General features: G+C 43.1%; 3 protein-coding genes and 1 long non-coding RNA gene across 16 annotated transcripts in view; 3 read left to right on the top strand and 1 right to left on the bottom strand.

Annotated features, from left to right (window-relative positions):
- LOC141941404 (uncharacterized) overlaps window positions 1–852 on the top strand; it is a 5530-nt gene extending 4678 nt beyond the window's left edge. For both annotated transcript variants that reach the window (XR_012628306.1, XR_012628305.1), the window contains exon 4: window positions 1–852. This exon is cut by the window's left edge. This is a non-coding gene — a long non-coding RNA (uncharacterized LOC141941404).
- A 4248-nt stretch (window positions 853–5100) lies between these two features.
- KIZ (kizuna centrosomal protein) lies at window positions 5101–56313 on the top strand. Of its 11 annotated transcripts, XR_012628300.1 has the most exons (16): window positions 5101–5233; window positions 10765–10827; window positions 12273–12429; window positions 17757–17849; window positions 22269–22647; window positions 25065–25326; window positions 29633–29764; window positions 30901–31065; window positions 32375–32525; window positions 36016–36175; window positions 37189–37254; window positions 40493–40762; window positions 41060–41193; window positions 46468–46567; window positions 54180–54223; window positions 56071–56313. XR_012628300.1 is itself a non-coding variant. In XM_074864074.1 (14 exons), exons 1-14 carry the CDS (start codon window positions 5148–5150, stop codon window positions 56172–56174), a joined length of 1962 nt encoding a protein of 653 aa, XP_074720175.1. In that variant the 5' UTR covers window positions 5101–5147; the 3' UTR covers window positions 56175–56313. The 11 variants fall into 11 exon arrangements, 6 of the variants coding, with proteins under 6 accessions (XP_074720175.1, XP_074720177.1, XP_074720179.1 ...); XR_012628296.1 differs by lacking the exon at window positions 40493–40762; XR_012628297.1 differs by lacking the exons at window positions 40493–40762; window positions 56071–56313 and adding an exon at window positions 42058–42208 and having other exon boundaries at window positions 54180–54212.
- Window positions 56314–61155: 4842 nt separating this feature from the next.
- XRN2 (5'-3' exoribonuclease 2) lies at window positions 61156–112037 on the top strand. 2 transcript variants are annotated; one of them, XM_074864070.1, is made up of 30 exons: window positions 61156–61317; window positions 67674–67801; window positions 67885–67996; window positions 69089–69200; window positions 70312–70370; window positions 70447–70536; window positions 71639–71711; window positions 71818–71868; window positions 72222–72379; window positions 72813–72887; window positions 72994–73127; window positions 73220–73277; window positions 73366–73473; window positions 74487–74531; window positions 75731–75862; window positions 77144–77259; window positions 80566–80701; window positions 84298–84405; window positions 84485–84574; window positions 85085–85157; window positions 87745–87828; window positions 88638–88735; window positions 88888–88967; window positions 90784–90840; window positions 92984–93052; window positions 93151–93285; window positions 94672–94799; window positions 100829–100889; window positions 106413–106554; window positions 111220–112037. In XM_074864070.1, exons 1-30 carry the CDS (start codon window positions 61243–61245, stop codon window positions 111280–111282), a joined length of 2850 nt encoding a protein of 949 aa, XP_074720171.1. In that variant the 5' UTR covers window positions 61156–61242; the 3' UTR covers window positions 111283–112037. The 2 variants fall into 2 exon arrangements, with proteins under 2 accessions (XP_074720171.1, XP_074720174.1); XM_074864073.1 differs by lacking the exon at window positions 61156–61317 and adding an exon at window positions 67172–67190.
- A 3047-nt stretch (window positions 112038–115084) lies between these two features.
- NKX2-4 (NK2 homeobox 4) lies at window positions 115085–116230 on the bottom strand. The gene is made up of 2 exons (XM_074864899.1): window positions 115858–116230; window positions 115085–115752 (listed from the first exon to the last, which is right to left on the bottom strand). The coding sequence occupies exons 1-2, from the start codon at window positions 116228–116230 to the stop codon at window positions 115085–115087; spliced, it is 1041 nt and encodes a 346-aa protein (XP_074721000.1).
- Between the last annotated feature and the right edge of the window lie 26172 nt (window positions 116231–142402).

The raw sequence follows: 142402 nt of genomic DNA, 5'->3' as shown, positions 1-142402 counted from the left end.
CCAGATCCTTGGCCTTGGAAAAGCCTGAGTCAGGTCATACCTGATCCCTTCCGGTCTTGGAGCCTCATATGCCACATAGGAGACTCAGAAAACACTTTGAGATGGCAGGAGAGGAGGGATACTTCCCGGCAAACGGTCTCTAAACTGGTCCCCTCCCCGTGCTGCAGCATTTCTGTGGCTCATTAACAACATGAAGCCGTAAACAATGGCATGTGCTTGTATCTAAATTCTCCAGGATTAATTCAAAATTCATTGACAATGACATTACTAGAGACTTTTCAATTATGTCAATAAGCTTTGGATAAGGCCCTTACATTCTTAATAAACATTATATAGTTTTAAATGCTGTAGTCTTGTTCTTAAGTTTTTTATTTAATCAGCCATTATCTTTGGCTTCTGTGTTAACAAGTTCTTGCTGGAGGAACTCATTTCACCTGTCCTGTCTACAGCAAAAAATGCCTTCTTCAGTAAGACAATGTATATTCTACTTATGCATCAGAAACGAGTAATAATAGGTTTCAAGGAACTGTAACATTTAATAAAAGCATTTTATTACATTTAAATTTATTAAAATTTAAACATTAAATTCAACATGTTAATTACTGTTTCCATGCATTGACACTGGCAGTCAGAAATGGATCCACACAACTGCTCTGCTGAGATATGCTCACTGGTGTTATTTGCTCTTTGATAACTAATGTATTATTAGTGCTCTTCATTTGGGACTTGATTCATTAACAAAAAGACTTATATGGGCATTATGTAAATTTTTGGTATGTCTTTTGCATAGCTACCAGGGCATGTATTATGAATCTAATTGAAAAGAAAAAAAAAAAAAGAAAAGAAAATGTATTCCGTTCTGTCGTGACTCGTGGGCAAGCTAAGTGTACAGTCACTCTCAGAAGTCAAATAAGCACAGAGAGGAAAAACCTTTTCAGTACATCACAGCCTGTGCTTCTGCAAATCCCTTTCCAGAGAAACCACACACAAACCCTAGCCTGCTGTGTTTTGGCAGAAACAGCAAAATGGTGGCAGTGAAATGTTCAGACTCTCTCATAGATCTCATCCATGTGCCTGCTGTATACATCAGAGCTTGCAGCTAGTCACCCCTTTTGGTTTTAATCAATGATTTCTCTTTAATGCTTTTGAAGTCGTGATTTGGTTTATTCTAATCCAGATGTTGTCAAGCAATATTTGTATTTCTCACATTGTGAAACTCAGCTAAAATCAGAGAGGGCCCTTAATCTGTGAAAGCTCATCGTTACTGTTATGGCAGCAGTGTGTGGGGGGTGTCTTTGTCCCAGGACACCCTACACAAGGACACTAACAATTTCTGCTTTATATAAAGATTTTCCCATCTTTCTGGGACCAAGTGGACATAGCCTCAGGCTGGAGCAGCCCCTTGTGCAGCGTCGCAGAATCCCCCAGGCTCTGGCAGCAGGGAAGCGGCCCTGTGAACCATCACCGATGTGCTGCTGGGCCCAGCCCCATGGTGCCCTTAAGCGTGGGGACATGGAGTGACACCTGGGCCCCCAGCCTTTCGCTGGGAGAGAGCAACACAGGCTGTCTCTGGAGGCATGTGTTGTCAGTCCCTTACCCCCTTTTTTTTTCCCCTACAAAGATATGTTCTTTTTCACTTTCTTCTCTTTCTCCTGTCCCTTTTTTCTCCTGCAGGTGAGCACCCTGCGGCCAGAGGCTCATCACAATGAGGCAAATCCTGCACCTTCTGGGATACTGTTACACCTCCAGAGGAAAACAGGATGCTGAAAGCACACATGGTTTCCTCCCTAAATTAAGAAAAAGTGTGTAAATCTGTTAAGATTAGTGCACATCAATCCCTGCATTTGAATCAAGAGATACTTTCGTTTGCAAGCTATTGGGGAAAAAAAATCATATAATTCAAAGTGTATTTAATAAGACAGAAGGAGACAGATTTCTTTGACAATGTTACAGCTCTTATCAGATTACACTAAAATTAAATTAATACAATCTAAACGAAGTGTTAAGTACTGAAGGGAGAACACAAACAAAACACTCCTCTTTGTAGGCTTTCAGGGATGGGGTACTGATGTTAGTTAACAGGGATGTGAGCAATAAGATTATTCTTGAGTCAATTATGAGTCCTTCAGTGTCAGCACGGGAGATCTGTGCCACAGAGGGGAGCACACGCCCTGCACCAAGACAAGGAGTAGAAGGGTGAGAGGAACAAAGTGGGTAACATACTGGGGTGACCCAGGCTAAGGCACCATATTTCCTTTTTTTTTTTTTTTAATAAAACATCAGTGTGTTTAACCCTGTCTGCTTTTCTTTCTTCTACTTTGGCTTTCCTTCTACTTTTTTTCTTCTCCTTTGTGCTGCCCGCAGTGCTGGAACTGGTGAGGTCAGGTTAGCACCGTCCCCATTAGCATTACACCCCCATGTCCCCCGCCGCGCCCCAATTACCCCAGGTAGAGATCAACCCCTTTCAGCTGAAACCTGGAAATCTTGGTTTGGGAATAACGTTTTCCAGTATGTACATACAATGTCTGCTCACAATTTTAGATAGCGCTAGAAGTGTTTGAAAGTTTTGATATTATTTTAGCAAGCACAAATATTTTCAAAAGCAGTTTAGTCTTCCAGAACCAAACCTGGTATGTCACTGGTACAGGCTTAAGAAAGCCAGATTCTTTGCCTGTTTTGAAAAATAACAAATTTGTAGTATATGAAAGTGTTTTCTTGTTCAAACGCCATATAGCCTCTCACAGTTTTCTGCACTGACAATCAGCGATGCATTCAAAGTATGTGTCAGCCTGACAGAGCGCGTTTCATGGCTGACATTCTGAAATAACAAGTTTTCAGCGTCTCACCTCGGAGTCAAAGGGTAGACTATTTATTTTGATGTAGATATTAACAATGAGAGCTGTTATGAGGGACCTTCTGAGGGAAAAAAAAGCAATTTAACTATGAAGCAACCATGAAAACCCTTTTATTTCCATTTTATCTGCCCCCATGACTGAGCAGGAACATCATGCTGATACAAAGGCTCTGGAGAAGTCTTAGTACTACAAGTAACTCTCAAGGAGGGCAGGGGGATCATGTCTGCAGCTGAGATGCCAAAGCTCCATTTTTTCCCCACATATTTTTAAAGGAAAGAGCAAGCTGTGGTGGACCTGGGTTGCAAAGTCAGGATCTGGGGAAAAAATGCCCAACTTTGTAAAGTTAGGCAAGCTCAGACCCAGATTTCACCTGTTGGTTCTCGTGAAGATGTGAACTCGCACTGTGATTGAGGTCTTCATAACATGTGTTTGCTTCCAATAAACAGAAGAGGGAGAAAGAACAGTACATCTTTTATTGTAAGCATGTTTTATGTGAGTTCAATAATAAAAGGCTCCCAAATCTGCAAATCCTTTGCCTATGTGTTTTCTTGAGTAGGTAAGCTCTAAAATGAGCTAAAGCCATCCATATCTTATTGAGCCATTTATTTATAGCGGATGCAAAGGTTAAGCCAGACAGCAGCTATGGTTATTCAAGTGACAGAAGCTAATTTGGGGGCTCTTAAGTACAGCTACAACAATTCAGCAAAGCTTTTTGCTTTACATTTTAAATTTGGTTTATTCGAGTTGGAGGCTGAAGATGTCGAAAAACACTAGGAATACTGTCACATGACACTGAACCCTGGCAGAGGAACCTTGACCCGCATGACGCTCGTCCGGATGCTCTTGAGCCTCTTGAACCCCCCGGCGCTGGTGTGTGGCTTGAGCTGTGTCCTCAGCCGTGCAGCTACTACCTCGCAACTACAGCTGATGCTTTCATGTGGCTGTTGTCAGACAGAAGTTCTAATGAAGGGTAATTATGATGATGATCTCGTACTAATTGTGTACTGATTGCTGTTCTAATTATGCTTAAGCATTTCATAGCTATCCGCAATTTTGTCTATTGATGTAGCATTTCTTCTCCTTAAATTCAAATACTCTCGCGGTATTTGAACTTTCTTTTATTGGGGCCCTGGAATCTAAGCACTAATTTGGCAACTTCCTTTCAAAGGGATCTAAATTTTTATCTGAAAATGGGAAAAAATGTAGTTTTCTTTTCCACTTCATTTTCCAGCTGGAGATGTAAATGCAGGGTTTGTTAGGGCTGATCCAGTGCTCATTCAAGGTGGTGTGGCTTTTCCCACCAACCAATGGATTTTGGTGAGAGGACATCAACAACTCCTGCCAGCTAGACAAAGTGACGATTCAGAGGAGGAGGAATCGGAAATTTTATTGAGATGCTTGATTTCTATGCAAATGGAAAGAGGCCATTTGCATTTTCTGATTAGCTTTTTTCCTGAAAAACATAGTGTACAATGAACTCAGTAAAACCAAGGGGGGGGGGGGGGGGGGGGGGGCGCTACTGTAACTGTTCAGAAGCTCCCAATTATTTTTGTTATTAATGTCCTAGCGCCTTGCAAAGTCCCTATTTCCCCCCTTTTCCAGAGACACAGCATTTACTTTGAGTCTCTTTAACAAAGTAACAAGCAATAGGACAAGAGGGAATGGCCTCAAGTTGCGCCAGGGAAGGTTTAGACTGGATATTAGGAAGTATTTCTTTACAGAACGGGTTGTTAGGCGTTGGAATGGGCTGCCCAGGGAGGTGGTGGAGTCCCCATCCCTGGAAGTGTTAAGAGTCGGGTTGACATAGTGCTGAGGGATCTGGTGTAGTTGGGAACGGTCAGTGTGAGGTTCATGGTTGGACTGGATGATCTTCAAGGTCTTTTCCAACCTTGATGATTCTGTGATTCTGTGATACTGCCTCGTCCCAGGTTACCCCACAAACTGGGGCCCAGCTCTCAACACTCGTCTGGAGACTTGACTGGGCACCACAGCCACTTTAACTGCTGTAGTAATACCCAAATTAACAGATTTCATCCTATTGTATTAACAGACGAAGTAATAATTTAGGAATAAATGCTTCAAATCTCAGCCCGAGATTCCTGGCATCTCTAAGTGCCCACACGCAGGCCGGGGCCGTCCCGCGGGGCGGGAACCCGGACGCCTCAGGATGCCAGAACACCCGCCCCACCCCGCCCCGTCCCCATGGCAACGCAGGGGCGGGGCTTCCGGGGCGGGGCCGGCGCGGTGCACGGCGGGAGCCGTCGCTTTGGCCACCGAAGTAAACAGGGCGGCATGAGCGGGCCCCGGCCGGTGGCTCCGGGCTCCCCCCCGGGCCGCTGCCAGTGGCTCGGCAGCCTCCTGCGCCGCCTCCGCGACAGGTGAGGAGACCGCACGCCCCTCCGCTGGGCCTCGCTCCACGGGAGCGGCCGCGTCGGGACAGGCCCCTGCGGGCCTCCGGTGGGCCTCGCCCCCCGCTCCCCTCCCCCCAGGAGGGGCCCTGAGGGGAGGTGAGGGGTGGGCGGCACGCGCGGGCTTTCCTGTCAGCATCTCCCCCGCCCCGGCGCCTCTGCCGTGGCGGCTGGCGGCCCGGTGCGCCCCGAGGTACCGCTCTGCCGAGGGGTCAGGCCGCCGGCCGCCCCGGAAGGCGGCCTCTGGGTCTCCGCCCCGAGGGGGGATGCGGGTGCCGGCAGCCGCGGCGGGGAAAGCGGATTCCCGCCTTCCCGGGAGCGGGGCAGTGCTGCGCTCCGGGAAAAATGCAGTGGGGTTCATGAGGTGCCTTTGGGACGTTTACACCCGGGGGCTTTCTGCGGGGCAGGGGCAAATAGTCCAGTTTGTCGGAGAGGGCACTTCTGTCACCTCCTTCTGCTTTATCATCTACTTTCGGCTGATTATATATTGGGGGGTGGGGGAATATTTGAATCTCAGTTATCGGTGACATCTGATTTCGATGTGTGCACTCATTGTGCGTATGGCATTGTTAGCACATTGAGTGACTTGTGAAAGCACTGTAGACCTGTTACTGCTTCTCTGAGTTCTCCTGAAACACTTCCGGCAATAGTTACAAAATTGCTTGTTACTTTAAGCAAACAACATAGATGCTGATTATTTCAGAGCTAGCTAGTTGATGAATGGACACATACAGATGTTTCACCAACAAGTATCTTTTTAATCTTTAAAAAAAGTTATTTTAGGTGTTTCAACTTATGGGTGCTTCAGGGGAACCTGACTTAAGGAAAAAAGCAAGTGTATGTGGTGATGCAAGCTTTCTAAAGGGGCTTTGGCCTGAGGGATCTCAATCACTGGTCAGTTCCTCTGAAGCTGTGTGCAATTAGTGATGCTCATAGCCTGTTACTCACTGCAATAACCACAGTAATTGGTGTCAATTAGCACTTTTTTTTGCTGGCCAGAGGAAGTCTCTCGAGATCATTTGTGGTATACTGTTACGAAGTTGCTTTTTAAGCAGTACCTGTTTTCTGTCTAATACAGAAGACTTTGATTTCTGGGTCTCATGCTAGTATCTCAGACATACAGTCTTGGCAGAAATAATAACACCACGGCTGTGGGAATCTACACTTGCATTTAGATACTGCTTTGACAAAAATGCTGTGAATATCTTTGCTAATATCCTGTTCTGGTCTGGAAGTCCACTGGTGAACAAAACAGGAACAATTTGCTGTTTAAAAGACTGGATAAGAATATACAGAGTATACTTTTATTGTATAGAAATTGTTAAAGATGTGGGCCCTAGATAGGGAAGACACTTTATCTAAATTGCAGCATTAGAAAATGAAGGGAGAGGGCAGATTAAAATCTGAGTGTTCTAGACTGCATGCTGCTTTAAACTGTGTCTTTGTGTGCAGATATTCCTCATATTAGAAGTAGAGATGGCTTGTGCTTCCCGAGAGCCCGGTCTGCGTGAAGTATGGTCACCTCTTGTAGCTTCTCTGGTGTCTGAGCTAGGGCTGAGCTTACAGTGCGCAAATGGACTACCCCTCTTCAGCTCCTCTGGGAATGTAGTACACTTCAGACACCAGCTCCTCTGTCTAATTCAGTTGCACCAAAAGATTCAGCAGGAGTTCAGAAGAGGAGTTACAGGCAGACAGATAGCATAAGCTGTGCTTCCTTTGCTTCCAGCTTAACAGGTCTTGTGATAATAAACAAACCTATTCTGCCGGGCATGCTTCTGTTGTATGTACTTTAAAATAAAAGATGTACTTGGTGATGATGACAAACACAGAGTAATTTTTATGCCAGACTGCAAGTTGTATGCTGCCGTTGCCTCTGGGAATGGTACTGCAGAGGCAGATGCCTCTTCAGAATTTCTCAAAGTGATACCTTTTATCCAAACAACTTTTTAAAGTGTTAAATATAAAACCTTTTGTTAAATCATTGGAGCATTTTGGCTTTTTAAGTCCTCCTTTAGACTCCTGCACTGATCTGATTTCAAGTCGCCTGTTCCAAGACCTGAAGTACCAGACAGCTGTTTCACTCCTGACTGCAGTCGTGTTTTCAGCTTGCAGTTGTGCTTAAGCAGACAATGAGCCACTGCGTAGAGGCTGTATGTGCAAGAGCTTGAATATGGTGGAGGAAGCTGATGCTTGGTTATGTCCTCCACCTGACCCTTGGTGAACTAGAAGGGAGTTTTCATGAATATTTCTTTTCCAACTGTTCTCATATGTATTCTTTAAATACTTGAAGTCTGAAGTGCTCGAGAAATTAGCCACCAGATATTAAGCTTCTGATAAACAGTCAACATGGACTGCCTTGAGACTTGGGCAAAAAACTGCATAACTCCACCTTAAATTACATGTTAGACTTTATTGGCCACATCTTATTTCCTGATGCTGGTACTTTGTCTAATCTAACTATAGAAATTACTCCATGCATAGGTCTCTGTACACAAGTCAGTGGTATCTGTTGTGTGCAAAATTACAGAGAATTAGGTTTAAGGTATCCAAGATAAGTGAAATGAGGCAGAGTGTTTGTTTGCCTTCTGTGTTTTATACAGACCTGACCATGTTGTGATTACTCAGCACTTACTCTTAAGTGGTGGTTGGTGAGAAAGGCAGTGTTTGAGCCATGTGGGTGATGAAGTAAATAAATTATATAGTTAAGTGCTGTACTTAACACTGTGACTAACATTGCAATTAGCTTCACTTTTCAGCCAGTGAGGCCAGATGCTTCATGCTAAGGGCAATTTGCAGTGAACATGTACAAATACTGAGATGTCCTGAACAGAGAGTGTAAACCAGGTAGGATTACTAGTTTTGGAAATATCTGCTGGTATTGGTTGTATGTAGAAGATGGTGCTGAACAGGCCCCCTCTAACCTGCCCAGGGGACCAGTGCAGTTGGCTAAGGCTTGAGCAGGCTCTGGCCAGGCTCCAGGCTAGTAAGGTGGATGCAGCTCAGTGCTCAACAGTTGATTTAATGTCAGATTGGTGTAGAAAAAGAACTGTAAAAATAACCTTTCTTACTTTTATGGGAAGATTGCATTGTGCCCAAGTGTTGTGCAATTTTCTATGTACTTATCTCAACAGGGTATCATGACAGGAGTACTGTTATTCCTACATTATGGATGCGGAACTGAAGCACAAAGAGTCTAAGGCCCGGTATCTCAAAAAATATTGAGGCATCTTAGTCCTGCTGGTGTAAATGGGAGGTGAAGGATCAAATATTACTACAGATCGATGCCTGGTGAAATGCCAGAGATTAAAGAGAGCTTGTGGCTGACCAGGGAATTTAATTCTGTTCTCAAATCCCAAACTAACAGTCTTTCTTTGTAGACTGAAGGTTCAGGGTTGTTTGAAAATGAGCCACCTGGATCCTTAAAAAGTTCTGAAGTGTGCTAATTTTGTCTGTTTAAGACAAAAGTTGATAACTGTTTGCACCATTTTAAGCTAATGCAAAACTGTGTGAACAAATAAAATTTTCAGGCAGAGCGCTTTGTTTTTTCATGTAAAAAAGGAGGTGGTGGTGCACTGGAGTAGCCAGAATGATCCCTGCCCTGCTTCAAGCTTCACTTCTGTCACTGACACAAAGAAAATGTGCTGGAACCTTGCCAGACCTGGGCAACCAAACCTATGAGTAAAGTCCTGAGTGCCTCTAATTCAGTGCTTGGACAGAGCTGTGTTGCAAACCACCACAAGCTGTGCAGTACCCATTTTAGGCATCCATAATGATGATACTCAAATGCTGAGAGGCTCTTACCTGGTGTTTTTATACTGCTTTGTCTTGCCTTGAGAAGACCTTAGTTACATATTCATGTGCTGTCTTAATAGCTGTAGCACAGACTAATGAATGGTATACTGAAAAACCACGCTGGTAGAAAGGAAACGTTCTTTCAGGAGCTAAGGAACGTGATGTGCTACCTGTGGTATCGGAGAATGAGAAATAGGATTGGAGCCAATGGCTGTTCGCATCCATCAGCTTTTACATCCATCAGGATATCAGTGTTCTTCATTGAGTCATGAAAATTACTTCTAGAAGTGTAAAAACAAGATCTTGAAATCTGCTTTTGCTTAGCTGTCCATCATGTAAAAGGAAATTGAAAGGATGAGATCCCAGATGAAGCGTGGCTTTTAAATTGCATACATGACATGAAAACCTAATCTTGTTCCAGACAGTGGCAGGATCAGATGAGTAAAATGGATGCCTTGATCTCTCAGGCTAAGAAGCAGAAAGGATTTTTTTTTCCTTGCTTTCCTCTGTGCAGGGCGACTGGGAGGAGACAAATGTGTGTGTCTATGACACAGACACATTTGTAGGGGAGTGCCCAAATCCATAGATAAGCATGCCTGGCCATATGGGTGCATGCAGTCTCATGTATCTGTACATACCACTTGCACACGTACAGCCTTCCTGGCTAGTAAGAATCTGAGATTATTTTTTAATAAGCAACTTGGGGTACTTGCTTTGATTGTTGCAGGGTTTGTAATGTGAATCTATTGGAAGCCTCTGTCTTATCAATTTTTTTTTTTGTTCATGCCATGGTTGCTTATCTTCAGATGCAATTTTTAATTATTAAATAATATCAGCTTTACTCTTTTTTTTCTTCCTGAAAATAGATTTTCTTTGAAATAGATTGTTGTTGAGGTATGGAGTATGTTCTTAAGCAGTCTGATCGTCCCAATGGGCCTATACCCTTGCATTGCTTTTGGCAGATACAGATGGCCCCATAGCATTTTCACAACCATAAATATTTTTGTTGGTTACTTATATCTGTTACTTTTCAGTAAGTTCTGTCAGGTAGTGCTAGCATATCTCTAGATGTACTTGGCTTTAATGCATAAGTGTGAAATATGTAATTGATTCTTAAGTTCCAATTGTTAAATAAAATGCTTGGACAGCACATTGGGTCTGTAAGCTAGAGAAGAGTTGGGACTTCTTGGCAATCTATTTTAATGCGTTAATACATGCCTATGAGAAGTTCTTGGGAGCTGTCTGAACAAGTTCAGCTGAGTACTTCCTGCATTGGAAGTGGTCTGCTCTGAGACTTGGAGTGGGGAAGAAAGGGAGAGATGAGCTCATGAACTGCCAGGTTTAGACTCTTTCCTGGGGCTGCAGGAGGAGGGACTCAAAACAGCAACTTAAACTGGGCAGAAGTCTCTGGCTTTTTTGGTGGGTCTTGTGTGGATATGTATGTGTTGAGACATCTTTTCCCGCTAAAACAACCTAGCTCTTGTTCCAGTGGAACAAAGAGAAGTAGAAGCTTTGAGGTTTGGTGGTTTGGTTTTTTTTTTTGGTGATAAGCTTGGCTGGCAGATCAATCTTTAAAACTAGCAATCTAGCAAAAATGTGCTTTCAGCTCTGAAAAGTTTGTGCTCTGTAAAATGCTTTATTTCTTCCATTTTGAGAATTTAAATTGCAAAACAGTTTTATCTTAATGTATGTTGTTTGTTTTCTTCCAGTGAAGCCAAAAGGCTGGAATTAGAAAAAAAACTGATGGAATACAAAAAGTCTGATGCATACCTGTAAGCCTATTTAAAAGCTTCTTGTAGGTTATTCTATTTTAATTACAAAGACTTAGGTATCATGGAATGCTTTTAGAATGTTATCTTGATGGTTTTTTGTAACAATAAGTTTATATTCATATGTGAAGTATGATGTAAGATGCATGTCTCTAAGTTATTGATGAAATAACTTCAGCAATAACCGCCTTATTCCATTAATACTGAAATGTTGTATCTTGAGTAAAACCAGCTTCCATGTTAGTTATTACTAACTTTTACAAAATCACTGTAGTATAGTTCATGCTAGAAAGTCCTAGGGTCTTGAAGTCTGAAAGCTTTAGGAAGTCCTAGAGGATATTCTAGGTTCTGGTCCTGTTCCTTGAATTATTTTTGCATTATTTATTTAACATAAATTGCATATACAGTCTGAAAAAAACCCACAAAACCAAAATCCCAACAACAAAAGCAGGCTGAAAAGTGGCTCATCCAGTGTTCCATTCCTTTCCTCAAATGTGTTTTGTAAAGCTCATAGAGGTGACTTTTCTGTCTTGGCTCAAGGTACTGAGGGCTAGGTGCAATAATGGCCACTCCCTTAGGAACTCCTCTTCTGAAAAAAAGGCGTTTAGATTAGAAAATTAAGATGTAAGTTAAAGAAAAAAAATGCCAGGTCAGGTGGGGAAATGTCATGTATACTTTATTTTCTGGTTTTATTTGATTTATTTTAATCTAACAGGTTTTGAACTAAGTGTCTCTGAAAATATTGGCAGCTTGGGAGATTTAGGCTGCAATTTCATTACTGATTTAAGGAGACCTGTAGGCAGATTGAGACCAAAAGTTGATCCTGACTGCCTTTGGTTCACATTTTCTCTTTGGCACTAATGCTTGTGTGGCTGTCTTGTAATCAGATAAGGAAATGGGTCTGGCTGAAAGTGAATCTGTCTTTTGGGTGGGTGAGAGCTGGTTTAGGTGGGTTTTCAGCTGGATTACTCTTGGCCTAATTTTCCATGTGGCCACATAGCAGGTAGTATTGGCATAAAAAAGTAAGGCTTGGAGTGAGATGCCCCTTTTGGTGGCAGCATGGATTTAGTTTGGCATAAAGCAGTTGTGAAACCACAGCCTTAATATTACAATTTGTATGACTTTCAGTGCACGTTCTGAATACAATTTTCATCTTAATTTAATGTGATGTAAGTGACTAAAACATAATCCTTTTAAAACAAATTTACGAGAGTGTTTTAATATACTTATCCTTTTCAGCACCAAAGCCACAGTTCAGATCTGAAGTTATATAGCAGACATCCTGTCGGTTGTATAATGTAGCTTTGGACAGTTGTGCAGAAGAATGTCTACTGCTTTTTGGGGGACTGGTGGGGCAACTCCTACATAAGTGTTAATATCTATGTGTCTGAAGAAAAGTGATTGTTTTATTTTCATACTCTAAGTACAGGTTTTTTTTTCCCCTATAGAATGAAACTAAAATACGTGAAGCTGAAAAAATACTTGAAAGAAATAGATGAACGACAAAAAGGAGCTGTGCTGCGAAACCAGACCTTTTTAAAGGAATTCAACCAATTTGAAGCTCATATGAAAACTTCAAGTTTAGAGATGATTCAGAAGATGGAAGTAACTTTCTATAAGATTTAATGCATTAGTGTTTACTACTATTACAGGGTTACTAAATTGGTTTTGTCCAACTATTATGCACATCAAGATTTCAGATGTTAGTGAAACCTTGTCATATGTTTTGGAGTGCTTCAAATTATGTTTGGGAGTTTGAAATGAACCCAAATGATGCTAATGTATGATGTAATAGACCCTACTGTTGCTGCAGAGTTAGTCAAGAACACTTCACACAACTCTATGTTTGGTCTACAGTCTTCTGAGTCTTTTTGAAGCAAGGAAGAACTGAGATCAAAAAAAAAAAAAGTAAATGGATCATGTGTTTGGAGTCTTAGTGATAAGATAAACCAGTGTTATCTAGGTTAGAACAAAAAGACAAGTTGTAATAGTTTCATAAAGACTTTGTTATAAAACTGTGTTTTAGTAAGGTTTTTATTACTTAAAAATACACAAATATATTTCATGGAAGTTGTTTCAGGACATATTTTTAATTTTGCTGGTGTGAACATCCTAAGTAGCCATAGTTAGCCTTGCCCCTGCTTTTTGATTTGTCTTCATCAGCAGAGGAAGTGTAAGAGTAAATAACTCCTGTTACAACAAATTACAGTGTTTGAACTATCTGAACTAAAGCTGAGCTCAAATGAGGTCACACTTAGGTCTATTATTAAACAGTCAGCTAGCAATACTTGAACACTGGTACAAGAAAAAGCTTCCTCCAGTATCCTGTTGCATCACTTAGGTCTTTGCTTTTGGTAACATTTTTGCATGTTCTCAGAGATTTGATTCATGTGCCTTCAGAGGTGGAAACTTTAAACTTTCCTTCTGGGCTGGTAAAGTGAAGCCCAAGGAGTGTTTCATCACCTTGGATACTTGAATTGTGCGTCGTAACTGACATGGTAGGAGTGTGTTGGTACCAAATGACCATTTTCAAAAGAGCCAATGCACACTAGAATATACTTCTTGCTGTCTTCTTTGTAGCAAAGACAATGGCAAATGTGCTGCTTCTCCTTTCTCCACTCATAGCCTTGACTGCTGTCAGCTCAAAGGTCTATATTTGCAAAAGGGCTCTTATTACTGGCTTCACTGAATGTCATCAGTTTGAGAACTCATGCTGGGATGAATTATCCTTATGAAAGAGGCTGTTGAACTAATACATGCCTGTTCTGGTTTTAAATGACTAATTTCTTAAAAATTACTGCAACAGGTAGAAAACATACATGGTTATTACATTTTAAAACAAAGAATAAAAGCTCTCATGAGGACAAATGGAAGTGACCATTCAACAACTACATTAGCCACCCTCTGCTATGTTTCACGTGTTCCAGTTGTTTTGGTCTGTAAATCTCATCGGGGAAACAGTTGTCCAGAGTCAGCTTGTCTCTGCAGTGTTTTCTTTTTTGGAGAGGAGTATTTGTCTTGTGGCAAGCTCCCGCTGGAATCTCTCTCCAGCCCCATGATGACCAGAACTGATAATGAAATGGGGGTTTCTGTACCTCCAGCATGTAGTCAATCTATGTTAGTGTCTTAAAACAGTATGGGAGAAAAAGAAGTTGTGGAAGTAAAAAAAGAATTTATAGTAATTTCATTTGTGTTGAGGTAAAAAGATCAGTTACCACTAGGCCATTCAGCTATGACTTTTTTTGCACTGAAGTAAAATTTGATGATTCTCTTAATTTTTCCAGTCTTTCAGAGCCTCGTTTGCAAATGTGAACAGACTTTTTGCTTTGCCTGTTTAGCCTTATTGGGCTTTTTCCTTATGGTTATGTACCAGTAATGCTATTTTTAGCTTGAAGAGCTACATTTGTATTGCTTTTTTTATAAGTAGTGCAGAAAGAAGATGAAACTCTTCTATACTAATAAAGAGATTCCTGCATGTCTTGTCTTAATGTTTGAAACACACTTATCAGGATCCATATTTAAGGTTATATAGTAGACAGGATTTTTTTATCATAACTCATGACTGAAGTACTTTCAGTTTAATAGGTTACTGTAAGAGAAAGCCAAGCTTTGAGGATTTTTGAATCATATTATTAATATGTTGTCTTGCTATTCACGGAAGAACAATGTGGGATGTTGCAAAGTGATACAGTTTGATAATGACCTCAGATTTAAAAAAAATAAAATTGTGACATGTGCTTATGCCGCTAATATATGGAGTCAGATTTTTGGGAACCTAAAATCTGGGAGGGAAGTGTATTTACACCTGCTTTCTAAGAGCAGTAACATTCTTCAGAAATATTTGACAGGGGTTGTTTCTGTCCCTCTGCCACTCCCCTTTTTTTAACTCGTTGGAAGAAAGGAGGGAAGGAAACAAATTAGTTGAGGCATTTTAAGCCCCTGTGATGTGCTAGTGACACAACAATTACTTTTGTGTGGCTGTCTAGAACTCAGTTGTGATTGTTTTTTATTTCTCTGTACTGCAGTTTGAATTAAAACAGGAACAGTGTTCTCAGTGTGCTGTTTTCCTCCCTCTCTCTGCAGTTCAGGGGCACACACAGCTTGGTCTGAGACAGTAAAACAGACTGTGATCCTCTTAAAAGGAGGTGTCTAAAAAGCCTGGGTACAGGTTCCAGAAAATGTGAACATGCAGCAGCATCCTTGGATGACAGTGGTACAGGACTGAAAGAAAAGGGTGGGGTGGCTGAGGTGCTCAGGTACAGCAAGTATGTGCAAAGAAATACATAAGCACTTCTGAAAAAGGCTAACGGGAGGAAAGAATCAGACTGCACCGTAAAAACAAGGGGAGCAGAAGGGGAAAAAGTATAAAATGATGTAGAAGTTAGAAAAATGAACAAACCTTACTTGAAAATATTTTTTCAAATTTCTAATATGCTCTGAAAACACTGCACTAGAAAGCATTATTAGAGCTTAGCCTGAAGTAGGGATGGAGAAGCAGCAAGGTACTTTGTATTTTTTTTTTTCCTACTGTCTGGTTTGGCTTTCACTAGCTGCATCACAGTAAAGAGCAAGAAACCCTTTGTATGCAGTTCTTATGGTAGAAAAGTTCCTTTCTTTCAGTAGATAAATGTATGACCTGAAGTGTGAGCCTTTGTCCTTTCTAAAAATCTTCAGTCCTTTTTATCTATGGATGTTAATGTTAGTGCAGTGTCTAGTACCTTTTGCATCCTCGTAAGCTTTTTGTCAAGTCAGTATAATGTGACAAGAATTCTGTAGTGTGGCTGAAAGAAACAAACACTTCACTACCACCACTTTATTGTTTTTAAATTAGTTGTCTTCGATTTCATTGACAATCTCCTTGCTTTAAAAACAACAATTAGCTGGCTTCAGACAACTCTCCCCATGTTAGCTGCAACTTGCGATGCATTTAACCCTGCCTTTCATTGTTCATATTAAATAACCCCAATCTCTGCTTTTCTCTGCTTATGTGGAAGATTTTTATGATGGTGTTTGAGATGGGGTGATGAGACCTCTTCGTGTTGATTAACACTCCCTTGAAACACCAGTAGGTTTGCAGGTCTGTTTCCTATTTGGGAGGTGCTGTCCCTGACTTTGACGTACAGAGCAGGTGATTTGGGGGGCTCTTGGCACATCTCTCTGCTTTCAGAAGTAAGGAAGCTCTCCAGAAGAGACGTAGCTATCTCTTACGGTGGCAGTTGATTTCCACTCTAATAAACCAACAGGCTGGCTAACATCCTGTAGTTGCATACCCATGTTAATAAATTTCCCGCACAAGTATAGCATGGCTACTGCCTGGTAATTCTTTTAAGCCTGTTGGGTCTGGTGACATTCTCAGAGCATCTTTTCCTTGCTTCAGCTTAGTAACATACAGTTTAGACTGTCCCTGGGGATGTGTGTGTGATCCCACCCCCCCACCACCCGGCTTTTTAATTTTTATTTAAAGCAGAGGAGGACCATGGGTATGTTGTGATACTACGTTTCTACTGTTGTTTTTAAGGATTTTTTTTTTTTTCTTAGAGCAACCCTAAGGCACACCAGTTTGACTAGTGGTAGGTTGTTATAACATAATGGTGTGAGCCAGTTGTGCCATGGGTTGATCTGCATGCAGGATTTTTGTTCACTGCTTCCATTTTGATGTTTCTGTGCCATCCATTTTATTTTTGCCAGGTTAGACTATTTTTCTGAGCTGTTGAACAAAGCACAGATTACATATCCTCTGTGTAACAGTTATGAAAAGCCCCCTCGTTGTGGATTGTGTAAGAATTATGGAGCATGTAATCATTTAATCTATCATGGAAGTACACAGAAAGAAATTATTACTATTTTCTCTTTTATTTTCGTAGTGAGAGTGCCCTTTAGGAGTGCTTTATCATAATTATGTGCACAGTTTATTATGTGGCTGCAGCTGACAAAACTTCTTTTGTTTATGAAAGCTTCACTTTTTTTTCCTATGTTTGTGTGTCTGCGATTTGTTCAGTAATTTTGGGGAGTATAAGTAAATTCACTTAAGCTTTCAGGAAAATCCAGTAGTTACATTTGAGTTTTAGAACATCTTTAATTCTCATGTGGTTAGTTTTTGTTTCTTGAAATTCATTTTACCATTTTACGAACAGCTTCCATTACCTGGGAAATAGCAGACTTGCTGAATGCACCATTGGAGTGAAGTGCAGAGCTGGTTAAGTTAATTGTTTTAAAGATTTATTTTTATGCATATTACCTGATGCAGAATAGGTATTGAAGTGCTTTCATTCAAGGCCGATGTAACTTGTTATTGGGGTTTACAATTACTAACAAACAGGATTAATTATAGGTGCTGCATGTGCTTGGCTTTTAAGCAGTAGTCCTACTATGAATGCATTACATTTGGTCAATTAAACAATGTAGTGGAGGTGAAGATGGTTTATGCAGTTGTTTGTTAGTAACACTACAGCAAGTTGCCTTTCATGCTGGGTTGCTCTTTATAACATCTGCCATATATTTTTCCCTATAATAGCTCAATGAGTTGTAAGATGATGTATGTAAACCACAAACAAATTCTAAAGCTCATTTCATCCCAAAGCAGCAGAGTCATTGTCTGGATACAGCAGAAATAATTTGGCATTACAAATACTAGTTGGGGTGAATTAAATTTGAGTCAGCAAGTTATTACTGTTTTGTAGGATTCTAAGTTACATTAATGAAAAGATGTGTATTAAAAATGTGCAGAAGATTGTGTACAGGCCATGTAATTTGTTCAGGGGAGCAGAAAAATTAGGAGAAAATGGGATCTTTGGCTTTTAAAATATAATCCAAGTAAAAAATGCTGCTAGGACATCGCATTTAAAAGTGCGCAATTTGCGAAGTAATATTTGTTGATTTGTGGTGGGGTTTTTTGGCCTTCAATTTTACGTAATGGATTTGTTCACATTTAGGCATGGTGTGGAAGAGAAATTAAAAGTGTGTTATCACTTCAAGAGGCTAACTTGTCAGCAGAAGATGACAAGGAAGAAGAATACAACGAGCAGGTATTGCAAAAGAAGTGGGGGGAAATGTGTTTTATTACACTGATGTGCTTTCCTCTGAGCTGCTGCATGAAGAGGCAGGCATTGCTAAGCAGTCTTTGCATGGGGATTTTTGTTGTGGCGTTCGTAGTGTGAAATATTGTTTAGTGCCTGAGTGAAGTAGAATAACCTGGGTAAAAAGTGCAATTATTTCAACCAAAGAGCTAGAATTAAAAAGGGGGGAGAACTCTAACTGTTTATATTCATCTTTGTGTTGGTTTCTATAATTCCTATGCCAAATAGTGTGAAAATGGTCTTGACTGAGGAGGAAATATTCTTAATGAATGATATTTTTAAAAATGCAGCAGTTGATTCATATAGCGTATTTATAATTTTGTGCGTTTTGACCTTTTCTCAGAAGAAGCAAAAAGAGATTGCATATCTAAGTAACAGACAAAAAGACTGACAAGGAATACTTAAATATATTCTGCTATATATCTGCAGTAATGCAGGCTTCTAATCCCTCCTCCTATCTCCATATAAATGATACAGTTCAAGACCATAGCTGTTTTCTTCACTAAAAGCAGTAAAGCTCTTTTAGATGAAATGTCTAAAAACATCTTGTAATAACTTGGAGCATGCTGGCAAGAGTAGTCACTTGTGACTATGTGTGAAACCCCCTCAGCTAGTTGATATTGTAATAAGCAAAAATGGTAGCATCACTCCATTATTCAGAAAAGCCAACAGCATGCTTGTCCCTTAGGCTACAGCATTCATTAAGAAAAGCTTACTGGGCTGAAAGCTGGAAACAGATGATAACGGGATATGATTTTCATATTTAATGCATTCCTTGGAAGAGTATGTGTGCTGCAGATTGATAGAAGAATCAACTGCTACTTTACTAAAAGACTTTCTAGTTTGCCCTATAGCTACCGATGGAATCATTCAGCCAAGAAATTAACTTTTTCTCCTTTTACCTGCTTTATATATCTGCTAAGCAGGCTGCCTGGCTGCCAGTAAATGTTATTATGCAGTTAAATGTTTGGTATTTAAGACTCTTATCAGAAAAGAAACAGAGGCCACACTATTTTGTTTTTATAGTAGGAGGAAGGTTTTCAGTTTTCTTTCTTCAGTGCATTAGCAGTCATTAATCTGAGTTTATAGGAAGTTTTCCCCATAGATTAAAAAGTTAAAAACCTTGAATTTAGAGCATTCTTTAAACAGTAATATACAAAGCAATGAACCTGAGCAACCTTGACCTATATAAGCAGGCCTCCAGCAGTTTGTGAATTATATTTTTTTTTAATTCAGACTTATGTGAAAAGGTGAGTTTATTTTTGAATGCTAGATTCTTCAGTTGGTATAGGGGATGTGATTTCTAACCTATGGAAAATTTTACATAAATACTAGAACATCAAAGGCTCATAGTGTGACTTAGATTTTTAAAAGCTGTTAGCAGGTTTTGGACAGTACAAGAACTTGGTGTGTACCCGAATGTCTCACTTTATGTTGAATTACAGTTAATAGCTTCACTGAGGACTCTTTCATCCCCTGTCCCCTTCTTTCTCCTTGTCTCCCTCCTTAAATACCAAGGTAGCTTCAACTAAATTGTACGTCCTTTTGCCTTGTCTATGTGCTGTGTCTCAGATCTTACTCTGTAACTCCATATTTTTTTCAGACTGATTGAACCCACTTCCAGGCACCTTCGCTTCTCTTAAAATCTGCTTATTCTTATGTCCAAAATATGAGAGTTTTTTGTTGGTGATGTGGCATCAAGTCAGTCGTAGTGAGCGCATGCAGTTAGCAGGTAGTATATCCAGGATGCAAGTCACCACAGCTTGAAACTGGTTTTATTTACCAGCACTGATATCATAATGGTTTCCTTCAGGCTAGTCAGGATGTCAGTGATTGTGTGATAACCTCATCAGTGGTTCTGTGATGTGAGACCAAGAAGGACAATCTTCTAGAGGTAGTCAGTATCCCGGTGCCCCTAAAACACCAGTGTGAATATCTGGTACTTTTCTGAGCCATGGGATATGCCCCCTTTTGGACTCTCAATTTTTATGAGAGTCTTTAAGCTCAGAAATCATATACCCAAAGAGTGTTTGTCTAGAAAACTGATTCTCCATGGAAAGGGCTTGAATACCAGTCTGTTGAAGCCTGGTGTAATGGCCATCTAGTGTTGTAAGTTGGAGGAGGGGTCCTGTCCTGAAGAGGTCCTTCTTGGCTGGCAGAACGGTAGAACTGGGGCTTCTGAAACCTTTGTGCAATACAGTCTGGCTTCTTCAACTTCAAAGCACTGTCTTGAAGGCTTTTGAAGATTTTGGACTTGCGAATCTTGGCACTGTCCTATCTGTTGGATGTAGGGCATAGGCCACCTCCCTGAATGGGAGGCAGAGCATCCTTCCTTGAGAAGTGGGATGTCACCAGGTAAGAGTAACGCCTGGCACCAGGGAGAGACAAGCCTCTGGCTCAGCTTCACCTCCCTAGCCTTCACATGTCTACTGCCGGGGGCAGACTGGGCCCTTTTCTAAGTCCTAATGGAAGCGATTTTTCTTTTCTTATCTTTGTTCTCTTCAAAACACTTTAATGATAATAAAAAAAGATTGTATTTGTTACTGGAGGAAGAAGTGGGGAGCCTGCGCTCCACAATCAAAAAGAGGATTGTAAGTGTGCTTTGTGCAGTGACTTCATTTAACTCCCAGCTGGAGTGACATGAAGTTCAGTAATTTTGTTGACTGTTTTAGGTAAGTCATCTACATGCTTTTACTGTTTTGGTTTTGGTGGTAAAAACACCTAGACCAATGTTATCTGTCATTCTTCTGCTTTGAGAAGGCAAAGACGATGAAGAGATTGGCTTTTTTCTGCAATCGAAGAGGAGCTTGTTAGAGATGTATGTCTGCTGTGACTGTGCCAAGCACTTGTACCTGTTTGAATTGCATTTGTTTTGGAACACTACATCCAGGAGCTGCTAAATCCATAAAGTACTTGCTAGATGCATTTTAAAGCAGCAAATCCAAGACCCGAAAAGTAATTAGCAGGAACCCGAGAGCAGTGGTGATGGAATAAGCTGTGAACTTAATCTGAGTAGCAAACCTTTACTCCTTCTTAGAATAACTTCATGGCTTTTTGTTCTGCTTCTTGTTACGTGCAATTTGAGCTTTTTTTAATGAAACTTGGTCACAGACTAGACAAGATGCCTTTGTTTCCTTTAAGCTGGGCTTGGCAGCTGACTTTGTATGGTAGGAAGAGGTCAGGCAAGGAAAGAGGAGAGAGGTGTGGAGGTGACTGTAAATTGTCCTGCTGTGATTTGGAGCTGAAAAGTAAGCCCTGCTTAGTATGAACAATGGTATTATGATAGCTAATTTTGGCTTTGCATAAACTGGCGGTGACCTTTTAGTAGCAGTGGTGGCAGTAGCCACTCCTCCTAAATTGTTCTGATTGAGTAGGTTTACAAAGAAAAAAAGGCAAGTATTAAAACACTGGGATTTAGAAGCAGAGTGGTTATACTGTTGGAACTATTTTTTATGCAAGTTCAAGAGTTCTTGGAGGAAAGTGCTATTTAAAACAATTCTGGTCGGTGCCCACAGTTGCCTTGTGGAAAATGAAATTTCATCTACGTGGTGTTAGCAGAGTAGTCATTCTTCCTCTTTGGTGTGGCTTAACAGACAGAAAAGAGCAGAAGGAAGACAATGAATACAGTGATTTTTGCCTTATTCTTATTTGCTTTGTTGACATGCTATGAACAAAGCTGGATATACAGACAGCTAAGTGGTGGCAGATGTATGTTTCAGACTCTCTGGGGGACCCTTCCTCATCCCGTTGCCTTCTAGAGAAGACTGTGAGAAGAGTGTCAGGAGGAGGTTGCTCAGAGCAGCTGCTGCGCGTGGCTCCAGAAAGGCCAGCTCTGCCACGGACACTGCAACAGGGTCCTAACGATCATGTCTCGGCTTTGGGGTGCTGTGGTAATTAAACACAGACTACCAGCGGATGTACAAGTAGAGCACAATGACTCCTCCGGAGTCAGTAACTTCAAGGTGTTTTCAGTGGCTTTGGTTGGTAGCTCTAAATGTCGTGCTTTGATCTAGGGTCTTAAAAACCTTTGCAGGAATCTAATCTTAAAGGTTTGCCTGTTTGTAAAAACCAGTTACCATTTAGATTAGTTTGAGTCCTTTGTGTATTTCAGTCCCTTTGGGGGTGCAGTGTGCTTTTGCCACCAGTTGTTTTGGCTCATGGAGCCAAAACCTCAGTTGAGGTCTGGGCCCTTGTTTTCACATAGGATGCAAAAAATACATGCCAAGTGTTTGTGTAATAATAATACTATAGAAAATACTTGAATGTGGTGACACTTTTCCCTCCAGAAGTCAACATGCCATCCTCTAGAAGCTCCATTTGCTACATGCTGCCTGTTTCCTTAAGCCATCTTCCACTTCTGTTTTTCAGATGCTGCAGGTTGGAAGACGACAGGCAGGAACCAGCACCAGGACAACTGTGCCAAGAGGACTGTATCAGCCAGCCACAGTCTTTATGGGCCACCACACATCAGCTGTCTCGGCTGCCGGAGGTTTGGGCACACATCAGAAACACCCCCAGCCCACAGAGAGCTGCTCGGTGCCCGACCTGCCTTCGTGCTCTCCATCACTTGAAGGACTTGGTCCAGAGAGCAGAAGCGCTGATTTAGAGAGTGATGCATCAGTGGAGGAAGCAGCAAGACGTGGGAACCTGGCTGTCAGTGAGGAAGACTCTGAGCAGCTCACCTCCTCAGCATCTGATCCCAAACCAGCCACCCCCAAGGAGGGACAGCCACGGGGAAGCATCCCAGGTATGGCAGATGTGTGCCTGTGTGCCGACTGCTGGGGCACACTCATCCCAACCGGAGTGATTCCCACAGCTGCTGGTTTCTCCTATGCCTGTTGTGCTGTGGTTGAAGCATGCTGGCACTCTTTCCCCACCCCAAGCCCCCTTTTCTTCTTTTTTCTTTTTTCTTTTGACTGTTTCCTCCCAGGCCATGCATCTGGACAGGCAAGGGCTTGCTGGGAGCTAATCCTGCTCAGGTTCAGTATCAGAAGGTGAAGTTTTCTTCACTGCTGTGCCCACGGTTGTCTTGAAGTAGTCCAAGCCTTGTTTTTAAGAGCTTTAATGTAAACCTACTTTGCTGGTAGAGTATGTCACTTCTGTTTCAGGTTGATTTCCTTCTCCCTCAGATGCTTGTGCACAATAGTTCATCCATTTCCAAAAATGGGATTTGGCAGTGTAGACTGACAATCAGTACATCCCCATATGTGGCTGCATTAACTCCTACTTGGTGGTCATTCTCTGCCTTGTTCTGGTCTTCCCTGAGAAAGGCAGTGCAGACTGTCCCAGCTGCTCTGGGATGAGATGTGCTGCGCTCAAAGGCTGTGTTCCAACTTCTCATTCTATATTTTTTTTGTTTGTTTTTTTTTTTTTTAATCCCCATCTTGGCAAAATGTGTTCTCTCCTGTTTTACTGGCTTGGTCCATTACTTTGAAGTAAGCTAATGGGCTTGTTTTTGAACTCACAGTGACAAAGATTTGTCTCTAAGTAACAGTTTATGCTTTTTTTAGGACCTTGCAAAATGCTCTCCCCTGCCTTGCTAGTTAACATACCAATTTTCAACTTAAACTAGTTTTCCAAGCCCCATAACAATGGCTAAAATGGAGCTATTTGTAATGGAAACTGGTGGAAACCCTAATGATGCGGGGACTCCTGCTCTCCTGTAGCAATTATGGGTTTCTTCATAGAGGAAAGCTGGCATCCCCATCAGATGCTCTTCTGTGCTCCTTGGGGGTTTTCTGGCATACTCTTTTAAGTTTTTTTTTTTTCCATTCCTTTTTCTTTCTCTAAGGAATTTATTTATCTCTCATTTTCTTTCATCTGATGCATTTGCCACTTCTCTGTTTTAATGAAAGACTGTCCTTACTGGTGCTGGAAGGAGAGCAGTCTATCCTGACTTACGTTACCCCTGGGCTCTGCCTGCAGCTCTGCAGAAAGCCGGTTCCTCCCCACCGGGAAGGCTGAGGTGCCCAGCATCGTGTCTGGGAAAGAAGAATGCCCATTTAATTTCTGGAATGCAGTATCTCTGCCTTCAGAGAAACTGTAAAGTTGGGTTCAAAATCAAAATAAGCTTTTTGTCAAACAGCATGGTAATCACCTCAGACTGCCTGGGGGGCTTTTTGTGTGTCTCTGCTGCCAAATGCATGGTGTGAAGTGAACAGGCTAAGGCGGTCCAGGTTTGAATGTGTGGAGGGGACTGGCTTGTTTCAGCTCTCCTAAGCTTGACCTTCCACGCTGCAAATGATGGGAGCTGATGAAGATGCTTGGCTGTGTCATACCAGGAGAGAGCATGTGCTGGACTCTGCTGCCGGCTTGGTGCAGAGCGGTGCTCACCAGCCTCTCCTGCTGCTCATGTCGGTTGCACATACTTGCTTTACAAGTTTGAAAACAAGGCTAAGAGAGCCCATTCTGGCACCAGCTACTGCTTGGCACAAACCTTAAGTGATTCAGTTCCAGTGAAACTCCATGACCGAGACAAGCAGAAATGCTGGGTGCTGTGGCGTTAGCAGGTGTGTGAATGCTAGTTAATTTAAACCCATGGTGAATTTTATGGAAAACTGGGAATTTCTGTAGCAATACTAATTTGTTACAGCACTAGCTGGTCCATTAACTTTTGGCATTCTATGAAAAGATAAGTAGCATGTATCTGTTGTCTTAGAAGCATGATTCAGCCCCATACCCTCGTCTTTTAGAGAAGGCAATTAACGTGCAGAGTATAAAAGCCTCCAGGCATGTATTTCTTCTGCAAGGTTTAAAAAATGTGTTATGATAGTAGTCTCTTCAGGTGTACTTTCTCCCCTGAGAAAAGCTTTTTCTGTCATTTCTCTTCATCGGTCCTCCAGAGATGATTTAGTGAAGTAGCTGGTCTTCATGCGGGTAATGCTTTCTGAGGAGTGCCAGGTTTGTCTCCCACCTTGCCGGGAGCTGCAAATCCAAAAGGCGTGAGCGTGCAGGCCTGAGCCTCCCCAGACTCCCCCTTGCGAGGGGAGTGCAGAAGGACATGGGGCCATGGGCCGGGAAACCCAAAGTGAAGGGAAAGCAGAGACATGCTCGTTCACGCGTATTAAGTGGTAGGTGAACAAATGGCATAGGTAACCTTAGTTTGATTCCCTATGCTACAATGTACTCCTTGGTCCTGGGAATAACTTTTTATTATTTTTATAGGACTAAAGCCTCTCCTGAGTAACTGGTGGAGTTGTAAGGAGGCAAGCTGGGAGAGCAGCGCTGAGCTCCAAGTCCCTGCGAGTGCCTCTGCGAGCGCCGAGGAGGCGATGCAGAGCACTCCCAACATACCACAAGGAACGGCCTCACCAGGGGCTGGCTGGCAGCAGGGCAGGGATGCTCACACTGGAGACAGCTCCCCACTGCAACTACCAAACCCTCCTGCCGTGCAGGAGGAGCCCTCAGTCAGCTCAGCACCAGACAGGTATGTCCTTACATATTTTCTCTCTGCTGGTATTCATGTGTTAGCATACGCCCTGGAGACTTTTCACTGTTGGGCTGATATGTGGCACTAAAACTCACGTACAGGTGGGAAAACTTCTTATTTAGTATGTCACTACCTCTGTGCTAGTGGTTAAATGGCTTCATGTAACTCATTCAGGTCAGACTTGGAGAAGGTAAGTGTGTGTGGTGTTAAAATGCAGTAGGCATTCTTTAAATGTAAGCAAATCTTATTTCAACATGTTTATTTAATAGTACCTATAATTTACTAAGCAGCATATTTTCTGTGGATTAAAGTTTCCAGTTGGATAAATTTCTCGAGCATTTCGTTTGGAAATAGAGAATGAGGAAAGTGCAACAGAGATGTGCAGCATGTCCTTTGTGACCATATGAAGGAGGTTGGGTTTTATTGCTCACAACTGCAATGCTGGAGTATCAAGCTGTAATATCAATCACAGATGGATTTTTGGCCTTGCAATGCCCTCTAAGACAGGGAGGCACATCCCCATCCCGGCCTGGCAACACCCACTACAAGACGGTCCACAGGGTTTGCCCAGCTTGCGGGGAGGGCTGGCTTTGCTCCCCTGATGCGCTCAGTTAGTCCTGTGCCAACCACTGTCCCTTCCTGGGCCCCCACCTTGTTGTGCCCCACTGCTGCAGGAACATCCCTCCTGCCTTTATCTCCTGTCTTAGTTCTTCTGAAAGTCTGTTTGCCGCCAGCTCCCTCTGCATGGCTCCATGTTCACATCGCCCTTCACCTGGGCAATCCTAGCCTGACCCCACAATTTCGTGATCTACAACTGCTGCCTTTCTCCTGTCCACTCTCTCTTAGCGGCATGCTTCTGTTTCCTTGCCCTCTGTATCCTCAACACCCTTTTCCCTCCTCACCACCAGCCCAGTCACAACAGAAATATTGAAGCAGATCTTTTCTGCAAGCATGGGTGCTGTTCCCCTTGGGTCTCCCTACCTTGTGTGGGCAAAAGGCTCCTAGCTGGAGTGGTTAAGTAGATACAGGGTGGTTAGGTGGTGGCTGTACGTTGGGAGGAGGCCAGATATGAAAGAAACCAGCATTTTTACCCCTGGAGAATAAGGAGTACTCTTTTGCCAGGTGGGTTTTTTCCTTTTTGGTTGTTTGCAGCTTTTTAATCTGCTTAATGCATCTATTCTTCCTACATTCATGGTCATGTTGTCTTAGGTACTGATTTCAATATTAGTTTGTATTTTAATAGATGACAGTTGAGCAGAAAGTAGTGGCCATCAATATACACTTCTGTAACTTTATCATTTCACATTTGCATCAGACTGTTGCTTGCTATGGAAACATCATCTAATTTACATCTAAATAGCTTTTACCCAGTTTTTCTTTTGTATAACACCTGTTAATCATAACACTTTGTAGGGAAGCCACATAGAGTGCCTGCCTTTCCTAGAGAAGTCATAGCTGAGTGATGGTAATTTAACCTTTTGTTCTCTCCCTGTCAACGCTGGTGATGTCTCGCTGTTCATAAACTGATGAAAATATTGTGCAATGCTCTTGAAGCCCAGCTAAATTATACGAAAGGTTTCACTGCTTGCATTATCTCCAGAGCACGACTAAAACCAGAACGTGGAGGTTTCCTCTCGCATTATGCCAAGCTGAATACCTGTTTCTCAAGGCCATGGAAGTGGGATCACCACTGTTAGCTGTTTCTGTAGAAAAGATACAAATTTTAATTTGTTTTACCTGAAAATTAAACACAAATAAAATTTCAAAAATTGACGGCATGGAAGATCTCGTGGAGGGATAAGCAGACTTTTGCTGTTGTGCTTATAACCAGGTGGGCTTTCCAAGTCCATCTTTTTAATGCTCGTGAAATTCAGTGTGCATGCTCAAGTCTTGCAAAAGAATTCATGAGCTGAAAATATTGCGGAAAAGTTTCCAAGTTGTTAGTGCACAAGTTTAAGTTACATAAATCACACAAACTATGAGAATGCGACTTTTTTTTTTTGTCTGATGTATATTGCCACAGATCCACAAAATGAATATCACAGCTCTTGCAATGTCCCTTTAGTCCATGTATGTTTTCTCCTATGAAATTCCTACGCTGACTGAAGAAATATGTTGAAATTATGCAAAACTATGCATATTTGTCACCTTAAATTGAAATACCTGTAGCTTGGACTTTCCCAGCGCAGCAGTGTCGCTGCTGTGGCATCTGAACAAAGTACCGTTTCCTCACCTGTCATCTTTGGGTCATTTGTACACTTTTGGTGTATTACTTGAAATTAGTACAAGTGATGGAGTTGAAAGGAGCTCTCGCTTGCAGAGACCACAGCTTGAGAGGCAAAACAAAATCGTTGCATGTCAGGGAGTCGCAAGTTTACATTTTTTGAGAAAATGCCTTTTCCACCTTACTGCAGAGATACAATTCTCTTTTTAAAAAAGTTTTGGATATTTTCCTCCCAATAAGTGTTTGCAGGTCATATTTTGCCTCTGGGGGAGTTCAGCCTAGTTTCAAACTGCCTTCTCCAGCTAGAAGAATGGTTTTCATGATAACATCATTGCGTTGTTAACGAAATAAAGGTGATGTTGCTATGAAACATTATTTAACATAAAGTTTTTTGCCTTGGTTGCAGTTCACAGTAGGGTGCTGCAATTTTGCTACCATACTTATTAAAAAACTACAATTTTGGGGAAATAACTTCTGTGTTACCAAGCACTCCTGGGTGGGTGTGTTGATCAGAGGCTGTATACATGCATTTTCAGACTAATCCTGCCTGCTCAGACCCACATGGGAGCCTGGGCTGTGTATTTTCCCTTCAGGTCTTGCAGCTCAGGAGCCTGCTGGCGAGGTGGGGGGGGGCGCTTCCCTGGCTTGTTCAAGCAGCACCATCAAGGCACCCCATCTCCCCTCCTGCCAGGTGAAGCCACCTGATAGCTCTGGTCCTTGGCAGCTTGTTGCCGGTCTGAGCTACTGAACCGGAGGTGAAAGGCTCCGTATCCTCTTACCATTCCTTACAGCACCCAGCCCTTTCTTTCAGGGCTTAAACCCGGGGAGTGGCAGGGCGGGGGGAGAGGGTCTCTGAGAATTAGTGCAGAGAAAGATGATGACTATTTTAAGGCCTGTGCTGAGGGGGTAGAAAAAGGCAGAGCTTATGCCTGTGCTGCTTCAGCTGCATTGAAGAGGACTTAGCACAGATGGATTGTGCATTACAAAATGTAACACATAATTCAAGCTGTCAGCTTAATCAGACTGTTTCCAGGAAGCAACCTGTAAAAGAGAAGGACCTCTTGTTTGCTGACCTCTGATCCGTAGCCTGCTGCAGATTGTCATACATTTTGTTTTTCTTTATGTTGGTGTCCCTTCCTTCCCCTTCCCTTTTTATTATTGTATCCCTCTCGAGTGGCACCCTGGAAGGACCACCCAGCAGGAGGAAAACAATGGGAAACGAGCCGGCCGCTAAAATACAGGGTTTGTAAGACTGGGGGAAAAGAAAAAGCACTGTTTAACTGCATATGTGATCTCACTGGTATTGTTTTGCTTATTAAATGTCTAGGAAACTGGACTAAATGCACGGCAGCTCCCACTTAATTGTTCACTGTTGCCCAACAGTTCAATGGAAAACACAACTTCTGGTACAGCTTAACACAACTGCAAAAACGATGCAAGTTTTCGTGCACAGAGCTTTTCACTTGAGGGAGCGTAAACCAAGGTTAACTGTATAAATATGTCAGCTTCTATGCAGGGGAAAAAAAAAAAAAAAGAAATCTTTATTTTGCCTGTGGGGCTCTGCGGGTGCAGGCCCAGCTGGGGCATTGCTGGTGGAGACCTGGCCTGGAAAGTCCCCAACAAAGCAGGCAGCCGGCCTGGACCTGAATAGCCATTTACACCTCTGTTCAAGGATTAGCCTGCTGTATTGTTTCAATGTTTAAGTCCTAATTTGCATCATTATAGAGGTGCAGCTTCATCAAAACCCGTCTGAGGTCCCAGTTGTGTCCCCATACCTGTAGGTGGTCACCAGATTTATTTCGATTGTGGAGGTAAAGGAATTAAACTACACAGGGCAGGAGTAATTTCAATGCAGCATCTCAGGCCCTGGCTGGTTTTTTTGGATGGTTTGTTTGCTCATGTGCCTTTTTTTTTTTTTTTTTCCTTCCTACAGAGCTCAGGCAACATGAGTTTTGCAGTTGTTTGCTTTGAAAAGCTAAAATGAGAGTGTTTATTTTTCCAAGTGGTGTGATGGGAATGCATTTAAAATACCTGTTGCAACTCGGGTCACTTCATGCCCTGCTTGCTGTCCATCCACAGGCACGGCAGGATGCTGGCGGGACTCTCCCCTGCGTTGCGGTTGATAGAAGATGTGGTGAGGATGAGCCCCCGGCGCCGGGTGCTGTACCAGGGCCAGAACGCGGGGACGATGGGGACGGCGGAGCTGCTCAGGTTAACGCCACAGCCCTCGCGGAGCGGGCAGGAACCAGGGAGGCAGGCAGTCCTGCCTGCACCTTAACTGCATCCCCTGTATTCTGGTTTGCTTGCTGCCATGCATCCAATGTAACAGTTGTCATGATTTTCTTGTTGATTGCTTACATGCTTCTAATTGAATTCAGGTGAGCAATGGTGAGAGGCTGTTTCTGAGCAGCTTTGCAGGAGCCTCTTGAGATTTGAGCCAGGGGTCCTCGCTCTTGCCGTGACAAATGGCCGGTGCAGAGAGCAAGCAGGCTCCAGCAAACAAACATTGTCAGTTGCTAAGAGGCCTCCCTGCCCTTCCACCATTTTAATGTCATCAGAGAGCTGAAATATGGCACTTGGAAGCACATACGCAAATTACTCCAACAAATACTCTTTCCTAAACATAGCAGTCTTTGCAGCCTTGCTCCACAGATCCCTTAGGTGAAGTAAATACTTATTTGCAAGAATGAGAGCATTCCCTTAGCTAGTAATGCTAATATGATTTACTGAAGTAGACAACAATAACCAGAAAAATAATTTCTTCTTCAAGGTAAAAGAACAAAGAGAATTGCCAAAACCCATGTGTTAACAAAACTGGGGTCAGAGAGCCCTCACTGTCCCTCTGCCACACAGGCTCTTAATTACAAGAACTGGGAATGGCTTTATAATTTTATTTAAAATTGTATGTTAGCCTCCATAAACTAGGATTCTCGTAAGCACTTGATGGTTAGAGGATTTGTAGGGAATTAGGAAGAAGGGTTGCCAAACCAACCTGGCCCCTCCAGCCTGCCACTGGAGGTGGGTTCCTGTGGTGTAACTTGGCCACGGCATGGCACGGGCTGCCTGGCCAAGAAGCAGTTTCACCCAGGTAAATGTGTGCATGTTCCTCTCTCCTTGTGAAAAAGCAAAGGTGTGAGATGAAACCAGGCGTTCTCTAAGCTCTGGGTTTGACCTCCCTGTACTGTTCTGCATCTTTCACAGAGAGCATCACGGAGGTTTGTCCCTCTGGGCTGTTCCACCAGTTATCCCCTTAGCCAGGAGAAGTGTTACAGATTCTGCCTCCAAACTGATGCTGGCTGTCTGGGCTTTAAATAAATGTTGCATGTAATACCTGCTTTATTTTGTAGCTTTTGTAATCGGGCCGACAGTCTGAAAGAAGACGACCTTGAAGCATGCGAAGCATTTGTCCTTCATCAGCTTCAGGCTTTATTGCAGAGCACACTGAATGGATGCCTCCTACCTGAGAAAACACTCAATGCTAAAGGTAGAGCAGTGGATGAAAAGCAAACCAGGTATTGCAGACACAAAACTTGTGTGTGGGTGTGATTAACGTTTTCTTTGCTCCCCAAGCCTGGTCCGCATCTCCGGTGCAGAGAAAGCAGACCTGAGGCCAGACCTCCGATCACACTGAAAAATAAAGACATCTGAGTGCTGATCTTTATGCATCTTGGCAGCAGCAGTGTGACTCGAAATGAGAACATTAAGCAAATTCATTTCTTTTCCTTTTCATTCACTGACAGTGAATCTTATTCTGCCAGGCAGCACTCGGCCAGGTGCCCCTGTCTTGCCCAGTCTGCAGTCTCCCACCCCAGGCTGCTCGGGCAGGGAGGGAAGCATATTAACTTCAGAGACCTCCTAGCCAGTAATTTCTGTGATCTTCAATGCGAGTCTCAGGCACGTAAGGATGGGGAATGTAATTTTGAGAAGCAAATTATTTTTCTGTGAAGCAGAAGATGCATATAGCCTTTAAAAACAATAAACCACAGTTATTCAAAATGGGTTTTTCTTTCCTGTGTGTATGCCACAAGGACAAGTGAGAATTGTTTTATTTTGTGGTTTTTTTAGGTCTCTTTAATAATACAGCAATGAAAACAATTTCTATTCTTTCGTACATAGCTTCTGTCTAGACCTTCTTCACTGTTACAGGCTCAGCAATGCTCAAGTGTTAGCAGGATTGGGGCACTTGTGAGCGCTGAAGAATGGTCTATTTACCTATACCTGGTTCTCCTTTCGAGACTGATATGCCTGCGAGCACTAATACGTTGTTGTATTTCCTGAATGGTTTCTTGGGGACAAACACTTGTGGAGTTAATTGGAATTCAGTCCTCTGTTCATGAAACTTCATTGGAGCAACTGAAAAAACAAACATCTTTGTCAAACAAGATTGCAGTATTTATATTTTCTGTGTTAAAAGGCACTTTTGCTCAAAAATAATAAAAAGAACTCTGGGGGAAAAAAAAACCAAACAAGCCTGGGGAAGTGGGTACCTGTTGGGGTAAGTGAGGTCTGCCCAAGGCTGAGACCAGGGGCAGCAAATGAGGTTTAATGTCTCCTGATCCCGAGTCTCAGGACAGACCCAGGGGGCTGACATCATGATGATTGCCCCTGCCCATCCTCCCCACCTTTGCAGAAATCATGAGTGACTTACATTGTCCACTTTGAACATTTTTAGAAGAAAAAGTGGGAATGAAGGGCAAAATGTGCGATGGCTTTTCCTGCTGCATGTTGACCTGCTTGTCCAGATAAATGAGTAGCGTGGTTCCTGCATGAGTTTCGTGTATGTGGGCTGTCCCACTAACAGTGCTTGGGTTTGTTTCTCAGGCCAGACCAGCAGTGGGATGTGGACATGCTGCAGACTTGCTTGAGCAGCCATGCCTTGTTCTTGAAAAAGCAGCAGGTTCAGCTCACAGAAGAAGTGGCAGAGATGTTTGAAAGCCTGCTGGTTTCCAGCAAGAAGGTGCAGGACAGCCAGGTTGGCACTTGTGTGTGATAATATCTAAATCAATGACACCTAGAGACTAATTTGCACTGTTAAGGTGAGAGGGGCCCTTTGCTGCTCATGCAATCCACTGTGTGGGCTTTAAGGGGAACGACAAGCAGTCTGCGTTCATTAATCAGCCTTGGAGATGGTTAGGAGGAGGTAAGGAGAGAACACGAGTTCTTCAGTTGTCTTGGGGCAAACACATACAGCACTCCATCCCACAAAGAAAACAGTCTCTCTACGGTCTCCAGCAGGGTGTCTGTTTTCCACCCTTCAAACCAGTTATTTATTTAAACAAGCTCACACATTTGCTGTGGTGCGAATTTATCACAAGGCTTATATCATCTGTCTTTCTCTGTGGCTTAGTAGCTTTTTATCATGAATGATGGATTTTATTATTTTTTTAAACAAAGTTATGATTGGTACATTGAATACACAGAGCATTTTAGAAATAGTAGCATGCTCATTTTTTAAATCTTAACGCAAAAAGGTTATAAACTAGTTCTTTCAAAAAAAAAAAAAAAGTTGGTATTCGGTAGACCTGCGAGTGCCCTGACCTCATTTACTGCAAGCCCAGAGCAGCCATCTGTCTGGGGAGGGCAGGGCTCCAGCCTCCAGCACCGGGGCTGCAGCCATGCCAGGAGAGTCAGGACTCTGGCACTGGGCTGATGTCCCGGCTGCTTCTACACCATCCCTGCGGTGGGAACTGGGAGGTCTGCCAGGCAGCCTGCCCATAACGAGTTGGCCCTGTGCTCTGCTCCAAAAAATATTTGCAAAAAATATTTTTCCTTTAATTTTTAATGAGAAATTTAAAAAGTTTGAACTGCTTTGCTATATTCTAGTTTTAATAGATTTTGAAACCATTAAAATGTAATATTTTAGTCAGTTGTATGCTTTCAGTAATAGCCAGGGTAACTTCTTTTTCTGCATGTGGATGAGTAATTTATATTCTGTCCTTAAAACATTCAGGCAAGTAGAAGAGATGAGCAAGGAATATGTCATTGCGCTAGTGACAGATAAACAAATACTGTACATAAATTTATAATTGCATGTAAAAACTTTTGCAAAGTCAAAGCTCGATAACGCAAGCTTTATGGGTAAATATATGCAGTAATAATCTGTTTAATGCTACATGTTACTGTGGCCCACACCTCATTTAACTATTAAATGGATCCCATCAATTAAATGTAATGCCAGGATGCATCCCCTACTTGGAAAAACACTTTATTTCCAGGCAGATTTCACAGAACAGGATCAATATCAATTATACAACATGCACGTACAGGAACGGTTGCTTTACATTAAGATGTATGTAATGTAGTAGTGAACTCGCGAGCAGTCTGCACCTAAGGATCTTAAATATTTATGACTCCAAAGTTTGAATTTTTGGCCCATGCTGATGACTTCTTTCTCCAATGGCTTAAAGATCTGTCAGGAGCCCCACTGGCTGATGCTACTGTACAGCCAGGCAGCAGGGTGGAGGTGCAGGAGGGAGCTGTGAGTTCCTGACTGTACAAATAGACCTGGTAAGTCTGCCAGCTCCATCACTTGTGCTTTACGGAGGTTTGGTGATGACCAGCAGCAGGTCCACCTTCTCCTCCAGTGCCTTCAGCATCTTGCCCATTCCAGTGGTCCTCAGAGTCTGTCTGTCCACCTGTCTGTCTTCTCCTCGTCTCTTACCACTAAACTATGTCTATTCTCTTATGTCTTACTATCAGTTTTTCTCTTCTCTTATGGATCTCTCCCATTATCCCTGTTAAGAAAACTGGGTATTGTTCCTGTGCATATGGGACAGCCATAGAGAGCTGCTTGGTAGGAACACCTTTTCTGGGCAGTGGGATAGTCTCTTGGCTGTGGAAGCTGTGGCCTTTTCAGCCAAGTTACGTTCCTGTAAGAATAAGACCCCCGTGGCTCATGCAGCATGTTAGATGTCTTCATGTCCTGATGGAGACGTCAGCCACCCCAGAACTGCCTTGGTCCTTGTGACACTGAACGCGGAGCTTTAGTTCTCCTGGTGGTACCCTTCCTTCTGCCTGGATTAATTATGGTTTACACTGATTGCTTGTACTTGTTGTTGGTGGTTCATGCCTGTTTGGATGTTAAATGATACTGCAAATAGGTAAACAAAGTACTTCTGGTGCAAGAAATCCTCACTGAGATAAACTACTACATGGGAATTAATTTCTTTCAATGGTTAAGATTTGCTAATCCTGCCTGTAATTTAAGGCATTCTTTACATTAAGAAAATGAGACAAAATCCCCATGTTTTGAATGAAGTAGCAGCTTGCTCACATTGGTTTTGCATGGAGACTTCCCATAATTAAGTTTAATAGAAAAAATTCAGCAAGCTATTTGCCTAAGAGTGAAAAGTTGCCATTCTGGACTCCCGAATAAATATGGATTAACAAGAGGGTAGATGCAGGGAAGAAAATTTTCTCATGAGTCCAAAATGTTTTGGCTTGAGGTTGTTCCATGCTCTCAGGTCAGTGCATATAAAATAAGTTAAAAACCCGGAGTTCTCTCTGACATGTTGGCCCTCATTGCTGAAGGCTAATTATCTAATTGTTTAATAAAGCAATAAGAGCAGAAAATCTAATAGATTTTAAAGCTTAAGTCCATATTTTGTGTTACAAAATAAACCCAAGAGGAGCACCCTACAAATAAAGAAGAGATAGGAAGGATGCCCAAAAATTCTTTGCTGCTCTTTGTGAAATAACAAATGCCAGGAAGGATGATTTCTCCTGTTCTCAGACAGAGCTTTACAAAGCCACACACAGTACTTTTAACACAGGTGGATGGTAACCTAAGAAGCACTTGCTTTATTTTAAGCTTGCTTTTAATTCAGTCGTATTTCCGATACGTTCGGTTCCCTATAAAGGTACTGGCTTCCAACTTAATTTTTTGTTTCAAGAATACATTTAACTATGGAGGTCTGAACAGTGCTGCTGCATGCACAGGCAGGAGAGAACAAACTTTATGAACATGCAGGAATAACACCGATTAAAATTGGAGCTGCACTCAGCTGAGGCTAGCTTGGGCAAGCTGTGTATCAGGGTAGAGCTCTGCCTTCGGGTTCATCGGTCTCGGTGGTGTTTTAAGCTGCAGCTATTGCTCACACTGTGGGTTAACTTCCCTTATTGCTGTGTGCCTGAAATGAAAAGATTTCTTTTCAGTCAGTTGCTGTTGCAGCGTATTTGATACACCCTTCTGTTTTGCTTATCCTGAATGTGTGAGACTGGCAATACTGAAAATTTCCAGAAAACCTAGTGATTAAAAGAATAATGCAGAGTTTGTGTTACTTCAAGGCAGAATGCAATTCCTGAGCTAGTGCGATTTAACTCGGAGGTAATTTAACATCTAACAAAAACACCCTGGAAACAGATTACACCGTGAAGTATAGATTAGCCTAAATGTATGTTGGAAAACGCTCGAGACGAAGGATAATAGGGCTGTGGCTATTTTTATTTTTTTAATGCTGCAGGCTCTACCGGTGTTGAGAGAGGTCCTTCCAGAAGAGTGTGGGGATAGGTCATCTATTCAGAGTAATGAATCATCTTACAGCTTGCCATCGATCCCAAATGACAGCAGGGAAATAAAGCAGGCGAAACACGCTCCCTGGCTCGCCGGCTCAGGAGAACAAGGTAACAAGTGCTAAAAGGTCCAGCTGCACGCTCAAAGTTATTGTCCTTCTCTGTATATATGTATTTTCTATCCAGATCTGCAGGGGACTGTATTACAGTGACTGGTGAATTAATGTATATTTGTAATGGACTTCAGGGGATTTTCCTAAATATCTGTATTGTTTGTCATTCTTGTTGTTACTTAAAATGAGTGATGCTTATTGTCACTATTTTTTTTTTTTGCAGCAGTAGAAAAGCAAGCCTTGTGGCAGTTATTAAAAATGTATCTACAGGCATGCGTGTATTTTTAAAATGTCTACCATTTAGAAATTGGGGGAGATATTTGTTGCCTTTTACCATAAAGCCAGTTTGAAGAATAAATTTTCAAAAATAAAACAGGTCATGTTGAGAAAGATATGTGGTGCTGTTTCAGAGCTTAGAAGGTGAATGCGTTTGTGAAAACCTAGTTAATTTCTTTAGATAAGAAAGTAATATATTAGTCCGGCGTAATAACCGGCCACGGCAACTTGCTCGATCTGCTCTTGGAGCATCCCTTACATCAAAGTCCGGAAGAGACAGGCAATTAGGTTGCAATGCTCTTTACACAGCAAATGTAAACAAACTGCTTTAGGCCTCCTAAATTCAACGACTTTTATCCACGGAGGAGACGGAGACTTTGATTTAAACTATTTTTCCGTGGTCGGTATGATATACGCTGTCGCTGTCGGGCTGCAGGACGAGATCGCAGAGTTACTGTGGGTTGTTTGTTTCCCAAATCCCATTGGGTCTTAAATAATTTAAGACATTTGGTTAGCATGTCCTTTTCTCTGGAAGCTACAGAGAGGCAGGGTAGCCTTGCATGCAAGGAAAGTTCACAGTAGGCGCCTCTTTTAAGAACAGTAATGGATAGTTTAGATCAATAAACAAGAGATAACAAAAGTGAGAAATTAAAGGGAGTAGGGCTTAAAAGCAAACAAACCAGTCTGATCACTGTGACTTTGAAATGTGTTTCATTATGGTGTGTTCACATCCAGAAGTCACAAGCTGGTGTGAAGATGAGAGCAAGGAAGAAAGCGTGGTCGAAAAGATTCCTATTACAGGTAAAAGTAATGGCTGCATATTAACCTCAAATCCAGTATTCAACTTTATTATATAATCAAAACATGGCATTTTAGTGGTTTGGGTCCACTAATAGTGAGTAAATTCAGCTACTACATACTGAGCGCAAAGATTAAACGTAAGATCATAAAGTCCACGCTTATGTTAACATAAACCAAGATGGAAAATAACAGCGCCTATTTAATTCCTTGTAATCATGTTACACATTTAAACCATGTGAATATCCTGTCATTTAGCCTTTCAGGTCCCGGTATCAGTGTTACAAAGGTCAGTCTCCATGGGGAAGATCCAGTAATTATATGGCAAACTACAGATGTTTCTGATTTGATTCTTTTCTTTTCTCGAGTAATTGAATGTGTATCATTAGAATAAGCGCAGGGAAAAACCCCGCTAGCCGGGAAGCCGAGCCTTTGCCTCTGTTACAAAAGCTGCCTGATAACACAAAATTTTTAGCAATAAGGTTTTATCAAGACGTGTTCAGATCCTCCTGCAGCAGATGTATGAGGCTTGCTTAGGATCCCAAGACTTCGCTGCTTGGCGGTCCTGGGGTATCAGTAACGCATTAGAATTCAGGGCAGGGCTCTTTGCAATGAGTCTCAATTTGCTTTTGCCTGATTTTGTAAAGTGGTGGGCTGCTTCCTTATAAATTTTGATGTTTGGCTAAATATTTATTTATGCAGGTGTGTACTCCAACAGAAAGGTGCAAGGGCATCTGCTTATGCAACACTCGCTGTTGCTTTTCTGATCTTTTACGGCTTCAAAATAGCCTGTCTTTCGGAGAGCAATTCATTTCTCTATAGAGGTTTTCCTCTGCTGCTGTTTGAGCCTAATTTGCAGCTGAAATATAAAAATGTGCTTCTGGTATTCCTGAATTATACTGCAGCAATAATATTCCTGTGTTAGCCCAATAAAACTTAGATATTTTTTTCTAGAGAGTAGAATGCTTTCCATTTTCCTGTTTCTTAAAATGTCCTTCAGTCACACATGGCAACATATTTTAAAACATGAATTGCATTGATTTTTAGAGGAATTAAAAGCCACTTAGATCTTTTTCATGAAACAAAACACACTTCTTGTTTCTAAAACTTTGCAAATCTTGGGATTGGTTTGATTTTGTGTGTCATTTAAGAGGATTCCAATTTGAGGATTGGGGGTTTAAGTTCCCGAAACAGCAGAGAGTGCCAGCGAGAACAATGTCAGGAATGGTGCTTCCCTCCGACTAATGCCATCACTGATACTATTTTTTTAAAGAGAATACCGGCTGTTGAGTTTGGATCTCCGTAGCTGCCAATGCTTTTGGTTTGCTTATCCCCACCCTGAATTTTATGACTTGCCAGTACTGGTTTTAACTGTGATTTTTGCATACAAATTTGTCAGGGAATTCTCTATTGCAGTTTTTCCTGCTGGGGACCCTGATGGTCTGTGCAGCTGGTTGCTGTGTTAGATGTCAGTTAGTCAAAAGCCAAGCCACAATGGACATCCCCCTTTCCTGAGCTTTCTTACTGACTGGCCATGCAAACACTTAATACTTCTCATTTGTAAAAATGCTGAGAAACTCTCCCTAACCTAAACGCTGAAACCAGTAGCTTCAGATTAAAATCCGTTCTTTCTGAGTCTGCTTTATTTGCTGTTTTGCTGCAGTGTGTTTCCAGTAGCCAGTGGTTGCATTGTCTCTAGGAGTGAGGCTTTTCATATCTCACTTGAAAGCAAAGTTGTTCCTTTCAGATGCGATTCATCTTCAGCCCATGATCTTCTCTGGGCTTCTTGTTCTCTTCTGGCTCCTCGCCCTTCCAGCCTGTCGCTTTTTCCTTTTTGTTCATCATTATTTGCTGTAGACTGTGGCCCTGGAGCTCTAAATTGTTCAGTGCCTGAAATAGAGGCAGCATCTCTCTGCGTTGTCTTTTGGGCTCAAATGACTTGTTTGAGGGTTTGGCTTTGTGTTTTTAGAAGAACTGATATTTAATGTTCGTTCTGTATGTGATCATTTCACTGTACAACTTTTTCTAAGATTAAGGGATACAAATTTGGGGTTTTTTTTTTTCAGTACTTGCTGCATTCTTTAAGGGCTTTAAGTGTTGGTTTGAAACACTGGAAGCCTTGGGGCTTTTGGGTTTTGATGGGGTCCATTGTGAGAGCTGGGTGGATGCGCTTCCAAGCGGTCTTCTCTGATGGCACTTCACAAATGCCACAAATGTAATTTTGGCTTTTCTTCTGTTACAGGAAAAAGAACTAAAGTGTTTATTTTAATATTCTGTAAATATTCCAGAAATATTTGAATTTTTTCTTTACTGCCTGTAGGGGAGAACAAGATAGCTGTGTGGCTTTGGGGAAAAAGGCTTTAGAATCATAGCTGGAGTGGTGTTGGATGTCCCTTAGAGCCAGCTGGTGTTGGCGCCTGGAACTGCTTGTGCAAGGCCAGACTTCACCTGGAGCTTTTCTAAACAGAGGCTTGGCCTGAAACATCTGCCGAGCTGTTCCCGTCTGCGACACGCCACCTGAGCTTCTCAAACCCCTCCTGTACTGGGGGCACAGGGGCAATGTAGCTCATAGCATAAAGATGTTTTTTCTTTTTTTCTTAGAGCCTTGTCCTGAGCTTGTGGAAGGCCATATTGTGATAATTGACTTAAAAAGGATTATATTTTATGTCTGGTCTCATCCAGAGAGGCATTAGCTATTAATAGCAATTTCATTTTATACTAGGTTATATGATAGAGGAGGATATGTGGACTCATTTTCATTCTCTTTTTTATCATGGGAAGACATGTAAAAGAAATTGTTCAGCTTTTTTGCTGTTCCTGAGGTAGGCAAATAATATGAGATTAAAAAGAAAGGATAAAATCCATTATTTCTTGTTTTGCTGGATGACTGTTTAAGAGTCTCATTTATGAGTAGGAAACTGCTGATTTTACTGAAGGGGCAGGTTTGTTAAATCTTTAACAAAACTAGATTCCCTCTCTACCCTTCATTTATGTCTTTGATTTAAATAGACGTTAAAGGTACAAAGCATTTTAATAAAAATGGCGTTACTTCTCGGCTCATCAGGCTTCACTTTCACAACATCTTGAATGTCACCTTCCAGCTACTCTCCAGGTATAAAAATCTCTAATGTAGAAATAAAGAGGAAAAACCCTCTTCAGAAGAAAAAAAAAAAATAGCCCTTCTTTATATATCATAAGGGAACATGAAAGAGCACAAATCCAATTCTGCTTTCCTTTTTAGGTCACCTTTAATGAGCCAATAATCCTGCCAACACTTTTCCCACGCCCACGTGTCCTTCCCAGTGAGGTCCTCCTTTGAGCTTGAAGTTAAAAGGTTCCCGAGGTTCCACTTGGAGTGCACTAATAAAGGCATTAATAAGTCTACCCAACTTCTTGCTTCATTTGATATCAACTCATTCGCAACTGCCATTATGAAAAAAGTTCATCTGTACAAGATTAATCACTGCTGCTGTTGTGGTCTGGCACAACCACCTTAGGACAGCGTAAGAGTGTATGTTTTGCCTAAATTAGTTTGGATTATGTTCTCCAGGAGGTGATATTTTATGCTGCTCAACTTAAGTTCCTGAAAGACCTCAGAATCCTTTTATAATTACGAATTCTGGGTGAAAATTCTTCTTCACTCTTTAAACAGAGGCAGCAGCTTCTAGAAGTATTCTCACTGGATGGCTTGCTGCACTGGGATTTCCCAAGTCCACTGGTCATCCAAGTATCTGCTCTTGAGAGGATAGCATCGTACGTTGGTATGTTACTATAATAAGAGTATTTATCCTTTTTTTTTCATTTAAAGGAATGGAGGACATATTTGTTGGTATTTGACCTACTTCTGGATACTGGTTACTGCAGTGCTCTGCTCAGGTTTTAATCTGGAGACTTTCCATCTCTTTGCTCTCCAAAGAGCACATCCTTCTATCAGATTTGCAGGTACCCTTTATCTTCTCTCTGTAAGAAAGTTTTTTGCTTTATTGCAAGGGAAATCAGTGCATATAAGAGCTGGCACTCGTACCTCTGGTCCCAAGACAGAGGCATGCACAGTGGCTGTTTGTGTGCTGACAGTGGCATGGCAGCTGTGAGAGCCCATCTTTAATCCTGTGTAGCTCTTTAGATTATCAGCAAGTGCAGTAATTAGTGTTAATGTGGTAGAGGAGCTTGTTCAAAGTTAAAGTTCCTCTGGGCAGGAATTATTGTTGGTTTTCTGGTTTGGTACAGGACCTAGCAGTATGGCAGATCAGACCTACTAGGACTTCTGAATGCGGGTGCAATAACTATGGCCAAGGTAACTGTAAAACTACAAAGTTTGCAGGCTCAGCTGATCCTGATGATATTCCTTTCAAGGCATTACTGACTTCAAAGTCTAGTGACAGCTGAAATACCCAAGGTGCTAACTGTTTTATGGGTGTTAAAAGCATACAGAAAAAGCAAAGTTCTTTTTGGTGTAGGCTGTCACTTGTGTATGGGAAGATGCAGATACATGTCTGGGTTGAGTGTGCAAAAGCACTGGGGTCTCTTGCCCTCTAACTACCTCTGTTTGCATACAGGATTATTGATTGTTATTGGCAATAACGGATGATAGCTCTTTATGGCTTTTAAGTGGCACACAAAGTGCTCTTGTTCTTCTCCCAGTAGAGCAGCACCTGCTATACTGCTTATGTGCTTTGTCGCTTAGGTCGAAGACTTCAGTTTTGCTCACAAACTGTACAGGCTACACATGAACACAGTGGTATTTCTGTTTTCCCAGTCTGCATTTTAAAAACCAGCAACCTTGTGAATTACCCTTCCTATTTCCAGACAGGCAGAGTCAAGCACTTGGAGATCATTCGTAGAAAGACGATTTGGGGTCTGCAGATGTCTTTTCTGTGCTGGAACTCTAGCTGCAGTGAAGGGCTTTAATGATGGTTTTGATGTTTAAAAAGGCTGAGCTTCTTCCTCTGTGAGAAAGGTAATACAATTAACAAGATACAAATGTTGCAAGTATGAAGCTAAGATTTCTTAACTCTTCATTTGCAGAAAATTACATCACACCACTTCTTTAGCCACTGAGATGTTTGGCTATAAATTGGTAGGTACTGCAACCCTAAGCCATAGGTGGAATGTGTGGAGAAAATATCTTCTTTCAGTTCTGTGCTGGTACAGTATGTTCTGGGTTAAAGATCACTTTTAACTGTTCAGCAGAACAAAATAATAGTGGTTCATTAAGCAACAATGGCGTGGGTTTTTTTTTTCCTGGAATTGTTGGCTAATGAAGACGACTACACCCATTTTGTTCAGAACAAAAATTGTAAAAGCTGACATGAAAGCTGCTTTGACCCATGCTGACTGCACAATTAATTCAAAGTTGAGAAGTGTGGAATGTTTTTAATTAATAGTGGTATTGCAGATCCTTTGCTAGTTCTGAGTGGAAGGAACAATGCATAGGGAAGAAGGCGCGAGGAGAGCTGTGTTGTCTGGGACACACCAGCTCCCGTTCTGCTGCAGTATTGCTTGAATGATTAGGTTAAGAATTTCCCATTATTAACATCCCAGTTTGAGTTTAAAGACTGAGTTTTATCAAGCTTGTTCAGTTGTGTCTGTGCAGCACAGGCTGGCTGTTCAGGCTCAGTAAACACTCAAAGTACCCCATCTGGACAGCTTCACCCCTGCACACCTGCGCTGCTTCTGAGCTGTCTCTGGAATAGGAGAGCTGGTCATGTGGTGAGGCTGCTTCTTCCAAAAACCATACAGGAAAGAGAGCATCAAGCCCACAGCACCTGTCTTTTACCCGGTGTAGCAAGAATGGACCGAATTCAGATAGGAAGGGAGAGGTGCTTTTTAACAAGCCTGTGTACAGCCCAAGAGGCTTTATGAGATGCCTTCAGGAAGCAGCTGCTGCTCTCCAGCAGCACTGTTGCAGCCCTCCTCTCACCTCTGCTTCCCAGTGCTGCTGCTCCCTGCTGAACAATTTCTGTGGCGCTTGGCAATTCTTTTATCCAAGGGTTTCGGTCTGTGTGCTGCTAATGTGATCTAAACTGATCTTTTTTCTTTTTTTCTTCTTTTTGCCCGTTCTCCACTTGGTGCATCTTTCTTGCCAAGGCTATCGTGTTCTGCTGTGTGCTCAGGGAAAAGTGTGTATTTGTGTTTGAGTGCAGCATGCCTCTCGCTGTCCTCAGCCTGCGACAGGGAGGGTGCGCTTGGCTGTCACAGCATGGCAAGTTAGATGCTTTGGGCAAAACAACAAACACGCACATGCCCCAGAGCTAAAGATTTTTGAACTAAGTTGCATTTAACCTTAAACACTATGATCAGTTTTGTGGAGGAAATACACTGATCTGTGTAAGGGTTTTATGGCACAATGCAGTTCTATCAGGAGTAAAGTGCTCAAGGGTTTTCTCTCCTAGCAGTATATCTTCTCTGCCCTGTACGTTGCACCAATCGCTTGTGCTTTCTCAGAGTGGTGAAGCAAGTATTGCAGTGTGCCCAGGCTAGGCTGCTTTTGTTGTCAGCGCTGCGGGTGTGCAACCAAAACTCTTCCTTTCTGGCAACTTACAACATGGATGTGTTGTTGAAGGTGTGGGGATTAAGCGGATGAGTGGGGTAAGAGGAGGGTAAGAGCCAGGTGATTGCTCAGCACACAGTCAGTGTTTATGTGTTGTCAGATGCTTCGTGGGTGCCGCGGCCCGGATGAATTGCCATGACAGGCTTTCCAGGGAGGTGAGCAGGCGGGCTTAGGAGTTCCTGGAAGGATCTTCCATTTCTGTAGGGTACATAGGATGTAAGTCAGCACAAAGATGCTCAAAGGGAATGACTGAACTAATTGGCAAGGCAGTCTGGTGTAACTAAGGCAGAAGTGGGGATTGGTAGCCCAGCATTGTATTATAATTGACAGGTAGGGCAAAGCTGGACTCTGAAGAGTCTTAAAGGTGGAGAACAAGTAGTTTAAGTTACTGTTTGATGTTGTGAAGGAAGGGAAGCCAGAGCAGGCACAGGAAGCTTGAGGGAACGGTCTTTCAAGGCTGGTGTGCATGCAAAAGCCATAAGGAGAGCTGCACAACAGTGGCCCAGTTTGAGTTTTGGTAGAGCTGGCAAAGACCTGGACTTCAAAGGGCCAACTGGGAAGGCATGGTGAGTATGCCTGGATCAAAGATGGGCTCTGTGTCACTGCCCTGAGGGACAGGAAGAGCATTCAACAGCAACAGAGGAAGTTACTCGTGCCCAGATAGCACCACTTCCCTGAGTTGGCAGGGTGGGGTTCCCAGGCTTAGCCTGAAGCAAAGGGAAGGCTTTGAGAGGCAAGCATCAGATGCAGTCACTTCACCTGCTCGCTGACACACTCCGAAGCTACCATGCGCTCTGGAAACTCTCTACCTGTTGTGGCTGGGAAGGAGGAAAAATGTTCAGTCCCTTGTAAGGAGGTGGATGTGTCCCTCTGCAAGTGCAGGGTTGAAATGGAAAGGGTGGTTAGAGCTGATGATTTGTGTGGAGGCTGTTTGCTTCACGTTCTCCTTCATGCAAGGAGCAAGCCATGGACACACTGGAGCCACGTCTGAGGGCACACATATCTGGATTTGGAGAGTTTGGGGAGTCTGTGGCCTGTGATGTTCTGTTAGCCAGGCACAACTCTCTTTGTGCAAGGCTTTCTTGAGGCAGAGGGGTGCCTTCCTGAAGCAAAGCTGGCTCTGTCCCCAAGCAAGAAGTGAGCACATCATCTCGGCTGCCATGTGTGCTGTAGTTTGGATCCATGCATGAGGAGCCCTGAAAAATACACCTATTAAGTGCTTTACTGCTGGACTGAAAAGCAGTTTCTGGGAGTTCTGACTTGATTAAATTAGCTTTTTGTTTTGCATTCCTGAAGTAATGTACAAACAAGCATGAAAGTTCGTTCTGTTGTGGTCAGTGGTTTCTCAGCGCGTACCCGCATGCTCAGCCTGCAGCTCTGCGCTGCTGTCAGTCTTGCACCCAGGACACTCTCCATGATCTCCACAGGTCTCCGCTCCTTTGTGCGTGTACATCATGGGAAAGGGGGAGGGGGGGGTGTCCTCTTCTTTTTTTTTTTTTCTTTCCTTCTTTCCCTCTCCTCCCATTCTTAATTTCTTTTTTTTCTCTGGAAAGTGGTCAGACTTCGTTTGGCAAGCAGCACGCTGCTGCCAGTGTGATACCTGTGGTCGAGCCCTGCCATCTCCTGTGCTGCTCAGGCATCTCACACCTCTGTGTTGGAGGTGCCCAGGACTGAGCAGGATTTGTGCCGCTGAAATCCAAGCGCAGAGTGGTGTGATCTGCTGGAGCAGACTGGTAATGTGCACAGCCAGGTAGAGTGTCCAAGATGTACAGAAATACTAAATTGTCCAGGGTTGGAATGAAGTTGGTAACAATCAGGGCTTGTTTTATAATCTCAGTACTACATATATATATATATATATGCAAAATAGTCTTTTAAAGTGGATTTGTACTTGAGCATCATGTTCTTTGGAAATGAGTACAAAGATGAGCAATTGTACAGTTGCAGTGAATGAATTCATTTACCTCATCTTTTTTTCTTTTTTCTTTAAAATCAATCTACAGAATGGAAATGAGATACACGGGGTGGGGGGGGGAGGAAAGAAGGGAAAGTGTGGATAAAACATTTTGAAATCGTTGAGTGTTTGGCTGTTTAAATCATAAAAATCCCAAGATTTGTGTCTCCCAAACGCAGCTCTATTTCAGGAGAATGAATGTATCAAATAATATTAAGAGAACTGTAACTATCTAAAATAATCTACAGTGAAGGGGAAGAAGAGTAAAAAGAACCTTCTCATTTACTAAAGTAATGAGTAAATGAGAACAGGGGGATAAAAAAAAGTAAAAAGACCCCAAAAATCCTTTAATTTTTGCTTAAAGTTGCCATGATGTGATACAGCTCTTAAGAGACTCTGTTTGCTCTTTTTTTGTAAAATGAGGTAAGACGTGCAAAAATTTCACTATTCACAAGAAATCATCATCAGATTACTTAATTGATAGCGAGGGAGTCTTGTTTTCTGTGTTTTTAACTAATTTCCACTTAGTCATGAGCAAACAATCTTGAAGCAGATTGTGTGCTCCTCTCTAGACTTTGTCATCAAACCAAGAGTGTGGCCATTACGTGCATCTGTTTGAAAATAAGAGTGTGTTGCTGCTGGGAACTGCACGCTGTTGTAAGGTCCAGTCATCATTATTTGAAAATTTATATTTCATGTTTTTACTTAACAGGTTGGGATGGTGGCGATAATAGCTCCAAAGCAAAAGCAAGCCAAGAAATGCATTCAGAAACTAATTCTTTATCAAATGAAAGAAGTCCTCCCTTCTCAAGGTAAAGTTGTTAATCTTGTAATATCTGAAATGCTTCTGTAGAATGAGAAATGCCCACAGAAAATGACTGAAGCTCCAATTATTTTATTTTTTCACTTAGTCTAGGGTTAAGGTTTGTATTTATGTTTATCTAATAAAACATCTTAAACTTTGGTACACCTTAGAAAATATTTGTGCCAAAGCCAAGTATTGTTTTGCAGCTGTTGTTTTTTCATTTTAAGACTCAATTGACATCTCAGTGAACCACAAATTAGCGTGTACAGCTGCTCTCAGTAGGGCTACTCAGGGGCCAGACAATAGGAGTTGTCAGGAGAGGGGCAGACGTAAAACATACAGTCTTCAAGAAATAAAGTGGTGGGTTTCTTCTCCGTGTACTCGAGATGTAAACTAGCTGTAACTGGATAACACTTTTCATGGGCTTGGGGTTTGGGGCTTTTTTTGTATTTGATACTGGGATATTTATAATATGCCTTTCTTGCTTTCAAACAGAGTATGTTTAATTAATGGCCTTACATGTACCTAAAGGCACAGTTTGTTCTTGTTTGGTGTTTTTTTTTTTAAAAAAAAAAAGGTAAAAAAAAATCCCAACAAAACAACAAAAAACCCCAAACCAACTCTCTTTAACTGCAGCAGTTCCCTTTGGGTCCCTGAGCAGTTCTGTTGGATGTTCCTTGTATTCTTCATTGGCATGTAACGGTAATCAAACAGCAGCAATCAAATTAGTGGTCAAGAAGCAGCAGAAAATAGGATATAACACAGCTATCTCATGAAATATTGGTTGGGCTTTAGATCTTTATCTGCTCTTATTAGAACAGCTCAGCAAGTGGGTGCTGCTGCTACACGGCTCCAGGTCTGAAAACTGCCATCAATAGCACTCAGGAAGAGACTTTAAAGCATTTTGATAAATTTTTAACTCCTTCTGCTTATATGGCATTGCTGTCTTTCTGTAGCTTTTTTTTTTATGCTGTTGTTGATGAGGTCAGTTTTATGAGACAATTCCAATTTTGCAAGTGTTCTGCATTTTGTGTTAGTTCTTCAAGTACAGTAAATAAAGACAAGCCATAATACAATATTGATGAATGGCATTCATGCTTTTCTTTAGGATTAATTCTTATAGTCTTATGCTCAAACTCTTTTCTTTTTCTTTTTTTCTTTTTGTTTATTTTTACATTTTCTGGAACTTTGAGTTCCAAATCCTACTACCTAATGCTGTGAAATGCAGGGGTGCTCTGATAGATGAATTTTTAACTATTAAATTTTAAATGTTAAATGTAAAATAAATTTTAAATGCTAAATGTTAAATTTAGTCATTCACTGAATGACTAGAAGTTTGTTAACAGCCCTTGCTTTTGGACACTTGGCATCCACTCTGTGGAGACAGAGAGTGGCAAAAGTAGTGAGACAGAAATGGAAAGGGTGGCCGGCTGCTTGTTTGCGGCCAGGACGCAGTGCAATTTCTTCGCCGCTCACATTTAAGCGCTCCACTTACTGCAGTCACTTCTCAGGCTTTATTGCTTTTACAAGTGGTCTCGAAACCCACTACTTGAGAATAAACATAACTGTGTAGCACTGCTGTGGTACTTTTTATAAATTCTTCTTTGCTCCGTTTTGTCACTGAGCTGATGAGTGACCTCGCGAAAGACCCTGCTGGACCTAAATAAAAAAAATGGCTTCCTCTGATGTCCTCCAGACAATAATTATGATGTGCCAGTTAAGCCCAAACTACAGCTGAGGGATTTTACTTTAAAGCAGAGGCTCGGGCGCAAAAATGCATTTATAGCTCTTTGTCTGGCACCTCATTATGTGTGGGCCTGATTCATTAAGTAATTGGTTTGCAGTTGTTTACATGAGTATTAAGGCTTTCTATTCAGCAGCCTTTGAGAGATACATTGTGCAAATGTTGCATGTTATGAATGCCGAATGAGGGGCAGGGGACCGGTCCTATTGGCTAAGCACTGCACTCTGTTGAAAAGCAAGAGAAAGAGATTGGGTGCTGCTTTGCATAGCAATGACTTTCTTAATAAGCTTTACAGATTAATACACACAAGCTATAAAAGATGCAAAGAGATACTCTTAGCACATTTATACATGCTCATTTCACTATTATGGTACTGGAGACGGGAAGAATTGAGGGCTTTCATATTCGTTTTTTCAGTGCATGTCTTCAGTGCATGAGACTTAATAGAATCCGATGTTTATTGTATTATAAATCACGGGGAAGTAGGCAGATCTGCAACAGTTTATTATTAAAGATTCTTTCAATGTAAATCTTTTTCTGCCATTGTATTTCCTACAGCAAAATCATTTTGTGGTTGAGTGGGGATGAAAGGCATAATGTACGAAGGAGTGAGTCTTAATAGGAAGCTGCTCTCCGAGTAAAGACCACTTGTTCCCTTTTGTTCGGAGGTGCATGCCAGAGCTTCCTCTTCTCCTGCAAATATTGTCCTGCTCTAGCTGTAAAACTACTTTTTTTCTGGCTTCGTTTACTTTACCGAGGGAATATTTACACGTACAGAGATGCAACTTTCATTTGAAGAGTTAGCGTTTTGCAGTAGGGAAGAGTGTGTTAAATTATACAGTTACTTGGGGGAAAAGGTACCAGAAGTCAGGACTGAATCTCTCGGCGAGAGCGGGCAGCAGGCGATGTGTGTGGCATTTTGTGGTCCTGTAGCGATGGATGCAGCCAGTGGAGGTCACTAGCTTTCTGGGTAATTACAAATTTTTGATGCGAGCAGTTTATTTTTTTCTTTGACTTGTTTGCGCTGTCTCATTTCAAAATAATCTGAAGATTAAAGATGCATTACCAACTGAGAACCAAAGAACAATTTTAATTTGTCAGGACATAAACATGGTGTAAAGTATTTTAAACTTTGATTAATCTGTCTTCTGGAGGTAATCCGGTCTGGTCTCTGAAGGCTGTTTTTTTAGTCGAAAGCTGCCTTTACCAAACACAGATGTAATGACATGCAAATAAAAGTTGGCAGATTATAATTCATCCTTTTAATTAATCTCGGGGGCGATGTTTAACACCAGGTCCGCTGCTGGTGCTTGCCGTGCCGAGGCGGGCTGGCCATCGGAGGGCACTCGGGCTCTGCGCATCCCTGCATCATACCCCCCCCATCCCCACCTTCAAAACCAGTCCTGACATTGCTTAGCTGACGGGGGGGGGGCGGGCGGGGGGAGAACCGCGTGGTTTGGCCCGGGCTCTGAGGAGAAACTCCTAAGGTCTGGGACCGAGTGGTCAGGACATGCATTTGCCAGGAAAATCCAGGGGAAGTGGCAGAGTGTGCTTCCAGGCTCCCGAGATGCACCCTGAAACCAGCCTGTATCCAATTGTTTTACTCTCCTACTGTACTTTCAGTTGTCAAATCACTTCTGTAAGAAGCCGGCTGTAAATTCAAGCACATTTTTCTTACATTACAGATATTTCTGGGAGCTTTGTTTCCTAAATCTTAGCACCCAGCTGTTGCAGAAATAGCGATGTTGTAGTGGTGATGCTCTATGAATATTGGCAGGGAATGGTTTGTGGGGAGAGGCAACAACATCTATCTAAATACATTGCCTTTGTAGTACAGAGGAAATAGAGTTTATTTTTGTGGCGGTGCCCTGTGCTCTTCTGACACAGCTTCATCACAGCGCTGTGATGCAGTCTTTGTGCTGGTGCTTTCTCGAGGCAAGAGTGTTTTGGGTGTTGTGTTTTTTTTCCTTCAGCGTGGTATATCTAAACAGAGAATGGCCTTAAATGTAGCTCGATACAGATCTTTGTATCCTGAAATAAAGGTCATCCTATTTGCAGTGTAATTACCTAAATTCAATACTATTATACAGTTCTGGTGGGATGAATAGATTTTTTTAGTTTATACTGACTTTCCAGGGTGGGGAATACTTCTGTGATGCCCAATTTCTAGTAAACAGCAGAAAATGATGGAGCCATCAGGCTTCTGCAGGCACTGGATCACGGAGGTTACCCAGCTGAGGTGGTCACATCAGAGGCACTGCCACTACGCAGCCTGGCTTGCTTACGGCCAAGAGGCTTTTAGCTGTTTTCAAAAAATGCTTTTTAAAGATGGATCTGCAACTCCGCATCCTCACGTATCGCTGGGGAGAAGCTTCATCACTTCTCTCATTGAGGGTTAATAAGCACCACCCTGGGAAAAAGAAAAGCTTGATTTGTTTTCCGTGGCATGCTGCCTTAGCAATCGTGTGCAGGATGGAGGCACACAGGCTTCCAGCCTCTGACAGGATTAGCCTGAGCAGCGGTGATCCTTAGGCAGCTACACTTGGTGTTCTGTTTGTTTTTCTGATAAAACTTGGCATTTGGGTGGTGGTTTTTTCTTTTGGTGCTTGGGAGCTTTTTGCTGATTTGTTTTGGTTTGTTGGGGGTTTTTTCCTTGATGTTTAGGTAGTTTTCTTTGTGTCCTTTTTTTGGCAGTTGGGTGTCTTTTTTATTTCCCCTTGGTGTTTGGGTGTCTTTTTTCACTTGACACTAAAACACAGAGGTTCAACAGGTGCTTTAACAAAAAAGATACTCAGGCTAAAGTAAACATTTTCTGCTGTTTTTCGGTGAGTCATCTCTATTAACTTGTTGATCTGGTATTTTTCTCTTAATTTTCTTTATGGAGGAAAAAATATTTTCTTGAAGCTTTTTCATTTCTTGTTGTTGCAGCATCTTCAATATAAAAAGCCTGTTTCATCAGAGTAAAGGAGAGATTAAAAGGCCCTTTGAAGTTAAACTGGTTTAGGTTTTTTCTTTGTTAGAGCCTGGGTTGAGTTTGGAATTACTTTAGGGAAGAAGCAAATGTGTAAATGGATATTGGAGGGTCATGACGTGGGATTAGTCGAGGCGGTGAAACTGGCCTTACTTCATTTATACTCCTAAAATTTCTCCGCGGAGGTCTGTGTGGTTATTGTGTGCTCGGTATACCAGATGATAACTTTCATGATTGAATTTGCCGATTTCCGAATACGAATGCTTTGCAATGTAGAGATAGTCTTGCATCTTATCAGTCTTGACTAACACTTCAGACATAATTCAAGAATTTTATTCCCTGTTACAAAGCTATCTCGCAGCATTTTCCAGGCTTGGTTTGGCAGAGCAGCTGTTTCTGGGCTGGCCTTTCTGATGTCTTAGCTCCATTTTCCCTCTCCCTACAGACATTTCACCGTGTGCTGACAGCTTTTGTGCCAAGCCTTTGCTGACACACCGTTCCCGCTCTCTCTCTGTGCAGACTGCTGTGTCACGCTAAGGCCCAGGTCCCAGGGTGCAGTGCTACGGCTCTGGGCTGTTCCGGGACGGAATCGCACTCCTGGGTGCGGTGGATTGGCCCTGGGAGGATGAACCCCAGCAAGTGGGTGGGTTTGGTAGAATACAAACATCTGCCTTGCCCCTTCTCCGGTCAGCATTGATCTTGATGGGAGGCTGGGGCAGAAGAGAGAAGGTTTCCAGACCTTCCTAGAGCCATAGTGGTCCTTGTCCACTGCAGCTTCTCTGTGAGACCACTGACCACTGGCCTTCACCTGGACCTGGAGCACCTTGCAGCGCTTTGAGTTGTGCAGGAGGCCTGAGACACGGGCAGTCCTTCACCAGTGGCCCTGTGCTCCACGTCGCATGTGGCGGCCCTCAGTGCAGCAGAGGCTCTGGGCCCCAACAACCAACCCTCTCACGTTTGGTCTGGGCTTGAACCGTGAAAAGAAGCCAAGCAAAAAGTCACTTCTAGAGACCTCCTAGCATGGCTGAATAAGGAAACCCTGTACGTCTCCCTCTCGACAGTGGAGACGAAGCAGCAGGCAGCGGAAGCAGTAGCTGCCAGCTGCCTGATCTTGTTTTACTGAACTACTTGAAGATAAAATGGTTCTCGTGCAGTCTGCCACAGAAGTCACCTCTCAATTTGTAGCTCAGCAACAAGTGGTTCCTCACTCTACACCCAAGGGAAAAATGATGCAGCTGCCAGAGATGTAGCCTCTTGAGCACATTTTTATGGGCTAAGCGTGGGATATGTGGAGCATCTCCTGGGAAATGCTGAGGGTCATGAAATCTCACCAAAGTGAGCAAGAGTGAAGGGCGTTCAGCGTATTGCAGGACTCTACCCTGAGGCTCTGACTTAAAATCCTTGCTCGAAATACTGTCGAGTAAATGTATTTGAACAAGAAGTTGAAGTGTAATGGAGTGTAGGGTTTGACTCTGAATAAAACAGAAAGGCATTGGGATGGCATACTAACAAAATATCAGCTAAACATTTGAAGGGTGACATTTTAAAGGGTTTTTTTATTTAAAGAAATAAGTTAACTAGTTATGTCACTGTTAATACTTTTAATTGTCAGTTTGGGGTCTTGGCTGAACTTTGGCTATGTTTAATATTCTATTTCTGGGATTTTTTGTGTATCTGCAAAGAGGGAGTGCTAATGGCTTTCACAGCCTGTAGGAAACGAATAAGATTTAAACAGCTCATATGAGCTTTCTCTCATTTAAAAAGAAAAAGTTTCTGAAACATAGGTAGCTGTAATGTAATAAAACTTCCCCCTTTTTTAAGTTTAGCTTGCCAGCTGCAATCCCAAATCCTTACTGAATACAGTGGTATAAGACAAGCAATGAGTCATCTCTGCTTTTTTTTTTTTTTTTGGTATCTCCTTCACAAATGTCTCCACAATAGTAGTAAAAATATTTTTAACTCCCCGCTTCAAGCAATTATGTATGAGCTGCCATGTCTTTAAATGAAATGCAGCAACTTATATGAAATTTTTGACAGCTGATTGAGTCCTGTTTTGTCTGTGACAACAGCTCCAAATTGCAGCTTGACGTTTGCTTATATTTTCCTAGTTTGCACAGTAATGTCACAAATATCTCCTATTTGATCTTCCGTATTAAAATCGGCTGAAGCTTTATTTTTTGAGCTTATTGTGGGACTGTTAATATAACAGTTAATTCTCCTACATCATTGCCCCTGTGTGATTATTTCACAGCACCCACACAATACACACACTACACACAAAAGATCAAAATGATTCCAGCTTGTTTGAGAGATTCAAAAGGGCCTGTGATGCTCTAGACACAAGAGCAGTCATTTAACAGAACTGAGTCGCAACTGCGTATACATCAAGGTAAGATAAAAGGCAGCTGGGAGATCGCACATTTACATAGGGCCCTGGGTGATGCTATGGGAACCCAGTAGCCAGGCTGGCTGCGTGCGCTGGCAGGAAGGGGAGTAAGGAAGTTCAGTGAGCATCAGTGGGGGGTGCCTTTATTTTTGTTTGGATTTTTTCTTTACTTTCTTTGCATTATCTGAAAGGCTGTAAAAGATAGACAGAGCTCTGATCCTTTGTACCCTTAATTCACTACTGGTGTAAATCGGCGCTGTTACCAAGGAATGATTCCAGTTCATGCTGCCTGAACATCTGGGCCAGTGTCTGTGCTGCGTGTTAGTTCCTCCACCTTTTAAAAGACATAAAGGTGAAGAAACCTTTGACAAAATAGTTATTTAAAAAAAAAAAAAAAAAAGGTAGTTACAGAAGTTACTATTTTTTTTTAAACCACCTCACAGTTCTTTAAAAAAAAAAGTTGACTTAGTCTTTTAATTTTGTGACATTGGGCTGATTATTTGAAATCTCTTTTGCAGGACTGAAACCAAGAAGGGAATGGTAACTGCTATAAAATCCAAAGGTAAGAAACCAGTGTAACACTATTTAAAATTGATATCTTTCTAAGTGTAATTTATATTGTAGAAAACCTCTAAGGACAACATTATGGAACTATATAAAATATGGGCATAAGGAGGTAGGAAAGTGTGGAATTTCCCAGTCTCAACACAGGAACCAGCAAATAGTTGACAATGACAAATTCTGGACCGGAGAGGACATGTATCATAGTGCAGGTCTTGTGGAAGGAGTAGTGATCTTCGCTTCAGGGTTTAAATCAAACAGTAGCAAATAGCAGGTGGGAGGAAACCTAGAGAAGGAAAAACCTGGTGTTTTCTTGATCTTCCCTTTGAAACACGGGTTGCAGAAGTGCATGGGCAGCAGCACGTGCATTTGCACAGTTACACTAGGTGGGTGCACAAAGGTGCCTGTACACCTGGAACAAAAAATCTGGAATGATTTTTTTCACCATGAGCAAGCCAGCTTTCTTTTTAAATTGGTGTTTGGGCCCTGCATGCTTTCATTCTTCCTTGTGTTTCATTCTTGTCTTTTAATCACCATAAGGACCACTGGTGTCTGAAGTCACCTCTGATGGAGCCTCCCGTAAGTGAAGTCAGTGCTGTGAGCAGGGAGCTCCTACCTGGAGCTTGGCTTTAGGCACTGTGCTGTCCCGAATGGCACAGAACATGTTTTAGACATGTGGCACCTGAGCTGATTTAAGGATGCCGTAAGCGACGGCTGCTTTGGTGCCATTTGAAGGGCGCATCACTTCCCCAGCCCCTTTCCTTCTCTGCTGGGGAGTTTCATTTTTTGGAGCCTTTCAGCGTGTTCAGCTGCTTCCCAGCACGGGAGCAAGCGCAGGGTGCGGCCAGTGCTGCTCTGATGTTCCTGGCCGAGCACAGACCTGCAGTCCAGGGGGCCGGGGATATAGGATGAAAGATGCAGCTGCTGCATTTGTAGATAAGATGTTTATATAGCTTGTGCCATCAAAAGCACGGAATGCATTAACGGTGCCTCAGTCAAACACGAGCTGAAATTTCTGTCTGAGGTGCAGCAGCCGCCTTTTCTCCTGCTGCCTGAATCCCCGTTTCTGAGTTCTGTGCCTTGTTTGGGGCATCGCGGCTATTGCACTGGCTTTGGGCAAACAGCAGCCCTCTGAAAATGGCTGGGGACAGGCAGAGAGCACGGCGCTGTAAGCAGCTGGGGGCTTCACTTATGCTTCCCCATGCGCCGTGCTTTTCACTTGTTTTTTCCACGGGTCAAATGAATTTACATATTGAGGAATCTCTCAGCTCTCCAACTTTAAATGTGATTCTGTTTGCTAATTCCCAGAGCTGTTTGTTAAAGCCATGCAGTTCTTTGAAGTCAGTCTTGCCTGTGTTTGATCCTGTCACAAAGTGGTGATTTTTCATTTGTGACGTCATTGCCATTTTTATGCCAACTCCGTGATGTCATGGTCCGATTGTGACTTCACCGCAGGGTCAAGTAGAGGGAGAAAGTGGAACATAATAGACAAAGCTGTAATTCAGGCAGCAGCTGGCCAAGTAAATTGCTTGGAGTGGAAATGTTCTCTCAAGCTACCTTGAGGAACAATGAAGTGGGGCCTCTGAATGAGCCTACTGTTTGGCCACAGCAGCTCTGGTGTCGGAGACACGACGCGTTGACAGCACTAGATCGGAAACGCACACCTAGGGCTTGTGCTTTTCAAACTGCGACCTTCTCCGTAAGCCATGGTGTGCAGCTGTCTCCAGAGAGCCATAAAATGATCATGCCTTTGATGTAAATGACATAAACATGGAAAAGATTTTATAATTGTGTATATAATTATTTTTTTTTTTAATATATAGTGGTTTTTTTTCTCTTCACCCTCAGCTTTCTGGGGCGAATCTGACGACAGCAGCTCTGAGATTGAGGCTGCTTTGCGCCCACAAACTCACAGCACAGAAGCAGACGAATTTGATGACTTCTATGATTGATGCCCCTGCTTGCTTTTGGGAAGAAATAGACAATATCATCTTGTACATATTGAAGGCGCTGCTGTCGAAAGTGCAGCTCATCACTTCATAGTCAGAGAAAATGTAAATACAAAATAAATATTACTCAGTACTATACACAGCCTCCTTGTTTGTGTGCTTTCTCTTAACTGCTAAGTGTTTTCCTGATCTGATGGCAATCCTGCCCCATGGACTGAGCCTTTTTGTGATATATTTGGGTTTGGGGGAATAAATGAAGATATGTCCTGAGATGCCCACTTGCTCCGAGATGCTTGCACAGCGCTCACCTCTGAGCATTATCACCTCAGGGGGTGAGGGCTGTCTATAAAACCCCCTCCGCCTCCCTCTGGGTCTGGGTCCCTCCCCACAGCGTCCTGTTCCTTGCTGGGGCTGGGAGCCGTGTGTCCGCAGTTCCCTGCTCACAGCAAGCGGAGCGTCTCCTGCCCGGCGCCGGCAGGAGAGGGGCAGGACAATCCCCAGACCTGGATGCAGCAGCAGTACTGAAGGCCGAATCAGCCTTGCCTCCGCTCGGCTGGAAGCTGCTCCGCCGTGCCGCTTCCTCTGACCAGGCAGGCCCCTGCTTTTGTTGCACTGTGAGTGCAAAGACCGTCCTCTTCTGCTGCTCGTATGTATTCTAATATTTTGACTGCAGAGCTAGATGTGGTTTTGAAAAAAGAAAGCAAGCATTCTGGGTATGCATACATATGCTACTCAGGGCAGGCTGGCATGTTTGATCTTTATCATCTTCTGCAACAGATCAAGAAGAAGAAATGCATAAAATGTACATTTCTAATTCAGCACATTTTGGAAGAGCGGAATTTACATGTGGCGAGCCCCAGTGATTTTCTGCTTTTACTTGCTTTGTAAAATCCATGCTGGTATTGCTGTATGGACATCACAGTAATTGGATGACTCTAGGAGCTTCATGCATTTTTAATTTTCTTCTTTTAATTCCTTTTATCTAAAATTAAGTTCATTAAACATGAGATTTTTCTTTCGGAGGGAGAAACCAGGGGACATATTAAAAAAAAATCTGTTCATAATTACAATAAGTTCAAAAGCAAAAAAACCAGCACCCCAATTAAACTCTGCTGCAAAGCAGTACTGGATCTTTGAATACAGGCACCAGTCTTTGGGCCCAGTCCATCAAAAACAATTTTAAAATGGTAATATTCAATTTAATAGAAAGAGTGTGTAGTCTGAGACAAGCTTGGGAATATGAAATAAAGGCTTGCAGAAAGCTTAAAAATTAGAAGAAAGCCTTAGTACAGATGTCTGCTGGTTGGCTTCATCTCGTGGGTTTTGGTCTGATGTTGGTGATGGTGCAGCATGAAGTGTTCCAACAACTAGAAAATCAGCTGCACAAAGGCTGGAGCTGGGTGAGTGTATGCCCAGGGCTGATGTCACATGAGACAGCTGGACTTGACTAAAGCTGGGCTTTTCTGAAGGCTTTAATGCTCTCCCCCACTGACAGGGGTTTCTGTGCCCATTCAACCACAAGCTATTTTGATTCAGGCTCCTGTGATCTCTCCCTTTAGAGACTGGCTAGCTGATGCAGACTTGGCCAGGAAAAGGGCAAAGATCCCTCTGCCCTTCCCAATTTTTACCAGACCAGCTCCCCGTGTCCTGTGGGACCACTACCCCACCAAGAAGCCCCTGTGCTGTGTGATGGCAGGTTGGTCAAGGGATGGGAGGCGCACAGAGGGGAGGAAGAGGAGAAAGCAGCCCCCGGGAGGTCTCCTGCTTCCTAAAGCAGCGATTCCCATGCGCCAGGCTGCTGGAGAGGGTGGCACAGCTCCCAGGTCTCCACTGCTATGGCCAACCTCAGTCAATACTTGGACAGCAAAGCCTCGGGCAGCGGGGTGGGGATCACAGGACTGTCCCGCAAATTGTGACACTTTGGAAACAAATTCTGCCATGCGATGGCAACATGACCAGAAGGGCTAGCGCCCTGTCACGCTGCTCTTGGTGGACCACCAGGTAGGTTTAGGGGCCTCTCAGGAGCCTTCTTGTAGCAACATGCTGGAGGCTTATGTGTATACTGCAGGTTCAGTGTCACCCAGGAGAGCTGTATCAGAACCCATGTCTGAGCCTGCCACCCGGGGGCCGGTGGTGGGTCATCGCTCCTTGCTGCTTTTTTCTGATCAGCCCTAAGCTGCGGTAATTCATTCCTGATGGTCCCAGCCATCTGCTAAACGTAAGCTCACCAGTATGTCACACCACAGACAGGCTACTGCGACGTGATTTTTCAGTGAATGTCAGACCAAGGTTCATCTGACAAAAGTCTCTCTAGCAGCCTGCACTGCTAAGTAACACTGCATCAAATCCACAGTGCCTTTGTAGTTTTAAGCTCTTCCTGAGCGATTCCAGGTTCTTGATGTCAGCCCACTTTATATCTCCTTGCATGATACAAGGCGCCCATCACCAGTCTGTGGTGCTTTCCATTCCCTCAGTCCAGCTCAGCCACAGACATGCAACTCATGACAGATGACAGATGGCTTTGGGAGCTTCTGCTAAGGCAATATCTCTCTTTTGGTGTTTAAGTGATAGCCGAGTTCCTCCAGAGCATTATTTATTATACTCTTATTGTGCACAGACTCATTAGATGCAAAACATTCTGCCAGTCAACTTTATTCTGCTCCTTCACAGCTGTCATACTGGCAGCCCGAAGATGATGACAGATGATGCTGATGGACAGGGGGACTGTAATCAATACAGCCTTAACAGATTTAAATCAGCATGCCACTCATCTATGGAAAATACTGTAATGAAAAGTCTTCCTGTATTCCTGCTGTGTTATGTGCCACGACTTGGTGCTACTTTTTTTTTTTTTTTTTGCATCACATGCACACAGTTGTGAGGTGAAACTTCAGCTCATGCCCCTGTATGTCTGCTGAGAAGAACAAGTTAGCACATAGGGGCTGACAAAAAAAATGATGGATGAGTGCTGTTACCTGGTGAACCAAAATGGAGACTGTGTGGGCACGCAGCCCTGACTCTGAGACCCTGCAGAGAGAAGCCTCCGAGACACGCGGAGGTGGTGGCTGTACTGAGAAGAGCTTGGGGAGCAGAGAACTGCTGCTGTCTTCAGCCACTGACAGGGAAGCCGATGGAGCTGGCTGTCACTTCCCAGGAGAGAAGGTCGCACTGAGAAGGGAGCTCATCCCCACTCCAAACCAGACGTTAGGCAGAAACTGTTACTGCTGTTTGTCAGCGAGATTATTATTCTCCAGCAGCAGACTTCTGCTACTGCTTCCTGCACAAGAAAAAAGACACTCTATTTTTCAGTTCACAGGTGTACACCTGGCACAACAGCAGCCCTCCCGCCCAGCTGCCTCTGCCTTGCCTATCTTGTTCTTAAAAAGTTGTGCTTTCATCTAGCGAGTACCAGGCACGCTCCTTCCCGGAGGTTGTCGGGTCGTAAGTTTCTGCAGCACGAGTTTTGCTTTAGGATATTTGTAAGGGTTTGGGTTTTGTTTTGGTTTGCGTTTTGGATTGACTTTTCAAGGAAATGTTTGTTGCAGTATTTTTTGGCACTTGTTTACACAAGTAATTATAAGATAAGATGATCATATTTCATTTGCATTTGCTGGTGCCGCTGTCTTCTGTTTTCCTTAGCATTATCAGAACAACTGATTGCCCATCAATACAAACAAAATGTTAATACCAAGCTGTCTCACTCTATACTAAATTCCAGGAGGAGAAGCACTGCAATAGGAAACTTCAATCAAGGTACATTTTGTAAGGAACAGATAAAGGACAATCTTTAGCTGATACCACAGATGTGGTGCCAATACAAAGTTGCTGGGGAAATGTATTCAAGTCACAGATTTTATTAAGAGGAGTGACAACAGAAAATGGCTTAACAGCTAAATGAGGCTAAAAATAATGAGAAATACAATATTAGGTTAATTTGTTCTACAGCAAATTAGCAAGGTAGCAAGGTTCCTCTTCCCTCCCCAAATCAGTGGCGTTGACTCAGTAAGCACTGCTGAGATTTTGTTATTTTTGTTAATGATTCCCAGACTGCTTTTTCATGTCCTCACCCCCATCACTGCCCTCCTAATGAAGTTGGTGTACAGTGACAGGACACAGCAGAGCACGAAATCTTCCTCATGTTAATCCCATTGAATACCTGAAGGTTTAATCCCATTTCAACACCGTCAAATGGCTAACTTAATAGTATTTGCTTATGCAACAGGCAAAGAAATGGGACAGGGCTTCTTCACGCTGCCTCTTGCAACTGTCACAAATTGCACCAAGCAATTTTACACTCACTGCTTCTGGCAATGTTCCCTCAGCTTCTGCTGCTCTTTCACCCTCCTGCCAGTGCCCCAACACTGCTTTTAAACCGCAGCCAACAGCTCCCTCTCTCCTTCCAAAGAGGAAGAGGCCTCTTCCAGAGCCTCACCCTTCAGTCTCATTTCCTTATTTCAGAGGCAGGTTTGCTGGAAGGGAAAGCAGCCCCACAGCATTAGCTTTGACAAAGCAGCTATACTCTTGATCACTCTTATCACGCGTCTTCTACCTAAACCATTCCACAATAGCAAGCTATTTTTTTTTAACAAGGTTGTTAATCGAGGGTAAGTTTTCACACTGAGCCTTGCCTGAGAGCAGGCACAGCAGTGCTACCTCAGACATCACTCCGCTCTCAGGTTTTTCCCTTCTGACCATCATCTAGGTGCCTAAGGACCTCCCCTACAAATTTCGGGGGAAGGCGACACCGCGGGCTCCTCACGGCCGGACACGAGCAAGCCCTGCCCGCAGCCCCGCCAGCTCTGCCCGGACGCCACTCCGGTTCCCTCACCTTCGCGCCTGCGCGCTGCAGCGCACCCGCCTCTAAAATGGCGGCCCCGCCGCGTGCGCCTCACGTGACACTCCCTGTCCTCTCTCCGCCGCCGCTGGCGCGCGTGCTCCCCCATGGTGCCCCGCGCTGCCCTTTGCCCCCGGAAGTTCTGCTCGCCGCCTTGCCCGGAGCCGCCGCCGCCGCCGTCGCCGCCGCCCAGGGCTGCGGTCCGGCAGCCCTCTCTTCCCGCACCTCCGGCTCGCCATGGGAGTCCCGGCTTTCTTTCGCTGGCTCAGCCGCAAATACCCCTCCATCATCGTTAACTGCGTGGAGGAGAAGGTGAGGCGGGCCTCCCGTCCCGGGACGGGGACAAGCCCTCTGACGGCCCCCCGGGACTCCCCGCGACTGAAGGAGCGCCGTGGGTCGGGAGGGGGCCAAGGGGAGATCTGGGCACTTTGGGAAGTATTACCTGCCGGTACTTAGCGCCTGCCTTGACTGTGCCGCCTCCAGCCTCCTCTTTGCTTTCTTGGGCGCTCCGTGTGCCTTTTCAAGGGGTTTGGGGTGTGGGGGGGGGTTGGTTTGTTGGTTTTTTTTTCCTTTGAACTGGGTGCTTTTAATCTCGGTGAAAGCGGCCGGTGTCGAGAACTTTAAGCGCCTGCTTGGTTTCCACTCACGTGCATGAGGTGTTCAGTGGTTTGGGAGGAGTGGGGGGTGTGGAGCAGAGAATCGTGTTTCTCCTACAATTTTCTAGCCTTCAGATGGCTCATTGAAATATGAGCCCTTCCCCGCATAGTAGTCTCTGGCTTTGTGTTGCTTCGGGCAAAAAAAGTAGGTTTTGTGAAAGTGTTTGGCAAAACTTAGGGTGACTAAGGAGTGCTGGGGATACTTCATTCTGTTTCTTGTTTTGTTTCTGTGTATGTTTTTCCTAGTCTCTGGTTTTCAACAGTGTTTTTGTAAATTACAAGCTGAAACAAGCTTTAGGACTCGTTGAAAATAAAAGTGAAGCCGTCTGCCTTGAAAAGAGTAAGGAAATACAAGTGTAAATGGTCGAAAGTAACTTGTGGGTCTGGAAACTCATCTGTCTCCATGAGTCCACTGTATTTGCAGGCAGATCAGTTCCACGATCCAGCTAGTGATGTGGACTCAGGAACGTTGGTGCCAGCACAGGAGTGAGGGCAGGAATGAGACATGTGAGAAGAAATTGGGCTGCCAATTTCTTGGGTATTGGGCTACCTGCAGCTTGTAGTAGGTATGGATGATTGCTTTAAGCTGGCTGGTCACTGCCTTCAGCTGATGGCTTCTGTCTGTGCTTTCCCTTGCACCAGCACAAAGGTCTGTACGGTTAGCCAGGGAGCCCTTTCTAGGAGATAACGCAGCTGAAATAATGTTTGTTTATATGTTTTTGCTAGGCAGGTTCTCGGATAGGCTGGCTCCTTTGTGCATGTCACTGCGGCCACGTGAATGCTTGAGCCATCTGTCCTAGGGACACGTTGGGAGATGGAAGGTGACAGGCAGGAGGGGGGTGTTTCCCTTCAGTGACAGTGCAGACTTGCATTGGATTTGAATAGCTGCACTATGGTAGCTTTACAGTGCAAGTTACTCTCTTCAGGGCTAACAGCCAAAGTTTTTCAGAGAAGATGAACCCATGAGTTTATGCTTCCCAAACTGTTTTTCCTGTGCAGTTTTCCAAATAATTTGTATCATTTTTTTGTCAGGTTGTAGTAGCTGCGTTCTGCTCTTCTTCACTGTTTTTGAAAGTTCATGTACCTGCTGCTGAGCACGTGCTGTGGCTTCTGTCTTTTTGCTACCTCCTATCCTTCACTGGGAGAGACATGCCTTGCATTTGGGAAACACTGTGCTGTGAAGGAGATAAGTAGAAATGTGTGGGCAAGGTGGAGAAGGTAAGGGAAAAGAGAGTAAAGTGGTTGTATTATTGGCACTGGTTTCTTTTTGACTGCATGTATGACCTGCCTGCCTTCAGCAAGATTCAGTGTATGCAAATGGCAGGCAGATCAGTTTTAGTATTAGGTTCTTCTGAACACATTCAGGGTGTTACTGCGTTTCAGATTTAGGTCATGAAACAGAATTGTAGATTTGGATTAATCAGATATTGCACAGTTAATACTGTGATTTACTCTTTTGGTTTTGTTACAATTGTGGTTTCAGGTAGGCTCTCTCAGCATGATGTGTGAAGTTTATTTTACCTGTAGCTGCAAGAGTGGATTTTTTATTCCAGTGGGTAGATAAGATTTGAGGATTTGTCTGCCTGGGGGAACTACTACAGAAAAAGGTGGTTTGTGGGTTTACAAGTATAGCTTAATAGCTGCTCGTATGAGTGTTTACTCTGGAATAGGCTGTTGAGAGCTAGCAGTGATTGTTGTGGTTGCTTTAACCAAACTTGGGTTTTGTGTCATCTCTGATGTCATCTATTCTGAGGATCTGGGTAAACCTCAGTTTAGAGGGCTGTCCGGTACATGTGTCATGTTCATGTCTGCTGGAGAAAAGTGGGTGGCAAAGGGATCTGGGGGGGGATTGGGGAATGATGTGTCTCTACCAGCTACACCTATGGAGCATATGACTGTTGACATGGCATTCGCTTTCTCCCAGCCAGGGCTGTGGGTCTTCAGAGTATTAACATCTGGATATGTATGTGTGTGTGTGTGTGTATCCTGCCTGTTGTCTTCAACTTGTGCTGGTTGATTTGCTTTATCACCTTTCACCAAAGCCTGGAACTCACAAAGGTGAACGGTTTGTTCTTTTGTTTACAGTCAGCATCACAGCTGGCTGTACAGTCTAAGCCTTTTGTTCACCAAATCCCCCTTTCATTCATTACATCAAAAGTTCACCTGGATGAATGAACATCCGTTTCAGCAGTAAAGTTACTGTGGAGAGAGCAGCTTTAATAGTTATCTGTCATATTTATAACACACTGGCAAGATAGCCTTGGCACTCAGTAACCATGAGGTGAAGTTTAGTTGTGATGTTTTGAAGCAGTGTTCTTCTGATCAAAAGGGTGCATGTAGAGTTTTGACAGTATAACATAGGTTGTTTTTACAGGTTTGTCTTCACTATGAATGGGTGGTTTACGTTTTTGTCTTACAAGTTTGTCTAGCTGTTCCTGTCTAATGCTTTAAGATCTATATAAAAGTGGTCACAATTTAAACAGCAAATATATCTGCAATCTGTAACAATTAAGTACAGTTTTCTCTAGGAGCAGAAGACTTATCTTTTCCATCACATTTGTAAACATTTAGATTAATCTTTATGTAATCAAAACTGCTCTAATATTTAGTTAAAATAAGGGTTTGTATAGTCTTGGTTTTACTGTGCTTGTCCTTTTTTTTGATCTTTAAGAATTGAGCTTGTAACAGCGAATGTTCATTATTAAAAGATAAGACAAATTCCATGGGGCTAAGTTAGATTTACTGTACCTGAGGTGTCAGATCCTGATGTCCTCATCTGTGTTGATTTGTTCCAACTTAAGAGCACATTGCAATTACAGTAAGGAAGCACATGGATAAATCATATTCATTAAGTATTTTTATATTCAAATTTGATCATAGATTTGAGAGTGGACTAGGACAGTAGTGAGAAGCTGTAGCTTGTCTTACTGTAGATGAATTTAAACTTCTCTCACGATGTAATCAGCTCTGTGTGTATTTTAGGATTGCTTATAAATCTCTCTAATCAGAAATTTTGTATCTCACAGAAGCTTGTCTCTTTGAAATATTAAAAAGTTGATCCTTTTTCTCTTACCTTGCTAGATTATTTCTTTTTCTTAAATCTGATTAATCTTCTTAAGCTGAGCAGGAAGAATAAGAGGAAGATCTTGAAGATAATATAAAATCCAGGAGAGAATATTCTTAATCAAATTCATACAAATTAATAAAGCTGTAACTAAAGTATCATATTTGAAGATCTATTTTCAATGGTTTCAAAAGAGGTTGTAGATTAAAAGTGAACAGTTCGTTATATCACAAGAGATATCACTCCCAGATACTTAAACCTTTTACAGGGCTGTTACATTAAAAATCTGATAGGTTTATGACGATGTAATGGTAAAGTTGCTGACATAGCACTGTGCAGATGAAAACTGAATGGCTTTCGAAGCCATCTGAAAGAGATCGTACTTATTTTGCTTTACCTTCAAGACTGAAAGTAAGATCTGTGATGGGGGCAGTTTTATTTTCCATATCACATAGTTGTAAGCCTTTGATATCTTCTGAGTCACAGTTAGCTCTGGCAAGAGGTTTGATGAAAGATCAAGTAGAACACAAGGCAAGCTTCTCATCCTTTTATCTGATGTAAACCAGAATGAATATTCTTCTTTTAAAATTGTAAGTCTTGGTTGCCCAGAGTAATTTTATTAGAACTGCAAGCTACAGTACAGTGTTTGTACCTGACAATTAGTTTCTTCTAAAACCATGTGACTGTTGTGTGTGTGTTATAGGAAGTTCACTAAAGGAAGCAAACAGTGGGCAAGACTTCATCTGTCAGGATTTGACTAGTTTGGATGAATAGTGTAAGATAGATGTGAACGAGCAGAGATTTCACCTGTTTTACAAATGTGAAATAGAGGGACTTAGCGTTCGGTTATTTAAAAATTACGTCACCAAATTGCCTTTGAAGAATTCCGTATACCTATGACTGAAAAATGTAAATACTGAATAAAGATTTATTTTGCTTTAGAGGTTTTAATTTTTGCCTTTTAAGACTGCAATAAGTTCAGCTAGTTCTGCTGCTTCTCTAAGCAGGAAAATTGTAAGGAAGATGATGGTACAATCTGTAAGGCTTTTTTTTCCTTTTGAATCTGATAGTTTGAGCTCTGTATTAGAGATACGGAAACTCATTTAATGAGTAGTGGGCAGCAAGTCTGCAAATAGAAGTTCAGAGGAAATGCTTGATGTTGGTTCATCAGCTACCAATAAGTTTCACGTGAATGAGAGAACCAACAATATCACATTTTTCCTTCCTGTCTCATGCAATCCTGTAATCATAGCCTTTATGTAACAACATGACATTAATTTTGTTTTAATTTTGCTTTACGCCAAGCTATTCAAGAGTATGCTTCATTCCAACTTTGCGAAGTTATAACCCTTTCTGGTCATAATTACTCTGGAAATCATTTGACTTTTTCTTGATCAGCTTAGGTCTCTTCCATCACTGATGCTGTTGGTGTTTAATTGGGTGGTTTACATGTTTGGCTGGTGGTATTGCTTTGAAAAGGGAGAATGCCGAGTTGCTCACAATTCCTGTGACCAAACTAAATGAAATAAACAATAAAACCCCAAACAAAACAAACAAAAAAACCCAAGCATATGGTGAGGAAACAAAATTGAATGTGGTTGCTAATCCACCTTGTAGGGTAGCCACTCTGAAACACTCACCAGTGTTTCAAAACTGCTTGTTTTGACAGCTTGGGAGAGGGGGATGAGGGTTTTTTTTATGTAGGTGTTAAAGTGCCAACTCCAGTCTCTGCTCTGGGGCTGATTAGAGAGACTGTTCTCTTCACCTTCGTTGACATGACAGCACATGCAGAATAATGTGGGATTATTTATTACTTCCAATTCAGCAGAGATTTGTTTTCTTTGTACTTCTGGGTTTACCTTGTAACACCTGTTGTAAGTGTTCAAGAATGTCAGAGTAGTACAGGAACATAGGTGGCTATAGGTGGTTTAGGGTCATTATAAGTTCACATCGAGTTAACCATTTGCACTGTGGCCTGGGTTTCATGTTCATTAGGCAGCAGCCTGGCAGTAGAAAAAGCACTGACGTAGAGGAAGTGCAGCATTAGAGTAAAAAGTTTACGTACTTGTGGAAGATAAGGACTGGATTTTCTTTCGCATTTCAAATATATCCACAGACAAACTTGGAGGCAGGAGTTGAAGAATTCAGGGGTTTGAGCATCTTGGTGCATTTGATAGTCATGAGGAAAAGACAGACATATATACCCCCAACGAGGAGATTTGGCTGGTGGAATGTGAAAGGATCTCCTTCTCAGTGTAGAGGAGTCTGGGAGAAGACCTCTTTCTAGTTGTCCTCTTTCTCATTGTCCTTTGCTCACCAGGATGTGCTGATATACTTTGGGAAGCTTCTCATGTCATCAGCTGGGCTCCAATACGTCATCAGCCATAGATGAATCACTTCTACTGCCCTGACTCCCCAGTTGTGTGTGTGACTGAAATTTTGGATTGCAGTGAGAAAAGGCAGAGGTGCGAGTTTGCTTGGATGTGTCAAGCTGGGGAACTAAATGTTTAAAGTAGAAGGACTTTGATTCTTCTTGGCTATCATGTTAAAGTTATAGCATCATATTAGAAACTTTGAAGTCCCTTTGCTAAATATTGAGGGAGTCAGTATGGTCCTAGCAGTAAAAGGAATTGCGTTCTTGAGTAATATGAGATATGGAAACTTCTTGTTTATAATACGTGCCAGTCAACAGAAATGAACCAACTCTGCTGGAACACATCATAATATCTTCTAGTTGCGCTTGTTTATAAACATACTTTTTTAAAAAGAAGTGCTATTTTAATAGTGTAAGCATGCATCTTCAGGTAATTATGTGGGTAGCTTGGTGCTATCTTTTTTTCTACTGCTTTTGAAAAAAATAAACTTTTATGAGTGTGTACATTAATAAATCTGTTGGTTGTGATACTTCTCTAACCAAGTACTACAGTATTTGTTTTGACTGTTCACAGGCTAAAGAGTGCAATGGCGTCAAGGCTCCAATTGATACAAGCAAACCTAACCCTAATGAGGTGGAGTTTGATAACCTATATTTGGATATGAATGGTATAATTCACCCTTGTACACATCCAGAAGACAAGTAAGGCAATTTTTTTTATTCTCTTCACAAATAGGATTTAATGATAGCATTTCACATATTAAATTGAATGCCCTATGTTTTAGGCCAGCGCCCAAAAATGAAGATGAAATGATGGTTGCGATTTTTGAGTATATTGACAGGATCTTCAATATTGTAAGACCAAGGCGACTTCTTTACATGGCTATAGATGGAGTAGTAAGTATTGATATATTTAGTTCCCAGTAATGGCAGTTTGTAAAATTAGGGTAGATGCCATCCATCCACTCTTGTAAGATCATTTGGGAAATACTTTTCTAACATGAAAAACTACAGGTAAAATATACTGTTAATTTAATTTTGGTGAGGGTAATTAAAAGTATTCATGGGTTTAGTTGTCCATGGGGTTGTGTGAGCTGGCTAATGCAGTCTACTGTAGTCTGAACTTTGCTTCTGAAAAGCAGGAAACTTCTGTAAGACAGTAACACTCTGAAACCACTTATGTTCCTTCATTCTGTGGCTTTAGTAAAAACTTATGCCACAGCCTGGGAAAGACCAGAAAACTGTTTAAGCAAATGCACTTAAAATGGGCAGTGACTCCTTTGTGCTGTGGCATGTTTCACAGGCTAGCCTAAGGGACATTTGAGGCTGAAAGCTTGTCTTTCTCCATCCCTGATTCTCATCAGTTGGTCTAATAAAAGATGCCAGCTTTTCTCAATAACTTTGCTCTACTGAGTATTTTTCTATCCAGATGGTGTAATCTTACTGAGAAATGCCAAAATGGCCTAGCAGAGACTGCTGGTAGGGCTCATAAGCTTTGGCTGTTTTTCTAGGCTTTTTGGTTTCTGTAAGGTAAAATGAGTATCATTAAGTAGAAAGATTTTTAACCTGAATTCAAGTGCAGAAATTCCTAACGTATGTGTGTATATAGAAATAATCCCAACTAAATGTTGCTGTAGCCTTCTAAAAACCCCAACATACCCACCATAAGCAATAGCTAGTTACTGTCTGCTGTAGTCTTTTTATTGTCAAGAGTTATGAATACAATTGTAGGAGTTTCTTGTTGGAGAAAGGGTATGTAATAAATAATGGTTTCAGATACACTGTAAAGTTTCATATATTTTGCAAGGGAAACTTAACAGAAATCCCTATATCAGCTACAGTTTAGGCTGATGTCTTGTTAAATGCTTGTATAATTACAAACTGGCCGATTTCAAAAGACTTGTCTTGTCTGCCAAAAACAACTAGTGGAAAGGAAGTGATTGTCCAGATGCAATAACTGAACCAAGCGTCGTGATACCTTTTAATTAGGCTCCACGCGCAAAAATGAATCAACAGCGGTCAAGAAGATTCAGAGCATCAAAGGAGGGCATGGAAGCTGCTGAAGAGAAGCAAAAAATAAGACAAGAAATTCTGGCAAAAGGTAAAACTGTGACCATATCTGAGGTTTTTCAAGTGAGACTCACCTTGTTTGTTTTGAATGTTTCAGTAAGGTTTAGAAAAGGGATGTCTTGCTTCGCGTATATTCGTCTGTTTGTTACTAGGAGAAGGAGGGGATAGCAAGCCTACGGAAGGATGGATCTGTGTTTTCCAAAGTTAAGAACAAAGATAAAACAAAATATCACTTTTTTCTTCTTCTGTCTCCTGCCTGAAATGGATTTGTGTTGAATACTCTTAATTCCTTTAGAAAAAAATTGAACAGAAGAGCAGGGATAAATGTAGTAGTGGGAAACTAACCAAAACTCTTATGGAAGGAAGTACAAATTTGTAGGGCTTGATGAAGGGAGAGCTGAGGCTTAAAAGCAGGGATCAGATGAAAATACTACTGTACGGGAATAATGAACTGCAGGCAAGGCTAGTTACTTGACAGCGGAAACTCTAAACTCAGTGAGCAAACAGTCAGTGCAACTTTCTCAGGTTGACAATGACATGACTCAAGAGAAAGGAGTGTGTGTAGCTGAAGCATGCTGTCTGGTCTGGAGCAATTACTTCAGGTGATTGTGTAGGAGGGATGAATGCTGCAGCCCAAGTGAGAAGGCCATTGTATAACCTAGTTAGAGATTTAAAAGGGAGGACGAAGACTTTTTTAACATTTCTTCCTGTAGCATTTCTAGACTACGAAGACCCTTTATGAAACTCAGAGATGAGAGAAGTTGATGTAACCATGTTTGTGAGCCCAAGTAAATAGATAGTGGAAACACAGGGGAGAATATGTAAGATAATAATTATTTCCTAATGGTTTATATCATTTAGCAAGCTTAGCTTCTTTGAGTTTTCTTTCACAGTCTTTTGACAGAATAGGTAATGAAATCACTTTTCTGAAGTAACAACATTTCTAAATGTACTAACACTTTATTTTAAGATTGAGATAATGTAATGGCAAGAGCTGTTTTGTTGTTTTGTTAGGGTTTTTTTAAACTAATTTTCAGTAAGTGTTAATTAATATCAGGGGAGCCATCTGGGTTTTTATCATGCAAAAATGTTTTTAATGTTCCATATTGATTTACTTCTGTTAAATGTTTTTATTGCTCTAGGTGGCATTCTTCCTCCAGAAGAAGTGAAAGAGAGATTCGACAGCAACTGTATTACCCCAGTAAGTAATCCTGCACTTTAACCAGCAATTGCTAGTGTCTGAATGAAGGTTAAATTTATCTTCTGTCACTTTTTAGGGAACTGAGTTTATGGACAATCTTGCTAAATGCCTCCGCTATTACATTGCTGACCGTTTGAACAGTGACCCAGGGTGGAAAAATTTGACAGTAAGTTTCACAGTTTCATACTTCAGGAAAATTAAGGTGATCTATTAGGCTGGGTTGGAATATGATTGAAGAGTATAAATTTAACAGATTTGTCTCATCTTCTGGCACTGTGCTGTTATTAATAATGGACCAACTTGCACATTCTGTTGGGACTTCAGAGATACATTTCATCCTAATAACACAGTCTAACGACACCATTTGTTTTGATTTCTTTTAAGAGCAATGAAAAGATTGGGTAGTAGAAACCACAGTTTGATATAATGGGAGACAGGGTTTTAGGAATACTTTTTCTTTGTTTGGGAAAAAGTGTCAAGATACATTGTATAGGTATTCTTTTCACTACTTCTTTTTTAACTTGTTTGCTACCTCAGATAGGCTGCATTTTCTCTTGTTATTCTAATGGTAGAAGACAATAGACGACAGGCAACAGAAGTAATACATATCATCTTTCTGGACTTTGAAATTCTCTCCTCGTGTTCCTCAACCACTCCACTCCCACTGAGTTTTGTTTCTGACAACCCTTTGATTGCTCTGTACAAGAGCTCAGAATAGTCAGTCTTCTCAGATGCAGCTGTTTTATTTTCTATAAGTTGACTGTTAAAGTGGTCTAATTAGAGGGCAGTTGACTCTGCTTAATTCCCTCCATCAGACAGGAGTTTTATAAACGCTAATGCTCATCTGGATGTCAGTGTAAGGAATTGTATAATGTGATAATGTATCAGTGTATCTACGAGTTTAGAAGATCTAAATGGAAGAGGGCATATGTCTGCTTTATCTGTTGGTTCCCTAGTGCATATTTTGATTGCCCTGATAATTTAGCAGGGAACTTCAAATATGTTAGTTAACAACGTGATAATTTCAGTGGTATTTGAATCAATATGTCAGCATCATCCTAGAATTAGTGGAGAAAAATGAGGGTCTCTTCATCGGTTCCAAACTCCTAAATAATTCCATTTTGAATCATAATATTCTAGTTAAAACTACAAATTAGAATTTCAAGTATTCATAAGTCAGATTCAGTATATGAACTACATAAGTTGTGGTTTTTTTTTTTTTTTACTGTGGCAGCATAAATTGTTTACATAATTCAAATGTTTTGCAGGTTATTTTGTCTGATGCTAGTGCTCCTGGTGAAGGTGAACATAAGATCATGGATTACATTAGAAGACAAAGAGGTAAAATTCAAATAAACGTGAACATTTTGTTTTAAGTTGAAGTACGGTCAGTAATAATTTATTTTATGTGACTTTGGTTGACTAAATGTAATTTTCTTTTGTGTAGCTCAACCAAACCATGACCCAAACACTCATCATTGTCTGTGTGGGGCTGATGGTGAGTTCTCTTTTGCTAGCAGTATGTCCTGCTAAGCTTTCTTTTGCTGTTTTGTGGTTGAACTGAGCTGTAGTTTTTAGGCTTTCACTTGTATTTGTGTAAATAATCCAGTGTATTTGTTAGTTTTTGAAAGCTCTGTGTAATATATGGAGAAGGATCTAGCGCTGTCCATAGCTGAAGGGCTAACTTTCACTTAGTTGTAGTATCTGGGTATTTTGTGGGTAGGCACATCTGTGTGTTCGCACTTGCTTAAGGTAGAATGTACTTTGCTTTTAAACTTTTTTTTTTTAAAAAAAAAAAGCTTAATAATGTTTATCCTTCATTCTATTTTATTCTTCTCTTTTGATTGGTAGCTGATCTGATTATGCTTGGGTTAGCTACACATGAACCAAACTTCACTATAATTAGGGAAGAGTTTAAACCAAATAAACCTAAGCCATGTGCTCTTTGTAACCAGATGGGTCATGAAGTTAAAGATTGCCAAGGTCTGCCCAGAGAAAAACAAGGGAAGGTAAGAATTTTCCTATTTCTAGAAATTCTTTTTATATGTAAGCTAATTTATGTTTTAATGAGATCCTCAAATTGTTCTTGCTGTTGGCTTGAGCTGAAACGTAATACAAATTATATTATTGGAATTACCTAGCTTTCCTCTTATATTAATAAGTAAAAATTGTACTTCTATAGCACAAAATTATTATGCCAAACCTAACATCCTCGCTTGCGGTGTTTTGTTGTTTGTTTTGTTTTGTTTTTTTTTTTCCACTGGTGAGAGAAGATGATCAGTAACTTAAGGCATACAAAGTAGCAAAATGCATGCTTGGCATAAGAACTTGAGAAACTGTACTTGTCTACCTCTTAACTCCTCTCAAAACAAGCCTTTAAAATATGCTGGTGAAACTTTAAGGTGAGCTTGGATGTAATGCAACTCTTTCCTTTTATTTTAGCACGATCAGTTTGCAGACAGTCTTCCTATTGCTGAACAAGAATTTATCTTCATCCGATTATGTGTTTTGCGAGAGGTATGTTGAAGCAGTTACTATATCTGCTTTATATAAATAAAGTTTTTAAACTCTATACACAGTGTTTTCTAATGTCCTTTTTCTTTTGTGTGTGTGTGTGTTGCAGTATTTGGAAAGAGAACTCACTATGGCCAGTTTGCCTTTCACTTTTGATTTTGAAAGAAGTGTTGATGACTGGGTCTTTATGTGCTTCTTTGTGGGAAATGACTTTCTTCCTCATCTGCCATCTTTGGAGATCAGGTAGATGAGAATATATGTTTTCCTCTCCTGCAAGTATACCTACTGTGGTTTTAAATGATAAGAATCTCATGCTTTTGTTTGTTTGCTTTTAGGGAGGGAGCAATTGATCGATTGGTTAACATATATAAAAATGTGGTGCACAAAACTGGGGTAAAATTTTTTTTCTTCTTTAAAAGTATTTGTGTGTTTGCTACAAAAATAGGCTGCTTTTTTAACAATATTATTTTCTAATTTGCAGGGCTACCTCACAGAAAGTGGTTTTGTCAACCTACAGAGGGTCCAGATGATTATGTTAGCTGTTGGAGAAGTTGAAGATAGTATTTTCAAAAAGAGAAAAGACGATGATGTAATTTTTTTGTTACATTCTTGGAGTTCAGTTTTAATCATAGTTTGGTTTTTTTATAAACTGTAGTGAATTTCTCTATACTCAAAAAAGAATTGCATGCTTCCAGTTGATTTTCTTTTCCTGGACTGCAAGGCCTGTTTTTTCTGATTGTTATCCCAAGTAACAGCAAAATGAAAACTGTATGTGAGTTCTGTTACTGCTTGTAGCTTTTTGAATAGCCACTATTAAAACCAAAGAAGGAATTGTTTTGTAATTTGGTGCAACCTGTGGAACTGCAAGCCATGAGCAGAGGTGAAATATGGAATTTGAATTCCAAGTGCATTCTTGCCTTGCAGTACCTTCTGTCATTTGAAATGTGTCCATAAGTCGTTGTTCTTTTGGTCTGTTTCTGCAGTTTGTACGGCTTTTCTCAGACGTATTCCAGTTTATTTGTTAAGTACAGGGGATAAAACACCTTGTGAATCAAAGAGCAGAATTCCAGTCAAAAAATACTGTGCCAGTACTAGCAAAATGTTTTGTTTATAATTGCCACAGCCTGTCCTTTCTTGAAGTGGAAATGCTAATTTGATGTTCAAGTTTTCAGCTTCCATGGCCTGAAAATAAGAAATAGTTTTCCTTGAGCCTCTTATTTTCCTGTTTCTATGACTTTTGTGTGTCTCCTACTTTTTTTTTTTTTTTTTTCCTTTCTGGCCACTGTTCCAGTGGAGACAATGGAGCTTGTGTCCTTTGACACTGCTGTCACCTTGAAGTAAGACTATAGCTAAACTTAGTAGATTATACAAGCCATTACTGAAGTTATGGGGCTTTGAATACACAGCTAGGTTTTCAGCACAGAATAGAAAATTCTATCCCATTTCCATTGGATTTGCAGACACAAGAATTGACCTATGTCTTACTCAGAACACTACATAAAATCCTTATGGCCTTCTGGTCAATAGAAAATTACAATGAAATATTTTTTCCAAGAAATCTGTATATTTGACTGACTTTAGTTCTCTTTATTCTCTATTTAGGATAACTTTAAAAGGAGACAAAAAGAAAAAAGAAAAAGAATGAAGGTAAACTAATTCCTTTCACAGTGTAAAAACTAGCAAGAATTAAAATGCATACTATAGCTTTCAGCAGATGTGTTGGTTGAAACTGCAGTTGTAATCATGGTATTTTCTGGCCTGCATGTAAATTTATTTTTAAAGGGTTTTTTCATGGCTTTTTGTAGACTGGAGCTTTGAAAGAAGGAATTGCATATTAAAGGTTTCTTAAAAAGGAAAGGAAGAAGAGTGTTGAATGTGCTAGATGGTAGCTGTATGTTGTATCCTTCACATCTACACAGATCTGCGTTTCATGAGTATTAGTGATGCTTCAGCATGGTCACTGTACAGGAGTTGCTTTTCCACGCATTGACACAAGTTTTTTCAGCAATTGTATTGCTGAGGGCAGTGGAAGTTCATGTAAGAGTTTAGGTTTAAATACATACACCAGTTTGCATCAAATGGATTTGCTTGATTAGAGTCATGTTTCTAAAAAAGCAAGGCAGGTTTACCCCAAACTATAGTTATTTCACATTCTGCCTGCAAGCAAGTCAGTGTTGCCAAATATCTCTCAGATGTAATAGAGAAGCATTGGCTGTTGTGGGATCATGTTTGCCCTTTCTGACCCATGTAAGCTGAATTCTTTCAAATTATGCTATTGGAACAATGTTGAGTTTTCTTCTATTCGCAAAATATTCTGATATTTTATAAAGGGGCTCTTGTCTGTTCATTTTAACATAGCATTGGTCTTGGTTCGAACATTCAGATAAGTGTAGCTTCCAAAACTTTAGGGTCATATGATATCCCCACTCTTGAGTACTGTCTAGATCTTGTGTTTATTTTTAAAATTACATATTTTCTGACTATCCCTGTTAGAGTGGAAGAGGTTATTCACTTTGCTTACAAAGACTACGTTCTTCCCAGTAAGTTAGATGAAGTCTCAGTTCCCTAAAAAACTGCCTTTCAGCCCATGTAGAAAGAACATGGGCACAAAATGCAGGGTTTGTTTGGGTTTTTTAAAAGAGCTCAATAAACTATAGGAATGTAAGAGTCTCACTTGTGAGTGTCATCTGGTTGAGATTGTTAAACATAACTAAAGTTGAACTGCATGAGTAAATTATGCTTGTTTTATATAACATGTTAATCTGAAAATTGTGAGAGAGCATCAGTCACGCTGCTGTGGAGATCACACAGCTTTTTCAGTATACTTGTCTATATTTATCTTTTAGAGGGATCAGCCTTCTTTTATTCCTGGTGGACAGTTTTCCCCTCAAGCTCTGGGAAATCGATCTAGTCCTCAAGCAATCAGTAACCCTAGACAAGCTGCCTTTGAGATGAGAATGCATGACAGACAGAATTCTGTAAGTAGATGTTCAAAGATATCTACACATAGAAGGTCTTACTCTGGACACGTTTTTTCTCTACCCCAGCAAGCTTTCTTGAAAAATAAATTTTTCTGGTGTCTGCTTTTCAAGGAAGTGGCTTTTAATAACCAATTTTTATGAGACTACTTGAATAAAATTGTGTTCTTTATTTTAATGTTTGGTATGGTACTGCTTATTAAATAGTTCTAGGAGGGCAAGTGTGAGGTGAATGCATCTGAGTCAAATACGGTGGCTCTTCTCCCCAAACTTGTTTGCTACTTATGGAGTCAAACCTCCTTGTGAGTTTTAGGAACTTCCTTAGAAGGTTTGTGAGAGACACAAACTGAATAGTTGAGCTGGAGGTCTTTTAATGTTCTTTTTGGAATTTGCATATGCACACAGACATAGATACCTGTATTTTGGAAATTTGTGATCTGCATAGCTACATGTTTGTCAGCTGCTTTTGCTTTCCAAAGCATTGCTTTACACTGGGCAGAGGAGAAACTTAAGTGAAGTTTTTTGAAAGGTACTAGAAAGTGAGGGAAAACTGGAAATAAGTTGAGTGCTGTGTTAGAAGTCTTGATTGTTGATTTTAAATAACAATTACGACAAATATTTTTTTCTGAGCATAAATCTTCATCCGAACAGTGAACAAATTAAAGGTCCTCTTCATTGTAAAGATGCGTATTCTGTCTCTTAAGTCTAAATACAACATACTTTTTCAAAGTATAATTTCTGCCATTCATCCCTTTTAATCTTCAAACTTTTACACATGGATTAAGCAAATCAGTTCCTTTATGGAATGGGAGAAGTTTCTTTTAGACTGTAATATTAAAACAGATAGATTTGAAAAGAGTTTAAAGGATCAGTTGTGAAGAAACTTCGAGTATTTCTGACAGTTCTGAATTACAAGCAGCATTTTTATGGTAGTCTGTGTATGCATTTTTCACTGTTGCTGTAAAGTGAAATTGGAATATATCAAAAATAGCATGTTCTAACAGTTTATACTGTCTTGTTTATTTCATCTTTTTCTCTCAAGTGCAATGAACTTTTTGCCTACATGTATCAATGCCTGTCTTTTAATACAAAGATGTGTTGTTCTTTTCCTTTGCTACTTGACTTAATAGCTTAAGGGTTATATAGCTTTTGTCTTGATTTTTTGGGGAACTAAAAACAATGCACATGATTATCACAAAGCTGTTAATTTTAACTTGAATTAAAATGCCTAATAAATCCTTTCTCTTCCCCACCATTTATCTGTAATAATTCTGACCCTAGACAACTTCATCTCCAAATACCAGCCTCACTTCTGATGGCAGCCCATCCCTGACAGGAGGAATTAAGCGAAAAGCTGAAGATAGTGACAGTGAACCTGAGCCAGAGGATAATATCAGGTGAAGCCATTTTTTGTAGCACTTTGTTAGGAAATTGCTGAAATAGATGCAGTCTAATTAATGCCATTTAGCTTAGAGCAGCAGTGCCTTCAGATGCTTTTCTATGATCTTTTTATCCACTGGTAATTAATGTGGAGGGTTAGAATATTCAGTAAATTCCAGTGAGATGTGTAAGCTATAGCTGTTAAATCTAAGTATCTAGATTAGTATGCATGCAGGTTTTCATCCTCCAAGCCACTACTCCCTTTGAGACCAAGCACTAGATTGGCTAGACATTCACTGCTCAGTTTTGATTATGTGAGCTGAATGCCGCTGTTTTGCAGTTGAATTTTTGAGCTATTTAACCCATAAATTTCAGTTACATTCACGTGTACAGCATTATTTATCTTGACTATTGAAATATGTTCTCCTCCATATTTGATTTGTAGCAGGCCCTGTTTCATCTATGACGAGTTTCTTTGGATGGCTGATCCCTAGATGATTAAGGGATAGGAATTTTATGAGAATTAACTGACAGTGAATTACCAGTGAGTCTGCATTTATCAAAGGTTTAAATCAAGCTATCTCTCTTTAAGTGAAGGGTGAAGGCCCTTATCATTTTTTGTTAAAGGTTCTGCCCCGATAAATGCAACCAGTAGGTTTTTGTTTTCTGTAGAGTCCAGTGACACAGGTGGACATAGGAAAACAATAAGGGTTACTTTATTGTGAAGTACTAGTCACTAGTGTCCAGCACTGTTGTTGTGATATATTTGTGATATCTAGCTCATCAGATCTTCCAATATCAGATATTCTAGCTCTCATTCTTACTTTCTTTCTTGTATGTGCCAGTCTGAATGGATTTTTTATTTTTTAAATCAAGCAAGCAGAATTGTTATGTAAAATTAGGAAAAATTTTAATGTTGCTTTCCATTTGAGTTTTAGCAGAGATCTAAAAGAAGCTTTAACAGTTTTGTAGCAACTAGTGTGCATGAACCATGGTGATTTATGAGTAGCAATAGTTTCGGCAGGGTTGATATTGTCAACCAAAAGGGTATGCTACTTTTGTCCGCAGTTATTTAAGCTCTTTTGTAGCTTAGAATATTTATTCAGATCCTTTTCTGAGTAGAAAATAATTTTGTGCTTCTCACTCTAAGTAGAAACAACTGCATAAATGTACTAGATGCAACAAAGTTGCATGTATTTTGTGTTTAGAATGACTTTAGAACTAATAGTTCTAGTCAGCTGGCAGATCGGTTTTTTTATTATCTTACAGAAAAGGCTTTTGAAATTTATGCAAGTGTCTAGCTGCCAGGGAGCTCCTGGGGTCAGATGTTCATAGGCTGGAGGTGTTCTTGACTCTGTCCTTCAAGACTTCAGTGCCAGTAGCTCTGTCCTTGCTCACCTGGCTTTCTTAAAAGTCTTGAAAACATCTCTTGGTTTCCCTACCTCCTCATCAGTTTGAATCATCTTTGAACTAGCTCAGGTCAGACTTTAAAAGGTATCTCTGTATCAGGCAACCAACTTGGTACAGAAGCATGGGAAGATCCTTTTTGCAAAACCAAAAGGGTATGCATCACGTGAAACAGCATAAGTTGATCTTTGCTCTCTCTTAAAGGCTTCATATGCTATTTATTGCTCTAGGAGATTCTGACAAGTGTAAGTTTGAGCTGACCTCACAGGTTACTTGTGTGCTTCAGATTCTGTATGTAATTTAAAGTGGTCACAGGCTTTGTGGAAAGGGGTCTTGCATGATGGTTTTCAGATGTGGTAATCAATGTCAAGTTTTGAATTGTTGAGAATAAAATTCAATTTTAAAAAAAAATTAAGGGATTATCTGGTTTAACCAGTTTCTAAATCAGATTTGTGATTTGCTTTACTCTAGTTTGCTTGAATACCAAAACACACATGTACTATGGTGAATAGTAGGGTTAAATCTAAAAAAACCAAAACAACCCAACGAAACAAACAAAAAACCCAAAAAACCACCCAGGTAGTTTTGTGAGGGAGGCCAGTTCTGAAGCATGATATCATGATTGAACCACATGTTAAGAAGAGCTTAATCTTTCCATTACTTAAACTGCCTCTTTAGAAGGCAGTCTCTGAATTGAACTGGAATTTCCAAGATTACGTCATGTCTGTTAGGACTAACAACTTGAAGTTTTATGTGCATATTAATAGCTTCTTGCTTGTGGCACAGCTGTTCTCCCAAAACTGACATGTCACCTCTTGAGTGACAGGGAACACAGCCGGTGTAGTGAGCGGATAACATGTGCAAGGAAGAAAAGCTCTGGAGTCTGTAGGCAGTGATGCCTGTTGCTGCCCATGCCCACCACAGCTGTAGTTCCCCTGCATTTTCAGTTTTTCAAGGAGCCTATGGTCTGTGCTTACTGTTAATCTTCAGAGAATATTCTTGCTTGAAATGTGACACAATATAGCACATTATTCACTTTTTTCCTTAACGTTACACATAGAGCTGAGGGATTCAGATGGTTGTCTGTCAGAGATGAGCAAGTGTTTATTTTCCCCTGCCCCATCCATAGACAGACATAAGGGGGAGCTGTGTGAAGTAAGGATAAATGATGTCTGAGATTGAATATTGGAGTCAAAAGAGCATCTCTGGCACGAAAGATGGAAAAATCCCTGTGTAAAAGGGAACTTGTCTGATGTGAGTCAGCAAGCACGGGATTCCTGAGTTGTGGATAATTCTGCTGGTAATCATAGCTTGTCTGAACAGCATTAGAACATAGAAATCAACCTGCTGCTGCTTATTGTTTGTTTGCTTACTTTTTATTTTGAGTAGCAGGGAAATTATATCACTTTTCGGCTTGAGAGGGGCATTAAGAATGGAGGAATTAACTTGATATGAGAAGATATTCCAGTAAAATAAAGATTTTGGCCTAGGGTAGATTAAACAAAATAAAGGGAAGAATTTATTCTCTTTCTAATGGTTGGAAGAGTTAAAGAACAAAGTTCAAATGGCAGTTTTGGTAGTAGATTCCCGATAAGAAAGATGAAATTGCCGACTAGGAACTCTGCTGAAAAATCCTGACAGCAGCAGGCATGTGTTTGAAAATCTACCCAGCTCCTCACAAGTACTTTGAAGACATATTTGTCGGAATGGTAGCTTCAGAATTTCATCTAGATTTTCTATGATGTTAACCATCAAATTTTACTCTCTTGCTGTTGAGTATCAGTTTTCATGGTTTTGTTTATATTGTATAAAAATGCAAATTGAAGTAGCAAGTGACTTTGACTTATATTTTGATTCAGATATGTAAGTGTGCATATATTAACATGTATTGACATCTATTTGTGTTTGTTATGCAGGTTATGGGAAACCGGTTGGAAACAGCGCTACTATAAAAACAAATTTGATGTTGATGCTTCTGATGAGAAATTCCGTCGTAAAGTTGTACAGTCCTATGTGGAAGGGCTTTGCTGGGTTCTCAGATATTATTATCAGGTACTCAAAAATTTCTTCTCTGAAACTTGATTTTTCTTTTGTGTCTGCACCCTATTTCTTTTCAGGAAATAATAATTATCCATTGCTCTTTTTTGAAAAGCAGTGCTTTTTTTTTTTGAAGATATAAAATAAATGCCCATTCTATTCAACACTCAAGATTTGAATGCAGTTTTTGTTTCTCACATACAGTAACGGCGCTTGTTAGTTTATTAAGGACTGATGCATATTTTTCTTTTGCAATACATAGCCATGCATAGTGAAATTGCAGATGACTAAACAAGTGAACAAAGGACAAAGCCTGAGAAATGCTAGTAAGATTTGAAAGGAACAGAGTTGTCAGTCTCCTCCATAGATTGCAATGATGTTCTATGAAGTGTATTGTGATTGAAGTAATCTGTATCTGATTTGAATCTTTTGATAATTGAGCTGTCAGATTGGCAAGAGTTAGACATGTTGGGGTTTGTTGCACCGATCGTTAATAACTAGCTTCATGCCCTGAAGACAAAGTAAGTTATATTTTGTGTGTGACCTGGGAACAGAATGTGCTTGAGCCGATGAAGTTTATCTGTCTCAGCAGAGCTTTGTAACTTGAATGCAGTGCCATGTTGATAAAACTGCACATTTTTCATAGGTGGCTCACAGCTGTCCAACTTAAAGCACAGGCAGGGCAAATACCTTGCATGCCTGCAGAAAACTATGCAATCTTAAAATTAGTTTATGTTAACATGTACTCTTCCCCCCCCCCTCCTTGGAACAAAAAGGGAGTGTGTTCCCTTTCCTTCCACTGTACTAATTAGTTGAGTTTGGGCTCTGACTTGCATGTTACAGTGGATGAAAATCATGGAGTTTAAGGTTTGCAAGTCTGTTGCCATTGATCTACAGGAGAGCTGAGCTCTCCCCATCCTTGAGTAGTTTCTTTTGCAAAGGACAAATGTCACGTGGACACCTTTATAGGTGGAAATTCCCATGATCCTGCGCACAGTTAAAGATTGTTGAAAGCAAACCAAGTTAACCATGGCAAGATATGTTCCTAGAACTCTATATATGCCCATATGTCTCCAAAGTGTGTAAATGAATCCTCAGGTTAGCTGTCTACTTGCTGGAAAACTGTCGGTGTGACCTTCAGTAATGTAGTAGTACAAAACCACTGCAAAAGGCAGTCTGGATTTTAAGGGAAACTGAAGGGCTTAGAGGAAGGGAATATATGGCAAAATTGAGATAATATTTACGAGGTGACCAAAGTATTTATACTCATTTGAAGACTGTAAAATTGAGTTTGAATAAAGCAAAGAAGTGTGCATGGGGTGTGCATTCATTGCTTTGTGACCAGTGGCCGTGGCCTTGTGCAGACATCGTGTGCTTTTATAACTGTTCAAACCAGGGCTGCATTTGCCTGTGCACGGTTGAGAGATTTGTGGCTTTAAATGCATAGGAGCTGGAAAACAGGCTTATACCAAGCTTAAAACAATATGGGCAAGTCCCAATGCAACACTCGCTAGTTTAGCTTGTAAAACCAATTTAGTTACTGAGATGTATATATGTGACTCCTTGTCCTTCTGAGTTTGTAGACATTCTGGCTGAAGTGACTGATGCGTATAGACATGATAGATGATTACAGTTGCAGACAATAAGTTGGTGAAGTTGACAACAACTTCAGACTTCAGGCAGGACCGTAGTGCTCTCAAGAAAATTAAGGAGTGCCAACAAGACCTCAAGGAAAAGGAACTGTACAGAAAATATTTTCTGGTTTAGAAATGTTCCAAAGGAAAATTTTAAGAAGATACAAAAATGTTTAGGGCTTTGTTTTTGCCATTTTGCTTTATATTTGGATTACTCAGAAAGAAGGCAAGTCTCTCTCTAAACCTTATAAAAATTACATTGCAGACTTAAAATAGTGAACAATGAAATACTTGCACGTGCTGCCATTTGTACTTGCATAACAGAACTATGTGTAGTCAGGATACTGTAACCTGCTGTACATAGGCAGTCTGTTGTGTCAGTATGAAGCAGCAGTCAATTCACTTTCTGCCCATATGGAAGTTAGAATAGGAAGCTGTTGGACTAGAGGAATTCCAGAATAGGTTGGTTTGAGGGTTTGTGTGTGGCTTTCCTTTCTTTCTTTTTACCATAATAAGAATTGCTTCCAATAACTACTGCTCATTGTCCATAAAACTTCTGACAGAATACATTACATGCTTGTCTATTCTTATAAAAAGCTAATAATGCAGAGCATGTTCCACTAGTGGGAACATCTGTTGGGGGGGTTGGGAAGGGGAAAAAAAAAAAGAAACAAACCCATCCACCTGGCTTTTGAAACATACTGAAACCATCTGAAGAACTGCATCTCATAATTATAGTCTCTGTAATTTTATACCAAAAATATCACTGGAGGAGCCTCATTGACATTTACTTATTCAGAATTGGAAGTCAAAATGGTAGGCTTTTGTTTCAAGTGGTACTGCTAAGAAAAATAGCTGAGGAGGTGAAAACTTGACTTAGACCTTCTAGAGCCACGTTTCCTTTACAAAGTGCATTGTGTTCTGATGTGTTTTGAGTTTACTTTATTTTCTCCATTTTGAGGATTATTTTGCCTCTTTCAAGTGAATGTACTTTATATTTCTCAATATTCAAGAAAGAAGAATAAGAGGGGAAAAGCGAAGTGTTACTAAAAGTGTGTATTAGTGCTGGTACCGAATAGAAAAGTAACAGTTAAAACCAGAATACTTTTCAACCTGCAACAAATGTTGTTCACATTTTCACACCTTGTAGAGTGTATCCCATAGGGTTCTCTGGTCCCCCATATGCCCAAGTTAGTGGTGGGATTTTGCATTGAAAACCAGTAGTGCAAACTGTGTGCTGCCAGAAAAATACTTCCTCTGTTCCTGTTGAGAGCTTTGTAATGGCTTTCAGACTGACACGGTTCTGCTGTTTATATAATTACAAAGAACCTGGAAATTCCTTCTCTGTGTCATCCCTGTTTGAGATGTGGTAGCAACTCTACACAAGTTGAAAATGTGTCCAGTTGTTACAGGCTCCACAGCTTAGCCCCAGGGACTGGTTAACTGTACAGATAGACTATGATTTCCTACTCTTTGCAAGAAATTTTTGTGCTTGGTTTTATTGGACTTTGTGCACATGCTCGTGTGTTTTTTCTCGAGGGGGAGGAAAAAGGCATGAGGTACGTTACAGTGTCCTGAAGCTAAGGTTAAGATTCTGCTGTAAGGTCTTTTGTATCGTTCTGGTGCTAGGTCCTGTCTCTTTGGCTGTCTCCCTTAGTGACTCAAACCTAGCACAGAGCAAGAGTACTTTGGCATAGAAGTCTATCTGCTGTTCTGTGCTGCCGAGGAAATGCCCGAGGTCTCCATTCACTGTCCAGTGAACTCACTCGCTCTAGTCTGGCTATGAAAAGTTAAGTCCCAACCTGAAGTCCAGAGTACCTTTAGAGGCAAGAGCTCTTTCTTTTCTAATCATGGGGACTCCTCTTTCTCCTGGTTGATGCTGGGCTAAATTTTGTCATCTTTAGTGACTGCGCTACATGATTTTTTTTTTTCTTTTCTGATTTGTCTGATTTTGTTTCTCTTGTTTCTCTACCCTAGGGCTGTGCATCCTGGAACTGGTATTACCCTTTTCACTATGCTCCATTTGCTTCTGACTTTGAAGGTATTGCAGACATGCCTTCAGATTTTGAGAAAGGCTCAAAACCGGTAGGGCATATTTATTTATTTATTTATGATTTAACAGCTCATTAGAAGTGTCCTACATCTTCTTGTTTAATTTCAACAGTTTAAGCCTCTTGAACAACTTATGGGAGTATTTCCAGCTGCAAGTGGAAATTTTCTGCCACCAACGTGGAGGAAGCTCATGACAGATCCAGTAAGAATTCTTATATTCCTCTTTGTAAGGTTATGTCATCTTGCAGTTGTGTGAGCATGACTTGCTGCTGCTTACTTTAGGCAGAAGAATAATGGAGACCAGGAGGGAACATTTTGGTAGATTGCAGAGATTCTTCAAAGATCCTTAAAGTGATTCTTTGAATTCAGATATTTCAGTGAAAAAACCTGTTTCCTGACTCTTTTACACTTTAGCAAGACTGTTTACTTTCTTATAGAAACCTTGCAAAACTTAATTGGGGAGCAGATACCTTAACCCAGTTACCTGGAATTACTCTGTCCTGCTTAATTTCTTGTTTTGATACTCTTAAGTAACAGAAGTGCCCTACCACACTTTGTCTTTAAATGGTATTTAGTAAAAGATATTTCTGTTCTTTGCATCCTCCTTAGCTTTGTGTTTGCTCACCCTCTGCAAGATATGGTACTACATGACATTCTGAATCAATTTCATAGTTTGCTTTAATGATTTTTTTTTAAATTTTCTCAAATACAGGAATCAAGCATAATTGACTTCTACCCTGAAGATTTTGCTATTGATTTAAATGGGAAGAAATACGCTTGGCAAGGTGAAATGTCAACTTTTTGGGGGGGGGCTATAGTACACTGACCTTAGTCTTAAGAATTTTATGTAAAAATAGAAAGAAGATGAAAAATTATCTTAAGATAATGATACACCGAGTCATACAGGTAACTTGTGTTAGTTGGTGTGGGGGAGAAGTATTTTGCAGCAGGTGTATTTTTTAAAAGAAATTAGTGTGAAGAACAAATTATGGTTTAGTAACTGATTTAGGATTGGCAATGATTATTGGTAATTTCAGCCGTCATTCTAGATTTGTTAATTTGTCCTGAACTAGATTAATCATTTTTCTATTTTTATCAGCTTTACGGTGTAATTGTCTTCTGTCTCCTTTGCATTTAATTAATGGATCTTGTTCTGGTCAATCAGTGCCTCATTAGTACCTTGCAAAAAATGCTTTGGGGAATATAGGAATATTTGGATGCATTCAAAGAATGAAAAAAACAGCTACAGTATTTAATGCAACTTCTTTCTTTAGAGAATATCACTTTTAAAGGTCTGCCAAATTTTGTGATTACCCTATGCAGCCAGTAGTGTAACATCTCAGTTATAGGTATAAATAATTATTTGGGCACAAAATGAAGCACATGAAATTCCATTTGAGCATAAGAAAGCACATTTTTACTCTGAGGGTGGTCAGACACTGGAACGTGTTGCCCAGAGAGGTTGTGGAGTCTCCATTCTGAGAGATGCCAAACCCAGCTGGATGTGGTCCTGGGCAACCTGCTCAGGGCAACCTGAGCAGCCCGTGACTGTGCTGGAGCATAGGCAGTGGACTAAATGATCTCCAGAGGTTCCTGCTGACATCAAAGGTTCTGTGTTTCTTCTCTCAAGGCAGCTCACCTATGTTTTGAAATAGCACAATTAGACAGTGTTCCAAAATCAAAGAGAATATTCCTAGCTATTTGTTGCATGGCAGGTTTTCCCTCTAACTTGAAGCCCTTTTTCTTACCCCTGTTGTAATTCTGGCAGCTTTCCTTAGTTCTTTTGTCCAGTTATCAAATCTACAGTCTAAAGCAGTAGTATTTTAAGTAGCTCCCACATGCTTTCTTCAGCTTGTAACATTACTTTTGATTTGGTTAATGCGTAATTCCATTATAATCTCTTTGTTCTGGATTAACATATGGAATTCTTGTCGATCCTTTTTGCAATCTCCTGAGCTATGAACACTTCCTGTTTTGTTGTCATTCCACCACTGTGTTGTGAAGGTGAAAATAAATTGTTTTCCAGGGTAGGCTTATCACTGTTTCCTTTCACAAGTAGTTATGTTCCAGCTGAAATTTGAACATGGCTGAGGTCTAGTGCTGTCTTTGATAAAGCAACAGTCACTCTGTGTGAAGATTATCCTCATACTTCATAAGCAGGGACCGTGCAGATTTCTTGTGTGGTGAGGCTGGCAACAGCAGGCTGTACAGCTCTGCTCCTGGTTATTTTTCAGTAGACTAAACAAAATTCTGATTCAGTTAAACGTGTGACATACTTAACACTTTATGTTTTTTTAGGAGAGGATACGGGCTTCTGGTGTAATTACACTTCAGATAAAGTTTTAGGTTGTGCCCTTTCAGCTCCAAGACAATAGCATTTGTTTTAATAAAGCCACGTAAAGATATAACTTCTGAAGCAAAAGTGTTTCAGGCAGACCAAGTTTTAGATCGGGAATCTCAGTCTGTGGAAGTCCAAAGTCTCTGTGAATGTTGTACCTTAGAGTGATGACAAATGTGTCTGGCGTGTTCCTGCTGGTAGAACTGGTACAGGCACAAATATGAAACCATGAATATCAGTTTAGTAGAAAGTCTTTACTGTCATCTTGGTCAGGAAAAGCTCTAGTGTTCACAGTAAAGGAAATAAAAACTAAAGTAATGACTCCAGATTCCAATTCATAATAAGAGTGACAGAAGTAAATATTTGAAGAATTTTCATAGTAAATTTTTTAGTGCTCTTTTTCAATTTTATAGTAGAAGAAAACATATACTGGAGCATACCAGGGAAGGCTATTCTCCAGCTTCATCCAGTATGATTGGGTGGGCTCTGAGATGTGCTGCTTAGTGAGAGATTTTGATCCTGAGAGGAGTCTCCATGTTATCTTGGAGTAAAATTAATAGCTGATATGAACACTCCCTAATGGATAATATCTGTATTGCTTTATTGCTGAACTTGGAGTGATTTCTTCCGTTGTTTTCTCTTAATAAATTAATTTGAATAAAGAGCATTGAGTTCTGTTGGGGAGTATCTGTAGCAAATGACACAAATAATGACTGTCTTACTGAGCTCATCTTGTTCCTCAATAAGGCAGGTGTGGGTAGACATTACTGCTTCCCAGTGCCTATCCAGGACTGGGGAGGGGGAGGATGGAGGGGTGCTTGGAGATAAGCTTTCCTTTTCAACCTGCACTACCACTGAACTATTTTTCTCAGCCTGCAGGATGACAACCTCTGGAAAGGTAGGGTTTTCTTTTGTGTGACTGATGGAACAGTTGTTTCTTGGGTAGAGAATCTATTGGAGCTTTCCATGTTAGGGGGTTTGGTTTTGTTTTGTTTTTCAACAAGTGTGAAAAAATCATGTTTTGGTTTTGCTAGGTGTTGCGTTATTGCCATTTGTTGATGAGCGACGCCTTAGAGCTGCCCTGGAAGAAGTCTACCCGGACCTCACTCCTGAAGAAAGTAGGAATTGTGTTATTTTGTTACAACAATTTCACCCTAATTGAGCAAGGTGTAATAAATGTTTGGTTGGATTGAATTATGGTAGGCTGTAGCCTCTTCATGGATGGTCGTGGTAATTGAAATGAACCTCAGTGGGTTTGGTTTTGTAGTTTTCACATACTTTTCTTTTACTCAAGTAGACCCGCATAAGACTTTACCTGAAAATTAGATTGCAGCTTAATCATATGAAAAGCTTCTAACAGTATACGCTATCAAAGTACTTGTTAGATGAATATGTTGCAATCAAAAGAATAAACTATGGTTCCAAGGTTAGAGTTGATGGTAAAACTTGATAGGTGTATTGGCTGTTCTGACCAGTAAGCTGGCTGTGTCAAGTTATGATATGTGAAGCTTTGTGTACAGCTTATATAAGCAGATATATGTGTTACTTTCTCCATTGTACAAAAAATAATAGCTGGTTCTTGTAGGTAAACTGCTGAAGAAGTGTGTGGTTTTTTTAGGGTTTTTGGTTTGTTCTTTTTTACCCAGCCTGTCTGTATTTTCAACATTACTCTGTTGTAAATTCAACGTTCCTTCCACTGAACACAAAATTCCTGTTGTTTTACTGTCTGCCAACTACGCTTGTGACCAGAGACATCCTGTTCTGGGCTGAGTCTCTTGTCTTTCCAAGGAATGTTCAAAGCCTTCTCCTAAATCACAATGAAGCTTTCCTTTCATGGAGATGCCAACAGGATGGCATGCTGGTCTGCTGTATTCCTTCCTTCCCTCTTTGCTCTGAACTCTTATCCCATTCTCTTCATCTTTTCTAGACAGAAGAAATAGCCTTGGTGGTGATGTTCTCTTTGTTGGAAAACACCATCCACTTTGTGACTTTGTTGTAGAACAGTACAAGACCAAAAATACAGAGGTAGGTTGTACTTGTTCTTAAGGGACTGTGTAAATGGTGAAGGTGGAGGTCTAATAAAGTGCTTCAGCTGAAAAATTATTTTTTATAACAATATATTAATAATTATTAATAAAATTATTTTAATAATAAACTATTTTTCCTATTTTTTTCAGCCAGTGGATATACCCCCAGAGCTGTGCCATGGAATCCAGGGAAAGCTTACACTGAATGAAAATGCTGTTCTTCCAGATCAGTGAGTATGGCTTTTAGTATGGGTTGCTTGAGGCTAAAGGACATTTCCTTCAGTCATGTGTACATTTAAATAAAAATATCTTTGTGCCCACAATGAGAAGCTAAAACTCCTGACAAGGCAATGCATTTAGTTCTGATGCTGAACATGCTTTCTGCTAGGTTTCATAGTAGGTGTGTATTATCAGCAGCATATGTAGGAAACCAAGCAAGTAAAACTTTCATTCTGGGACCCTTTTTTTTCTTATTTCAGAACTACGCTTTTAAAGCAGCATCAGAAATCTTGAAAGCGCTCTAATGTGTGTGTTTAATTGCTGATGGATTTTTTTGTTTGTTTGTTTGTCACTTCATCTCTGGAAGACTGATTTTTATGTATTTAGTAATGTTTGAACTTTAATAGGTAAACAGGGCCTATATAATAATAGTAGTGATCAGGGCCCTTATTCAGTAAGGTCTTGTTGTTTTGGCCTCTCTGCTTTTGTATGAATGTTAATTTAATGCTGTCTGTAACTTCCAGTAGTGCATGCTGTTTAAAAAAACACACAACTCTGCTTTTTATATGCTAATATTAATTGCATTAAAGAAAAATCCAGATGCAGAAATATGTGAGATATATTTTGCCATTTTCCATTTAGGCTATAGCACTAAATTCAGGACTGTTACCAGCTACACATACAAAAAATGCTAATATTTTTTGTTTTCTGGATAATGCATTTAGTTTGAGAAATTATCAGTGTAATCTTCACATTGTAGGATGTGCATTCATTTATCTAACTTTGCTTAGAGGCATAAGCAGGTGTTCGGTAACTCATTTGCATTAAATGCACAAACACTCTGATTTTCTTGGACAGATAATGTATCCTAGGTCACACTCACTAATATACATTTCTCTATTCTTGTCATGGCTTGGGAAGAATATGAGCAAGTCAGAGCTGTTCTTGGAGGGAACAGCAATGCAGGAAAAAGAAAACTCTTCTGGCATTGTCTTCCCTCGATAGGGCATGAGAAATGGTTTTGGTTTTTTTTATCTAGAGGACTAGTTTGCTAGGAATTCTGTGAAGATAAGCGGGTATTTATATTGCCACTTCAAAATAAGTCTTACTTTGCTAAAAAGATTTGGATCAAATTCAGCCAGCACGTGTACACTTTGTGATCTCTGTGTACCATGGGTCTGTGACAGTTGTGCGCAGTAGGGGGAACAAAGAAATTTGGTTTCTGATTGATAAGAGTAATTGTCCCAAGCATGGTGTTTGTCTGCTTGAATTGAAGGGGTAAAGTTTTCTGGAGGAAAGAAGGAAAGGGTTAAGATGCAGCTCTGTTGGCCTATTAAATCTCAGAAAGGAGACTCTTTAAGTGCTGTGGAAACAGCTGCTAAGTTTTGGGGTTTTTTTCTTCAAAGCATTTTTCTTCCTAGTGAATCAGGTTTGTGTCTTCATGGTGTCTGCACGTGTGTCTGTCTCTCTGGTCTTCTCCTGCCCCCCTAGAACCTGTTGGCTTGCTATAATCAAACCCTGACAGTCCAAGGTGGTTTCCAAGGTACAGAATAGTGCTAAGGTTTGTAAACAGACTGCTGGGTAGTGGAAAGTGTGTGAACCCGCTGTTAGACACTAGAGAATCCACACAGATCAGCTGCAAAAGTAATGACATTAAGAAATAAGGATTCAGTAGTTCCATTGCTTATTGAAGTATTTACTTTAGTGGAAAGGCAAGTTAATTTTGAAATCCCTTTCACGTGTCACAGTTGACAGAGAAACAAAAGTGGTAGTAATAGTGAGAAATATGTAACATGACGTTTTGACAGAGGTTTTTCTCTTTACCAGGGTAGTGGAGTCTCCTGTTCCAATGCTGCGTGATCTTGCACAAAATTCTGCAGTCAGGTAAGTAAACTCTGAGTTTTAATGCAATGGCATACAAAATGCAGCAATCAAAGCTTATTTTATTCTGGTGTTTTGTGTTGTTGAATTTGCAACAGAATCCATCTCTTAATAAAACTAAAGCTTTTACTTTAAACGTTCCCGGTTTTGTGTAAGAATTGAATCCAAGATACTGTGTTGTAACACAGTGGGCTTAAGTTAGGGTGGTTAAGCAGAGTGTGCATAGTGGTGTGCCCTGCAGGGATGTCCAAAACAGTAGGTTCTCAGTGCGTCAAACCCAGTGTGTTTCATCCCTTCAGAAATACCTCATCTTTCCTCCCGTTATTTTTCTGCTTGTTCTGTGTTGGGACTTCTTGGTCTTCCTCAAGCAAAGAGCAACACCTACAGAACTTAATAGTCTGTATCAAGCCTTTTAAATTAAAGAAAACTGAACGTTCATGAGAGCAAGCCTCTGAGACAGAATTCGGTATTGATTGAGAGCCCTCCAGCTCTGGATTTTTGCCTCCTGGGTGTTTATCCATTTTTTTTTTATTCCTAGTAATTCTCAGAAGATGCCTGAGAATGCAAGTTTCATGTCCTTAAGAAGTAAAGGAGTAATGCTAACTTTACCTGAATGTGATGTTTGGGAGAATAGTAAGAAACTTCATAATGAATAAAAAATAATGCAGAGTTTCCACGAGTAAATTTTGTGGTCGCAGAAGATTTTTAATTACTCTTGCACTTGACAGTGAATTTCTGTAGATGTAGTGTGTTGTATGTCATTCTCACTTAATTTGGCACAGTATAATAGGTATGTAATGCTTGAGCCTATAACCTTTCACTTCTTGAGCCACATAAGATACTTGAGACACTGAAAATCACTTGTGGTCTGTCTGCATAATTTTTTCCTCCGAGGAGGCATAACTTGGTTCAACTAGAACAACTATCTACAGGCAGTATGAAATGCTAAGTTGTGGCTTGTCAGGATATTGTAGAAAAGGTGTCTGAAATGGGGATTTAGTTACTTTGAGTGATGAGTTAAAGGTAGTTTTTGGCTTTTTATCTGCCACTGTCAGGAGGTTTGAATTGTTTTATGCTTCTGTCCATTTCTCTATTGCAAGGATTTTTCTTCTTGTCTTTTGAGATAGTATGAGCAGTCATGGTTCTACTCTTCAGTTCTTGTGACTTTGGCTGAATTTTCCAAGGGACCATTATTCTCTTTCCTTCAAGCCTCATTCATTCTCTGTGCTGAGACACACATATTTCAGCTGGAACAGTGAGATTATTCTGCTTAGCTGTTTACTTTTATCTTTCTTGGCATCCCGAGCATTCTTCTGTATCAAATGGTAGGTAGTGAGGGAACAGGAAGCAGGTTGGTGCCATGTACTTCAAACGCGTCCCTGGTGGGACCTACCTGAGACCTGGATGCTTACACCAGGAGATCGGAACTGCGCGTCCCTGATGGGACCTACTTGAGACCTGGATGCTTACACCAGGAGATCAGAACTGCTAGGAGTATGGATGAATTTTCCTAGAGGAAACTCAAATTGTTATATAATGCATTGTACCAGCAGAAATTAAGCTTTCGGCCACTTTTTGCTCTAGTGTTTAGCTTGTCTAATACTAGGCAGCTCAAAATGCTGGGTCTGCAAGGTGTCACTGAAAATAGGTGTATATCCCTCCACAGGAACTGCATGCAACTGCAAAGCTGCCTTTCAGGATAAAAACTCCGGGGCCCAGGAAATCCCACTTCTAAGTTTTGTACAATTTTGACTAGACTGCGTAGCAAGCTGATATCCTTCCTGTCTGTACTATGGCAGCCAAATACAATCAGTGCTTTGACTAGAGGATTTGTACCTAAGGATCTGCAGAAGACACTTTCATTACCATACATAGAACTAACTGTTTTCTAGACATTAAACTTTCTTTTGGACTCGCTATTAATACAGGGGAGGAGAAAGGTCACCCTGTGAAAAATAATTGTGACATTCAAGTCCAATATAGTTGGTATATCCATGTGCAAGAAAGGCAGTTTGCAGTTTAAGTCATGGGTTCTTGTATTTTATCTTTTCTGTTGTGTACATCACTATAATAAAGCAGCAATTACTTTTAAATCTTGTTTGTCTTAATTACCAAGTAAACCTAATCCTCAAATACTTTCTCCTAGTATCTCTTTCAAAGATCCACAATTTGATGAAGACTTTGTTTTCAAGGCTACAGTGTTACCTGGTGCAAAGTAAGTATCAGTTGTCAGTTTTCAAATAATTCAATTTTCTCTTATTAATCTGAGTATTTGCTCTGAGAGATATTTATGGAACTATTTTTAATATTAAGGAAACCTGCTCCGGTTCTGAAGCCAGGAGACTGGGAAAAAACCAACAATGATGGCAGGCCTTGGAGACCACAGCTGTCTTTTAACCGAGACAGAAAACCAGTCCATTTGGACCAGTCAGCTTTTAGAACTTTAGGGTAAGACTGGCGGCGTTGTTACTGTGACTGCCTTCCTGAGATGACTGTACTCATTTATTGCTTTTTTAATTTAAAAATAAAGAAAGAAAAGAAACAACATGGGTGGGGATGGACTGTCAGAGGTTAGGTGCTGGTGTTCCATGTTGGAAACTTTGGCATGTGATACTTCAGTATTGATGAAAACTGTGATTACTGGAGTTTTGCAGTAATGCCTTGCATTCTTCTTGATTTGGGAGAAGGTTCTACTAAATATTTCTAACTAGCTTTCCCACTGGGGTTTGGTTTTTGTTTTTTTTCAACTTGTTTGGTGGTTACTTGCTTGAAGTACAGAAGGTACAGTGAGAATCTTACACACAAGTGATAATTAAGACTATTATGAAGACAGTCTTGTATGCTTTTAAAAATTAAGACATTTTGAAGACCCTTGTATGAAGCATGTGTTACACAATACAATCTGTTCGATTGTCACTTTTCAAGGCATTGCCACAGTCAGTTTTTATTAGTTCTCCAAAAGTCCAGGTAACTTTCTCAGGTGCTGTAGTTTAGTGCAAGAATGCTTCTGAGCTCAGGATGAGAGAATGAGCTGAGGTTATGTATTACACATAAAATGAAATGTTTTTCCTTACTGGGGAGGGCAAGGAGCCATACCTTTGTCAGAGCCAGAAAAGAGAATGTTTTAAAGGAGATCGTATTACTAACAAATAAGAGTACACTCTCTGAGCAACTGAACACAAGTGTCTCTTTAGGAAGAGAAAATACTTTCTTCATCTTGTGGCTCTGGTGCCACTGGTAGAAGAAAAAGCAACACCCTTCTCTCCATCTGTGTGTTGGAAAGCATAATTGTTCCAGTGCTACACTTGTGAACCATCTTCTGTTGTTTCATGTCATAGTTAGGAAAAAAAAAAGGATAGCTGTGTTATTGATCACATATGATGTCTCATTAAATTGCTGTCCAGGGTGACAGACACCACAAAGAGTGAATGTAGTTCTGTACAGGAAAAATAGCAAAGGCCTGGCAAACATTGATACACCAGTATTTGCAGATCCTGCATCTCTATCAACTCTCATTTCTTAGGAAACGTGACAGCAGTTCAGTTTTACTGGACTCTTCTACAGTTTGCATGAAATACATGTTTTTCTGCTTATTGTGGCTTGCTATAGAAACTTCAGAGTTTTGCTGGGACCAGCTCACAAAGGGTGTGCTTTATTTGTGGTGTGCCTGGGACCCTGATCTGTAAGCAAGTCACTGCATTGTGTTTGTGAACATCTCCACTGACGCACTGAAGAGAGCTGGGGCGTGTGATGGTCTGGGTGGCAGCTGTGCTGTAAGATGGCATTCATAAAAACATCCTATTCTTTTTCCTTTCCATTTCTTACACATAATAGCCATACGATGCCAAGGGAAAGAGGGATGCCAGGAATGTATGCCAATGCAGTACCTCTTGGAACGTACGGGAGCCCATACGCCAGGCCACTTCTGAGTGGGCAGCAGCAGATTCCTAAATTGTTGTCAAGTAAGTTGGTTCTGCTTTCTACATTTCTGAGTTTGAAAAATATTTCAGTTTTGTTTTGGTCTGTTGCACTATTACAAATAAAAAGTGGATTAATGCATCCATCTTCCTTAACTGTTGCTCTTCTCTATTGCTCTTCCTTTATGGAACTGCTGTAGTGAAATGTACTAAAATGTAATTACATGCCTGTAAGTGGGATCCCATTTTGAATGGTGTGTCCAGTATTGAAATATAATAGGAAGAATAGCACTTTGTCTGCTAAGGGTTCATAGTACCTGTTATCTGGAACGTATTCAGTATGTGGCTGAATCTCAACATCAGCAGACTTAGTAGAACCTTGGTGCTTTGTGCCTGAAGAGAACAACAAGAGAAGGATGCTGGCCACAGAAAATAATTAATGCATAAAGCACGGTGGCAGATTGGGAGAGATTGTAGGAGTGGCAAAAGAGCTGTGTTTGGTGCTGAGTTGCCAGAGTGAATGGAAATTGATGATTCACAGTCCTCTATTGGCTTCTGCCTGCCTGCAGTAGGTGTTGCAGCTTCTGGCAAACAGATGGGAGGAGATGGTCAGGAGGTCAGGGATGCCACTGCTGTTGGCTTAGTGAACAGCTGGGTCACTGGAAGTGGTAAGATAAATCCTGTGTGACCTGACGTGGAATTCTTCATCCTGGGAAGGAATTACTTGTGTTTCTGTTCAGTCTTTCTAGCTGCATTTCTGTAATGGTGGGATTGAGACAGGAGGAAACTTGGCTAAACTGCCTAAAAAGGTGTTTTAAAGTAGGAAGTTCTCACTGTTCAGCTGAACAGTCTTGCAATATTGAATTATGCAAGTGTTTGAATTTAAACAGCTGACACAGGTGAAGTTTGAACTCCAGATTTTGTCACATATAGAAGGCCAAGCTACTGCATAGTGAAGCTGTGAGCCTTTTTATACTTGACTTACTTTTTTGCCATATATGAAAAAATGAATAAATAATATCGTATGGCTACTCTGAATTAAACTTATTGTCCAGTCCCAAAGTAGATGAAGTTTAGTTGAGTAGTGGATGCAGAAGCTTTCTTGTGTGAGGTATCAGATTGGTTTAAATGGAGAGATAGATTGAATATGAGAGCCTGGCACTATTAACTTTGATTAAAGGAAAACAAGTATTTAAGAAACATGATCTAAGAAGAGCACGGGGAATGGGCAGAACTACCAGACAGACATCACGTTTTTGTATTAATCTCCAAAACCAGAAAGTCTGTGTGCTTTTCAGAAGAGAGAAAGTACTCATGAGCCCATTGGTCCCTATACTGCTGTTCATGTCTTTTGAAGCTTGAGTCTTGACGCTTTGTGGGAAATACTTATTTCAAAGCAGTTTTCTGTGCCTTACATAGATGGAGCTGATCCTGCCAATTAGGTGCTTAGAAAGCTCTCGTCCTCGTGGCATCTGAGCACCTTGTGTTGTATGAGAAGCATACCACGTGCAAATATGCCCCAATGCCATCATTCTTTCAAATTGAGGAGGCTTGAATCCACTGATTGGTATGAAATCCCAGTCCATCTGTTGGTTGGCCTCAGAAAAACACTCTGATGGCTTTCTTTCACATGTTCCTTCCTCCCCTCATCTCCTGTCCGTTCCTCACCCTCAAATTGCCTTGGGCAATTGCTGTTCTACAGGTGTGCCTGGCAAATCTGAAAGCAAGGCTTTTTTCCTTTCTTTCATTGTGCCACTTTCCTTAATGCTGCTTTTTCCATTAGGCAGAGGTTGATCTCGTGCTTTCCTGGTCATACAGTCAAAAGAGGTGCCGGGTCAACCTGCTGGTCTCTTCAGCCGCCGTTGTGGCACGCTGCTTCGCACACCACCAGCAGTTGTTGTACAAAGGCTTTTTAAGAAAGCGGGGGTTGTGGCGCCTGCCGGTGCTCTCCAGGGCTCTTCATCCCAGAGTCAAGAAGCTGTTTCCTGGCACTCTCTGTTTTTGTGTGAGACCGCAGTGCAACATGCTGCAAATGTATTCTTTGTCAGTTAATTTTGTTGTGTTTCTGCTCCTCTTCTACTAATGATACCAAGCTGTCCTAGGAGATTAATCTTAAACTCTAACTTCTGATTTAAACTGACTGCAAAGTCTTTTCAACTAACTACAACCATGGTTGACTTAATTGATGCCAAGCGGCCACATGTGTCTTAACTCCTCTTTTACCAGATAGAGACCTTGGTAAAAGGGATAAACCCTTGCTTAAACCCTTGTTAGAAGAATACCTCCAAGCGTCATAGCCCAAAATTTCTGCTGAAATGAGTCTTTTTGACATTCACACTAAATGATGCTTTTGCAAGTGGGATCACACCCAGACACCGTAACACATCCTGGGTTATGGATTGTGTGGGCTGAGTGTGAAGCAAACTTGTCAAGATGGGAGCATATCAGCAGCTCTCTGAACCTCACTGCAATAAGTGGTGGTCATCTTATTGAACAGGAACAGTCTGCATGGACAGTGCATGGGCTCCAATGGAAATTTGTGGTCAGAATTGAGTGCGTGGGCCAGTTTTCACCCGGACAGTGTACTGTCTAGGAGTACCAAAAGGTGTTCCTAGATCTGATAGCACAGCTATCTTCTTGCCTTTTGCAGTCACGCCCTTCAGTTCAAGCACAAATGTCTCTGTCAAAGCACAGATATCTTCAGCTAGAAAATCAAATTAGAAAGAATGGGAAGACATATGCTGAGTTTTCTTAATGGGGGAGGTTATCTCTTGTGTCAGTCATGTTCATCAGCTTATAATTGTGAGAGAACAGCTGTATGCTGTGGCATAATTGGATTGGGAAACCACATGTTCCTGAAAAACTAGACCTGGTGTGGTTAAAATTCCCACATTTTGTGGGATTGATGCACAGCAACTTTGCATTTTATGTATTTTTTTTATATGTATGATGAAGTAAAATTAGACTCTAGAAGGGCAATGCGGTCAACCAAAGTGCCATCTCTTCCTCAAGAGCCTGCTGTGGGTGTTCCTTAATGTTGTTCTTTGATTTGACTTTGATGTGCCAATTTTCAGTTGATGAATAATTGTCTGTGCTGATAACTTGGAGAGTCAAGTGCAGTACGGCAGTACTCTGTGAATGGCGTATTTGGTTTCTGCAGCACAGGATATCTGACTTATGACTTTCATTTCAGTCAGTAAACTTGTCAATTAACTGGATTTGAAAAGTGATTTTGATTAGTGCAATCAGTAAACACAAAATCTCGTCTTTGATTGCCACACTGATTAGATAAATTGTTACTTGAGGAGCTGCTAGAGAAGGCAGTTTATTTGGCCTTATAGCTCTAGGAAATGCATAAGTTTTGAAGACTAAAGAAAATACTAATTGTCATTTCTTCTCCAATTTTGTACCTTTTTGAAGTGTAATTCGCTGCTCCAAGCTTTTTCCCTCAAAGATTGTTCTCTCAGAGCCATACAAATGAATAACAGTAAGGTGGTTTTAAATGTTTTTCTGATGATTTCATTAAACTCTTTCTTAAACCGTTCCCTAGGGCTGAAAAAAAAGTGGTTACAGCAGGAGAGATGGGTCCTTTCTGATGGAAAGAAAGTGATTAAATAGGACACGTGTTTTTAACTAGTCTTTAAGCAGGTGTCTGTATGAATGGGAAACACTGTACCAGGGCAAGACCTGCATCATCTCACTGGGTTTCTCACCATTTAACCCTGGCAGTGGAATGGAAAGCATGTTAATAAACATCAACTGAAATGTGAAGTTCTGACCAGGAAGGGCCAGGAAGGGAGAGACTGTATTAGTCTGTATAATTGACCGGATACTTGGGGGTCTTGCCTAGCTCAGCCTGCACAGAGGAGAAGGGTGGGGGAAACATGGCCATTATTCTTTCTAGAAGTTTGTGTCTCCCAGCAAGCAAAAGGAGAACTGAGCCAGACTTAGGAGACCTGCAGGTCTGGTTGTGGTGACAGAGCCTAGTCCTCATCCTGGCTGCTGCAGGTGAAGAACTACAGGTGTTAGTAGCTACAGGTTGAGGGGTTTGTGCACCTGAAAACATTTTTAGCAGAACTCGGTTCTTCTGTATTGCATGTATTTCAATTTTTTTATTTTTTTTTTTAGCAATTTCATTTTTGTAATTTTTTTTTTTTAATTTCAGTTTAATATTGTGTCTTAACTGCTTATTCCATCCCCCCCCCCCCCCCCCCCCCGCCAAAGTAGCTGAAGACAGCATTATTATGGGCCTGGGCTTTCTGGTGTTGCACTAATCTGGTATTCAAAAGCAAACACAGCATCACTAAAGCATGGTGTTAGTACGGCCTGTTTACACATGTAAAAGTCCTTGTAATTCGCAGGCTGATCAGCATAGAAGTGCCACACATCCATCTTTAGTCCTTGTGGTGCTTTAGACTGGTTTGGTTACAGTGTATATGAAATAACCAATTATACCTGATTATGAGCATCAGTTGGTAACAGTATATATGTCTCTCTGTGTGTACGTGTGTATATATATACACATAAAGAGAGAGAGAGGTGTATATATTGGTTCGGGTGTGTGCATATGTGTAACGTTTAATAAATAAAGTACAGCGGGCTCCTGTGCTGCTCAGGCCATTGCTGGGCTGGGTGAGCTGGATTAGCTCTGCATGGAGGAGGCCCAGGGGGAATGGTGGAGCTGCTGGGGATCAGAATTTATTTTCCCTGATGAAACGGTGTTATCTTCAGTGGGGGCTGCCTGCACCCCCCCCTGCACACTTGAGTGCTGCCGTGAAAGGTTTCTGTCCAGGTCAGATCATTACAGCCTGCAGACAATCCAGCCAGAGTTAGGAGAGAGGTGCAGATTTTTCCTCTGGTGGTTTCCGCCCCCCCCCCCCCCCCCTTTTCTTTCAAACAATTGCAAAGCTTCAGTGTACTTCAACATTGGCAGTTTAACAGAGCATTGCTGTCCCATCGCAGTGCATCCATTAGACAACTTCTGGAACCAGCTGTTGAAATTAGGTCACACTTAAACACCATTGAAAATAATCAAAGGTGTCACTGAAACTGAAGCTTTTGATTGATGCACAATTTGAGTGTTGTGGACTGACCAGGGAGCTATTGATTAGCTGTTTCTTTTATCCTGTTTACTGACCAGTTTATTTAGAAGAACAACAACCATTTAATTGCATGTCCTGTTAAAGCAATGTTGTTACTGCTACGTCTTTGTAAAGAGTTAATTTGGGTAGAAAAAACAATTGAGAAGTGGGTGGTCTTCTTCATTGCAGTTTCTTATAACTGCAGTGCTAGGTCTCTAGTGAAGTTTTTACCCGAAAACATTTAATTCAGTCTGATGACATTATCTGAGATAACATTAATAGATATTTATTATCATTGTCTAGGTTAACTTTTAAATATATTTTTACTATCTTTAAATAGATCCTAAATATGACTTTATATATTATATTTAAACATGAATGAGTGGAACTGTTTGCTTTGTTACGTGCTCTGGTCATTCTTTTAGTTTGCTTTATAGAATAACTTATCCTAATCAGAGGGAAACTTGCACATATTTTGAGTATTAAATATTCGTTGCTCACAAACCGGGAGTGTTGTGATGATGACACAGTGGTGCATGTGTGCATGCATGTATCTTTTTTCATGTAGTGATGGATGTACTTATAAGAAATTTAAACATTAAATAAAGTCTTCAGTTGTTACAGTAACAGACATGGTTTTGCATTTTAAAAATTCAAGAAAAGATACCTGTGAAGTGTCCAAGCACTAACCAATGCCAGTTCTAGCAATTAAAATTCATTCTTATAACTTGAAGCTTATTGGACATACTAAAAAAAAAAAAGTTGCCTGTTATTAATTAATACTAAGCTTGCCACTGATGGACATAAAGGGCTCTATCGAAATCAGCAATAGCGATCAACGACTTGGTGAAACGTATTTGGTAGTATATCCAGTTTGAGCTTTTCTGTTTCATTTCTTAAAGCAAGTTCTGGGGCACGTGTAAGAGTAAGTTGAGCACACTTCTCTAAGTGTACTTGCTCTTTTTTATTTTAATGTTTTGTTTTTCCCTCTAGATCTTAGACCCCAGGAGTCTTGGCGAGGTCCTACGCCCTTGTTTCAACAGACACCACAGAGGTAAGGCAGGAGGACTCAAAGTTTTGTAAAATGTGGCCATCAGGATGTACTTGGTTCTGCTGGGCTTCACAACTTTTTCGTTCCTCTTTGTTTTGAACTTTGTTGTTTAAATTTGTTGAAATCATGCTGTACAGCAGGTTTTTTTTAAAGTTAATTAATGTCCATGATTTATTTATATTTTGTGAGTGCACTATGTGGTGTTCATCCTTTAAAAGGCTCGAGTACTTTGTATTAAAAAAAAAAAAGGCAAAAACACTTTCCATTAAAACTCAGACTTCAAAATTAACTTTACTGTTGGTGCTTTGGTACCATTCTTGGTTCTTTGGCCTTTATCTTATTGAAGCTTTTGAGATACTATGAAATTGAACACAGAGAGCTTAAAACTGCATTAGATTTTGGACAGGCTAAACAAATTTCTTTTTAGGAGGGCTGTGGAGCTTAATGAGGCATAACTAATGGTGTTCCACTTTTATCATTTCTGTGCCGCAACCGCAGCATTAGTACAGACTAGCCATTGATTCTTGCTACAAACCTCTTGAAGTCCTAATCAGCTTCTTTGGTACAAGTTTTTCAGGCCTGACAAGCCTATTGTAGGGCAGTGTCACTGTAGGTCAGTAGTTATTAGTTGCCACTGAAAACAGTTTCTTTAACTACTTAAGACTGAACTGAATTAAATGCAGAAGGGACTCAGGGAAGGATTATGGAATCTGCAGTCCAATAAGTGCCATCGAATAGAAGGAATGTGACATGGTTTGATAATAAGGGATGTTTTACATGCGTTTCTTCATTGATAGGTTGTATGTCCTTAAGTCAGATGGACTTTATAAACTCCAGCATACCCGTGAAAGCTATGAATAATGATATTTATTTATATTTACAGAGAAATGAGAGCATATGTGAGACCTTAAGTTTCTGCTCTGAGGCACAACTTTTTTTTTTTCATGGTTTTATTTGCAAGTGTTAAGCATTGAAAATATGAGCTTTGGGAGAATTTACTGAGTTCTCTGGAATCACGCTTTCCATAGCAACCATTTTGATCCCTCATGAAATAAGTCCCTTGTCCTGTGCCACATCAATGTGGAATATTGCATTATAAATGAATCTTGCATTACAAACTTTAATATTACTTTGTCCGTGGGAGTTGCCATTCCCACACCTTAATTAAATCAAATTTAAATAGTACTATTTTGTGAAATATTGCTACATGTCTGTAACTTGTTATTACTTTTACAATGCTATACTTTTATCATTTTACCAGGCTGTTTATTTTTGCAAAATGGAAGAGTCTCAATTCACATATAAATAATTTCAGCCAGGAATTTTGTCTTTTTTGCTTGAAATACACTATTTTTTTATTAGAGTTGTCATAATCAACTGTATGTCAATCAGAATCCTGTCATAAGGTCACTGTGCTTGGTTTGTGCTAATATTTTTAGAAGTGACCACACGCTGGCCAAGTACTTCAGAGCATTTTTGCAGATAGACAGTATTTGTGATTCCATCTGCTAACCTGTCCAGCGTTGATCTCACAATTCAGCTCCCAAACTTGAGGAAACTGGTGTCCCTTGAGGTGACTTTAAATTGAAGATGTGTCATCTTCACCTAGAAAATAAGCTTTAGAGAAGCTTGGAGAATGCCATTCTAGCTTTGGAGTGGCAACAGTATATTTACAATGCTTCCTCTCCCTGATGATACTTTGTTATACTTCTGATGGCCTATGAAAATCAGTAACTTGCCAGTTTCGGTGCTGAGCATAAGTAATTTTGCCATGTTCTTGGGAAACAAAACAAACACATGCTCAGGGCTGATGTTGAGTTAGTTGCCATAGAGATAAGCATGGAGTCTTAAGCAAAAGTTTGAAGAGAAACCTAAATATAGATAGGCTTTGGTGCAGGAAAAAATGGCTGGACCTGTTGAACTGAAACCCCCTCAAGAAGTTTTTGGTTTCCCAGTTAATTCCCTGGGAGCTGCCAGTTTCCCATACCACTAGCCCCAAGGCTGTCCCCTCTTGCTGCTGCAGCTTCAGGTGCTCCAGGAGCAACAAGGTGTCACCAGCGAGAGCAGCAAGGAATTTTTGTTCTCCGTCACCTCTGCTCTAGGGAAGAAAGTAATTGAGGGAGAGGCCAGCCCCTGCTCCAGCCTTTTCAGATGAAGTGGGTTGGCAGGAGGCTACGATACCCTTGATTTGCGACATCAAGCAAGGGATAAGCAATGAACCATGTCCCTGCCAGGAAAGCTTTGAGCCTTTGCTATTTCAGAGGTAGAGTATTGCAGTGGGGGCTAAACAAGATGTCGCTTCAGAGACCTGGGTGGAAAAAAGCCAGTAGCGTAAAGCTGCTTCTTCATAATCCAAATGATCTTGTCTCCTGCATAAGATTTCTTACTTTTAAATTTAGTGACACAGTTCAGCAGTGTGCAGCAAGTAAAATAAAATCCATGAGCTGCCATTGAACAGGACACCTTTCAGCATGTCCTGTTCAGGCCCTGGTCTGCACTGCTGAGGATTGCAAAAGATTATTTCATGTTCTTGCCTTCAGTGCTGGTGATATGATATGTTTCAGAGGTTTTATTTTATATATATATATATATATATATATATAAAAAATTTGCTACCCGGTTTCCTGGCTGATGGAAATTTGTAATCTGGGTAAGCAAATCCTTTGCTTAACCTGCCCATAGAAGAGGTTTCCAAAGAATCTGAGGCTGGAACACAGGAATGTTTTACTGTATAAAGTTTCCTGAAGTTGTATTTTAGCTACCCTGTATGTATACACTTTCGTTTAATTGTAAGTTGGCAGGACTCTGGATAGCGCATTTGAGTAACTCTGCCAATGTGAATTCATGTGATATTCCAAGTGGCACAATTATTTTTCTGTTACCCGTGAGACACAGCTTTGCTGCGTACAAGTCTCCACCCGCGGGTAATTTGAATCACCAATTAATACATGCACTAGGCGATCATGAAGTGAAGTGCTGTGAGGACTATAATTTCCTGATTTCTGTTTACCAGATGAAAATCAAATTCTGTTTTTTAAAATAGTACATAGTTCTGTGAATTAAGAGCAGAAAAAAGGTGTAAGCTGGTTTTCTGGCTTTAAGATCAGAAAAATGCATTCCAGCTTTTTTTTTTTCTTTTTCTACTAGGTTTATTCTCTAGAATATGTAGTGGTTCTAACTGAAGATCACCAATTTCACTCTTTCAGATGGCCTGGAAGCAAAAATGCTTCAAAATTATTAGTGATATTAGTGTTAATGTGTTTTTTATTTGTTAAATATCCCAACTTTTCACTAAGCAGCACTTTATTAAAAGAAGAAGTTTTAACTCTACCAAATAAGTATTAATGTCAAATGAAATTTGTCAAACTTTCCCATTCTGGGCACATAGCAAGTGTGGGTCTGTGATTATCAGTCTCTGAGGGTGTTTATGACAAGCACATTAGCAAAGTTGTAGAGACAGAGTGACTGTTGATGAAAGTGCTAGAGCTGGGGCTATATAGGTAATTTCCTGTAGTTTTCCTTAAGGCTGAGCAGTGTATTCATCCTGGAGAGTCTGATGTTTTCTAGGAATAAAGGGGGGAAAAAAGTTAGTACTCAAAACACTTAATCAAAAGGAATATCATACTTAAGAGTACTGATTTTGAGTGTTTAGTCCCTGGAAGTGTAATGTGCTATTAACTTTAAATACGGTATTGCTCTTCCTGATGAATGATTTGGATAACATTGCACATTTCTAAGACATACCTTAGAAGCTAAAAATAAAACTGCATAGTTCAGTGTTATCATTTAGCTTTTGCACGTTCATTTCTACTTCATATATTGCACATCGTATTTACCAATTGTGTGTTTATCAGGTAAGACTCATACTTCTATAAAGGAGAATCAAGTTATTTCATTTCTGGAGATGGTAGGAGTTTCTCTTGCCTTTGTAAAATTCAGGCAGGTCTTAATCTGACTAGGTGGAGTAGCTCTCATGCAGGCTTTGGTGTGAAACCCAAACCTATTTGCATCCAAAAGCAGAAAGCCTTCATGTCCAAAATGCCTGTTCTTATTGATCTTATGTTTGCCTGTGTTGATCCCAAGTTTGCCTCTGCTCCAGCTGGTGAAAGGTGTGTTTACAAGTCCTCTCCCAGCATTGCTTCCTCAGTTGCTCAAAGCTCAGTTTGCCCAACATTGTACAGCTGGCTGTGAATCCTGCCTTGGTCATGAGTCATACCTCCTCCCCGAACCCCATGTGTGTTTGAAAGAATAGATCAGCCTTTCTGGGTAGGGTTACTCCTCCAAGGCTGAAGTCCCGCCAATTTAATCCAGCAAATCTAGGCAGAGGCTCTTTGAAGACGTGCAAAGTGACTTTCAGTTCAGCGGTGCAGCAGGTAGATGTGAAATGCAGTGCTCGTGCTCTCTGCTATCCCTGTCTCTCAGCAGGCTGGCCGCACACTGTTCAGCTGACTCTCTCTTAAACAGGGGTCAGAAAAGATTAACTGTCTCGACTATCCAGTGTTTTTCCTTTACAACAATATATTGTGCTGCAAAACGTAACTGCTATGAATTCTGCAAGGAGTTGTACCCTTTCCTGTGCTCAGCTTTAAAGACTATATCATGGCTATATCATTTTTCTAAATATTTTTAATTAAACAATGATTTGATGTATTATACCTGTTGCTTTATAATTGTAATGTTAGAATAGGTACTTGAAGGCAATTAAAACATTTCTTGCTGTTAGTAATCTAGGATGGCAAACTAGATTATAATGGATGTTGAATTTGCGTTCCCATATAAACTGTACACCAAATGTCAGTCAGTCCATGCCAATTAGTGCTTATGTTGCTAGGTCACCATGGTCAATTGAAAACGGCATCAATAGAACTTGAAAAGGTTTCTTCCCGATCAGACCTTCTGACATATTGAGCAGAATAATGGATGGGAAAAAGCAGCCAAGGCCCCTACCCTAGATTCAGAATACTCGCAGTAAGAATTCATTTGCAACCTGCAATTAACTAGAAAGAATGGACTCCCAGAAAGAGTCTGGACATTTAGAAAAGAAAGCCTCATTCTCCTGTATCGCACATGTTTACTCTTTGGATGGTGTGTTACGTTCAGCTCACTTAGTGATATCTGGGTTTTAATCTGCGTTCAAGATCAGTGCAGATAAATTGGCAAATTTGTCCCTTAAAAATATGGACAGAATCCTTCCAGGGAATGTGAAAAATCTCTTGATTTGTAAAATTGAATTTGCTGCTTGTGGTAGTACCTGGTTCTGTAGCTTTCAAGCTGTGATGAAGGAAGCAGTAAGCAAATGTGGCCTTTTGGTAGGAGAATTTTGGAAGATATTCCCCCTCTCCCTGATGTATCTCTAACGACTGGGCTGTCTGCAGTATCACTGCAGGCATAGCTGGATGTGACAGTGTTTAACTCTGAAGGAAATAGAATCACTTATCATACAAGACTGTAGAAATTTGGATTTTGTGGGGTGAAACTCTCACTAGGAGCTAAGTTCATGCTGCAGTGTGTTTCTTCTTTACACAGAACTGCTGGGGCTGCTCCTCTTCTTGCCTGGAACCGCATGCTGCAATCCCAAAATCAGTACCAGCCAAGTCAGTACCAAGGGCTGGGTGGACCAATGAGTTACCCACAGAGACCTGAAGATCGGATGGACAGGGGAAGACAGGTATGAAAATGTTTTGCACGTCTTGTTCCCCTCCTGAGTAAGGCTTCCCTCACGTGTAGCTGTGGAGAGCAAGTTGCAGCATAGGTTCCTGAGCTGGTTTTAGCCCAGTGAAAGTGCTGGTGGGTAGGCTTCCCAGCCTTGCCCAGCCCCTCCGTGTGTGCCCCTGGCAAAAGGCCCATGCCATGACTGTGCTGCCGCTGTTTTTCATTGAAAGTTGATCAAACAAACTACCAAGTCCCCCACTTTGTGCAGCCTGAGAAAACATAATCTGAAGGGAAGTGTTTCAACCAGAGTCTTCCTCTTCTGTATGGAAATCTTATCAACTACACATTTTGGGGATAGAAGAGTTTCTCCCCAGTGTGTTTAAAATGTAGATTCTTATGACATCATTCATTTTTCCCCTCAAATGTTTATTGGCTTTTTCTTAGCTGAAAAACTACTTAAATGCAAATATTAGATTCTAGTAGCCAGAGAAATAAACATGTCTGTGAAAGTATACATGAAAATAGCTTTGTGTGGTTAAACGAAAACAAGTGTATGTGATAGAAGAACCTCATCCAGAATTATAGGTCACTTTGTCATCAGTTTATGAAAACGCTACGGAATGAAAATGCTTCTTGAAAGCAGCAGGTGAATTTGCTTATGTGATTTTTTTGGGGGGTGTGTGTGTTCCCAGTGAAAACATAATCTGCATACACTCTTGCACTAGAAATTTGAGTACTTACAATGCTATATACTAGTTTAGAATAAGTTTCAGATATCTATATTTAACCTTAAGTTCTGTTGCTGTTTTGGTAAGTCGGAACTATTACTCAGCTGCGGGAAGGTTGCTGACCAGTGATGGGGAAAGAGGAGGGAAGAGCGCTCAGCTGCTTAGTAACAGCACTATTTCCCAATGCTGTATATGGAAACTAAGGCACAAACTGTTTGAGATTTGCCTTCTCTTGGGACCTGGTTCAGCTATCTCTCATAAACGTGCTGAAGACAAGTCACTTTTTAGTGTACGCTCTTCATTTTTCTTCTTCCCAGTCTGCCCAATCTCAGTAACAAACATTTGTGTTACACAGTACAGCACCAACACAGTCAAATTCAGTGTTTGATTTCTGAGACTGTTTCTCTGTGCTATTGGCAGCATATAATCATTTTCATGTAGGTATAAATTCTGTCCTGCAGTGTGAGTATTGAATCATATCCCAGTCTCCTTCGGTTATACAGCAGGGACTGCAAGTACAATCCATTTAAATTGTAATGTCATACAGCGTTATGTGAGTCGTCTTACAGCAATTTGAGCACTTCTCTGATTCTTTGTCTGCTTTACGTTTTTCTTTTCTGTTCTGGTTGGGAGACTCAGGTAGCGCTATCTATCACAACCACTTTTGCACCATGACATCGTTATGGTGTGGGGGTTTTGAGGCAGCTAATACAATAAAAACACGTACCATCAAACCAAGTTTGTAAGGGAAGAGCCTTTGGCCTTTGCTTGGGAAGCTTTTTGCAGAGTGCCGTGTGCTTCTCTGGTTCAGCTTGTCAGGACCGAAGCCCAGCAGAAACAGCCTGTGAGCTGCTAATACCGTTCTCAGCATTGTCTGCTGACTGCAGGATTACATGGTGCTGCTGAAAAGATCTATAGCCAGAAAGCAGTCTGCCCCAGCACTCCCAACTCTTAAACTCTTGTTCAGCTGAACCCTTGTTAGCAACAGTGAACCTTCTCCCCCCACCACTCCTACCCAAAGCATTTTTAGTGCAAAGGAGTCTTTTAAGACTGGAGTAAGAATTGTCTTTAGCTCGTTCAGTTGTCATATTGGTGTTGCAGCAAGAAACAGGGGAAAAGAGAGAGGCAAGTATGCCACCGTGCACTCTTGCTCCAAGCATTGTGAGGAGGTATTACCAGTACAAATCCTTCCAGGACTGGTTTTGGCTATAAGCAAAACTAGACAGCATTGGTTAGGATCACATTAGGCTTAATGGGGAAGCAGTGGGGCTTGAATCCTGGCTGTGCTGCCCAACGAGTCCCCACTGTTTGTTTTAAGTATATTTCAGTTTTGGATGAGGTGTATTGATAGGATCAGATTTCAGAGATGTTTCATTTGGTGTTCCACAGGTTTACACAAAACACTGGAAACAAAGGAATATATGCATAATTGCACTAATCCATAACAGGGGCTGCTATAATAACATAGAAAAATCAGTGGAGGATTTTGATGCTGGTGGAGTCTGGGTGGTATTTAATTAGGGCTGGAAAGTAGGTACTTGAAAAAAGTCTTGTCTGCTATGCCGTACTCTACCCTTTATCCTGGGTAATGTAAGTGGATATATTTGCAAAAGGAATTGGTGCTTAAACTGGTCGTTCCCAACCTTAAATCTTCATGCGTAACAGCTACAGCTGCAATCACAAAGGTGAGCGGGAATTCTCTTCCAGAAATGGTTGCAGTGTCAGCTCAGGGAGGGCATCCCCTGTTAGTTCACATTTGGGAAGCTGCCCCCAAACTGTGGGGTCTCGGAGCGTTGTGGACATCTACCCTTGCAGCTCCCCAGCTGTTTGCCACCTGAATGATTAAATAGGAGGCATATTGCAGTTTGGTCATATTGCAGTCTTGCCCAAAACATATTTCACCTGTCACAAGCACAGGACATGTCTGCTGCATCATGAAATGAAGTTAAAACTGGGTGGTGACAATGGTTTTGTTTTCACATAAGTGATGGTTATTAAGGACAAATCTTTCAGCTAAAGTATACTTGCTTCTTTAAAAAATTTCCTTTGCAGTTGTTGTGTTGTTTTTCCAACTGTGTTTTCTCTCCTTTTAAATTTTTGTTGCCTCTTTTTCTTTGTCATTTTTAAATGAACTTTCAGATGTCATTATTTCCTCGGGGCTGACAGCACTGGAGTAAAATTAGAAGCTACCTTAAAGGGTTCAGGGTGCAAAACCAATAATTGAATCTAGCATTGCTGCCTGTAAATTTCAAAGCTTTAAAGCCTTGAAAAGGGATTCAAGTGGAAGTGGTGACACATAGCAGCATAAATAATTATCTTTGGTCCCTTTCACCTCTGAATTCTTTTTTTACAGCATACAGAACATGGTCTGAAGAGGTTAATAAACACGCTGCTACAGAGTGCTTGCAAAATTAATGCAACTGCCATGGATATGGGTTGCTCTGTGGTAGTGGGTATTTGCTGGTGTAGTCCAGCTGTTCCAGAAAACTAAAGAATAAACTTGATCGTGTTGTGCAGGTGTTTGACATTTTTATTTTAGTCTGTAATAATACACAACTGAATGTCTAGGTAAATATCTTGTGTAGCTCTTACAAGACCTCTAGATTAGTTCTGTGCAGGGATTGCTGCTATTTATGTAACAGGAAGGATTTTTCCAGGGATATAGTCAACTTATTTCCTTTTTTTAATTAACAACAATCAAACCTGAAAACAAATATAAAACCTTCCTGCTAGTGGCAACAGTGTATCTGCATGTCTCTTTCAGAGTCCTTTAAAAACAGGGTGTAACAAATCGGTTTTTGTTCAGAAAGTCATTTTTTGGTTGCCTGACACAAGCAGGCTGAAGCGAGCCTCCCCTGTCACAGATTTGCTCGCTGTCTCTTCAGCTTCAGCCGTTATCTCTGAGCCCCCATAGGACAGGGTAAGATGGATTTCTCTTCTAAAGAAATGAAAGGAAGCCCCTCTTCCCCTACCCACCAAACCCCAACTCTATAGCTGTTGTTAGTGCATCTCATTTAATTAACTTTCTAGTCTGCAGTATAGCAGGTTTTGAAATAATTTTAAATGTTTCAAGGGGACTTTTTATGAAATCTTACAAAATATTTTTCACTGATGCACTAAATTTAAATACAAAAATATGTCTAATTTGCAGTGATTTCCAAGATGGAATTTAGGCATCTTTCATTTATTATTTAAAATGAATGAGCGCTGAAAAATGCTGCTTCTGTAACAAATATAAATATTTTTTTCTCTAAATACCTGTCTGTCAAAACGTCTGCCTTGCTGTGGCATAAGACTGCTTACACCTAGAACAGAAAGCTGGTAGTTGAGGGAAATTATTTTTTCTCTCTTAAAAAAAAAAAAAAATAAAGCACCTGACTAATCCTGCCAACAGCATACAGACATTGTGCATCTCAAATTGATACTTTAGTTAGTCCACAAAAATGACGTTTACATCATTACTCTGTGTAAAGCATAAGCGTACATATTGCAAAGCAAGGTTTCTGTAAAAATTAAAAATTTACATTTCGAATCTGCCCTTCAGGTGAGTTTGTGTGCATATACATATGTTCGTGGCTTTAACTCTTTGTACCTTTTTGCTTCCAGTGCTGCTGAAAGCAAAGAACATGCAGAGGTGCTACAGCTTGGGAGTAACTTGTCCTCAGTGCTGTCTTTTGGGGAATTTATTTCCGCTTTAGAAGCTTTGCTTCTCCCGCGGTACAGCTGGAAGCTGAGGCCGGTGCTGTACAGAACTGCTCTCCGTTGTGGAAGTTAAAGCTTGTGTTTGCAGGAGAGCATCTGTAAGCACTGTTAAGAGACGTTCAGTTCTGCCTGTGGTACCTTTCTGTGCAAAGGACGTATTGTTTCATTTCTGTATGGCGCCTGAAGCTCGCCTAACTTGTTTACTGTGATGTTAATCCAAAAAATAAATGCTTGCTTTTGTTTGTTTGCAGGCATATGGCCCTGGGAGGCCCTACCCGCTACCACCTCCCTCAGGAAGATACAGCTGGAATTAGCTTGATTTTTTTTTTTTTAAAGTATAGAAAATGTCTGGGTTTTTTGATTTTGTTCTTTTATTGGGGGGGGGGGTGGGTGTGGAATCCTTAAGAAACAACCCTGTAGTTTTTAAACTATGATATTTGTTTTAAATGTGCACATTTCTTACCAAACTGATTTTGGGGGGGGGGGGGCTATGTCGCTTGGAAATAGTATATTGCAAAATACGAGTAAACTAGACTTGCTAATTTGCCTGTAAGACATTTGATGAGGTAGGAGTGCTGTTTTGTCTTTATTACGTATACAAGCTGTGCTTAGCTGTGCCTGTCAATCTGAACTCCAAACATCCTTTACTTGACACATAAGAGCCTGAAAACAGACACGGAGTTTTAAAGAATGCATAGAAATCGGATTTTATTAACTCTTGGGGAAGACACGGCAGGCAGCCTGCGGAGCACGGTGTTTAAAGACACGTCTGTCAGTATTCCTTGTCAGATGCTTCCTTGAATTTCTCACAGAGGGAGGATTTTTTTTTTTTTTTGGACTTCGAAGTAAAACATTTCAACTTTACAACTTGTGCCTGGTTTTGACTTTGTTATTGTAACATAAACAAGCACGGAAGGTGTATTTGTCTGTTTTGATATATAATTTAAAATAGCTGCAGAGTACAGAGTTTCCATTCATTTTTAGCACTCTTTCTAGGGATTTTCCATGTGAGTGTACCAAATCAGTAAATATTTTTATTTGCTTTATAAAGTGGCTTTTGAAATTCTGAGCAGTATCGAGTGGTTTATTTCCAACCCCTTCCAGAACCTGTTTGTATCTGTTATCTATACCTCTCTGCACACATTTACATTAATTTCTTGGAAAATAATTTCCCCCAGTCTCTCCACTAGTGTTTAAAATCTTTGTTTAATCCCAAAAATGGTGAGAGCACCCATTTGAATGAGCAGCGTTAATGCTTAATATGACATCTTGCTGTTGGACTTTTCCATTAAACACATCTATCACCTACATCAGTAAACTTCAAAGCTTTCCTGTTGCCCCTGTACAAGGCTGCACTGTGTGAGGAGTTTTTCAGCCCCTTCCTTCAAGGGCCCAGATGTTAATCACCAGCAACGAGGAAAAAGACCAGACCAGTGTAACCTTGGGAGGAAGAAATCATGAAACTGGGTTCATTATTTTCAAGTGATTGAGGGTGGAGCAGAATCTTTCATTGTAATGCAAAGAGTTGCCATCCTGGCCGGAGCTGGGAAACGCCATCAGCCCTGGCCAATGGCCTTCTCCCTCTGCCAGGAAAATATTTGGGTCTCAAAAAAGTAATTTTGCTTTTCCCGCAGAACAAAACCAGCAGTGAACGTGAATTTTCATGCAAATGCAGTGGTTGAGTGTGAGGCTGGAGGAGGGAGCGGTGTGGCTCATCCTCACCCGGCTGAATGAACCGGGGTTGCCAATGGCCTTTTGTCCCTTGCTGCCTGTGTTTGGGGGTGGGGGGGTATGAAAACGGGGCTGGATACATTCTGGGGGGCTGCTTTGGGAAGGGTTTGTCCTCGCCTGTTCCCCCTTGCCCAGCTCTTCACCCCCTTGGCTGACAGCCATGAGTCTCAAGGCTGGTTGGTGTTCCTAAGTGGAGCTTGACCTCAGCCCCGGGGTACACGGTGCCCACCTGGACCCTCGGTGCAGCACTTGGAGCGATGCGCTGGGCTGGGGGCTTCGGCTCCTCTGCCCCGTCATGCGGGGATGGGGTGCGGGGCCTGGCTGTGGAGCATCACTCCTCCTCCAGCTGTTCGCTTCAGCGGCTGGTGCCTTCTGCTGCCCCACTGCATCCCGGTGCACCCCGGAGCTGCTGGGGTACTTGGGGGTGGCCCTTGGGGACAGGATCCCTGTGGTAGTCCTGAAGCTGCTCTGTGTCTCAATGTTTTCCAAGCTGGAGCTGAGCCTGACGCCATCCCCTTTGCTTCAGCAGGGTTGGAGGGGGGCGGGGGGCTCGCTCACCCCACCCATCCCCTTTCCCAGGGGTTATCCCGGACGCTCCGAGCCGCATCCTACAAGCCGTCCCCTGTGGGACCCCTGCCGTGAAAGGGGGAAGATCCGCGGGGGTTCCTCCGTCCCCCGAAGGGAGGGGGGTCCCCGTGCGACGACGGCCGTTCCCCACTCACATCCCCCCCTTCCCCTCCCGGCCCCCGGGGTGGCCCTTGGGAAGGTGGCCGGGAGCCGGTCCCTGGGCTGGCAGAGGCCGAAATCTTCATTTTCTGGCCCAGAATCGTTCCTTCACGGCATAGCTGGGAGCGGCGCGGACCCCCGGCGATCCCTGGGGCTCGGGAGCCCCCCGAGGGGCCGGAGTTCAGGGGACCCCCCCCCCGAGGATGGCAGAGGCGGGGGGCGCGGAACGAAATCCCCTTGTCGGCTGGGAAGGAGGCGGAAAAACGGGGGTTTCGGGGTTGTCCAGGGGCGGTCAAACCGCATCCGTACGTACACCGAGAACGAAGCAGCCAACTCTTGAGAACAACGTTTCCTTTTATTGTAAAAAAAAAAAAAAAAAAAAAAAAAAAGAAAAAGAAAATAAAAGAAAGCAAAATTGCCGGAAACTTCCGAGAAGCTTTTCCCGGTGTGCCGAGTTTCCTCGGGGAAGAGGCGAGGGGACAAGCCCCGTCGCCCCGGTCCGTCCCGCCGCTCGCCGTCATTCCTCCTCCCGCTGCCGGCGGCCGCGGCGGGGCCCGGTACCCCGCTCCCGGCGGGGACGCGGCGTCCAGCCCCGGCAATTGTTGGGGCTCCCCGTGATCTCTTCAGCTCGTCGGAAGTTCAGCGAAGTGCCGGGGTTTGCGGCGCCGTCTTCGCGGCGGTACATAGGTCCGTACATTAATTTACTAAGCAATATTTAATAATAACGATAAAAACGTTTTTCCCCCTTAAATCTGAGCACCGGCGTTCGAGAGCTCTTCTGTCAAAACACCCTCCGCCGCTGCCAGGCTCGGATTTGTTTTATTTTCTTGCTCCAGCCGCTCCCCGTCCTCCAAAAGGCAGCGGCTGCCCGCCGCTCGCCCCGCTCGCCGCCTCCTCGACCTTGAGTTACAATTCAATTTACCTTCAATCAAATAATAATGAAATTGCACTTCAGGGGCACCCTTATAAAATTAATTCTGCTGAGATAAGTTGCACTTCAGAAGATTTATTGTTCGCGTTCAATGGGGCTGTAAGGTAATACGCGCACCGGCGCGGGCTCCCGGGTGCGGTCGGGTTTGGCTGCCGATGCCCGGCTGCAGGAGAGAGGGGCCGGGCCGGGCCGGGAGCGGAGCCCCGCGGCCCCCCCGGTCCTACCCCCGGCTGGGCGCTCCATCGGGGCAGCTCTCCCGGGCGAGCCCCCCCCGCCCCCCGCCCCCCGCTCCCCGGCGGCCGCGCACACCGGCACGAAGGCGAACGGGACACGGAGCCACGAACACGCGCACACACACACACGAACACACACACACAGACACACGAACACGCTCACACACACGCACGCACACACGAACACGCACACACACACTCAAGTAGCGGCGCAGACACCCGCGCGCAGCCCCGCGCACACGTGGGCGCGCAGTCGGCCGCCCGCCCCGCCGCGCCTCTGCCCCCCGGTCCAAGTTTCCCGAATCCCGGAGAGTCAAAAACCCGAAGCGATGCCGAAGGGCCACGGGGTGGGGGGGAAGCGGACGAGGCGGGGGCCCACGGGCGGCCGTCGGGGCTCCCCGCAGGCGCCTCGCCGGGCCGGGGAGGCCGTCGGGGCCGGGAGGGTCCGGTCCGGGGGGGCGGGGCGGGAGGGGGACGGACGGACAGACACACGGATTACCACGTCCTGCCGTAGAGCAGGTTGGGGCTGACCATGCCGCCGTTGTAGTCGACGCCGGCCGAGTCCATGGGGGCCAGGGGGGGCACCTGGCCGTGCAGCGCCGGCGGGCTGGGCGAGAGCTCCTCCAGGTCGGCCGCCTGTCCCAGCGAGCCGGGGTGCGGGTGGGCGGCGGGGGCGGCGGGCAGCGCCCCGGCGGAGGCGGCGGGGGGCGGGGGGGCGGGCTGCCCGGGGGCCGGGGTGCCGCTGCCCGGCGGCGGGCAGGGCTTGCCGTCCTTCACCAGCACGGGCACGGCGACGCGGCGGGGCGAGTGCTGCTGGCAGAGGCCGCCGCCGCCGCCGCCGTCGGGGTGCAGCTGCTGGGCGGCCGCCTTGTCCTTGGCCTGGCGCTTCATCTTGTAGCGGTGGTTTTGGAACCAGATCTTCACCTGGGTGGGGGTGAGGTGGATCAGGCTGGCCAGGTGCTCCCGCTCCGGCGCCGACAGGTACTTCTGCTGCTTGAAGCGCCGCTCCAGCTCGTAGACCTGCGCCTGGGAGAAGAGCACCCTCCTCTTCCTCCGCGGGGCCGCGTGGAGCGGCACGATGGCCTTGGCGCCCTCGGCGATGCCGCTCAGGCTGCCCATCCCGGCCACGTTCATCCCCGCCGACGGGCCCATGAACCTGGAGACTGAGCGGGACAGGCGCCTCAGTGCCGGCGGCCGCCCCGTCGGGGGCAGCGGCTCCCCCCGCCCGCCCGCCCGCCCGCCACCCGCCGCCCCTCGCCCGCACTTACTGCTGGAGTAGCGGGGGTCGCCGCCGGCCCCGTACCAGCCGCCGCCCGCCGCCGCGCCGCTCCGCATCCCCTCGGGGTAGGCGGGCAGTTCTCCCATGTTGCCCAGCCCGCCGCTGCAGTAGCCCCCGACGGCGCCGTGCGGGAACTGGGACACACCGTGGGGCATGTGGTAGGCGGCCGCCCCGGTGGGCCCCGCCACGACGTGCTGCGGGACGGCGGCAGCGGCGGGCACCGGCGGCTGGCGGTAGGGCCCGAGGGGCGCGCCCAGCCCGCCCGCCCCGTCCATGCCGCTGAACTTCTTGTAGCTCTCCTCCATCGGGCTGAGGATGTCGGTGACCGAGAAGGGCGTCGTGTGCTTGGGGCTCAGCGACATGGCGCGGCGGGAGGGGACGGGAGGGGATGGGCCGGGCGCTGCCGCCGGCACCGGCAAGCCGTCCCGCGGGCGAGGCGCGGCGCGGCGGCCACCAGCCCCGGGCGCCGGTAGCTCGCCGTTTCTTTTAGCCCGGCGCCGGGTTTACGCCAGACGCGGGGGGGCGGAGCGAGAGCGCCCGGCGGGGGAGAGCGGCGGCGGGCGGCCCCGTCCCCCTCCCCGCCTCCCGCCGCCCTCCCCGGCCCCCTCCTCCCGGCCATTGTCCTGCGCCCGCCGGACGGCTCTTAAGCCCGGCCGCCCCGGGGCAGCGCCGGAGCGGCTCCGAGCGGCCCCGGCCCGGCCCAGCCCGGGCTGAGCCGAGCCGAGCTGAGCCCCGCGGCCCTCGCCCGTAAGTACCTGCCCGCCCCCCGTCGCGGTGCGCTGCGCGGCAGGGCGCGCGGACCGCACCGCTGTGTGTGTGTCCCGCCAAAGAAACCGGCCCCGGGACAGCGCGACGGCTGCGGCGCGGACCCGGCCCCGACGGCAGGAGCCGCGGAAGCCCCTTTCCCGGCCCGGTTCCCTGGGGGCGGGCGGCTCCAGGCCGGGACAAGGCAGCGGGCGGCCCCGGCCCCTCGGGGCGGCGGGACGGAGCCCCGGGGCCGCCGGTCCCCCGCGCCGCCCCCACCGGGGTGCGGGCCCGGGCGGGGACCCGCGCAGCGCCAGGTGCCCTTTTAAAGCTGAATCTCCGTTTGCGGTTTGTTGCTTGGGTTTTTTTGGGGGGGCGGGGGGGGATCGTTGTTCGTTTGTTCGTTGGTTTTGCGACAACGAAATGCTCCCGCGGGGCTGCCCGTGCCCCCGGCTGGGGCCGGGACGGACGCGGGACGCGCCCCCCCCGCCCTGGGCTGCGTCTGCGGAGGCTCCTGTGGGGGACCCGACGCCTGTCGAGGGGGCAGCGGCCGGGGCTGCCCCTGCCCGTCCCCGGCCGCTCCCCGCGAGCAGCGGGGAGCTGAGGGGGCTCTTTGACGGCCTTTCGCAGGCTGAGGGGACCGGGCGCAGCCAAACTTTCCGCCCCCTGGCCGGGGCACAGCGGGGCTCGGTGGGGCCGGGCGGGGCGTTTGCCCGCTCCGGGGGCGGCCGTGGGGTGCTGCAGGCGGTCTCTGCGCTCTCTCTCTGCCCCGGGGGGACGCGACGGGGCGGCCTTGCGGGGCGGACCTGCGAGCCGCGGCCGGAATTCCGCGCATCGCTGCGCGGATACACGCGCCCCGCTATACAGCGCTATATGTGTGCGAGCCCTCCCCACGCCACGCTGAGCCCCATTTTGGGCACTTCGGGACAGGACCCTTCCCTTCCATTCCCCTCCCACCCCCTCTCCAAACTCCATCCTTCCCCCCATCCCTTTGGTGAGAGCACCTGGGTAAAGCATCTCCAGCACCGGCGTGACAGTGAAAGAAAAACAAAAGGCAAAAAATCAGAGAGAGGGCAGTTCTGCTTCCTGAAGTTTGGGCTCCCCCCCGTTAAACTCGGAAGATCCCCGGTGCAGGGCGGTAGTTAAACGCGTTCAGACCTCTGCGTGCGCTACTGCTCTTGCTGTTCATCTCTCCGAAATTCCCCCTCCCCACCGATTTTACCTGTAACATTTTATTTAGTTACAGTTTTCCCACAGTTCAGGCAGAATTCCCGGCAGCTGCGTTATTTTTTCCTACGCCTGTTTTCCCCCTCCCTGCTTCGAAAAAACCCCCCATTTTAAACACCCGCTGTCCCATTGCTGCCCGCGTTGGGAGCAGTGCAGAGGGCCTGCTGCCATCTCTCAGTGCCCTGCCCCCGCCGTTGGAGGTGACCCGCCTGCCTCTGGAGATGTCCCCGGCGGAGGACACAGTTCTGCCCCCTCACCCTAAGGGATGGGGCCCTGCAGCAGAGCCCCCGCTGCCTGTGCCCACCAGCCCAGGCATTTCCAGTCGCCGGCAGTACAGCTTCACTGCACTCTGCAGCGCTGAGCATCATCTGAGCTCAGCTTTTACTTCACCAGAGTCTTCCTCAAAAGTCTGACAGTTATACTTTTATTTTCATATTTTTGGAGCATGTCTCCTCCTTTTTGGGAGTCACACTCCAGGAAGGAGCTGCTGAAAACTCCATCCTCCCTGGACTTATGAGGTGCCCTTTTGTTGTTGGGGCAGGTGACATCGCCCCAGTGGATGGGGATCAGGGGACTCCTCCTGGCAAGGTGGGAGGAGGAAGGGGGACCCCAGCCAGCCCTGCAAGGAAACAGCCCTGGGATCAACCTGCAGCCTGGCAAACCAAGGACCCTGCAGCAGCCTTGGCTCTGTGCAGGGAAGACCCCCAGGAGGTGGATGGAGATTGTCCGGGAGAGGTGGTGAGTGGTGTTCCTTCTGCTCTCCGGGGAGGGGAGAGGCTGCTCCTGGTGCCCCAGGATGATTCCCTGCAAGCCGCTGCGGCAGGGAGGAGATTTGGGATGTTGCTGAGGCCTCAGTGCTGCTTTGGTAACAAACCAGGCAGAAATAAGGTGAAGGGATGAGCATGGCTGGCCCTGTGCATGTGAGCCTTGCAGGCATGACCCAGGTTTTCAGTATCTGGCACAAATGAGGTGGTCCATAAGGACTCAAGCGATGGGCACAGTTCCAGCCCCTGTGGCTTCTGCTCACGCACCGAAATGTTTAACTGGGGGACATTATGTACAAGGAGGGAAATACAACAGGTCTGCCCAGCAGAAGGGCAGCCCAGGGAGGCTGAGCTGGTGGGAAAATGACCCTGAACACAACAGCCGCATCCAAACTCCCGTTAGAGGAGCCGGGATGAGGAGTGATGCGGGCTGATTCACCAGTGATGGGGCTCTCAAGGTCTGCAGCGGGTCCCTGGGGGGCACAGCAGGGACTGACCTGGGTCTCCTGCCCACAGGCTCCTCCAGAGACCCAGGGGACACCCCGTGCCCCGATTCCCTGGGGACAGAGGCTGCTGCTCCCTGCATCTCCTTACAAAGCCAAAGGGGAAGCACAGCCTGGGGGGAGCTGGAAGAAATGCAGCCAACAAAATTCCTCATGTTTATTTTGCACAGAAAACACCCAGAATTTTTCCCACATCAGTAGCATGACTTTTTTTTTTTTTTTTTTTTTTTTTTTATAAAAAGCATAGCATTGTAATGAAGGCTTTCATGATTTCTTAAACTGGGCATTCTAACTTTCCCAAAACAGAGCCTTTTGTATATATATTTATTTGTATATATATATATCAATATTCGGTCCTCGTGAAAATGGAGTATCGAGGTGATTTTTCCCTTTGCTGTTTTACTTTAACAGAAACCCGATGCATTCCTTCGTTCCAGTTCAACTTCAGTGACTGGATTTTCTGACATGGAGAAGATGTTTCATTTCATTAGAATGAGCTAGACTGGTGGTAAAGAAAATCCTATTGATATGGCTAATGTTTCACAAAAAAATCCCTTAAAATCACCCTCATTTACAGAATGTATATTTTTCTAACCTAATCAGTCATTACCTGGAAGTGCAATGCAAAAATGGACCATGTCCTCCTATAGCCTGGGAAGATCAAGCTGCAGATTTCAAGCAAAGTAGTTTCAAAAGCAGATTTTCAAAAAAGACATAACAAATGCAATAAGGCTGATGGTGATAGGAAAGAACCTACCGACAAGTCAAACTATTAGGTTTTAATTTTTTTGAATTATTTTCCTAGCTTCCTGATTACACACCTTCTGCAGAAGGTCACCTTTATTTAAAGCTGTGAAAGTGCAGATGTTATTTCAGAGATCGGTTTGTCTTTCTGATAATAATGACATATTTTGGCCCTACGGTGCTCATTTCCACACGTAAGTTGTTCTTGCTATTTGAGACTGTGCCTATTACGGTAAAGATATTGACCTTGGCAAGACACAATTGACATATAGATAGAGCCTGATTTTTTTGGGGGGCGTTTTTCAATAATCCCGTATAAATACTAATTTATTTCTGTGGTAGCTTGCCTAAAAGCAATAGTTTCTTCTAAATAGTCAGCGATAGTCGCTCATTGCCCAGTTACAGTGTTGTGATCACAGTTGATGGCAGTGTGCCTTGATTCAGCTCTTACCAATAATTTGCAGAGATTAAAAGGGTCTTGGAAATGGAGGCTTAAAGAATTGCTTTCTAAAGACGTTGTTAGATTGAAAAAGGAACCTGGGGTTTCCAGTGCACTCTAAAATCATTTCCACATAAACCCCAGATTTAGTAGTTTTAAGTGTCACTAAATGACCTGTTCACAGGGAAAGAAAGATATTTATGTGACATAAAGAGATCTCTGCTCCTGCTGCAGATGTTGGTCTCGCTGCCTGTGTCTGGGTGGGTGTGCATCTCCCTTTCCAGGGGAAATCAAGCACTTAAAAAGTAATTGTGGGCAGGAATTAATGGCCGGGGTGTTTGCTCAGAGGGAGTGGTGCTTGCTGGCAGGAATGCCTGGTGGTGCCACTGCAGGGGACACGGTCGCCGCAGGAGATGTTGCTGCAGATTTGGGGGTTTTGCTTATGCTAAAGTCAATGACAGACTTTTTTACAGTATTTTTCCTCACGACTGTAGGTTTTCCTCATGCCACTTTTTGGGCAAACAAACACTAAATGTATTGGAGTTCTCAAATCCTTCCCTGAAAGCCCTGCTTGCTAGATGGACTTTTTCCCTTGGGGCTTTTTTCCTGAGGAGCCTTCCTTGTCCTTTTCCCAGCACCCGCAGCAGTCAGGGTGCCTGCAGTGCCCCACTGATGCTGCATGTAGGGCTGAAATCACCTTCTAAGCCCCTGACTGTCTGTCCTGTCACCTGCTGCTCCTGGGAGGTGCAGCCTTGCAGAGCGAGGGCATATTTTTCTGGCTGGCTGTGCCTGCCCCATCCTCGCTGACGGCTTGGGTCAGTGCCTACCCCATCACCTAGCTGGGTGCACTAAACACAGTGTGCCACCACAGCTGGCTGCTGGCTCAGACCACCTTTGGAAAGTAAACTCTTCCTGTAGCCTTTTACCATGCTGTTAATTGGGGGGTGGCTGAAAACACTAGCAGTCCTTTTGGATTTCCTTCCAAACCACTGGAGAAGTTGCTGAGCAGCACAAAACCCCTCTAGAAACACCTGCGGGTAGGCGGCGGGCACAGCTATCGCCTGAGATCAGTTGCTGATCCTGTTAATGAGGGTTACATTGATTTCATCCTGCGCTGGCTCCGTATTCAGTGACTCCCTTGGGCCTGGGTTAGACGGTATCAGCAGTTACCTCCGCTAAGCATGTTTTCCTCTCATTGAAATAATGACAAGATTGTTCACCCCGATGTGTTGTGCACATTAACAGGCACTGACTCCGCTGCCAGCTCCCGATTCTTGCATTTTTTGCCAGTGATTGCTGGCCGTTGAGCTGGCAGCCCGCGGGGATGAGTCACGGCAGCTTGCAGCTTCTTGCAGCTTGCACAGATGTGGGCTGTTATTAGGAGCCTCGATTGGCTCCTGCATGGAGACACACAAGTTTACTAGGGCCCATGGACTGGCAAAGTGCTCCCCAGGAGCTGCTGTGGACTCTGCCCTCCTCCTGCTTTGCCTGTTGTAGGTCTGCGGTGGCAGCTTCTGTGGCCGTGGGAGTGCAAGCCAGTTTTCCTCCAGCCTGTGGAAGCGGATGTTTCCAGCTACAGAGATCACAGGTAAATGTCTTGTGCCCTCAGATCTGGCTGAGAAAAGTTTCTGGCAATGAAGTATGGTGGCATGTGGTGATGTGAACAGAGCTGTCCCCTGTGGGGCTCTCAGGTGTGGGGAACATTGGTCCTCCCGGTTAAGTGAAATATCCAAGAGCTGCTTTAAATGTTTTCCTAATTATTGATGCAGTAGAAAATACGCCAGTGCTGTGTGATGGTGGCATCTCGTCCAGCTTTTCCTCAAATAACAGAATGTAAATATTTATTTGGCATCCCAGCCTTTTCTGCAGGGTTCATTGAACCCTGCACCGCTCCTGGCTAGCAGCAGGCTTGTGCTGCTCTTGGCTCCTTTGTGCTGTGCCGCAGCGTCCTGGCCAACTTCCCCTTCTCTCTTTGTTGATATTGTGTTCTTTTATTCCATATTGTTTTCCTTTCCTTTTTAATTAGTAGGCTTGAATAACGAGGCTGGCTTTCCTCATCTCTGCACTGTGTGGGGCTCGATGATTTCTCTGTAAGGGAACGTCAGTAAAATCTGGGTTCCTGAGTTACTGCTCAGGTTATTTTCTGTTGCTGTTTAAAATTTCCTACTGAGGCATGTTGCTCGTCATTGCCTCTAGCTTGGAAGAAGAGCCCTTTCACAGGGGACCTGCCTGTTTGTTCACACGTGGTGGCAGGCCTGGGTTGAGCTTAACGCTGACAAAGGGATTATTAAAGGTTTTCATGCTCGTTGACAGCTTGGTTAGGTGCATGCACAGGATGCTGGGCCTCTTATAATTCTGTGACGCTGGGGTGAATTTTAATGACGCCTCTCCTGTCCTGCTCTGTCATCCGGGAAACATCATCCTGCTGATGTGGAGGCTGCCCAAATCTATGTGGCATCTTCCCTCCATTGAAGAAGGCACAGTGTTTCCCCTAAGGCCCCTTACTTAAGTATTTTACTAATTTTTTTATCTCCCCATAACTGTTCTCTCCTGTGCCAAGGTCAGAGAGCTGGGCTGAGCTCTTTGTCAGGTCTGACATCATTGCTGGTTTGTGAAACTCTGCCCCCCAGTTTGTACTGGTGTTTGCTGTAGCTGCAGGGTCCTCCTCTGCCCAAGGGTTTCATGGCTGTGTGTTGCTTTCCCTTCAGGACGCCAAACTCTTCTGGAGAGCAGGAAGGCCCTCAGACAGTGGTCTCTATGCACGTTCAGGAGTCCAGGTTGCAAACAGTTTATTTGGTAAACTGTACAAAATGTTCTATGTTAACAGGGAGAATTGAAGAGTCAAAGGCTGCCTGTATCCAGCCTGGATAGTGGGTTGAGAAGTTAGTCTTCAGACACAGAGTTGGCTCTACACAAAAACCCTGGTAGGCATTTAGCAACACACAGATTTTCTTTGGAAAGGAGAATAAAAATGAACAAACTTCCATACTCACTGGATCATAGAATGGTTTGGGTTGGGAGGGACCTTAAAGATCATCCACTTCCAACCCCCCTGCCATGGGCAGGGACACCTTCCACTAGACCAGGCTGCTCAAAGCCCCGTCCAACCTGGCCTTGAACACTTCCAGGGAGGGGGCAGCCACAGCTTCTCTGGGCAGCCTGTGCCAGTGCCTCACCACCCTCACAGTGAAGATGACATTTCCTGATTTCTTTTGCTGGCATCCTTATGTCAGCCCATGGTCAAGGTGACTCTTTGGGTTAGATTTAGATACAGTGTGAGGAAATCACAAAGTAGACTCTACTACAAAGTAGAGAAGGATCTTCTCCATTAGCTTTGAAGTAAGAATAATATTCCTTGTACAATTAGAAGTAACCATAGTTACTCAGAGCCCTGGCTCTGGGAGGCTGAGCAGAGCAAGGTGGCAACCAGAGCAGGGAGAAACTCTGGAGGCAGAGTTTCTGTGCAAGTCCTGTGGAGCAGGAGTGTGTCTGATGGGCAGCATGGGTGCAAGGCCTGGCACAGACTGGGGCTTGGGGAAATGGTTTGTTTCCCAGTGATGTGGAGAGTGAGGGAAGCTGGTCCATAGGGCTTCATTCATCAGCGGTGCAGGTGTGGGTGCTGGTGTTAAATGGCTCTCAGCTAAGCTTCAAGGATGTTTGTCCCCCTGTGAAGGGGGGAGCTGATGAAGTGAGGGGGAGCTGAGTAGCACCTCTGGCTCGTCCCACCTAGGAGAGGAGGACATGGCCACAGGGCAGTGTGAGTACATGAGGTGAGGCTGCCTGGTGGTAGCGGGGATTTGGCTGTTATGGGAGATGAGGGTTATAACAGGGTCATCACTGACTGCCAGAAGAGTGGGAAAAGGGTAGAAATATTGTCCTCTCCTTCCCTCCCTCAGTGTGTGTTTACCCTGGACGGGTGACATGGTGGGGTTTGTACCCCCCATGGCAGCTCTGGGGCTTGCTCACCTGTCCCTTGGTGTGGAAGGAGCCCAAGACCAGGCATGGCAGAGCTTTCTTGCTGGAATAGGCCTGTGGCATCTGTGATGTGACAGCTGGCTCTGCTGCTGGATCACCTTGAGTCAGGACCTTGCAAAGGGCACCTGAGCTTGCGTGAGGCATGTTGGGACCCCAGTCAGCTTTTCCAACTTGGCTGCCTGTGGCTTATGTGTGTGAGTCCCTGGGATCCATGGCATTGGGCAATTACTGGTGGTGATACTTTCTGCAACGGGAGGACTGGAATATGCAGAATAAAAGAACAAATGTTCTCAAGAAGTCAGAAGGGGATAATGGAGCCGCCAGAAAGACAGTTTTCTAAAGAAGAAATCATGTCTGAGCTTTTCCTTTTAATTAAATTATGCTGAGGGAAGCCAATGCATGTAAGATGACTTACAGTATTGGCTATCAGGAATCAAGAGGCAACACTTGAAATTAATTAACCAAACTGAGCCTGGGTCTGAATGCTGTCACACGGACTGAGCAGAGCTGGGCTGACATGGGAGGGGGTGGCTGGTGATGGGGTGCAAGGTGGTCATTGGCTGGGAAAGGGAGTCTCTGTGCCCTGGTTGCCTCATTTCTCTGCCCTTTTGTGCAGAGGGAGTTTTCCCTTTAGGCTATTCTGTATCTGCTCAGGGGTGCCCAGGCTGTCTGACAATTTGTGTGATGTCACTGGGGTTTTTCAGACCTCATGAAGGGCCATAAACCCTAGCAAAAAATCAATGGAAGTCATGCTCCTAACTGGGAGGTAGCTTCTGCAAGGGCATCAGGCACTTCAGGCTGCCATCTTGTGCTGCTGGACCACTTCAACGCACCCAGAACATCTGTGCACTCTGCAGTTGGGTACCAACTCGTGTCTGTCTTATCAGGTGCCTGTCAGCATCTCCAGGTACTGAAAGAAAATCCCACAAGGGTGGAGCCAGCTCTGGTTTGAGCGCTGGGCAGCCGTGTTACCATCTCACTGTTCTCTGCTGTGCTGTCCTGCCTGGCTCAGCCAGGATTAGTAGCTCGATTACAACACCACGCTGTTCCTAGGAAGAGCCAGCCTCTTGCGCAGGGCTGGCAAAGGCCATGTAGACATTCTTTAAATCTGATTTATATATCCAGTGAGTCTGTAGCTTAGCATCTTGTGGTTCTCAATGCATGTGAAAGTTTGTGGGACAGCCTGGTATAGAGGTGATGCGAATCCAGGAGAGCAGAGTGGTGCAGTGAGCCACTGAGCTGGAAATGACAGGCCAGGTCTCGGGAGGAGTTGGTTAAACTGGTTTTATGAATGATGTGAACCTGGAGGAGACTAGTTCTGCTCTCAAATGAGCAAGTGGTAGAGAGGTGCATCTCCGAGATTCCCTCCATAGAAATCCCCATCGCTGTAGCCACCTTTGCCTAGATCCAGAGCTGTTGCACAGGGACATTACCTCTGGGGTTTGGAAGGCTGTAGGAGGGTGAGTGCCCTGCTGATGCCTTCCCAGCTTCTGGAACAGGCTGCTGCATCCCAAGGAGTGGCGTTCACAGGCTAAGGTCCACAGTGTGTGGTACCCTAATAACAGATGAACTTAACTGAGCTATTATTTCACCGCTGACACCTGCAGGAGGCAGCACTTTGGGGGAAAAAAAACCTGGAAATGTCACATTTCTGAAGTGCTGAAATATGCCATTGACAGGCCAGGCATGTTAAAACAGCAGAGACAAAGGAAAGAGAAGTTTGATACTTGAACAAAGCACCCAAGCAGATTTTTAAGAGGTGCTGGCCTCTTCCAGATTGTGTTAATAAAAGATTTCATTAAGTTAAAAAAAGGGGAGACTTAAGTTAAGGATCTTCTCTCTCTGCTATGTGTTTTCTCATCCTCAAGGCTATTCTCTTTTTCATACAGTGGGTTACTGCTCCAGTTCATTGTTTTCTTCCCTTGCTGCCGCACGTGCTGTGCAGGCTCTGACCCGTGCGTGTCACAGGTTTCCTGGTGGTGCTTGTCACCATGGAGTTCCAGTCTGCAAAGTGATAGTGGCGTTTAAAAAAAAAAAAAAAAAGACTTTGCCTTCCATAACCAGCAAAGCAAAGCGAATGGCAGTGATGCCACTCCTGTCCGGGATGCTCTGGAGATGGGTGCCTGACAGAGTGGTTTCATTTATCTGTTTCCTCTTTACCCCTGAAGATCTCTGGCGGGTGGATGGGGAGGAGAGTGTAGCTGAGGGAGCCATGGATGCCTGAGCACCATGCGTGAGAGGAGCCATGGCCACTTGTAAGTTCCCCCCTCTTGGTTTTTTTTCCCCAGGAGTCTGCTCTGCTCCAGAGCCCTTGGGCCATTCAGGGTGGGAACCATGCCTGAGCCCCAGGGTCATTTATTTTTAGGGTGAGAACTGTGCCTGGGCTGCTTCATCATACCTTGTAGGCTTATGAGGGCTGGTCCAGAGCCTGCAGCAGCATGCAAAGTGTCCTGTGCTGGGCTCCAAGTATGGGTGAGTATGCTCCCCACTGCCTGTAAGTGCTGGGCGTGTCTGCTCAAGAGGCAAGGCTGGGGCTGAGTGTCTCTCAGGGGATTTTCTTCCCAAGAGCCCATTTTGAATTTTTTTTTTTTTTTTTCTTTAATCCACGTTGCATGTCTGGTGTTAGACCTGGGTCAAACCTAGTGCCTTAACCCCCCTGTGTGCCTTGGTCCATGGGGAAGCTGGTAACTCTGCGTGCTGATGTGCTCCTTTTCTATCTGCAGAATGGGATTGCTACTCACATGAGACTTTTGAAGCCTTCAGGTCTATGTGCAAATAATGGCTGTGTCTTCATACCTACCCCGTGCAAGGTGGGAACTGTGTTGTGAGAGGCCCTGGGAAACCAGCTGATGTTCACTGTCGCCGTTGTGCTCACTGGAAATACAGAAAAAAAATGTCCCAATAGCAGAAGGGGAAAAGGTAGGACTGATGTTATCTCTCTGGAAAGCAGCGGGGTTTGGGGCTGTGCAAACCTGCCTGAGCCCTGAGACCCACTGGGACAGAGCCTGTGGAGGTGGTGGTGGGTTACAAGCAGTGGAGATCGCTGCCCAGCATGAGCTTCCCCTGCACAGCTCCTCGGGGGAAGACAGCCAACAGCACAAAGGTGCTCATTCCTCTGTCGTTCCAGCTGAGCTTACTGCGAAAGGATGGTGATCTGGGGCCCTGTTGTGTGGTCCCTGGCTCATGAAATCACCAACAACATCCCCACCGGGGCAGGCTTGCACAGCAAGCGCATGCTGGTATGGAGGTCCTCTCACTTGAATATTTATAGCACCTTTGCTATGTTCATTCTAGCATTAAACTGCTAATTAATTATGACATTTGTACTACTTCATTTTTCACTGTGAATCTGCAGAACCTGGCAGGCAGTTAATTAGCTCTCTCTATGCAAAGGATACTAAGAAAAAATAATTGCTTGAGGAATCATCATCGCGTTCTTTCAGAAAGGTCTTACCTATGAGCTGGCTTAAAGCTTGCTAGATTTGCACTTTGAAAGATGCCTCTGTCAAAGGCCAATCCTTTGGAAGAGAGATTTGAAGGAAAAGGTTATCTCAGAGATGTGGCTCAGTGGGTGTTATTTAGTGCTTGTAAGTCCAAGGGAAATCAATTATCTAAACAGCTCCCTTTCTGGAATGGATTTCTTTATTCTTTTTTAAATATGTACTCATCTTCGTCTTCATATTTGATGTGTATAGCCAACAAACCTGAGATTGCAGGAGGAAATATGCCCTCCTCCAGGCTTCTCGCAGCTATTGCCTGGCAAAGAGTGAGGGTCTTCCCCCATCATAATTTTGTTGATTTAAAAACAGAATTTTTTAAAAAAATGAGCTGTGGGGGGAATGGTGCTTACAAACAGCCCCTGGTTTCATACACCCATCTTCTCTGCCCAAATGCATCCTGACCTCATGAACACACACACCTGTCTAAGCCCCCTCAGGGGTTTGGTGATGTGGCTGAGGCTTGTGGGCTGACAGTTACAGTGCGCACTGCTTGTAGAGTCGCCCAGGCCTTTGGATCTTGCTTTTTTTGGGGGGTGGGGGGTGGGTGCATTTGCCTGAGGCAGGTCCCTCGGAGGGCTTGGCAGCACATTGCAGGTCTCCTAGCTGGAGCAGGACCCTGGGGCAGCAGCTTCTCTCTTTCTACCATCTTTGCTGCTGTCTAATGCATCTTTTTTATGGCCCTGCCAGCATGCTGGGCATTGCTCTTTATATTTTCTGGCTTCTCCTATAACAAGAACAGGTCTGTGACCACTGCATTTTCCTTGGGATAGGGAGCAGATTTTTATTTTTGGGTGACAAAGACAACCAGGAAAACAGAATAATGAAAATGGTATTTGTGTCTACCAGGATAAATAGGCATTTTCTTAAACAGATTGAAACATACAGTGGGTATGATTGCCCTCAGCACTCCCTTTGAGAAACTTGTTTTATTAGCAGATAGTTACATGTTGAGGTTACAGAAGGAGCATTACAGTAATGGAGTTGACATCTATATAATGGAGTTGACATTTTATTGAAAAGGAAAAAGAAAAAACCTTAACAGAGTTCCCCTCCCTCCTCCTTTCTTTATTTCCTTATTTTGCTGTCATCAATTGCAATAAGGCACACAAACTTTGAACAGCCGTTGATGCTGGCAATTTAATAAAATTTCATACAACGGTAGGTGCTTCAGGAATGTTAGTGGGACTAATCAGTCTGCTGTAAACTTGAACTTTGCTGAGAAATCAAGGCAATAGCTTGTTCAACAGCAAATCATAACAATTTGAATCAATTCGTGGCAGCACACTCTTGTTAACTATTGCACACAGTCTTGGCTTCCAGTTTGTGTTGGATGCTTTTAGCAAGAAGCTCAGAATAGGGATCTCTTCCTTGAGGACAATGCTTAATTTCTAAACTAGTTAATAGATGGGCCTTGCTCTGTTGGGGCTACTGGTTAGACTCTGCATCATTTTTGCATTAAATTGAGCTGGGGTGTAAAGAAAAGTCTTTGCATGCCAGATTTGTTAGAGCAGGTTTAGGATAAGAGGGACAAACAAGCCCATCTGGGCTTACAGAGATGAAAGAAGGTACCAGAGCAAGATGCCAACTGGACTGAAGAAAAAAAAAAAAGTTAAGGAATGGAAACACAAAAGCATCTTCAGTCTTTGAGCCTTTGATGATCAGCTGAGCAGTTGATGAAGCATTGCTCAGACCTCGGTCTCCAAGAGTGTATTTTGGGATTCCCATATTAACTCCTGACAAATTAGTAGGTGGCTACGCCTACACTGTCACTAAGTGGCTGTAAAACATGGGTCTTCCTCAGTGGAGAAGATGAGCCATTCAGGTCTTTATATCTCCAATTTGGGTGATCAAGAAATGGAAATGGTCCGCAGTTCTCCCTTCTGGTTGCATCGTCCTGGTCTTCACTTGTTCTGGGTGTAGCAAAAGAATCATTTAGGAAAAACAAAAGCTCTCGGCTCCTGAAATGGTTTACAGATGTAATATCTTTTTAATTAAGAAAAGTTACAAATCCCTTGTTGGCTTCTGCTCTTCCCTCTGTACCGTAATTTAAGTAACACATCTCTTTTTTCTTCTGATAACTTAGGTTACTACAGCCCATTGACATTTATATTTCTAATGTAATAATCAAATGCTAAAATACAGAGATTACATTTGGATCAACACATTCAGTTCTTAAACCCGAAAGTAATTATCTTTTCTCATGTACAATGAAATGAAAATATTATATTAACCATTAACAGCTCTATTGTCTGAATGTCGGCTGGTGGCACCACTTGCAGTGTCATCTGCTGCTTTTGTAGACTTAAACCTCAAGTTTTCCCACAGCTGGAAACTTTTTGGGGAGCTGTGGGTGATCCTTGTTCAGGAACCACGACATATGAGATGCACAGTCCTTCCTAGCAAGTGATAATTGGCTCAAGTATAATGAAGTGTTCATGAAGCGATGAGGGTCTTCAAGACTTCACATCTGAGCATGTAGCTGAGGGTTGGTTAACTCCATTCCTGACACCTAATTTATGGAAAACTTTTCAGAGCTGTGCAGCTGAACTGAGCTCCTCAAGACACCCCAGGGTGCTCAGAGTGAGACTTGATCTTAGCTGGGGCTGCTTCTTGACCCACTAAATTCAAAATCACAGTGCAGAGAAGCCATTAAACCTTTCAAGAGCTTCTTGCAAATTCTCATAAAATGGAGAGAAGGCAATTAATTGCGTGGTGAGGCTGGAGCTGTTGCCAGCCGTTGCGTGCCTGTCTGCACGGTGTTGCTCGTGTGATGATGCGAGGAGCAGCCTGTCCCTGGCTGAGGTGGAGCTCAGGCTGGCTTTTGCTATGGTGTGAGCCTTACACCACAGATATCCAATGTCTCACTCTGGGCTGTGAGTAGCTGTTTTATTTCCACATATTAATAGCATTTGATGAGTAGAAAATCTGTCACTGGTCCTTGCTGGCCACTTGCACAGGCAAGTGTTGGGTTCACCTTGGCAATCATAGCCGTTCCTCGTGCAAACTAGAGGCACGGGACTGAGCTTAAACAAGGGCATAAGTTGTGGCCGTGCGAGGCTTGATGCTGTCGTGTGTTCCTGAGCACTCCTGTGCATTAACAACTTTCACACTGCTTGAAAGCAAAATGCTGACAGACTTTAGACTGTGTTTAAAATAGATGCAAGTACTGGCTTTTGTGGTGGATAAATAACCAGAACAATTTCTCACTAAAGAGGTCCCGTTTCCTGTGAATTACTGGGGGAAGTTGAGGAGCTGTTTTAACTTCTCCCCGTTGCAAGGGATTGCTTGCATGTCCAGAGGTAAGGATCTGGGCTGATTTGTAATACACTTGCCCAAACATAAGTATTTCTAAACTGTGCTGAGATATTCTTTGGTTTTAAGGTCTGGCGTGATTCAGCCAATGTGATTTTTACCACATAACCGTGAAAACTGGAAATCTTGTGAGAGTTTCACCCCTTCTACACTTCATATTCACAGTGGTACAATACACAGTCAAAGTTTTAAAATGTGACTGTGGTCTGTGGAGACCTAATGTAAGGTTTCTAGAAAAGATTTCAGACATCATGTTTGATTTCCTAGAGCTGTGAAGTTAGAAGTCCAAACCCTCCGTCAGCATGTTTCCACGGTCTTGTGAGAAGCAGGGATAAAATTGTGAGTCCTTGTTGGCACCTCCTGATGCAAAGCAGTGATCACCAGGTCTGCTCCCATCAACAGGGTGCTGCATCAGTACTTGCTGAGCACACAGCGGGTGCTGTCCTTGGGGGCTGTTTGGGAAGAGGCTCTGGCTTGTCCTCCTTCATGGAGGATGGCATCCGCAGTGCCAAAACGTAAGAAGGATATCAATGCAACCCAGTCTATTGTGGTCCAGCTGATGTTTTGGTTATCAGCCGGAAAGTCTGGCGCTAACTGGACTTTTCTGTTTGGGAAGCTCTAGATCATCCTTGGCTGCAGCTGGACTGTCACAACGAAGGTGGTGACAGCAGGACTATGTGTATTTCAGGGGGCAAATAGCCCTGGGAGCAGCACCCTGACTGAAGGGGTGGGCACCTTTTTATACTGAGGCACATGCCATCTTCCCTATTCTTTTTCATTAGTCTGAAACTGAAATCCCTACAAAAAAACATGATTGATTCTCTTGGGAGGGGCTCTCGGGTGAGGGTTACCCACCCATACCCTTGTCCAAAGGGCTCTCCAAGTCCAGGTAGACCTTTTGGAGCAGACAGCTGGAGACTGGACTTGCTGGGCATCTGCAAAAGCTCCCCCACTGCGAGGAACTGACAGTATCAACTGATCACCTGCTTCAGAATCAAGGAAAAAGGGTGTTTAGCCCTTATGCTTCCTAATTTACAGCAAGGTTTTAAAACTAGGGGAATGCTTTCAGCACTGCATCCCTAGACTTTAGCTGCTGTCCAACACATCCCATATTAGCCTGTTATTTCCTGATTTAAGATCATGGTTAAATTACTTTGGTTTCCTGGCAAATCCAGGTAAATATTTGGGATTCAGCTGCTGCTGCTCTGTGTGCAGAGGGCAGGCAACATCAGTGCACCGTGCAATCCCACCATGGGTGCCGGGTAGGCAGTGGGTCAGGCAGCTGGCTGCCAATTCTGCCCGTGCTTCCTGGGGTAAAGTGCGACTCTGCCACTTCAAATGAGAAAGAGCCTTGAAGAAAGATAGGAAAGCATCTTGCTGGAGCCCGAGCTAGCAAGCGCTGTCCGGCTCTCCGGGCATCTGGATCTCCACTTGAGTCCCTGTGAAACAGGGATGTGATCAAGGCCCACCAAGTATACTTCAGAAAGCATTTGATGAGGGGAAATTGTGTGAGTTGATAAAGAAGTCGATAACGGTGTGTGTCTGAAGTGGAACTTAAGCCAACTGCTAAAAATACTTTGAAAAGCACTGACCACAATTAAGCACTTAATCAGGAAAGAGCTGCAATTTTCTGAGGCTCAAAGTACAAAAATCATGAAGTACAGATCCAGAGATATGAAGGAAAATGTCTCTTTGGCAATTAAGATCCATTCTGCTCAAAGGCTGAAAATGGTATCATTGAATTACTTTTGTTGCACAGTTGATACACTGAATTATCTAAAATGTAAACCATTGTGCCTAAAATGCCACTCAGTGAGTAAAACAGCTTCTCCTGTTCAGCCGTTACTCAGCTCAGCAAACTGGCTTCTGGTGAGATCTGCTTTCCCTTCTTTAAAATAACATTTTAAACTGACTTTCTCACATCCCCAAAGAAATAATGCTGGTTGCAAGGATCCATGCAAGCATATCAAGGATAAGAGGTTTTCCAGAAACTTTTCTATCTGCACACAGATGCAATGCCTACCCTGGGGCCTATGTGCAAAGCCCCTGAGGAAGGTGCTGGCAGTCCCCCAGGAGAAAGTACCAGGGTACCTGCTCCACTGTTTCTTTGCACTTATTGCTTGGAGGCTGGTTCATCCTCTACTTCACCCACGTATAGGATGTGGGTTGACTTTCTCTCCCTTTTATCAGGTGTGCATCCATGCGATGCAATGGCCAATGTGATTGTCCAAGCCAGTGATGTGGGTGGGTGAAGAAGACAAATCCCTATCTGTATGGTGCTGAGAGGTTGGAGGGGAAGCTTCAGGGGAGCCCAGCAATCCTTCAACCCCTCATGGATCACCCCAGATTGCATGGTAAAGGAAGAGGAGCCTGTGTGTGGCCTGTGGAGATGTGCATGGTATCTCCCAGCCTGTGGTTTTGGAAAGGCTGGACTGCTCTGGCATGTGAGGGGTTTGACTCGCTGCATGGAAAGCTAATGTGTTTATCTTGCAGGAGTCTGCCAGTAATCTGCTAGAAGGAGGGGTCCTAGCCTCTACAAGTGGCTGCAGTCAAAGTCCCAGGCTTGACTTCGCATTTGAGGAACCTCTTTGGTAGAAGGTGGGGCCAGTGTTAGGAAGAAGATTCTATTCAAAGTACTCCACATCCGTGCTGCTAGCAGGTGTCAGCAGGAGGAGCCCACCTTGGCAGGAGCTGGAGAGAAGATAAATTCATGTTGCTCCAGACCCGATGGCAAACACCATGGTTCTCTGGCCAACAACAGGAGAGGGTGACAGGACACCTTCAAGTGGTACCAGAGTGCTGTCACAGGTAGGTCGATTGGTCACGTGTGTGTTATGGTGGTGGAGGAAAGCATCCTGCAAGTGCACCTTGCTAACATCGGAGCCATGGCAAGTGCTGCCACTGGTCAGAAGAGAATTGGCTTGAAGTGCTTGGTGCTAAAATGGCCTCTGGGTGCCTGTCCTCTCCCTTGTGTCACAGCCATGGCTGGAAGCTGCAAATGATGGGTACATGGGAAAAATTACTCTGCTAAAAACAGGGACGTTACCCCTCACCCTCATGTCACACTGAGTTTGAAGAGCCTTGTGAAGATGGTTTTGGAAGAGCCTCTGTTTTGCAGCGTGAGTGCCAGCTGGCCATCTGGGTGCTGGTAGCAAGTGACACTTGGGTGACCCGGGGAGCTGGCTGCAGGGCATCGGTCAGGACGGGCATGTAGGATTACCAGGGGGGCACATTCCCTCTGCTCTGTTTATTTTTTTCCCTCCCAGGGGAGCTGTTGCAATGACTGAATCATTGCAAACCCAGCTCTGTTGTGTGAGTGCCTCTGCTCTTATCCTTTGTAACCCCAATGCGCTGATAGCAGATCTGCAACAAGTACCACTGGAAGTACTTTGTGCTGCAACTGCTGCTATCTCCACTTATTTTACACTTGATTATAGATGATGTTGTAGAGTTTTATTGTTGATTTTTTTTTTTTTACATCTGTGACTTGTCAGAACTCCTTGTTACATCTCCAAGTGCCAATAAATGTGAAGCCTATATCCATCAGTCACTTCTTGTAGCTTGTCTTCCTTTTGAGAGCCTGAATTAGTGTCTCCTGAAGTCAATGTGAGTCTTTCCATTGATTCCAGTGGATGTCAAGCCAAGCTCTTCTTTAGACTGAGATGGCAGGCACTGTCTGTGAATCAGCTTTGAGTGTCGTACACCTAGTACGATGGGACCCTTATGCATCTTGGGGCCCCAAGAGCTATTTTGACAGTGACAGGGAAATCATTTCAGATTAAACCCTTGTATCACACCACATCTTGTATTTTGTTTTTGGAGGGACATAGACAAAACTAGGATTGCTGTAACTACAATTTACCTCTTTGAGAGCTGTGTGGAATGTATGTCTGCATGTGTATCTTTGTGTAGCCAATTTAGGAAGTGGGAGAAGACTCGAGTGGCATGTATTATTTAGTAAAGACTGATAAAGTTGATAAACAGTGTAGCAAACTAGATAGTCATATGTATTTTTAATTACGCTGTTTTGGTGTTCATTTCCAAAGCTTCATAAAGCAGCGCAGTGTTACAATAACACAGCCTAAGGAGGGGTTAAGGGTAGCTTTTATCCTCTGATGACTAACATGCTGCAGCCAGATGGAATGGTATAAATCTCTTCTTACACACAACAAAGCCAAAACAAATATTATGCAATGATTAAGTGGCAACCCAAACAGAAGCAGGCGTCCTGTGGGCTGAAGCAGGAAATCTTGGGTTACAAAACTCAAGATATGTTAATTTAATTTTATTATATATTTGATGGCTATCTGAAGTGGTCCGTGAATAATTGATGAAAACTAGAAAAGCTGTTGTTTGCCTTTAAAATCAAGCTGAAGAAAGTAGAAACTAAATATTTAGGAACATAATTACTGTTTGCATGGGTCACATGAGAGGTCCTCACAGCCTACCACTGTCCCTGGTGGTGACCAGTAGCTAGAGCTGATGGAAGACCGTATGTGGGATGTCCTCCAGCCTGGCTCCACTAACGGGTTATCACAAATTAAGTGAGGATACTTGCACTCAGTTTAGCCATGTTGTCTGAATAACTGACTCTCTCACACTCATGGGGATTTGTCTGCAGGTTGGGTAACTTGTGAAGCCCCAGTACCTGTGTCTCAGAAGGCAGCACAAGCTGCTGACTGGATACTCCATCCCCTCACACAAGCTGTAAGCAGCCAAGCGAAGGAGATACGATGGCCTTGACATCTGCGGTGTTACCTGTCTGGAAGCCACGGAGGGCTGCATCCCACCAAAACACCAGCGAGCACTCGCACTCTATCCGGCAAACTCAGAACAGTCATTTAATACAAACAAAAGGCACTTGACAGAGTTGATTAGCCCCCTCCACTACCAGTTCTTGGAGAGGGGGAGGAAACCTGTTTTGTTCATGTTTCTGGCAAGGGGTTACTGTGTAGTGCCATTCTACTGTGCAGTGGGATTGACTAAGATTGTTCAGGAGAGGCCTGTTTTCCCTGATTGCTTTTTAATATGTTCTACAGGCTTTGAGAAAAATGTTTTAAAGATGGATATGGGTGTGGGGGGTAAACATACACAGATAATCTTTATCCTGAGAAAGTTGCTTATTCTGCTCTTGTGATGCCAGGAGACATGGTGAGAGCCACGGTCACGTCAGTGCAGCAACAGTCAACCAGCTCTTGAGGGTGAACCCAAGGTCTGCTCTGCTCTGCCGTTGCTCTGGAGCAGGAACAACAAAGTTCTTCAGCTCCTCTTTGGCTGAAGTGGAGCAGGAACCTCCTGAAGCCCAGGTAGGTGCCACTTTCTGCATTTACCTGATGTAGTCGGAATGTGAGCAGAGGATGACATTGGCACTGAACTACTTCTCATGCTTTGCCTAGCCAAGTGTCTCTTCAGAAGATGCAATGACCTAGATATTATTGGTGGTGCTATGGAAAACTCAGTCCTTCACATTTCCAAGACCTCAGTTGCAAATACATGCAAAGACACATTTGCTTCAGTTTCTGATTTATATTAATATTTACCTCTCATGAAACACACACGAATAACGACCACATGAGCAGGAGCTGTGATGGTGGACTGAACTCGCCTGATGAACTGTTCTTAGTCTGAGCTAGTCCTGGATCCCCAACCAACACCTCCAGCACATGCCACTAGCCCTGTGTCTCTGGTGGGTTGGTCACCTCCACCACCAGCACAAAGCTGGCCCCTGGCCAGGCACGTTCCCCATGTCTGATGAAGGATGTTTGGCAAATAATGAGTCCTGACTTGTGTCTGCGGTGAATATGATTTAAGGGTAAGAAGGCAGATCAAGCCCAGTGGAAAGCTGGAGACATGGCAAGGGTCAGATGTCAGCACTTTACCTGAAGCATTCAAGAAAGTGTGGTGTGTTTTTTTCACAGTGAAACTGCGTTGCTCAGCCGCAGAGCAAACAGTGCGACCGAAGGCTATGCATCTTTACTTACCAGTGAAAGGGGGTTACCTGGCAGTGGCTTCTTGCTATTGTAAGAGGTAGTAAACAAGATAAAGGTAGAATAGGGGAGATGGGTAAATAGTCGTTCTTAAAATAAAATAAGCATCAAACTTTTATTTGTCTGGGCCTTTGAAGGAGCACAATAACCAAAGGCACATGGGGAGGGCAGAAAGCACTATTTATTCCAGGAAGCGATCATGAATTAAACAGAAAGTTGTCCAGGAGCTCCTCTGGAGCTGTGACCTGTGGTCATTTGTGAAGACGAGAGCACATTCGTAGCAGTTTGCTCTCAGCTGAAGCAAGTGCTACACCCCACGGGCTCTAATGGAGAGATGCTGGTTTCCACTAGCTGAAGATCTGACCTCAGTAGTAACTGAGAGGTAAAAGCAAGTAGATGGAGAACAAAAGCCTATCTCTGGCATACTTTAAAGTCCTTAACCCAGATACAAAGCATGGCTATAAATAAAAAGGCAGCTCTAGAATTTTAGTTTAGGCCAAACAAAATTGACTCGTTATGGGAAAACAGCCTTATCTTGTTCACTGCCAAGCTTCAGCTTTACATTTGAGCTGAATAAAGTTTAAAGGGGGGGATAAAGTTTAACAGTGATTACTTTTAGGTTCCTATTTGAATGGCTTTAGCACAAGGGTTTTAGCTGAATGGAAAGTCTAGGCTAATTTAAATAATTTTTTTTATGTCAGTGGTAAAAAACTGATATGTTAGGCCAGATGGCTTAAAACATGCTATTGAATTGATTTATTCCTTCAGAGATGCTGGGGTGCCCAGAAAAAATATTTTCCAAAGTCTAAGTCTTGCAAAGGCAAAAGCATTCTGTAATGAGGTTAATAGGTATCTTCAGACTTCAGTGGACCCGGACATATCAGTATAGATGGAGTCTGAGGTTCATTTGCTTTTTGCTGAAGCATTTTCCCAGAGCTCACACACCACTGCCATAATCCTTTCCTTCTCTGAATCCCTTCTGAAAACTTATGCTCACACTGAAGACACTAAGGTCATGACTTTGTGATCACGTGTACCAGCTGGCAATCACTAATTTGCTACTAATTTGTTCCACGGTGAGTTTGGACAGACCAAATTTCGACCAGGTTTCTGTCAAATTGGACCACACTGCACTGAGGCTGCAAGTTAATAATCAGGTTATTATTTGCAGGTTGCAAATACAAAAATACTTGGTTCAAGAAGAATGGGGAAGAATAAAAAACAGTCGTGAATGTCCCGGACTGCAAAAAGGCAAAATTGCTTTCAGTATTACCATTCCTCTGTCATTTTAGATTAATTTTGTAATCTGTCTAACTTCATTGATTTATATTTCTCAAGTCTTTATACTGGGGGGGGGGGTGTCGTAGTTGCTGTAGATAGGCAGTACCCAGCACAAAATGCAGAAAAGTGGTCAGATGCCTGCTGGTACAGACTGGGTGACCATACCTTCTTTGCTTCTCCTTCCCCCCTCATCTTAGCTTGTTCTTTGTTGAGTTTTATTTTTGCCTCATTCTGAAACACTTACCTTAAGAGAGGCAAAATACAAAAAGCTGGGGATGTTTCAGTTGCTGGTTTTTTCCATAATATGGAGTTTTAAGTGGCCTCACTTGAGAGGGACAAATCAAGTAGTCTTCTGAAAAATGCAGCAAACAGCTGCTATCCAAAGTCACTGCTAATGATAACATTGAATTCTCTTTTGTAGTGGATTTTCATCCAGCTGTTACCTAACTCTGAAAGGGACCATCAAAGGCAAGTTCTGCATTTATCCATTACTTCAAAAAGCATCGCATAAGCCATGAGTGAGTCTTTCTTTTGACCAAAAACCTCTGTCTTTGGAAATCAGTGATAAGAATTGCATGAACCTAATGCATTTTCATTGTGGCCGAAATGCTGCTATGGCAGGAGTAAATTAATGAGATGTCTAGCACTGCCAGCACCTCTTTCCTTGCCTTTCTTAAACGTGTATGTAAATTCATGCATGTCTCACATATGAGCACATATAGATTTAGATTATTGGTGGTCACGATGGATGGGTGTGTGAAGGCAGCATCAGAAGGACAAAGGATCGGTGAGGGCAGAATAGATGGCAATGAATGCAGACCACCATTTTCCGTTTTCTCAGCCTGTTTGGTGGGTTTGAGGACACCCTTTCTCACCTGCTACCTGGGAGGGTGTGCTTGCCTCTCTGCGGGCCACTGCTGGTGATGTGAACTTGAGGCGTGACGATGCAGGGTGGGGTGAGCGTGCTAGCCAGTGTCTTCTTTCCACTGGCTGTTACACATGCCCAGGAGATGGGTTGAAGGAAGGAGGAGATCTCAGCTCCGCAAAACGTGGGCTGGGTTCTGGCAGAGCCATGGTTTCCCTCAAACATCTCTAACAGTTTACTGGAGATGCTGAAGATGTGGTACCTGGCATGCACATGTAAGCAGTGTGCAAGAGGGGAAGAGCTGGTGTGATATTCTCTTGATCTGGGCTCTGTGGCAACCTCTAAAATCACTGATAATTCCCTTTCCTTCCTCAGCTATCATCATGGTACCTGAGCGTGAAGGTGATGGGTCTGATACGAGGCCACTGTCTCTCTCCACCTGGGAGGAAGGCAGTGTGGGAATTCCAGAAATCTTTGGATATACATGATGCATGCTGAGCTCTGCGTATATCTCAGCAAAGGTAATATCTCCTCTCACTTCTAGGGCAAAATAAGGTCAGGTTAGAAGTCACTTGTATATAAGTGGGTCTACCACTCCATGGGCTGTGATTTACACCCGGTAAGGGGTGCTACAACATAAGGGGGCTACAACATACTTTTAACTGTTCTCTTATGGCTGTTGCTGGCTTCTGTGAATATACCTGGAGGAAAAAAACCTCAAGAGCTGCATTGCTGCAGCTTTCTTTGAAAGCACATGTTTCAGGCTGATTCCTGCCATATTTTCTGAAGTAAGTATGTTTCTGCTCGTCCACAGGTTGTGGCAGGACAGCTGCACCACAGCCCCAGACCTTCTCAACCACTGGAGCAACTGCAGAAGCACAAAGGGGAGGAAGAGGAATAAACAAACCCAATGGCCACCACATCACATGAGCTTCCTTATTTGACAAGAGGGGGGAGTTGTCCCTGCAGATGCAGCGGGGACCCGTGTGCCCCAGCACCGTGGGTCTGGAAGCAGTGAGATGTGTCTCCTGTTGCATGCATCGCCAGCGCCTCTTCTGTCCCTCACCACTGTTGTTGCATCCCCTTGTTTGCAGCATTACCCACCCTGCACTCCCCTGGGAGCAGCACCTCTCTGTACCCCTTTGCCTTGCTGAACATGGAGCAGGGCAGGTCATCACTGCACCAAAGAGGGGCAGGAGCTTGTTTTACCCTGCGAGATGTGGTGCCAAGTCCTTCTCCATGGCATAGCAGAAGATGAAGACTGAGCTGAGCCTTGGATAGAGGATATGAGAGATTTAAGGCCTTTTTTATCAAAAGTATATTGAAGCTGAATTACTTGGTCTGATCTTGAGTAACAAATCATGTGTGTTTTGACCCTTTTGGGGTTTTGGGTTTTTTTTTAGGAGTCAGTGACTTTCAGGCTTTTGTGGGACAACTTTAGCTGAAGCAGGGGAAAATGTCTGAATAAGAAAATAGCTGGGAAGCTCCATGACTGGGGAAATTTTCCAGGGATTTTTTTTTTTTTTTTACAGTCTTGGACAACAGGAGATGGACTCTTTCTCTGCAAATGCCTCTTTCCTGCAAAATGTGTGCAGTGTATCCCACAGGTCATGGGGAGAGAGAAGCTCTCCTGCGTACAGTTTGCAACCTGCATGTCTCCCTCAGCCTTGGTGAGCCCTCATGTTGGCAATGTGACCACAGGGCAGGAGTCTGGGGGGGACAGCCCCTGCCATAACCTCAGGGTTGGCACTGAAATGATGCTCAGGTAACCTGGGGAAGACACAGGGACTCTCCTGGCAGTTTGGTCAGGAATGATCGGCAGTACCACTTAGTTTACTAGTATAGATACAACCTTAGATGCTCAAAGGGTCCCGTGCTTTAAATCCCCCAAACCTCCCCCATCCAATGTACTCCATGTGGTCAGAGTATGGTTTGTATGTTAAGATGCTTGAATTCTTTGTGTGTTTGTTTCTCAGAGTTAGATTATATATTTTTTGTGTTCTTTGCACTAAAAAAAAATCAGAATACACATAAACTTTTAAAAACTGTTATTTCCTTATATAGCTGAAATAGTTCAGCCTGTTCGACCAGACCCAAGCTATGGTGGTGATAATATGATTTTACACAATTTATTCTGAGCAGTTTTGCTTGCAGTTTTTATCTCACGGATAACTTTCTCCCTGAAATGGTGCTAAACCCCATGAAATACAGCAGATCTCTGTGCAGAATCAAGGGACTCAGTTTAAGTGAATCTGCTACAATTCAAGGCAAGTTTCTCTGAGCTCTGAGATTTTTGCATGACGTTTTGAATACTTTCTATTAATAGCATTGACATGATTTCTAGCAGTTAAATCCCAAATATATAAGTGGAACTAGGGCCTATTATATGCACCCCACTTACCTCAAACTGCTCAAACCTTAATTGTGTAAAACAATAAAATATGTTCAGCATTAAAATGGAGATGTGATAACTCATGGTTTAAATTTTTTTGCCTGATGCATAAAACTTTTTCTAAATAATTTATTGTCAGATTTACATGCTGGTATGCTCTTGCAGTGCCTTGAGGGAACTGCATGTTGATGTTCATTTTTTATCCATGGGACAGACTTTAATTTTTGTGGTTGGCCAGACTTGTGGAGCGTGTGGTCAGCCTGGGAGCCTTGAGGAGGGAAGGATGCTGCACCCAACCTATAACCCATTCTTCAGGCTTAAATCCTTTATTTTCCAACCAAATGCTTGTCCCTTGCACCTGGAGCATCCCAGGTGCTCTGAACCTTCTGGTCATTCAAATGTTTGGGGAGGGGTGGGTGGGGACCAACCTGTCCCAGCCATGGGTATGGCCAGGAAGGGAGGGAGAAGGGGGAGGGCCATGGGGGAAACCTTTTGGAGGTCACTCCTGTCCAACCCTCTGGGCCAGCTGCTGTGTTGGAAGCTGCCTCCAAAGCCTTTTGTGTTGGGAAGTGGGGTGATAGCCACCCCTCAGGTAAGGTCCAAGCATTCAGGAGTGACAGAAGAACAAATGCTCGAGAGTCACCCCAGGTAAGTGATGGCTGCCAGGCCAGCTTCTCTGCAAAGCCACAGCAGTGCTGTGTGGGGAGGGAGCGTGGGTGGGTGCACCTCCAGTGAGTGACTGAACAGTGAAGCCTTCACCCCAAGGATCCCAGCCATGCAGCACTATTGTCTTTGTTTCTA

Source organism: Strix uralensis, chromosome 3 (assembly GCF_047716275.1).
Source record: "Strix uralensis isolate ZFMK-TIS-50842 chromosome 3, bStrUra1, whole genome shotgun sequence".
Lineage (NCBI taxonomy): Eukaryota > Metazoa > Chordata > Aves > Strigiformes > Strigidae > Strix > Strix uralensis.
This window is presented reverse-complemented; position numbering and strand designations above follow the sequence as displayed.

Coding starts and splice junctions, on each gene's coding strand:
- NKX2-4 (XM_074864899.1), bottom strand. CDS start 116,230: ATGTCGCTGAGCCCCAAGCACACGACGCCCTTCTCGGTCACCGACATC. Junction 115,753..115,857: donor CGACCCCCGCTACTCCAGCA/GTAAGTGCGGGC, acceptor TGTCCCGCTCAG/TCTCCAGGTTCATGGGCCCG.
- KIZ (XM_074864074.1), top strand. CDS start 5,148: ATGAGCGGGCCCCGGCCGGTGGCTCCGGGCTCCCCCCCGGGCCGCTGC. Junction 12,430..17,756: donor AGATGATTCAGAAGATGGAA/GTAACTTTCTAT, acceptor GTTCACATTTAG/GCATGGTGTGGAAGAGAAAT. Junction 37,255..46,467: donor CGAAAAGATTCCTATTACAG/GTAAAAGTAATG, acceptor TTTACTTAACAG/GTTGGGATGGTGGCGATAAT.
- XRN2 (XM_074864070.1), top strand. CDS start 61,243: ATGGGAGTCCCGGCTTTCTTTCGCTGGCTCAGCCGCAAATACCCCTCC. Junction 72,888..72,993: donor GATTATGTGTTTTGCGAGAG/GTATGTTGAAGC, acceptor TGTGTGTTGCAG/TATTTGGAAAGAGAACTCAC. Junction 90,841..92,983: donor GCACAAAATTCTGCAGTCAG/GTAAGTAAACTC, acceptor ACTTTCTCCTAG/TATCTCTTTCAAAGATCCAC.